The sequence below is a fragment of the Gavia stellata genome, chromosome 11 (assembly GCF_030936135.1).
Source record: "Gavia stellata isolate bGavSte3 chromosome 11, bGavSte3.hap2, whole genome shotgun sequence".
Lineage (NCBI taxonomy): Eukaryota > Metazoa > Chordata > Aves > Gaviiformes > Gaviidae > Gavia > Gavia stellata.
Window position 1 is genome coordinate 16,989,108 of NC_082604.1, and position 144,179 is coordinate 17,133,286.

At 44.9% G+C, this 144,179-nt stretch overlaps 3 protein-coding genes across 5 annotated transcripts; 1 reads left to right on the top strand and 2 right to left on the bottom strand.

Annotated features, from left to right (window-relative positions):
* Nucleotides 1-4,399: 4,399 nt before the first annotated feature.
* On the bottom strand, nucleotides 4,400-43,812 carry CCDC50 (coiled-coil domain containing 50). Its single transcript, XM_059822858.1, has 11 exons — nucleotides 43,764-43,812; nucleotides 26,431-26,493; nucleotides 24,952-25,081; nucleotides 20,005-20,095; nucleotides 16,847-16,964; nucleotides 9,724-9,830; nucleotides 9,087-9,131; nucleotides 8,439-8,543; nucleotides 7,402-7,481; nucleotides 6,267-6,364; nucleotides 4,400-5,225 (listed from the first exon to the last, which is right to left on the bottom strand). The coding sequence occupies exons 1-11, from the start codon at nucleotides 43,810-43,812 to the stop codon at nucleotides 5,206-5,208; spliced, it is 906 nt and encodes a 301-aa protein (XP_059678841.1). The 3' UTR covers nucleotides 4,400-5,205.
* Nucleotides 43,813-56,586: 12,774 nt separating this feature from the next.
* UTS2B (urotensin 2B) lies at nucleotides 56,587-65,197 on the top strand. The gene is made up of 5 exons (XM_059822901.1): nucleotides 56,587-56,710; nucleotides 58,954-59,055; nucleotides 61,983-62,020; nucleotides 63,346-63,439; nucleotides 65,172-65,197. Exons 1-5 carry the CDS (start codon nucleotides 56,587-56,589, stop codon nucleotides 65,195-65,197), a joined length of 384 nt encoding a protein of 127 aa, XP_059678884.1.
* A 3,925-nt stretch (nucleotides 65,198-69,122) lies between these two features.
* OSTN (osteocrin) lies at nucleotides 69,123-121,477 on the bottom strand. 3 transcript variants are annotated; one of them, XM_059822776.1, is made up of 5 exons: nucleotides 121,285-121,477; nucleotides 77,054-77,152; nucleotides 74,028-74,245; nucleotides 70,303-70,382; nucleotides 69,123-69,980 (listed from the first exon to the last, which is right to left on the bottom strand). In XM_059822776.1, the coding sequence occupies exons 2-5, from the start codon at nucleotides 77,150-77,152 to the stop codon at nucleotides 69,958-69,960; spliced, it is 420 nt and encodes a 139-aa protein (XP_059678759.1). In that variant the 5' UTR covers nucleotides 121,285-121,477; the 3' UTR covers nucleotides 69,123-69,957. The 3 variants fall into 3 exon arrangements, with proteins under 3 accessions (XP_059678759.1, XP_059678761.1, XP_059678760.1); XM_059822778.1 differs by lacking the exon at nucleotides 121,285-121,477 and adding an exon at nucleotides 108,334-108,342; XM_059822777.1 differs by lacking the exon at nucleotides 121,285-121,477 and adding an exon at nucleotides 77,257-77,282.
* Between the last annotated feature and the right edge of the window lie 22,702 nt (nucleotides 121,478-144,179).

Consider the following 144,179-nt stretch of genomic DNA (forward strand, 5'->3'; position numbering starts at 1 on the left):
TCATGGGGAGGAGGTGCCTGATGACATCTCCAGCCCAGAAGCTGAGGGCAGTGCAGCTTCTCAACACAAAATCTGTGTCCTGCAGCCTGTCTGGGGCACAGCAGTCCAAGCGGCACAGCCAGAAATGTGCTACAGCACGTATTTTAGAGTATAGCAAACTGGGATCTTTGTAGGTTTACGCCTGTCCTCCGCAACACAAAAAAAAGAAAGAAAAAAAAAGACAAGCTGCCTGTAGTAAACGTCACGCGAGGGTCACTGCTGTGCCTCAGCGCAACATCCCACACCCACCTCCTAAAGCAACTGCAAAACTAAGCACTGAGCATCTTGAGAGTGTGGGGCAAAACCAAAACTGTCCATCAGCTGGGCATGGATATAGGGCAGAGTAACCCGCAAAGTCATCCCCAGATGGGAATTCCTGCTGCAGCATCCTCCCTGGCATGACTGCCAGGAGCAGGAGAGCAGAGACCTCAGTCACCCATCAGCCCAAGCTATGAGCTGTGCTTCTTTTCCTATTGCATCTCACACAGCCTTGCAGTGTCAGTGCTGCCTGGAGGAACGTCAGGAACAATCTGCTTGGAGTGACAGACACCCAGGAGATTATTTGGTGTAAGAAGCAATGAGTTTCATGGACTGGCTGCACTAGATTACAAGAGCGTAAACTAAGTAGGGGGATCCTCACACTGTCTCCAAGTGCTCCCCTTTATATATAAATTAGCAATCCACAGTTAGTTTGCATACAGGTTAATATGAATTAAAATAAAAACCTTGATAATAAAAATATATAATATACACACTGATCAATAGCAATAAAATGAAAACACTAGAATGTAACAGTGGCTGTAATTTGGCACAAAATAAAAATGCACAAAAGTCTAGCACTGTAAAAATAAAAATCCTTTTTTTTTCCCTAAGTAAGAGAATGTTATTAATCCTGATTCAAATCCTGACAGGTGGGAATGCAGAGATATAAAAATACTGTACATACAAGATCCCTTTTACAGAGTGAAGCAGACTGCAGCATTTGTAACTTCTGTCCTTCCTCCCCAAGAGGAGAAATTCAATGATGAGACTTCATCTATCCCCTAACAGCTGCTATTTTTCCCACCCCTATTAAGTTCAAAACCATGAAGTTCTTTAAAAAAGATGAAATTAACCTGTTGGATCTATCCACGTGATGACAACCGCTTCTTGCTGCAGGAAGCTGTACAGTCCACATTAAGACAGTGTTTCATAGCAAGGTGACTCAGATCAGCCTGCTGAAGACATCGAGTTTCCCTGCATGTAAGGCACGATCACTTGGGCTCGCCCGACCTCTCTTCTGCAGACCACTGTGCTTCGGACGGAGGAGAGAAGGTGGCGAGAGCTCTTGCTGGTGAGATGTGCCTACTATGGAGATTAGGAAGTGCCAGCATTTCACGGTGATGAGTTTTACACGTGGTGTCTGTTGCCTTGTTAATGCACAGAGTCACAAAGGGATGCACGACCTGGATGTCCTGGGCAGGGGTCCCAGCAAGGGCTCCGACATGCTATTAAATCCAGAGCAAAACCATAGGCAAAGCTACTGAAACTTGGCAAGAGAAGTCAAGGAAAAAATACAGTTACTTAAATGTTTTTCTGTCATAGAAAGGAAATATTGCGCTGATTGTTTCTTTTAAAGAGATCAACTTCATGGTGCCTTTTTCCAGGGACACACATGCAAGGTGCTGATTTTGCATCTCACCTACACAAGCTGCATCTTCTTGACTCTTAGCAGAACCATGGCTGCTGAGTCCCAAGATGAATCAGCTCCTTGTTCATCCATGATCCTAACTCAACTCTTGTTGATTTCAATGGGACCATGGAATCTCCTTCCAAAAGTGGTTACTAAACACACAAGTCCAGTTACAACCTCTGCCTCAGGAAGTCTCTAACCTGCTGACTGCATGAGGTCCACAAGGTATATTAGATGAACAATTTCTCTGTTTATACCCCATTTACTACATGCTTTCCTCAGCTACCATTCCTAGCATTTCTTTCTCTCTCGATAGGTGTCAGCCCCTTCTAAAAATGCCTCAGGGCCCCCCTTTTTCACAAGGCCTATGGAAAAATAAAACAGGAGAAATACTTACAAGGGACAGCAAATGAAAAAAGGTAGGGAGTAAGAATAGAAAGGTAAGGACTAAGGGAAAATACAGAGCAAAGCAACCCATAAAGCATTCAGCACTCCCTGAAGGCATCCAAGGAAGCAGCAGATGCTCCTGGGATCCTTCCATTGGGCTCTTGCCTCTTGGTGCCACGGCTGGAGAACTTGGCTGGCCTGAGGAGGCCATTAAGGAGATCCTGCAGCTCCACAGAGTAGGCACTGAGGTGTTCTTCAGACTTTACCCAGCTTCTAATAAAAAAATCAACCAGAGTTTTCTCTCACATCATTTCCACTCAGTCCCACTGAGGTCAACAACTTGGACACTCCCAAGCATCCCTCCTGAATTAATAGGTTCTTCAAATGTCAGCAGGCTCAGGGCTTTCAGGACTTTTCTGATTAGAGTAAGGCAGAAGTTACACCAGCCAACTGCAGTGCAAGAAAGCCCATCACAGCCAGCTACAGAGGCCCAGGGAGGGCTGAATTCCTAACTGGCAATTTCCCCTTGCCTTGTGCAGAGGGTCATCATTTTTCCCCACGCACAGCGAGTACAAAGCACAACCACTTCCTGATTTGGCAGGATTTTTCCCCATCCAGTTTTCACAAGTGCACCAGATGATACAAACAGCAGGGCCTGGACTGGGGTGTCTGTAGAAAGTATTAGTTCATAAAACCCCACCAGGCATCCACTTTACAACAATAAATATTCTGATAGCAATGGAGGGGAAAAACCCACAGAAAAAAAATGGCATTTTCAGCAGTAGAAATTTTGACTGTTACATGAAATACAAAAATTTTTACAAAATAAATTCATTGCAGATGAGGTTGCCACATTGGCCCAAGTTATCAAATAAAAATGAAAAACAAATACGGTCTATGTTGTTCTTTTTCCGGATCCTTTAAAACAATTTTAACGCTTCTGAATGGACAGAGATGGAACTAGAAGAGGGAAGGACAGTAAAATCTAGCCACTGGCTGGGATATTTCCTGAGAAAAAGCAGCAAGCAAGAGCTTGCAAGTCACTTAAGGCTTCATGCAGATGAGCTAGCTCACGGTCTGGAAGCAAGGGTACGCTGCTAACGGGATGCTGCTGATGCACAAAGTCCTAATGTTACAACATTTTTGGCTAGTGTATGCCTGGAACAGAGGTCTACTGGGGGTTAACTGGTTCACAGGTAGTGAACTGCTGCCAGCAACCCAGTGAGGGTAGGAGATGGAAGTTGGTCAAGGCAAGGCAAGGGCTCATGCTGTGGTATTAAACATGCCCTTGTAACTTATGTGAAGAAGGAGTTGCCATGTCTTCCTAGTGATTTGTCTCTTAACTATCCTGACCAAGAACAACACCCCAGCTTAAAGCCTTACAGCTGCCTTGGGGCTTGAATTGTGCATTAATACAAGAGCAGAGAGCCATGATCTCTTCCAATTTCCTATCAGTGCTCCACACCAGCATGTGCTCTCCACAAAGTTCTACAGAGCTGTCAGGTTCCTTTCCCAGGCAGATTGGTGCTGAGGGCAAGCAGAGTCACGGCTCTGCCCCCCCTCCTCAGCAAAGCCAGCAGCAGACAAAGAGCGTGGTAGGACAGAGTCAGTACTGGGCAATAAGGAAGCTGGGCTGCAGGGGCAACACAGCCGTGCTTGCTGCCGTGAACTGGACTGGAAAATGAATAGCTAGCCTGTACTGGCTGAACAGACTCCAAGCCAGTATCCAGATGCTCAGCTTTGCTGTTTAAAAATGCCCTTGAAAAAAGTGGCAAAAAAGATTAAAGAGACAAAATAATTGAAATGAGAGGAGGTCAAGGGAAAAGGCTACTTGTTTGTGCAAGAGAAGAATGATATTCCAAAGAGTGGAGGGAAAATAAGCCATCAAAAGGAAAAAAAAACCAATCACTGCATGGGCAAATCTATAGAGACAACTTCAACTTGCAGACCCTGCTATGCCCTAAAGAGCAATAGTTTTATCCTGACTGGAGTCTGCCTGGGGTGCTGGATGGAGCAGTGTAGAGGGGAAGCAGTCAGCACAGACATTGTGTGGACTGTTTGGCACTCTGTGTCCAGCTCAAAGTTGCTTATAGCAGTAGATTTTGGATTCAGTGCTCAATGCCCATGTGGCCCTCCTTCAGTCCCATGTTTCCAAGACATGCAGGTTCAGACACAAGTTACTGTACTCAGGCGCATCAGCAACTAAGCTAGGAGTTACAGTAGTTTCTACTTGGCTTCAGTGAAATTCCTTGGCTTCTACCACACCGAAGCTCAAAGCAGGTGACCACAGAGGTCCTTTCAGGCATTTAAATCTGTATCATTCTTCCCAATCCACAACTCACAGCTTCATCAACTCCCTGGCATGTCCTAAAAGTCATGCACACAAGGTCTAATTTCAGCTGAAATAGTATTTCCTCTTAACTGTTCTATCCTATATACTGGAGCTTAATGCCTGGTTACACACTCTACACAGTTTGCTGGAAACCCTAGAAAGAAGTACAGCAGTTAAGAAATTTTGTTTATAGGCAATTTCTTCCTCACCAGTTCAGGCTTCTGGCTTTTGCTGGTGTACGTTGTAAGATCCTCTCTCCTTCCTGCAAGCTAGCATGACTGTCAGGTTGGCTCAGCTGTCTTATCCAGCACAGGAAGAAACACGTTTCCTCTTATAACTCTCTTTGCTAAACCATCCTAATATGGAAAGGACTTTTACCTCTGACGTTCTACTGCATTGCCATAACCCAGCTCATATGTTGGATTTTCCTCCCCGTTGTACGTGTGTCTCTATTTGTCCTATTTGTCAACGCTCCAGCCAAAGCTTAAAGATAAAGATAAAAGAAAGCCTCAAAAGAATATAAGAGGGAGCTGTTAAGTCAGCTAGTTGATTCACACAGCTCAGTGGCGGCTAGATTATACTGCACTGCTTAAGTGATCACATATGAGTAAGAAATTGCAATGAACAAGTGTTCCTCATTACTATGATGACACAAAGCGGAGATCCTGGAGTGGAGGCTGCACCTCCCATTGGGTAAGGAATCAAAAAAGTTGCCTGGCAATTCCAGTAATGTTTGCTACAGAAGAGTCAGTACCAAAGCAAAGGCTAGCACAGTTTACTGCTTCCTACGGGAACCTGGAAAGCAAAACAGAAAGAAAAAAGTCTGTAAGGACAGATCCTGTTGAAGAAAATACTACTTGCAGTCATCTTTTACTTATCCTGCCCTCTCGGATGTCTGTGTGACTTCCAGGGTACTGGTAAAGTCAAATACCAAAATGGGAACCATATGTTACATTATTCAAGCAAAAGGAAGGATAGGTCCACAAGAGAGGCAGACATTCACATTTCTTCTAGGCTGTGAACAGCACTGCAGCCACACTACACAGTCTCACTAAAGAAAACAGAACGAACACTGGGCTTACATACTCTATAAAGTGCCATCAACTTTCCAACTTGTTTGATGAAGAGAGAATGCAAAAGTTTCCCAAACTTTAAATTTTGGGAAGTAAACTGTCCACATTTAACTGTCCACAATCAGTGGAGCCGGAAGAAATCTGAGTGATTGGGTCGAACTCTGGCTGCCCTTTCCCTCCCCCAGAGACTCTACAGACAAGTCGGACAATTGGCGTTCAGATTTAAAAAACTGGGGGGGCAACCCTAACCACACTGCTCTTGAGCCAAGTGATTTCAGGAAACAAGCCAACGAAGCAGCGCTGAGATGCTACAGGAACAAAACAAGCCCGTTTCTCAGGAGAAGCTTCTGTCTGATCATCCCATCCGCCTGCCAGACAGGTGATACTGCAAGGTTTTGTCTTGTATTGGATTGTTTGATACCAGTGAGTCACCTAAAACCCATTAGATCGTTGTCTGCATGTTATTTTTCCTTCATTTGCTGCCTGGATTTACAGTCATTCATCATTAAGAGATCATGGAGGATATGCAGAGAGCAGTTTGACAAACTCAAGGCAAACTAATTCAGCATTTTAGTTTCCCAGCCTGCAACGGGCTCAGCAAGTACAACTCAAACACTGACTAGCATCACCTGCCTGCTGGGCAATAATATCCATTCCTCCTCTGTTAGCATCTCTTTCAAACGTTCTGTCCTGCAGGCTGCTTATTTGTGGAAAACAGCACACAATAACCCAAGCGCTGGGGCAACCCTGGGCTTGATCCTACCTTTAGGAGAGTGCTCAGGTTTGGGGATCTGGCGCAAGGGGCTGGGCTGGCTTGTGTAATACCGAGGGTGTTCAAAGTCATCGAGGAGAGGCTGTGACCTGCCAAGCACAGTGAAAAAGAAGTGTGGGGAAAAAAACTCAAAGGCATAACAGCGTGGCAAAAGCAACATCTCAGCTGCCTGGTCTGTCCCTGGCAGTTTGATGCCAACTGTGGCTGGCCCAGACTTTCCACCTGCAGACCAGCTCCTCTGAGCACAGCCCATTACTGTTTCCGCAGTGAGAAATGCTACTTGTAGAAATACTACTTGTCATGGACCACTTTCATTTAGTAACAGTTTCAAGTTGTCAGGAAACAAATAATTTCCATTACGAAGTTTGATGCAAACCTCACTCAAAAGAGCAACATTTTCAAATGTTTAATGCTTGCCCAGTTTTAACCCCAGAGTATTTTAATAAGATCTCTCTCAGCCTCCACCTGCACACCTCATTTGTTGTTTCTTTTGCAAATTCAACAAGAATTTCTAGGCTCATATCTGGATTGGCAATCAAAGCCATCAGGGTCACTTCCAGGGATCAGTCCCTCATGGGGAGCATCAGGACAGGGTACCAAGTGATTCAGAAGCAGCACTGGGCTACAGCATGTTCCCATCAGCTCTGGGATGAGGTACCCCAAAGCACAATGTACTTGCTTGCAGTGGGGTGTCCACACGCACCAGCAGAAGCAGTGTACAGTGCTTAACTAGGAGCAAGACCCAACAAAGCAGCTGTGCAAATGCGTCACGATTACTCCTTCCTGCCCAAAGATGACATTTGGTTTCACATCCCCAGAAGCTCTTTAACCCTCTCAATGTTTCTCTGCCATTTTACAAATGTCACTGCACAAGCTCATCAATCTCCATCAGCAACAGCCCAGGAGACCGATATGGACAAATGCCACGAGCACAGCAAGTGACACGTGTCACCGAACACCTCACGAGCTCTGTGCCCTCCATCTCTTTTCAGTGCTAAACCTCTTCTCTCTACCAGCCCCTTGTGGGTAGGTCAGGCTGGTCGCCCTACAACTCCTCCCTAGGACTCAGCTTCTAAGCAGCTTCCCGACTGTATTTCCCCATTTTTACCAGCCAGTTCAAGCTCACCTTGAAGACCTGTCACCTTTGTGTCGCTGAGTTTCAGGCCCTTCTTTTGACCTTGAGCGCGTGGACTCACTTGCATCATGCTGATGGGAAGAAGAAGGGACAGCAGCTCATCTGCATGCCTTGCAAGACACCAGCCAGTGCACTGAGGCTGCCACAGCTCCATGCAGTCCTTTCGTGCTCAATTTATACACAGAACTAACTACAGCCAGAGACGTGCAAACAACAGTATCAGAACTAGCTTCCAGTACACAAAACTCAGCCTTGCTGAGCCAAACTCAATTTTTGCTCTAAATATGAGACAGCACTGGGGGACCCCGTCCCAAAGCTGGGGTCAAACGCAGTCTGTGTGTAATGACTGTGTACATGGCTGGGCTGAGCACGAGGGACCAGCTGCATGCAGCTGTGCTCCTGCAACCACTCAAACACAGTAAGGAGGCTGAAAACATTAGAGCTACCTCCAACTGGCCCCAAGATTAACACAATACCCCCTTTAGCACCTTACCAGTGCAGACCACGAAATCTGTTTCCTATCACCTTCCACATCAGCTAGCCAAGCCTCTGTAGTATTATTCATACAAAAGCCTAGGCTTGAAACACTCAATACTTTCATTATAGACCCAATTTTCTTACGAAGCAGAGTGACAACTGGAGCAGCTGCGTTGTCCTTATACCTGCGGTGCACAAACAGAACCAACTACTGTTTTTATTGCTACAGTCAGGATTTCAGCAGAGGGAAGGTCCTGCACCAGGAGGACTGACAGTGCTTGAGGGAGGCCACAAGGTGCTATGATATCCAGCACCAACCTCCAAGGCCAGAGCCCAAGGCATACCTTGCTTGAGGCTGAAGCCAAAGAGCATCTAACCAAGGAGGTGGCTCCAAAAGGCTTGGGCAGCAGCTGAGTAGCAGGCAGCAAGACCCTTTGGATGCAAGAGTCTGCATCATTCCTTTTGCTCTCACCACACCCCCTCAGCTCCCTCTGGAAATGGAAATAACTTTATAGCACTTCATTTGTGACGCCTCCTGAAGCTTGACATACCTTCCAGTCTTGATCATGCCTCCTCTTTTCAAAGGAAGACTTTTCTCTCTCCTTCCCTTTCTTGAAAGCCTTTTTCTCCTCGGCCATCAAGAGACGGGCAATTTCCTAGAAGGGAAAACACAGAGAGCTTGTCAGATGGTTTTACTGCTCTTGTGGGTTTGAGTTATTTAAACCCTTTCCTATGGACAGCTACTGAATGGGAAGGGTGCAAAGCCAGGATTTCACCCATCTGTGATCAGAAATCAAGTGACAGGGCAGAATTAAGACTGACTACATGCAGCATGCCCAGTGGATCCCCGATTCGCCAGAACTGCATTTGCAGAGCTTTTCTGCCCTTTACCCCTTTTCCTTCAATGGGGGCGTTCAACTCGCAGCTTCTCTGATAGTCCCCCTTGGGGTTCAGTTACAAGAGATGCTCTGCCACTACCATGAACTTCCTTCCTCTGCCATGGTTGCAACAGGCAGCACAACCCCTTGCTTGGCCAGCCTGAGCACATACATGAAAACCTGCCAGGAGCAAACCCCACTGGAGCCCTGAGAGTCCCCTATGAGGAGGGAAACTAACAACTAGAGGGTCAGAGGGGACAAGTGGCGTTTAGCAGTTTCCACAAGTAAAGGAATACTGCAAACATTTGACTTCTTGCTCACCTCATCTTGGGCTACTTGAGCTGCCTTCTGATCTGCCTCGTTAGCCTGGAAAAAAAAAACAAAGGGCGGGGGGGAAGAAAAGAGACAAAAGAGTAACACTTCTGAATTGTTCATACCCGTTAACCTACTGGGCAGAGCAAGTACGTGCCCACACAAATATGCTACCATCCTCACCAAATATACTTAGCTACCTCAATACTTACCTCACAACCCAACACCAAACCGTCATGTCGGCTTTTTAGCTGAGTTTTACCCTCATCTATCTGCCAGGCCACACCACAAGGCATTGCCCACCCTGCTGCCCTCTCTCTCAGAGATGGGCACTGGCCTGTCTCACTTCTGGGCTGACCACATTGACTAAAGGTCATCTTTACCTGCCTGGAAATGTTCATTTAATATCACTCTGCTTCATTCATTGAATTCTGGGGTATTTCAGAAAATAGGGCTCTATTGGCTGGATGCCAGCTGTCACTCCATATATGTGTGTGTATGGGAGATAAAGGTAATTACCAGAATGCATAGCAGCAAGACCTTAGGTCTTAAAGTCACTATCATATATAAAAGGTTTACAAATTAAAGTTGTCATTGCTGGCTACCTTAGTTCCTTCGAATTGACTAATGCATTCTCTCTACTTACCAGGAGCTCTTCCTCCTGCAGCTTCCGAGCAATCTCTGCATCAGACAACTCCTGTTCCCTTCGAGGTGTATCATACATGGCTTGCTTCATCCCCCTCAACTTAGGGCCTACAGAATCGTGAGAGAAAACAATCAACTCAACCATTTTCCAAATGCTTTGTTAAGGAAATCCCCACCATCTCCTCAGCCACCTGCAAAAGCCCCACTCAAGGTAACCAGAAACCACGACGGCGTACCTGCCAGACAGCTGGTTTGAGAGTACCTTTAGCTGAGGTGCAGCACGCACCTTAGAGAGGTTTCTCCATGCATCTAGAAATATCTGATACACCATCTCTTATATGACAAATGCAACTATATGGCAGAAGAGGCCACGTCCCTTGAAGCAGTCTTTGCTGACACAGTGATGCTAGTGAAGAAATCATAGTTTTTCACCCTCTGTGTTGATAGAGATACACTGGCAAAACTGGGCAGCAGAGAGCAGCCCAACATCTGTTACTAGCACAGCGGAGTCTGTAAATACACCACTGGAGTGGCACAGGCTGCAAAAGCTGCCTGGGACAGACTCACACAAGATTTCAGACAATTTCTTCCTTGGGCTGACCCATGAATTTTACAATTCACAGTGAGAAAACAGCCAAGTAAACATTTTTTAAGTTCATACAAGGTTCAGTTATTGCTTTGAGTATAGGGTTTTATTTGTTTGTTTGTTTTAAAGTTAAACCATCTCCAAGTGATTTAAAATGTTGCATTTTGAGAGTCTCTCCATAGTCTATTTGCACCAGGCCATCAAAGGAGTCTAACTGTACCCGTTATAGAAATGCATGACTTCACTCACATACACTGAATGCCTTCTCCTTCCACCTGCAGTCTGAACAGTACAGTTCAGACATCTGACATCTAAATAAGCTTTCTGCTTTATGCCCGAAGTATACAAACACTCCAGATCTCTGTCTCTCTTCTACCTCAAAGCATGAAGTTTCACTCAAAACTTTCATGCCTCCAGCTACACCATTTACACATTTATTATAAATACCTGTTACATCTTACTGGGCCGCCTATCAGTTTTCCTCCCATCTCTCAAGACCAAGGGAAAAACATGAAGTAACCAACTGACCTTGAAAAACTCTCTGTGCATCTGCCGACAAACTACCATCATACTCCACCAAGCATCCTGAAGACTTCAAACTGCAGAAGGCCAGAGACCTCAGCCATGGAATAGGAAACCACCTCTTCTACAGGTATTAAAGGAGGCATGTGGAGCTTTCTGCTTTTTGTTTTGTTTGAATCAACTGATCAACGATCTTAAGCAATTAACACCCCTTTTACAAACCATCTTAGCATAAGAAGAAAACTTCAGCTCTGGCATGTCATGGTTAAGCGTATGACCTGGCCTTTCCCAGCACACTTCGATCAAACAAAGCTGTGAAGAGCTGCAATCTCTGGCCAGCAGAGAAACTGGCAAAAAGCACCAGCTTGGCCAGAGTTAAACTATTCAGAGTGCTTCCAAGGTCAAGGCAAACACAGTTTTACCATGCTGGAATGAACAACAGCGTGACCGACAGGCTTGTCTACAGCATTGCCTCCATGAAGAATAAAAGTAAATTTCCAGGAATTGTTTGCTGGCCAGCCTGAGGCTGAGCTTTCTTCACACACTGATCGGTGCCAGGCTTCATTTGCTCAGAAGGCAACAATAAAAGTTACTTCCACATCACTTCTGCCTACACTCAGAGGAGCACGAAACCCACCATGACCACAGCCCACAGGAAGAGGATGTGAGCTTCGGGCTATTTTGACTCAATGTGATGGGATACTGAGTCACTCAGACCCACATTGTATCAGGGCAAATCACGACCTACTGATTATATATAAAAGCCTGATTAACACCTTCCACTTCTCCAAAGAAAACTTTCGCATGATGAAGACAAAGAATAATTCTCCCAGCATCTCCAGAGACAGACATGCATTATCAACCCCACCTTATCCAAGTGAAGACCAGTTAGGTGGCTTAAAGCACAAGTTTCCCATGCTGTGACAAACATAGATCCAAGTCTCTAAACTCCTACTTTCACTAAGAGACAGGGCACACCCATGCCAGCGTGGTTTTAAAAGCTAAGAAGATGGATCTGGACCTTTAATGCCCAACAGTCCCCAAGTATTATTGAACAAGAACTACACAGGTACACGTTTCCCAGAAAAATCCACTTGTACAGAATTTGACAAGAGCGCCATCTTACAAATAAAGCCCAGTCGGACACCTAGTGCCACTACTAAACTTTGCCTGAAGTGAACGGATTATGTTGCCAGCAGGGTTTTCAATAAGAAGTGGGTGGAAATTGCTGGCTTGTTAGTGCTTAAGCAAACTGTCCTCACTTACAACCCTGCACCCCAAACCAACAAAATACAAGTGTAATCATAACATTTGGGTTTTGTTGTTTTTTTTTTTTTCTCCTGTGCAAGGGGACCACAGCACAAAATATATCATGAAAACAAGAACTGGTTGTTGTTTTTTGGGGTTTCTTGTGTTTGTTTTTTTGTCTGAAATGCAGGATACCAAGAGCACCATTTCCAACAATACCTTCTTACTCATCCTCTCTGATGCCATGGAACGTGTCAGGAAATAAACAGAGCAAGAACATTAATGGATAAGAAGAACCTCACTAAATACGGGAGAAACCTGGGCAGGATTCACACATTGCAGGTGGATATTGGAGATAAGCATCTTCAAAGGAAACAATACAGATTTCAGAGACCAAGATGGGGTGTGCAAAGGTCCATCCCCACACATACGCACACCTTCCCCATTACTTGTTACCTGAGTCTCGCTGGCAGTCTCCAACCTTGCCCTGGGTCACAGCGTGTGGGGAAGAGGACCATCTCCTGTGTCCTGCCCTTTTGCAGTCTCTCTCCTCACCCCTCCTATGATCACCTCTAGATTCAGCATCATGGAGCTTCTCATCATGCACCATCCTGTGTGATGAGTGGCCCTGATGACGAGATTTGTGTTTTTCAGGGGACACCAGCTGGCTGCCGCCCCGATGCCAGGTCTCCTGCTCAGCCTCCAGTTCCATCTCAAGAAGAGGAAGGTGCTTTTCTCTGTCTTGCCTTGTTGGCTTCCTGCTGTGCCGTGCCTGGTCTGCGAGTCCATGCTCTGACTCCAGGTCAAGACTGAGAGGTCTCCAAGCCTTCTCCCTGCCAGCTGCTCTCCTCTCCCGCAGCTCCCAGCTCTTGCTGTGGTCACAGGCACTGCACTCAGCCTCTCTTTCCAGGTCAAGGCTGGGAGGTCTCCTGGACCTCCCCTGGCTGGCTGATTTCCACTCCTGCCGATGGCCATTGCTGGCTTCACTCCGCTGAGGAGTCCCCCAACGATCCTCCGAGGTGGAATGCCTGCGTTCGGAGCCATCAGACAAAGGTGAGGGCGCTTCTCGGTGCTCTCTCCGCCGGTGCGTGCGCCTGTCACCACTGCGTGCCCTGCGAGGCTCAGAAACCTGCTCTCTGGGCTCACCCCAGGGGTGCTCTGAGCCACGGGGGGACAAACAAGGAGCGGGTTAGTGGTGCAGGAGTTAATGGTGGTTCAGCGAGCCCAGACTGACAGCATGCAGATGAGGGAGCTTGATGCAAGGAGAAGCTGGCAAAGCATGATGTGATCAGAAAGAATAACGGGGATATAATGCTTGCAGGATGTAACAGGGGACAGAGTGAAACGGCAGCCTGGCTAGCAGCAGGGCAGCACGGGAGGCAATGGGGTTGGAACAGAAAGCACAGGTCCAGCCCGGGAGTGTGTCCGAGCACCTCTTAAGACAAGGACAAGCCAATATGGAGATGAACGACTTTTAATGATGCCACTGGGGCTGAAAAACAGCCAGCAGAGCAGCTCATCTCCTGGTGGCATATCACTGCTGCAGGATACTGAAACCACCAGAGAAAGGCTTGCAAAGGAGGGTGCAAGATGCAGGTGAGGGTGGGAGGGGGCAGGAGGGAGCGTAAGGCCAGGAGGGGCCAAGCAGGGGGTCACTTGCATCCTGGTTTATGAGCACCGGTGCCTTGCCCTGGCTTTAGGCACAAGGTTTTTAATCGGAAAAACCAGCCTCACCTAACAGGGGGAAGACCCACATAAAGCAGAAGAGAAAGAGACAAGTGGGATGGGAATTTTTTTTTTCTTTTGAAAAGCAAGAACAAGATGAAGGATAGCTGCAGCATGCAAATATGTTCCACCACAGGCTGTCACATATCTCCCGCAGACCCAGAAGTTTCAGGGCCTGCACTTCTTCATTGCCTAAATAAAAGTTTAGGCTCTGACTGCAGAGAGGGCTACGGAAATTTAAGGGCAGGCTAAGACTTCACAAAACCGAGGCTCCTGACCTCAGCAATGTTGCTGGAAAAGCTGCTTATTTTGCAACTTGGCAGGGTTGTTTCCTCTGTGCTTTCCAGAAAGCAGGTGGAAATTTTCTTTGCTTTTAGTTTCAGTAATAAACCCGACACAGCAGTCTGCCTGTATACAATCTGCTGATCGATTTATTTTCAAATCAACCTATTTGCTAAGAAAAATCATTGCACTTAGTGAACTATTATCTCTACGGCAGTTTTTCAGAAAGAAGGTGTATTTCTGAAGAAAAAAATTTCCTTGAAGCACAGGCTGATTTGAAACAGAACTATACAAAAAAACCAACCCAAAAAAACCAGCAGTGTAAGACTTTCCTTCTCCACTACTGAGTTTTTTATAGTATCTAAAAATATTTAAAATAGATTTCACTGCACATGAACTGCATTCTGTTTTAATAGCTAGCTCTGCCTTCCTTACAGTCATCCAGATTTCAGAAAAACACCACCAAAACTGAATGCTCCCTCCAAGTCATTCTATTCAGAAAAAAACTTTTTCAGAGCCAGCAAAAATATACCCTACAGAAAATCCACCTTGAAAACAATTCTGTGTTACTTTTATCCAGAACAGATATATTTTTAAAAATCCAAGAACTGGAAGAGTAACCACAGCAGTTCCTGTTAACTGGTAGGTTTTTCTGTTCAGTTTTAGATCGTTCACATGATTTACAGAAAATAAATACCCAATAAAACAATCTAAGTGACTTACTGAACAACAGAGACCAGAGCCTGAAAGGGAGAGTCAGTTTTTGAACAATACTAACAAGGGTCTAAGAATTAATTCAATTTTGTCATTAAGGAAATCTCAATAAATACAGCAAAAGAGCAGGAGATCACGAAAGAGCAAAGTGTGGCCGCGCTGGGAAAGGAACACTGCAGATAAAGCACCCATGCCAGACAGTCCAAGCAGAAGGTTTGCTTTTGCAGTATCTCAGGGTGATTAAGTCTTCAGAAGGCACCAGTTTTTGCGGCACCTTCCGCAGGAGCCATGTAAACACTCTTTAGGTCCTGGTGTTACTCTCTCAAGCAGCAAGTGACTGAGCGAATACAGAAATGTTTTTCATGGCACAAACACTTCTGTGAGGAACTCTGCCTTTTTTTAATGTTTGTTTTTCCACTTTTTAAAAGCTCAGATTGATCTGGAGTAATAGCCCAAATCCACACTCCTCCTGGATGTGGATAAATTTTTATTCAGTCTCAAGACAGACTAAATGCCAAACAAAGCCAGGGCTTTTTTTGTTTAAGTTCACAAGTAACGAGGATGATACAAACCGAGGATGCTGAAGCCTAATCAAATGGTGCCCAAGTATTTAAGATGTTCCAGACCAATGGACTGATGATCCAGGCATCAAAATCCACTCCAGTCCTTTCTAGTTTTTAAGGAGTGAGGATCAAGAGCAGCACTACTATGAATGGTGAGGCAAAACACCTGTCTTGCCTCTGAGACTCCAGATTATTGCAGGAAGAAAAATTAGACCCACAAGATATCCTGCTCTCCAAATCCACACCACAGTCTCAGTTCAGAGAGCCATAGGCTTTTGTCAGCTGAATTCTGTTATAAAAATCCACCCTGTCCTACCATCTCTCCATGGCAACATTATTACCTATATTGTATTTTTTCAGGGACTTGTCCCATTTAATTCTGAAAAATTCAAGTGTGGGTTGGCCATAAGATTCCAAGCTCAAAGTCCTTCCCAGCTCTGTATACGTAGCAGGACTTGTGGTCATGAAGTTTCCACTTGGTTACTGTTTTGCACTTGTGCTTTGTGTTTTCTTGGCCATCCTTGAACTTCTTCCCAATTGAAACTAAATTACTTTGTGGAAGTTCAAATAAAAGACACTTAAAATCACCAATGGCATTGACGTTAAAATGAGAAATAAGAGGTTTGATCTTCATCTTCACAATCTGTTAATCAAAAGCAGCCCATCTCTTCCCCACCACATTTTTTTTGAAGAAAGAACACAAGAACCACCACCAGCACGCAGCAAAGCCATCCCCAGATTGCTCCATAATCAAACACACCCTGAACTCTCTCCTCCCGATTTACAGAAGGTCTGTATTCAATCATAAAAGCCGATGAGGAGAAAGCAATACAGCGCCATGGGTCATATCTTTTCCACAACGTACAGTCCCAGATGATAATCACAGCAGAGACATTCTGTGGAGATGACCTTGTTATTCAGTAAGTCATTCAAAGTGGTTGTGCTAATTTTAATGCTTGGATACATACCTGCAAGGAGTTATTTTTGAAAGGCTGTTCCATGAACCAGCATCTATTCCTTTGCGCATGTAACTGTGCCAGCATCGCAGATGAGCACACAGAACTGTTTCTCGTTGAATGCAAGCATGGAATTGCGTCTGAATTTCTCCCCCGCACGCTTGTGCTGTTACACAGAAGTAACTGTGGCTTATCAGTACCATCAGCTACTGTCTTTTTCCACAAGCCCTTTCAAAACATGCATGCATGGGTGTGCTTGCACATACACACACCACACACCCTATCCCTGTCCTTTAGGCCATCTTCTAGGACATCAAAAATTATAAAATTGTCTTCTCCATTTTCCTTTTTTTCCCCAATATTTCCTGATTCTACAATAAAGTCTGATCCTGACCCTGGAAACTGATGCAATGCTACAGTGCTGAATGCAGGACTGTAGGATAAGGGAAATCTCCTAAACAGAGCTGCCAGATCACCAGGTTCACCTACACTGCCATGATCTTGATCCTTTATCTAGCAGAAATGTACCTCCATTTTCTGCATAATAGCTGTCTTCATAGACTGCATGTCCCTGGGATTCGGGGTAGTGCTTCTTGCGCTTTTCTTCTTCCTGCAGTTCTTTCTGTTGTAGGAGACGGGCAATGTCCTGCAGAGGTGGAAGAAAATAGACATTACCTTTCCCTCCCAAAAAATCTCTCCAGATTCCTTCATTTGAATTCTTTATTCAATTATAAAAATCCTGATAGTTTAGTTTTTCAGACATGGCAACTACAGGGTTACTCTCAAATTCATCCCCGGCGCTGGATGGGGCTTCCAACTTAGTGTTTGACACAAGGGACCACCTCAGCAACCAGCATCCAACCTCACCCAGGCCCATCACTGAGCTTCTAACTCCATGGCAGACTCGCAGGTTCCTGTTCCACCTGCACACAAGCCTGAAAAGCCCTAATGGCCAAAGCAGAGCAGAAGGGACTGCGTGTGCAACCTTGGACTTTCAGCAAGGATTTGGAAGTCACACAAGCGCACACCCGCTCACACGAGTGGGCTGGACCTCCCCCCCACATTCCACCAGGGAAAGAAAAACACAGAGGCAAAGCCTGTCTCCAGCTGAAGGCACTTCGGACTGGTAGAGTTCCCAGAGCAAGTCATGAACTCGCTTCAAACTGGCTTTAATTTACAGGGGCTGCAGGATGCCAGTCAGGGAAATGCATCAATTTGATAGACAGAGGCTGAAGGAAAAGAAAATCGAAAAGGACTTTAGGAAGAGAGGATTAGGCAGAAAGCAGGAGCACTGCGGAGACTGTAGCCATTTATCTTCCATCGCAGTTTTGGTAGATATGCCATCAGAGAGAACAGCACTCCATTTTCCTAATTGGTTTTCTTTCTAGATGACTAATGGATCAACAAGGCCTAGCAGCAGCAAACAGCTCCCTGGGGCTTGCTCATTTGGGGCCCAGAAGCTTGTGAGTCAGTGGACCTAATCTGGAACTAGGAAGAGAAGCTGGAAGACACCAGCAGGGCATGCTAGCCCTTTGGATGCTATTCATTTAATCCACCCTAATCCTCAGGACCTTTATAGAGCCATGCATGTAAAGTGTACATTGCAGGCAGGAAAGGCATCACAGAAATGCAAACTAAGAGCCAACACCCTCCAGAGCAAAGCCAGCACTGGAGGACACTGGATGGGTGTTCAAGTACAAACTATTATTTCAGGATACAGATCAGATCTGCTCAGTAACCAGCTCTGTGGAGGACCTGGGGATATCACAGACTCTTTACAAAAAAAAAAAATTCCTTCCCTTGACAAGGTTAACCTCTTCTAGCAAGTACAGTAATTCTATAAATATACGGGCTTAAGCCCATTATCTCCAGGACTGAGACAGCTCAGGACTTGCAAAGCCACACAAACCATTTCTTACAAACTGGACTTGTAAGCAGGTAGGCTTAGCACTTCATTTAAAAACCCTGCGCACCAGACTGGATCTGCCTCTAAGCACAGCACTGGCGTAACCCTGCTAGCCACTACTGATACCAGGGAGCTATCGCATACGCTGGGCAGCTGCTACACCCTCATGTGTGACAAATACAAGGCTAGCCTGGTGTGCGGCCAGTGCCAGTGTAATACAGAATGTCCTGCAGGGTATGTGTATAGACGCTGTGCCGAGGGCTACAGAAGGGGCTCTGATGTTTGTCACTCTGCCAAGCTGACAAACCTCTGGGGCGCTGCGCAGCCTTACTCACGTTGCTCAGGCTCTGCCTCAACACAGAAGCCTACACAAAAGAAACAACACTGGGGGGCACCCTGGAAGGGAAGCAGGATCAATTCAAGCTCTCCAGAAGTCCTGTTGCAAGGATGGGCGGTAGCACCACACCCTGGTACCAGCTGCAGCCTAACTCAGTCCACAGCTAAGGTTCAGGCACACTTGGGAACTTCCCCCATACCAGCAGGAAGATAAAGATTATTTATGGCTTCTCGTCATCACTTTGAGCCACATTCATTTGAAAATTGCTCCCAACAGCACAAGATAGTCAGCACACTGGTTTGACAGGTGGTAAGGACCTGTTGTCAGACTGCTGACATCCCAGCAGCTTTCTACATAAAGCAGGAAGGAAAGGTGCAATTCCCACAGCCAACATGAGTAGTATTGCATCCCCTTCACCTTCCTGATAAAAATGAGCCAGATGGTCACATTTATAGCACAAATCCTTGCCGGAGTGTTCCTCCCACCCCCGTTACCATAAGCTCCTCTTGGAAGCCCTTCCACATCTGCCTGGCCAGCCTTTCAGTACTTGCTTACACTTAATTGTATAAGAAGAAAATGAGGTCTTGCACAAGCAAACATGCATTTGTCAGGTAAGGACAGATTCTTATTTCAGACTCTTCTGGGAAACGCAGCCTTGTGTTCAAGCTCTTCCTACAGAGAAAATGCCACTAGGTGCCTCTTGAGCATCTTAAGACTACTCAGATTTCTCAGGAAACTATCTGTAATCAAAAATGGGAACAGACTCCAAGCTCACACAGGTGTTCCTCCACTTTGTGGCTTTCCTGAATACCCAATCTGACAGGCTGACACAATAAAGTGATCGACAAGCCAAATCCTTTGAACACCATGGACAAGCCACACCGCCCACTCTCAAGCAACAGCAGCAGAGCAATATTTTGCAATAAGAAAAGGAATCTACTTGCAAGAAACTGCATCAAGGTGTTCAGGCTGTGAAAGACTACATTGAAGTTGAACGAATGTAATGGAAAAGCCAGAGATGGATGGCTGGACTGAGGGTCCTGCTGAAGTCTTTGTACCAAAGCCCAAGCAATCGTGACCCAGGATTCTCCCAAAAGTAGCACCTGCCTCTTGCATTTGAGAAAGCAAGCAGATCTCAGACTGCATAAACAATTACACTTTTTTACACAGGGCAATGAACACCTCAGCAAGACCCACCTATTACTTTCCCTCTTCGTTAGCAAGGCCACTGGCATCAACAATCCTCGTGACCCTTGAGCGTGATGACTATGACTGTATCTTATTCCTGTAACAGGACTCCCCGAAATCTCTGTGCATACCGGGATCTATGAGGACCAGGACTGACACCATGCAAGCCAACTTCTGTGGCTAACGACCGAGAAATGCCTGCACTGAAAGGGCTGCTACAAATAGCCCTGCCATCCCTGCAGCTTTAAAGGTTACCTCGTCTTTTTCTTCTTGCCTGCGGCGCTGCTCCGCTTCAAATACTAGCTTCACTTGGATTTCCTGAGCGATCTCGCAGTCCTGTCGTTCTCTAGAAGGCAAGGAGACAAGGATTATAGGCAGCTAAAGTCACAGGCATCAGTCAGCCTGGAGAAAGGGATAAAAGAGCTAAAGAACCCATCTGATTTACACAGAGCCTATGAACCCTCACCAGGGACGAGGACTCCCTGTACTTATTACTGGCCAAATTTAGAAAATAGCTCCCAAAACATTCACAATCAAAGTATAAAACAAGAGAAAACAGATTCATAGGCAGCTTGTTGAGAAAAGACGTAGGAACCATAAGATAGGGCAGGGCAAGGTAGAACACAGGAGTCTCTGCAAACAGTCCAGTTCTGCCAAGGAGTTTTTGTACACATGGTGCCAAAGGAGGGCTTTAGGGGTACAGTTAATGGAGGTATTTCTGGGAAGTGGTTTTCATGTGAAAGCCAGGAAGGAGAAAGTGCAGAAACGCTGATAGCAAAACACAGTACGTAGGCCAAGTGGAGGCTGGAGGTGGCAGTTCAGCAATGAATAAGAAATGCCACTGAGGTGGGACTACGCACAAAAGCAGAATCGGTGCCAAGAGGCAAGAGAGTGACGTGCGTCAAAACAAGGGGTGAGGGAGCCATCGTCACAGTGCCAGTGCAGAAGCGGGAACAACACAAGATTGCATTAACTGGGAACAGAGAGATACCGGAGTAATTGAGACATGAAATGAGTTTCATCTGTGCAGATAGACCGGGAAGGCCGTATTTCAGGGAAGTCATACAGAAAGCATCTGCAAGAATTGTGCCATACTCAGCCACGCACTCTGATGCCTGGCAAATAGGCTGGAACGACAGCCAGGGGTTCCTTAGGGCAACCCAGAAAAGGGCTGAGGGATTTGAGAAGAAAGATTAAGAGCTCTTTTTTTCAGCACTGTTGAAGTTGAACCAAAGACTAGCTCAGCACTGTTGAAGTTGAACCAAAGACTAGCTCTAAACAGGTCAGAAAAATCAATCAAAGCTATCTCTGCAACTGAGACTACTGAAAGGCAAGGCATAAGAGGAGATGTGAATGGGCAGAGCTTGCAACAGGCAGAGCTTGCTTTATTAGAATACAATCTCTTGAAGAATACACTGGCAATGATCAGACAGGTGATGGTAGGACTACCAAGAGCGTATTATGGAAGTCAAGCAAATATTTCAAGAGAAGCAGGTTCAGCTATGTCGAAGTTGTGCTGTGTGGGCTGGAGCAACTAGTTCTCGGCTTGAGCAAGGATCAGGGCATAAATGACCTAACAAACTTGGAGGCAAAGGACTGGAAGACAGTCTAGGACATGAGCGGAGGAAAATAATACAGTAAGTGCAGACCAGCACTTTTGCTAGCAAAACAGAGAGAAGCAACATGGCTGGAGCAGTCAGTGGTACCACAGAGCCTTCTCTTATAGAAAGTGAAGAAGAATGAGAGAAACAGAAAGAATGGGTATGTGGCTTAGGGTGGGGAAGAAGGACACTGTGACAAGAAGAGGGTTTAGAGGACAAATGCCACCAAGAAAACAACTAATCTGTCACAGGGAAGGAAAAGGAACATGCAGCGACAGGGAAACGCAGCTTCTTTAATTCTGTCAACTGCTCCTTGGAAGCAGACCTGCAACTGGGTACGGCACGTTATTTATATGAACCTCAAGTACACACGAACCCCAAGTCAGTGACACAACATGACATTTTCTTCCCTTTCCCAGACCACCACACTCACAAACTCTTGTGCATATTCATAAATTGACCCACATCTAGAGACGTCCTGGAAGGCACCCATGAATTTCAGTGTTTGTAGGGCTGGAGTTATCAACAGGTCAAACAACTTCAGACATCAGTTTCCTTCATCCAGGTAATAAAACCTGGCCTTTTGTGCATGTGCCTATGTGGATTTCACTTGAATCCAGGGAGAGACCTGTTCAAAGGCCCAGGAACTCACACAGCAGCAAATCCAGTCCGTGAGCCTACCATAGAAAAAGGGACCTTGGCAAACCTGGTACCAGCAGGGAACCACAGTCCCCAGCAAAACAACAGCTGAATATGCAACTCCTGGGGAGCAGACTGTCAATGGGCTAAGACAGCGGATCCCTCACTAACCCAGTCTCAGGGGACATGAATCCAGGTAGAAAATAAGTTAGAAAGGTCAGATATATCAAGGCATTGCACGTCTCCAGTTCCCCCGACACCTGTGAGAAGAGCTAAGGTGCCAAGTTCATCAGCACCAACTGACTTGCTAAATGCTTAAAATACATCTTACTGCAGACAAACAGGAGACAGAAACAGCTAAGAGTCCTTCAGAGCCAAGGCAACAAGGTCACTGCCTCTCCACTTGCAGCAAAGAACACTAGACATAATGCAAAAGCGGAAGCATGTTCTTGTTCCTGATGACATGCATCTTGGAATACACCGTATCAATCTCTAAGAACCACTGAACAGAGGATTAGATTTTGGGTTTTATTGCTTAGTGGTAACTAAATACCACTTGACTAGTTAATCAACACAGGCTAGTGTATCAACTTGACAGAGCATAACAAAATAGGTTAAAGAACTATGACAGCTCTTCTTGTCCTTCCATTTCTTCAGCGTGAGTTCAAGTGCCCATCAGTCCCCAGAAATCAGCCAGAGCAACATAAACGTCACCACCCCTGAACATCACACCTAGGTGTCCTTCATTCCTGGGCAGCTAGGAATGTTAAGAGTGTCAGGGAAACTCTACATCATTAGGAAAAAGAGGCAAAAAAGAAAACATCAGTGTGATCAGAAAGATCCCATTCACGTTGGCTGGAGCAATTAACTGTTGCCAGATGAGGAAAGAAAAAAAAAAAAGAATTAAGGGAACCATTCAAAGGAGCTGTTCATGTAAGTGTAACAGAACCATCACAGCACTAGGAGCAAAATGAGGAAAGAGCGTTTTTTCCTGATATTTCCAACAGTTATTTCAGCAACCTTGCTACTATGCTTGGCAGCATGCAGGCTGCTCAGCTAGATGCGAGAGATGCTTTTAAAGAAGCATGAAAATAAGGTTTGATGCTTCCCTGAATTCTTAAAGAGAAGAAAAGTTATTTCTACTCTCTCATTTACCTTCACAAAGTACTTCTGAGAGAATCTAGGATTTGAAAGACAAAAGAAAGCCCATAAATTTAAAGAGCTTTTTCATGCTCTCTGTTTCTGAAGACCACCCAGTTCTGCCCTTTTACTCCTCCCATCACCCTGCAGTGTCAAACTGTCCTAGACAATACAGAAAGCAGCAACAGCGAGGACCATTTTGTTGCCAGAACACACGGATCTTGCACAAGGAAGAGACAGTGGCAGTGTACCGAGAATTAAGGAAGAAAAAGATCCAATTACGAAAGGATGCTTGCAACTCTTTTTACTATTCTTGCAGAAGAGCTCATGCTTTCAGGAGCAGAACTGCTGCTGACACAACATTTTGCATCAGCAGTTCTGCCTGTAACTTGGCTCACAAAGTTCGTAAATCCCATTTTACAGAGTCCTGCAACAAGAAAATTGTCTGCAGTTCGCAGCAAGTAACAAAAAGGAATAATCTCTGCCATACAAAATCAATTTTTGTGTTGTCATTTACACGCTCACATCTCTAATTGGTAACAAAGACAAAACTATTGAAAGAAAACACAGACTTGAGAGGTACACATGTATCTACCCAGTGCTGCCCGCGTATGCTGGGAACATTGAAAACAGTGGCTGATTTGTCACGCCCCAGCTTCAAATCTTTTACAAGCAGCTCCTTTGAAGCCAGTCCTGTATCTCACACATCTGCAATACAGAGGTCTTCTACTCCATCGCTGTCTCTGCCAGATGAGCCACCCAGGGTTTGTGATCCACCACCAACTGTACCTAGTGGGTGGTATCACAGAGCACGACACAAGCCGGGAGGCAGCACAGCTGCTGGGAGATGCATCCTGCCTCGCGGAGCCTGCATTTGCAGGGAGCCCCATCAGAAAGGAAGCTCCTGTCTCTCATCATCGTAATCCGACTGAGCCCTCTCACACAACCCATTTGTTACATCTCACGCATTGCAAGAGACTGGGGAGGGGAACAAAACAAAACAAAAAAAGAAAAGAAAGATAATCACCAATGTTAACTCTAGATTGGAAAGTACAGTTTGTTTTGCCCTGCACTACCATGTTTCATTTCTACACCAGCTCCACAGCCTAAGAGCCATGGCACACAGAAAGCCAAATCACAGGCCACAGGGTTAGATCTGGCGTGTGAGGCCTGCGCAAACCTGCACAGCAAACTGGATCACTCATTAAACACCCTCCCACCGCTGCTGCAGAAGTCAGTGACTGCAGGAGAAGGCCTGTCCCCCAACACCCATCTCTACCAAGTGACCCTAGGGCAGCAGCTCCTCCTCCCAGGTTGCTTCACAGTGGCGTATCTGCAAGCACAAGCAGAGGCTTTCAGCTGGTCAGTGCAGCACGACACCAAAAAGCATTGCGCCCAGCTCCTCAAAAGCACTCATCAGGCACAATGCAAACACGCCAACATCTGTGTACACCGTGTATTTCTGTGGTGCAGTTTCTTCCTTCTCAGACTTTAGCCAGAGATAAGGTCAACGCAAGTGGCCAAGTTACCCCGCTTTGCCAACAGGCAGCAGAACAGGAAGGCTCCTTCCCATGGTCAGGCAAGAGAATCCAAGCCAGGACGGGCCCCAGGGCCACCTACTCCCTCCCTGTCCTCATTACTCCGTGCCAGAGCCTAGTATCAATACTTTTACAGCAACAGATAGCCAAAGCAAAAAGGAAACAAAAGCAAAAGGCTGATCAGCCTGAACCCCACATACTGTCAATCAACTCAAATCAAAGCAGCTGATTTCAGTGCTCTGACAAATGGGACTAGCATTTCAACAGCCCCATCCCAAACTCACAAGTCTTTTCGGTGTTTCTGGATTTGAGCACGTGCTTTTAGATCCTCCTCTTCTTGCAGTTGCTTGGCCACCTGCAAGTCATGTTGCACCAGACGATTACGCTGAACATTTGTTGCCAAGTGATGCTCAACTGGAAATAAACACAGACAAGAACCCCCAAATCAGCCTGCAGAACTTCACCGTGTGAACAAGACAAAGCAAGTGGGAGGGAGATTCCAGGCCAGAAAGGAAGACAGTTCTTGGCAGAGAAGCATCGTGTAATATCTCTAAAGGTGGGGAAGTCCTGAACTGAAATTACGCTAGCAGCTTAAGATTGCCTCATTTCAGCACTGAGGGGGCTGTATACATGTGTCTGTTACCAAAATAAGATCTGCATATCTTAATCGCATCCAAATTTACAGGGAACGGGTTTTAGGCTTTCAATTTCATTTTCTGGCCATGGGAAGTTACCCTAGTACCCCCATAAAGTGGGTCTAGAAGGGACCACCAGAGGCCAGTGAGGATGAGCTGAACCTAAAACACTTCTGATGGACACTTCTCTAATTTGTTCTAAAGAACCTCTAGAGGAGACAACTCCTCTTGCTCTCAACATAATCAGTTCCAGAATCTCACTACCTTTATATTTAGCAACTGAATACTACAGCAAGTCCTTTACCATACATGGATACTGCCTGCAAGAAAAGATGGCTACATGAGCTGCAGCTGAGAGCCAGCTTCAATTCAGAGGTCTCAGGTTCCAGCAGCAAGGGCACAACTTCAGGGTAAGCTGCACGCTTGGCGGAGTAGCTAGAACGGTATTAGCACCTAGTACTGGTAGATACCAATGGTCTTGGCACCCAGCAAAGAAGATTAGAGGCCACCACACCTGAAACTGCAATGCAAACATACCCAAAGCAACAGATAAGCATGTAAAAAAAAAAAAAAAAAAAAAAAGTCACCAGTCACTTTGAAGTTCCTGGCTGTACTTTTTTTTTTTTTTTTTTTTCTCCTTTTTAAACCCCTGCAGTAAACAGCTGCCCTACCTCAAAATGTCTTAAAAGGAAGCCTCCTTTCAAAAGGCAGGTACTAGTGATTCTGAAATAAGTAAATAAACAGACTTCTTCTGGTTGCACCTCAGGTCAGCCTGTAAAACTTGAAGCTTCCAAAATTGCTAGTCATTTCTAAAAACCTTGCACAGCAACAAAACCTCAAGTGCACTCCCACATGCAATTTTGTCATAAATGGCATAAACAAACTCAACTCTAAAGGAGAGCACAAAATTGAAACATGAAATGCAACTATCTCTAGGGTGCACATGAGCCAGGGCAGAACAGAGTAGTGTTACAGGACAGTGAAGACAGCAGTAATAATCTGTATTCCATTAAAAAGCGTAGAAATGAAATAAAAGCAGGGAGAATTTTTCTTAGCAAAACCAAACAAAGCCAGATATCTGTTGGGACAAATTTGCCTCAGTTTGTTCCAAAGATCATTGCTACTTACTCTCTTGCTCCTGTAAGTTATGGGCCAAGGTATGATCTTCCAGAACAGCGAAGTCTCGACACACTGGACAGGGAAACAAAGCAAAGAGAATTAGCATCGGGGGGCGGGGGGAGGAAAGAAACAGCATCAAAAGAGCTATGGGGGTCGGGGGAGCATACATACACAGAGATTTCTGACACGCTTTCTACCAGCCAAGGTCTGGACTTGTGGTTTTTTCCCCCCTCCCGCACTTGTGGCTATTTTTGCATGCACTTACTTCTTTGTCCCCGTTTGCGTAACAAGCCTTCTCCACTCTCTCCTCCACCTCTGCTTCTTTAATTTAAGACCAGAATTGCCCACACCATCACTGGATCAGACCTTGTGTACAAACCCCTGTATTCCACCCAGATTTATACCAATGCCCCCGCTGAGTGTGTTCAGCTAAAAGCAAGGGCAAGCGTTTGTGCTTACTATTACTTTCTTTGCCAGGTTAAAGACTCTGAGAATAGTATTTTCTCCACACAAAGGCACATGCTCACTGTCACCTCCGTGGAGCTGAGCAGACTGAGCTCCACGGCTCTCGCTGCAAGGCATTTCTACCAGCTCAGGAGTGATTTTACAGTTGTCTCCTGTAAGCTTCATTGACTTTTTTGAGTGCAGATGCTGGATTTGTACCTAGAACCCAGACACGGGATCAACCACAGCGTTGGCAGGAATAAGCACAGCTTCTTAAAAAGATGCTGAAAATGACCCAAAGACAAGCTAAACGGGAAGGGGACGAGGTCCCTTTGGCACCAGTCTGAAAGGAGCAGATTTTTGCCAATGCCTATCACTTTTCGCACTTGAACTTTCAAAGGAACGCTCTACCCACACTGCAGAAAAACACCAGGGTTTATTTTTAACTTGTTGTGATAGGCAGCGGGGCAGCAAAACACAAGTCACATACATACTGGGAGAGGGACACGCACACACCGCATCAAGTTCAGTCTTCTGGTGGTAAGTACACACCAGCTTCTCGGTGAACCAAGGACAAACTGACCTGTGCCCCCAAACTGCATTATCAGGCCCTGATCTGCACATCTGCCATACATGGGTTTCCCGTCTGCATCAAAGGGGATTTAAGGCAGGGGCACTGAAAAATTTACACTGGAGAGGGCTGTCACTTGTTTTTCCCCTCAATGTGACAAGCTAAGCAACTTAACAGGACCCAAAAGGGGAGTATCTCCCATTGGAAACGTATGGCACAAAGCAGAGAACTACAAGGTGCTTCTGAAGCTGCAGAGGGGGGTAAGAGCCACTGCCGCTGCGCTCCACAGGCGAAACCTCTGCGGAAGACCAAGATTTCTCTTTAGCAGAGCACAGCGACAGCCTAGAAGAGAAAGTGAAAATAACCCCAAAACCCCCAGAACGTACCAAAACTACAAGGGGAATTTAAGAGGAACCCGTTTATGAAAGGGTTCAGAATCAGAGAAGATAAAACATTTCCATCACCAAGGGGTGGAAAATACTACAAGGAAACCAGAAAGCAGCCGCATCTTCCCGAGCCACAGTCCCACAAGCCTTCCCTCTTCCCGCATTGACGCGCATGCTCTGCTACAGAAGCATTGAGATGTTCCTCTGTGCCCAGGTATCTTCACAAAGTATCTTGAAGAGTTTCTAGTTGTGTGTACTAAGAGGTCAGATAAACGCTTTATCCTTTATCGTAGTCAACAGAATTTTTGGTTGAGTCTTTCTGCATTGGAGGGTGTTTTACAGATGACAAAAGCTCCTAACAGCTAGCGCAGCACTTCGGGGAAGGAGAGTGACAAGCAGCAGGGTGGAGACGAGGACAAAGATTACGGCTATACGATCCCATAGTGACTCACTTCAAGCATGTACAATTCTGGATGGTGCAATTAAGGTTTTAGTGTTGCTTTGTCTTTATTGCAACTTCTTTTAAAAATGGAAAGAGGATACAAAACACTAAATAGCACTGAAACACTTCCAGTGGGCATTTGTGTATAAATAAAGAAACACTGCCTTCAGCCACAGTTCTGGAAAAGCCACAGCGGAGTAGCAGGCAGCAGTGCTATTCACAGGTGACATACCCAGGGTGCTTGGTGGTCATGAACACATGATTTTATGGGCTAGGGCAAGGGGATCTTGCCCACAGAGACTTTATTTCTGTGGTCCCTAATATGACTTCAGCTTCATAGCATGATTGTGGAACAACCACCTTCTGCTTACAACAAGCATCATCTGGCCTGCTGGGAGGGCACATTCAACTCAGAGGTTTGAGCCCTACTTATCAGTTCAGAGCTAAGCAAAGACACTTGAATACAGAGCCACAAACAGTCTGCCCAAATCTCGGGCTGTGCTTTTACCACCACATATTCAAGAAGCAGGACTTGCTCCTGACAGTTTAAAAAAAAAAAGGGGGGGGGAGTGAAATGTTATTTTTAACCGCACTATGTCTCTGAGCAAGTCCACTGCACAGCTGCCTGAACAGCTGTACTAGCAAGACAAGGCGGGCAGCACAGGAGCAAGGATGAACATTTCAGAGCTGCATGTTTTTTGTATAAAGATTGCTGCTGTAAGAAATGCTTATGAAACTGCATCCCAGCCTTCCCAACTCCTTTCTGCACAGGTTCATACGCTGCTCTGATCCCCGTGGGATTGGAGAGCTCTGCCTGGTCGGTCATGGTGCTGCTGGTGCTGGCAGACCTTTGCTCCATCCTCCCCAGAGAGGCACACGTGCAGAGGAGGAATTTAGGGTTTGGTTTTTTTACTCCATTCTACCCACACCCAGACACACTTCTCTGTTTGTTTGGGAAGAAACATGTTGCCAGAAGCATGCTTGGCATACGGGCGAGAAAGTGGGAGGGCCGTGGTAGAACACTGCTGCTCTTCTCTTGACAGTCTTGCACCAGCCCCAAAAAAGTCTCCTCTTCTCCTCCGGTGAGCTTCATTCCTACAATGTAGCAACGACTGTTTAACCCTTTTTGATTGATGGGCCGCTAAAAACTTCCTAAAGAAAGAATGGACTCCTTAAATAAAAAAGCCAATCGCATATTGTTGTGTTGTATAGGTAGGCCTGCTTCTTCTAACTGCTCCTCCGGAGATTTACTGGAAGTAGTTCATGGGTCTCCAAGGTTAAACAGCCAGCAACAAAGCAAGCGGGGACAACGCCCTGGGACGAGCCACCAAGTTGCAGGGCCTAGATGTGAATACAGGGGCTGTGTCTTAAAACTGTGCTGATTCTCCCATCAAAATCCATTACTAAGAGAGGTAAACTGGATGGCTCTTCATGATGTGCACACTGGAAGCTCCCAAGGGTGTGGGCTCCACGGTGCCCCCATCTCACAGGGGACACCTCGCAGAGGAGGCTGGCAGGGTAGCAGCAAGCCTTGGGTTTGTGCACGTGTTTGGACTCACTCGTGCACTGCTGAAGAAACCACTTGGCTGCATATACGCTCCGTTAAGCTGCTCTTGCAAACCCACGAACGGACGGCTCGAGCACACAGCCCTCGCTTTGTGCTGCTGAAGCTGCTGGCAGGGCAGACGGCACAAGAAGACCTTTCGTTACTGTCAGAAACTTGGCTGGGCTGGCCGCCTCCAACTCATCCGAGCACATTATTCCCAAGTCCCATCAGCCTGAGAACAACGTGCACAGGAAGAGGAGAACATCCCATTACGAACACAACAAAGCGCTGTCAGCCAGCCAAGTGGCAAGAGATGGGGACACCTGCAACTCCCTAGCAAGTTTGGAGGCGATGGCTAGTGCAGAGCACTCCCTCAAGACTAGACCCAGCACCCGTGACACTGAGTCAAGCATGACCGCAGCTACAAGTGAGGCCAAGAAAACCAACCCTCCATCCTTGAAGACGTGCATCCAACAACAAGGCAGCTACGAAACAACTGGAGATGTGGACCAGCCAGGCATGGTCTGAAACGAAGCTTCATCGGCACTAGTCCTCATCCCCTGCCGAGTCTCAGCGTGGCCCCAGCACACTCATTGCTAAGTATTATGCGCACTGGGTTTGTGCTGAGAAATAGGATGGGCCCAACGACAACGCAAAGACTCACAATTTCTCCTCTCCAAGAGGCTTCGTATTTAAGGGGAAAGAAATCTATTTCCTTATTCCCTAACTGTATGCCTAAAAAATGAAAGGTAACATTAATCTGTTACGTTCACTGCTGTGAATTAAGTTGACTTCCCATCCCGGGGCCCTGGCTGCGAGCCATCAGACAGCCAAACAAGCAGCAGGGGGGCAATCGGAGCAGCTACAGTTGGCGAGTCCAGTGAAGCGTGAAACATTAACAACAGGTTTACCATAGCCTGATTAAGCCAATCTGCCTTGGCGCAGCAGGGAGCAGGCCTGGAATATGTGCTTCTGGCACAGCTGTCAATGAAAGAAATGCCAGCCCAGGAATCCCAGCTGCTGCCACAGGCAGCGGAGGTGCTAGTAGGGGAGGACGAGGGCAGAAACGTGGTTGGAAGCATCTTCCTCTGCAGCAGTGGTGGGCTGCAAAATCCATGCAGCAGCATGAAAGAGGGAGCTCGCTTGCTTGAGGGATCCCGAAGAGCCTCTCTGCAAGTTCCAAGCACCAGTCTTCTCCACTAGTAAGAATTCACCCCAGAAATACGCCTTTCCACGCATCTGTGGCTTTTCCAGCATGGCTGCAAGCCTTGCCTTGGTGTCTGAGGTAACAATGTCTCTAGGTACAACAACTTGGCAAAATTTCATGAAATAACCTTTTCCTTTTCGTATTCTGCCTCCTGCCTCACTAGCATTACCTCAGCTCCATAGCTCAACATTTCTAACACCAAACTGCTTCAAAGAAAGTGAGGTAACCACAACAGAGGAGCAAACAGCCTTAAATGTTGCTAGCGATACTTAGGTGTGTGACAAAGAGGTAGGTGATGTCCAGGAATGAGTGGCGTGACTGTGCGCTGTGTCTGCAAGAGGTCAAACCCCACTGGCTTCTCAAGCAAGGCTTACAGCAAAACACCCCCCCCCCCCACTTCTGCCTGAAGTCTTAGACCGTGTTTTGACAACTGCTGAAGGGCCCCAGGGCCCCCTTGGTTCACGCAGCCCCTATGACATGCTCTGGGATACTAGCCAGTTCAATGACCCAGGGACCACATAAGCATGCTCCAAGCATTTCCTTTTAGGTCTTTAAAACCATCTCTTACTCCCCACCCTCTCCACTCCCAACATTTTCCCGTCAACATCATGTGCTGGATAATTCACAAAATAAACTAGAAGGTGTGAGTCACGCTTAGTTTGGAGCATCTGCAGTTTTTGAATACTGAACTGAAGGACAGGAGGGAGAGGAAAGACAAAAGTGACACAGGAAAAAACAGTTTCATCAGCTAAAAGTCACTTTTTAGTGCCTACAGAGCTGACAAATTAAATGGCAAGCAGCAAGTGCAGCCTGTTAACAAGCCAGCAGTCTCAGGAAGATGCTGAGTTATGAAGATCCCTGCAGATTAGAAAGCAAGCTGGGACCTCACAGTGACTCTTACCAGCAGGGACTGGCCAGGCCACTCCAAGCCAGGTAAGCCCTCCAAAATCTGCAGATTGTTTCCTTGAAACAAAGCCAACATGACCAAGCAGCCACCCAACTGGCGGTGAGAGGCTGCCCTGAGGACCGCGTCCAGAGGAAACATGCAACTGGGACGTTTCCTCCTCACCCCCACAAAGCTGCTCTGCGAGATGCACGGCCTGACCCCAGCGATTCTCATTTCTGTCCCGCCTCTTCCATCGCACCAAGAGATTCCTGAGCTCCTCCTTCCACACATGGGCACGGAGGAAGGCTGGCCGGGACATGTCTCGGCTGCTGCAGCTGCAGTTACACAGACGGCATTCCTAGGACCTTGTTCACCAGGCACTGTCAGTGCCAAGGACATCAGAAAACTTGCACAGGGAGAAGGTGGCTCCCAGGTGGAGGGCAGGGCTGGGTAGCCTGGGGAAGGGAATGATTTCTGCTTCTCAGCCACAGCACCACAGGACCTCAGGTAGCCAGGAGCTACGAGGCTGAACAAGGAGACTGGGCAGCCCCATGGGGAACCAAACTGAGGGGTCTTCGCCTAATTCTTACAAGTGCAAATGTGCAAAGTAAAAAAAAAAAAAATATTGCCACAGACCATTTTTATTTTTTATTGGAAGTCTTGGCCTGGAAGCTAAGAACGGCTTGGGATTTGGGAAGGAGGTTATCCTCTCTGCTCTAAGTTAATGCCTTAAGGTCAAGGCCATGAGAGGTTTGTGTTCTGTCTGCACCGTTCTCCAACAGTAAGCTCTCACGTGCCCAACAATGCTTTAAAAAAAGACGACTGTGTATATTTTGGAACCAAATCCTCAGAACGTGAGTCTATTTTTTAACCTGCCTTGAAACAAAAATCAGCAGCATTCTCAAAATGCTTTCTCTGAGACTACTAATTTGGCATTCTCATTTCTGTAGACCTGCCTGCAAACTGTACTGTAGAGCAGTCCTCAAGCTGAGAGAGCATCTGCTGAACACCCCAAAGCAGAAGGTGATGCACTTGCACAGTATAAACAGGAAGCTGGAGATACCCAAGATTGCAAAACAGCACGACAAGGGAGCTCAAAAGGTCATCCTAGAGCATGCCCCAGCCACAAACTGATAAATTTTATCATTCTGCCTTTATTACAGAAGGCTGCCATCTTTTTCATCACTGGATAATTACACCCTACATCGCTTCATCTGCAGTCTTTCTAAATAAGAGCAACTCTTCTTAACCCCCAAGCTTAAAACACAACCCATAGGTCAAGAATGTTGAAGACCATGTCTTTGACTTCCAGAAGAAAATGTTGAGTTGAAGCACTTTAAGCTTGAACGTACAGACATACTTGAAAATGGCGTTGAACCCTAAAGAGTACTGGCATCCATGCTTTGAAAATTCAGCCGTTTTAGCCAGGTCCAGCTGGGTCCCCAGATATGAAGTACTCCGAGTCACAAGAACTTTCCAAAACCCCTCAGTCCTATAGCCAATATTGCTGCTACAACTGCTGCCTTCTATTCCAGAAATGTCTGTGCATTGAGGGGCTGAATACATACATGAGGGCCACTTTAAAGCAGACAGCAGATATATAAGCCACGGTATGTTAATGTCTGCGAGCCATTACCTGCCAGGCTCAGGACACTATTAATCTCTATAGCACTCTGAGTGACCCAGCGTCCATCAGCCTGAACAGGACTGCCCAGACCCAAAAGGTCACCGGTGAGCTCAGCCGTCGCACTGTGGACCCATCAGTAACATCCAGGTGGATGGATATAAAAACCTCAAGGTAGATATATTGGTCAGGGATCACTTGCCTAGTTTGACACCACAGCCAAGTAGCAGAACCCAGGCAACCAAACACACACTTCACTGACAGTATTTGAGGCATAACTGGGCCTGTGTGTGGAGGAAGTTAATCCTAATAGTCAATGAGAACAAAAGTTGCTTCTCTAGTCGTCCTCTCCAGCATCTGACACAGCTTCAGTTGACTCAGCTAACACCATATGTGCAAAATGGACTATCAACAATAAAGACAGGGAGAAGTTCTCCTAGCAGTCAACTTTCACCACTGCCTCCCAACCATATATCACAGCAAAACAAACAACACTGCCTCCCACAGCTGTGTTCTACCCTCACTTTGGCCAAGGGCAAACCACTGCACACGTCAGTGGAGAGCGGAGCAGGAGTTACCTTTACCAGGAGAGGTCAAAATCCCTGGCTTATGCAGATGTCCCCATGAGCACTACTGTAGCTGTAAAACATGCCTTGAGCAGTGTCCTGTGTATCATATGAGACTGTTCTCTTCTGGAAGCTTTTTTGTTTCTTTTGCAGACATGATGTCGTGGCAGTTTTAGTTTTAAGCCCAACACCACTCATTTAAACTGGTGTAAGGGAGGGGGAAAAGAAAAAACAGTCTCCTTTCAAGCACAACTCAAAACAGCCACCCAGTCAGAAAACTGCTCAGGCATGGAGCTTGCATCTCAAGAGATTTGCACTACATACGCTCCCTTCCCCCAGACTCATCTCAGTGGCGATCACTGTATTTTGCTTTGATCTGTTTATTTCAGCTTTTTTTTCAGCATTTTAGGCAATTTTATACTACACAAAACTCTTGGAAGGACATGCTGAATTTCCCAGATAGGCAAAACTTCTTTTTTCTGCTAAATGCAAGCCCAAATCCCTTGCTCAGTTCAGCAGTTTCTCAGTAGAGAGCTGGCAGGTCCACTTCGTGGTTCAGAGTGCCTTTCAGGAACCATGGCACCCCGGATCTCAGATGCTTCACTAGCATTTCTAAGCCCTCAGTTTCAGGCTGTGGTGAATAAGCTCATACAGCAGCTCCACAGAGGCAGGCAGGCAGCTGGAAGCAGAGATAATTCAAAGTGTCAGCTCTCCCAGGTTTCTCCTCCAGCTTAATCCTAAAAGATAATGTAGCAAAATCCGAGGGGGACAGGATTCAGAAAGGGACCTCTCAATGCCCCTCTGGTCCAAGCTCATGCACTGACTCAGTTTGGTGACTGCTCATGCACGGCTGACTTCTGAAAGCCCAACGCCCACACAGAAGGTGCCAAGTGCCAAAAAAAGGTTCTAGTTCCTCTCAAAACCCCATAGTGTGGTTTTACACCACAGGGACCCACAGTCATTTGGAGGAACAAGCATCTCTGGAGAGAACAAGCAGATGAAAGACTCCCTCAGAGATGCCACTTTCTTTTCAGCCTTCAGGTGACTAGAACCAAGCCTAAGACTGCTCCAAGGCTTGTAGCTAAACCAGAGCTGCCGCTGGAAGGACGGACTGCAGCATCAGTGCACAAACGAACAAGCCAGGTTTTATCCATCCGGATCAGATACCAAGAGAAGCAAAGCTCCAGCAGGATGGGCCGCAGGGCAGCCTCCCAGGCTTGCTGGAAACCTGGCCAGCTGCTGCATTCGAAGCTGGAGGTGTCTGAACTGATCCTGCAATCAGCTCCAATTCTTGCACAGGTTCCTGTCAGCTTCCTTTTCCCTAGAAAGGCGGCTGCGAGGCTGAGAGGACTCCTGTCTGCCACCCCTTCAGCTGCTGCCAGCACTGCAAATTTGCTCCACAAGAACAACCTTCCTCTACCTAACCAACCGAGGATGCTCTGCTTCGTTTCAAAACCCCTTTTCTTTGCTCTGCCAGCTCCTCACGGGTACTCGCTCCTCTCCCCCCTCACTTCCCACGTTTAAGTTCTTCAGGTTTATTAGTCAGCTCTGGAGAACACAAAGTACCAAAGCTGGCCCCAGATCAGTCAAGCCTTCACATCCATCTACAAAAGAGTCACAAATCAGTAAAGTTGCAGCACTAACAATACACATCCCCCTTCCTGTCACAGCCTTGTGTTGGCACGCTGCCCTTAGAGCAATTACAGATTTAAAACAGTGGCGTAAGAGGGTAAGAATAAGTCCCCAGCCTCTGGGGCCAGCTGGGCAGGGAGGCAGAGCTCCCAGCATCAACCGGGAACAAACTGCTTTGTGTCATCTGTGCCCACAGCTCACGTGCATTGCAAAGCACGAGGAAGAAGCAGGCTGGCAGCCTTTTCAAGGCCGCCTCTCTGAGAGCACAAAACGAGCTGCAAGTCAGTCAGAAGTAAAATTTTTGCTTTAGGAGGTAAATCACCTTTAGGTGATATTGTATATTCAGAGCTTCTTAAAAAAGGAAAAAAAAAAAAAAAAGGACAATTAAAATCAGGACCTAACAAGTTCACCTGTTAGGTGGCCAGAGCTGATGCTCTAGGCAATGCCAACCGCCTGGAGCACCAGGTAACTGAGCACTGTAATCCGGATCTGGAGGCAAACCTGCCTTTTCCACCTTCTATGGAGGATGTGAGGAATGCAGGCACGCCTGTGCAGCCCTAGCCAAGGACCCAGTCCCTCCAGCACTGCAAATAAAGTCAGGAGAGCCCAGCCTCTTCCCAACACCAACTTCCTTCGGAAACCTGGCACCGACCGAATCGCCTGCAGGAGAGCGCAGCCCTGTGAACAGCAGCGATCTCTGCATGTCACAAAACCAGCCAACACCCTGGCGGCTTGGAAAATTCCCAGGTCTTTCCCTGCTGTCCTCCACCACTTCACCCTGGACCCCAGCAGGGCTGCCAAAGGCTCCAGGAGGCGCTGGTGAATTTAGGGCATAAATCCTCCCCGTCTCACCTGCCAGCACCCCAATAATAAACCTAACTTCAGAACAGAGGGAGAAAAAAAATTCTCCCCACCAGGATCCCACAAGTAATGTTTAACATATCCATGACAGACATACATGATAAGCTTGGGTGCTTCTGCAGTGCAAAGCCGTTCTGCTGTGCAGAGGGGGAGCAGCTTCCCATCCACACCGGAGAAGGCTGCTTCAAGCCAGGCCAGCGCTTCTCCAGCCCACGGGCCAGGTCGGTGGTGACAGTCCCTCTGTGAGGAACATTCCCTGCCAGGGCAAGCTCCAGCCTCTTGTCCTGTTGGCTGTAAAGGGCCAAAGCTATACACACTATGTCTTTTGGAGAGGTTTCTGCAGAAAGAAAGAAAACACACCTCTCGCTGCCAGGAAATATTCCTGTTTGCATAAACTTCCTTCCTCCCTTTTGTCCCGTTACTTCTCAGGTCAGCCCTGTCAGTGTCCTTAAGGTATGCCTGTCTCCTAGTGCCTTCCAATGTTTGCTCATTTATGTCCTCTTCCCCTTTGCCATCACTTACTGAACATCACCTATTGAGCCCACATAACATTTCCTCTTAAGCTGATTCCTCCAGCCATCAAGACCTGGTTCAGCAGAAGGGCTGGGAAAAGAACAAACCATACCCATATGCACACAGGAACTCAAAAGTTTTACTGCACACAGCTTTTTATACCTCCTTTGAAAAGGAGAAGCGAAGAAGAGTGACTCACTTGCAAACCCACTTCAACTTTCTGTCCTGAACAGCAGTCACCGCAGGCAGGGCTGTCAAGAGTGCACAGACCAAACCTCTACCAACCCTGGCCTGAGTCAAAAAGATCTCACTATTTTTATTTAGCTAACAGAGCATCGTGGTGGTGGCACTGTGGGTTGGCGTGCAATTAAAATAATCATTAGTTGAGCCTGACACAAAATCCTTGGGCAGGGGCAGAAAGGCTGTGCCAGGCTTCTGAGCAGGCTTTCATCCACACCTTTCTCCTCAGGGAAAGTAACACTGCTAGCAAGCTTAATTCACAACGTGCCCGGGGGTTACAGGGTAGCTTTTACGAGCACCCATGCCAAACCGGGCTCCTTTGCTCAATGCAAGGTTCACAACAGCCCTGCCTTGCATCTCTTATACATACAGTGTGATGCTGCACTCTCCTGCTCTCTTTCCAGCCCTGATAAAAGTCTCCCAGCTGCCATACAGTGCCAAGGCCGTATAGCACTCACTCAATGAGCTGTGTGGTATCTTTTCATGTACTGAGAAAGAAAACAGTGAGAAGGCTCCAATTTCTTTTTTTAAAAAGGAAGTATAAATGAAGTGTCCCATTGAAAAGCAAATGGGACAAATGAAGGTCCCATCACGTGTCCCATTGAAAAGCCAGCTCTCTAAGGTGAACACGGAGCATCCCTGACACACAGCAGCCCTGCTTTCCCAGGGGAAATGGCCAGCAAACGCCCTTTGCTCCCTGCAATGCAAGCCACCAGCAGAATGGCAAATGTTTTTATCACCTTTTTTGGAGAAAAACAAAAAAACCCACTCGCCAGCAGCGAATGCCATGCCAGAAACTGGACCTAAGCTTCTTGAGTTTTAAGGCAGTTTTACCAACAGACCAGCCTCCTTCCTCAGTCCTTCAGCCTTCAAACCAGCACCACGCAGAGGAGCGGCAGCGAGCGAGTGGGAAGCCAGCCAGCTGGGGACACTCTGGGAAGGGGACGAAGAAGCAGGGAGGGAAGATGTCGCTTCATCCTATAAATCACCACATTTATGTGAACTAGATGTCTCTGAGCAAGAAAAAGAAAGCTTATTCCAGCAAAACACAGAAGTTTCACACAGCCCCACAGCACATCCCATTGCTTCTCCAAGCAGGGTTTTCTTTGTGCCCAGAGAGAGCACAACCAGCCCCTCCTGCTCCTTGCAGCAGCCGTCTCCAACTCCCGCCTGGCACACGCGTGCCCTCTGACGTTGCTCATGGCCACAGGAAGTTAAAGATTAAACAGAGGCCCATGGTCACAGCAAACACAGTGCTGTCTGCAACACACCGCTCAGCTGGGACCATTACTCAGAGAGCAGCAATGGGTGATGGCCATGTCCTAGTATCACAAATGGGGGAAGCCCCGCTCCGCCTCCCTGCATCCCCAGGAATCAGGGCAAAATAGACTGTGCCCCCTCTTATCTCCGTCCAAAAACTTGTCAGTAACTAAGGAAACATCTCTGCAGAAGGCATCAACGTGAGTCTGGAAGCCCCTCTCTGCCAAAGACTGCTTTTTGAGCAATCTTTTTGCTTCAGTACAACCTCCACAGCAGCTCGCAGAGGACAAGTGCTAAGGATTTAAGGGATGGGAGGAGGCAGACCTGCTTGCTTAGTTGCGTTTTGGAGCCAAGAGCATGAAATATGCTAATGCTGCCCATCTCCTCTGCCAAGCACTGCAGACCCAGAACAACCAAATGCATAATAAAACTTTCACCCAGCTTTAAGCAGAAGTGAAATGAGTACCGCAGCCTCAGCTACTGAATTCATGCACGCTGGAAAAACAGACCTATTACTCAGAAGAGCTGGACATGAACCAGTGACCTAGAAAGAAAAGCCTGCGTCTACGTCCCATCACTCTCCACCTCCTCATTGCCCTCAAGCCATCCAGCTTGCCTGAATTTTTCAGAGCCGTTCTCCGAGGAAGTCACAAAGCAGAAAACCATGACACTGCACATCCTGCTGCAAGGAAAAATCTCAGCTGAAGCCAAAGGGCATGGGGCAGGTGGCTTCACAGTGACCAGGCTGACCCTCAGCTGCTCTCAAAATTGTTGCCCCGATTATACTAATCCAGTTAAAGGCCAACCCTTCCTTCACATAAGTACAGCTGACACCTCATCCCTCAACACCAGCCCCCTGAAAAATCCCAAAGCAGAATCCCTCCTCACCAGACACCATACCAGCCATCAACACTTGCTGAACCCACTTCCACCTTTGACAGACATCAAGTTTCTCTTGTCCACTGTCGTGTTGCTGAGCCCACGCAGGCACCAAAAGCCCCAATATAAGCCCATAACATCAGTCTGTTCCATGGGAGCCTGAGACACTGCACCTCAGAGCTGACCCCCTTCCCCGGTCACTTGGAAAGTCAGCAGCCAGGAGGTTTTTATTGCAGGAGTTTCAGCGAAGGTCACGTTAAGCTGCAAAGGTCAGAGGGAAGGTGCTGTGGTTGGGAGGAAGAGGAAAACTGATGCTTACAGCAAACTTTTATTCAATTTATGTTAAGGCAAAAGAGAGCCAGCCAGGCTGTCTGCCCCAGAGAATGCCTTGCCAAGACGGAAAATAAAAATTCAAGCCCTTCCTGTTTCCCCAAGGCCGCAGTCAGAGGTGTATCTTTTACTACCACGTTTGGGAAATTGGCCTCTCTGGCAGCAGGCTACAACTAGCAGCATTTGAACATACAGTTCAGGAGCTTCAGAAAGTCAAATCAGATGCTTAATGAAGAGTAGAAACCATAGTGTGAGCATTGTTGCCGTGTCTCTCCGAGCACGGGTGGCACAATCAGCCTTTGTCAAGGCTGGAGCTCAAGAGACAGCAGCGTGGCAGGGTCAGTTCTAACAACTGGCACAGACGTACTGCCCTTACACTTCTTTATAGTGCTACTAAAAATAAAATTAAATAAAAACATTTGAGCCACTGCAACTATCCACAGTTCCAAAGAGCCCTACACTGCTGGGACAGAGTTCAGGGTCCCTCTCCTCTCCCCCGCCCCTTCTCTCCTCACAGAGGATTCAAACTGGCAGGAAGACCAGGAGCCCCTGGCAAGGAAGCCTGTGCCTGGGTTCTACCTGCCGCCGCTAACCACTGATGGCTCTCGGAGACTGCACTGGACGAGGGACTAAGCCTCAGACTTAGCAGACCGGCATTCCCTTCGCAAAGCCGTTGCCACAGACCTCAGCCCTTTGGCAAAGGCAACAACAGCAGACGGTACACCACAGGTCCATCGTCCAGAGAGGGACAAGGTCTGCACAGCTCCAAAATACCTCCCCAGGAACACCCCCCATGCAGCTCTGCCTGCCTGCATGCAGGCAGGGATGCCTCCCAGGTCCAAAAGGCAATACAGGGTACTTTGAGATGGCATGGGGAGCTGCACCGAAGAGCTCATTTAAAACAGGCAGCTAAGGAGAGTGCGTAGTCCTTCCCATTCCCTGCTAGTAATGCATCAGATCACAAGAGACGAGAGACAAACAGTTAGAGATCAAGTAGGGCCCAAGCCAGTTTCTTTTATTTGCTTTATAAGTAACTAGTTAAAATAATATTTCCAGGATGCTTTTGTCCCAAAAGGCTCACAAATGAGACCTCTAGTAAAAAAGATCTACACACATAGAGCTGAGCAATCCCCTGGGGTGGGTCAAAAGAGCACACAGCAAAAGCTGCTTTGTGAAAAGAGAAAACGTCACACACACTTGAGAGGCTAACAGAAGTACAGGCAGAGAAACTCAGCCCACAGATTGCAACTAACACCAAAACCTTCAGCAAATAACTTACAAGAGCTTTACTGACCACAGTGGTCAGAATAGCCACTTCACTGCCCGTGGAAAAATGGCTCTGTAACACCAGGCTGCAGCACCAAGGTCTAGTTTATACTAGAAAAAGAGTGTTTTGAGGGTGTATTTTACACCAGTGAACCCCTGCCCAACTGGATTGGCTGAAGCAGTTTTCACCAGAAAAATGCCATCTATATCAGGCCTTCAGCTAATGTAAATGCTTTTAAAGATAAAAAAGAAAGTAAACACAAGAAGCAAGGCTTCCCGCAGCACCTAGCTACAGTTATCAGATTTTCACTGCCATAATTGCGTAGAAGCAACCTCGCTTGTAGAAGAGTTTTTGAGACCACACCAGAAGAGGAGGATGATGCTGTCTCGCAGCAGTCCCAGCTACCTGCAGCCAGGGAGAACCTGGACACAGCATCTCCCCTTCCCAAGGGGAGCTGGTGAAGAGCAAAGTACTCAAACCAAAACAATGTCATTCATCGTTAATGAATGACTAAGCTGACCTTTATCAGAAACGAAGGGAATGTTTTTCTAGAAGGATCAACAGTGATTTCTGTACCAAGAACAATAAATATCTCCCTAGGTATGGAAGGCGATGCATTTCTTTCCTTGGTTGGCATTAGCACCGAGCATGAAAAGATCTAATCCAAAGCATAGCTCGGTTTCAACACTTTCCACAATAAAAACAAATGATGTCACTAAATTAAAGGCGTCAAACACGCCTGAGGCTTTGTGGAACATGGCTCAGGCCTCGTCTGCTTTGCTCACTGGAGCTGCTCTGGGACACTGCTTTAATCCAATTGCTATCAGGTAACAACAGACTGTCGTACCAGGACACTCGTGAAACTTAATCCACGCTAACCATAGGTGCAAATTTACCAAGGACTGGTTGAGCTACACTGCAACCCTGTAAACATACTTTCATTCAGCCTGTAAGCGACCTTAACTCAGTCCAGTTAGGTCACTGCAAAAATGAATCAAGCTAAATCAAATCAAGGCTACTTAAATTCTGAATAAGAGCGTCTACGCAGGGACTTAATTCACTTTAATCAACCCACTGGGAAGGTTAATTGGATTAATTTTCTTGAGTAACCATGTGTGGACAGACTCTAAGGATGAGATCTTGGCTGCACTAAAATGACCAATAACAAATTTTGCTAATGACTTAATAGGACCAACATTAACGCCTAAAACTTCAGCAGATGGATATTACTTTTCTTCCAGCACCAATAAGAAGTGAAGCATTAAAGGACAAGAGGTCAAAAGGAACCTCCAGCTCCCTGCACAGACATACACCTTCTACTCTTGACTAGCTGAATCATCAAACTCACGCTTGCTATTTTGTAAGAATTGAAATTTAAAAAGCGAAAAAGAAATGGCCAGTGGCAAGGAAAACAAGTTTAAGGAATTTTGGCTGTATTTAGACAGGCACACAGCGCTCTCCATTACTACAGTGTAAATCTAAAATAACTTGATTTTGACAGAGCTTCTACAGATTTATATCACTGTCAGAAAGAACAGACTCTACCTCATACGAAGCTTTTTAAACCCAAAGCAGCGCCGAGGCACCTTTAATCAAGGTTAAAGGCACACATGTGAAGCAGATACTCTGCTAAGAGGGAAGCGGAGGCCAATCTGGCCCAACCGCAGGCGAACCTGCGTGCTGAGCGCTGGCTAAACCGGCGCTGCAGCGGGACACGCAGAGAGCGAGCGGGGCCGCGGACAGCCCCCCCTTCCCCCGCGGTGCACGGGGAGCTTGCAGGGTGGAGGAGGCTGCCTGGTGCTCCGAAGCTCAACGCAGGGTATAAAGTCTTCACAAAAACCCCGTAGGCTCAAGTATTTTTAACCGGGACCTCAACCTTGCCAGTCCCCCTCAAATCACCAAATCTGTGGATATTCACAGCTCTGCTCCCATTTTTCAATGCCCGGAGCGGAGCCTCCAAACCCAGCCGAGCCATAACTGCGAGGAACGTATCTGCAGGTCAATACGCCGAAGGGTCTCCCGGCTGTTTCACAGCAAGGCTCATCTCCCGTGGGAGCGCACCCCGGCCCCGGCCCCCCCAGTCCCGCCGGCCGGGCGCGGCGGGGGGGAGCAGAGCAGAGCAGAGCAGAGCAGAGCAGGAGCGCCGGCCTCGGCCCCGGCGCAGACAAAGGGCTGGCCCCCTCCCCCAGCGCCGCTCCTCGCCTTCTCCCGGGGAGAAGCGGCACCTCCCCGCCCGCCCCGGGGAGGGGAGCCCTGAGCCGGGCTGGGAGGGCGGCCGCGGCTCTCCGTCAAGCTAACGCTGCTTCTCCCCCGCCGGCCCTCCGCCCTCCCTCCCTCCGACCCGCACAACCGCCGAAGACAACGCAGGGGAAAGCGGGACGGCTCCCGCAACCACCGAAGGGCCCCACGCAGCCCTCCCGCCCCGCGCGTCCGCGTCGCGGCCGGAGCACGGAGTCGCCCCCCTCCCCGCTGACCCGGCTCCACGGGGAGCGCCGCGAACCGCCCCCGCGGCCGGAAAATTTAAAATAATTTTTTTTTTTTTCAAAAAACATAGTTTTTCCCTGTCCTTCACCCAATTCCCCCGAACCGCCCGTCCCGTCCAGCTCCCCCCGCCCAGGGCCGGCCTCCGCGCCCCCCCCCACACCCACAGCCGCTCTGCTCCTGCGCTCCCCCCGGGGTGACCCCTACCTTCCTTGACTCCGGGCAGCTTGGACTGGTCGATGCCGATCCCGGCCATGGTGGGCCCGCCGAGAGGGGTCGGCCCTCGACCCTCGCCCCCCGGGTGAGGGCAAAGCCGCGGCGGCGCCGCCCGCGCCCCGCGCTACAAAGTTCCCAGCGGATGGAGACGGTGCGCCCGGCCGTACGGCGCGGGAGAGGGGACAGAAAGCGGCGGGGCGGGGCGGGGCTGCTGCTCACCGCCCCTCTCCCCCCGGGGAGGTGGGCGGGGGGGGGGAAATCCGCCCCCCCCCCCCCCCCCCCCTTCTCCCGCAGGGCTTAAGTCGAAGTTCAGCGGGACGGGCAGCCTCCGAGGGCATCTATTGATAGTTAATTTTACTTTTGTCCTTTGGGGGGGCAGGGAGGCTGGAGCCCCCCTACTACCGCCGGAGTGGCTTTTCAAACCGCTCGGACAGCTCGGCTCCCCCGGCGCTTTCCCGTGCCGGATCGGGTGCCCCTGCTCCCCCCTCCCGAGCCATCCGACCCCAGTGCTCGCAGGGGTCCCACCGGCCCGGGAAAGGAAAACATGCCCCGGCCGAGCCCCAGGCGAGTCAACTGCTCAGCGGCTGCGTCGCGCACCTTGTCCCGCAGGCAGGGGAAGTAAGCGGGGTGCGATGAGCTTGTCCGTTCGGACAGGCACGCCTCGGGGAGGGCAGTGCGGGCAAGAGATTTCTGGCCAAGGAGCACCTTGAGAGGCCTTTGAGCCCCAGTGATGCTCTGCCAGTTACGGGTTAGAGCCAGCCTCCAGCAGAGACCACCGGGATGGGGGAGGACTTCCAGCTGCGGTCCACCTTTGTTTTCTAGCAGCAAAGAAACAGCATGAGAGGATGTCCCCTGGGAAAAGGGGAGGAGATAAGAGGAAGAGGATTTGGGGTTTAGGGATGTCTGAGCTCCTCCTGGCTGTGCTCAGCACAGCCAGTCGCTCATATAGACCATCAGTGTTTTGATCACAAATAAGCATCTATCTCAGGAGTATGCAAGAAGCAGATGAAATCAATATTGCCACATTTGAAATGAGTGGCCCCCAGCTTCTATTCTAATGTCCCATGGCCCCTGTGCTACTGGTGGGTACAGGGAAGCAGGGATGAGAGGGAGACTGAGCCCAACTCCTGCTCCCACTCTCCAACAGGCTCCAGGGAGCTCTGCACCCTGGGTAACTGGGACAGGAGCTCAGAGCAAGACATAGTGGGATGTGAGATCTCAGAAAAAATAGCAAAGGGAATAATAATCTCAATTTTATTAAAAAGTAAAAACATTAAAGAAACTGACTGTGAAGAAAGAATCACTTTCCGGAGGATTAGTTGTGTGCTACTCCAGAATTTTCCAGTCCTGTTTTCTGAAACTCAGGAACTGTCTGTCCTTAACTCTGCCCCTTTCAAATGATGCTTTGTCATCCCCAAACCAGGTATACATAGACTTCATCTTTAATCTGTCTGCCTTTACCTTTCCTTCAACTGCTCAGCCTTCTCCACAGAAAAAGTCACTAAATTGTCTGTCTTTGTGATCCCTTCTCACTTACACGCACCTAGCACCCCTGTCAAGTGCTAACACACACTGGGAGCTGATGAGCCTTCTGCCTCGAAGGCTGTTGTACCCTTTTACCAAGAGGTGAGTGGTGCACAGGATGACCCCCACCACACAGGTACTCCATATGATCATACAGATGGGGATTAGTCACAGGGTCTTTTCCCTCCAAGGGGCAGCTCACACAGATTATCTTCTGTCCCAGTCCCAGCTCTGCCCAGCTCCTCCCTCTAATCCCCCTGCCATTCACACAAGCAGTACAACTGGACCACTCACAAATAATCCCAGTGGTTACAGCCAGCTCCATGCTAAGGAAGGGTCTGAAAGTCCATTTCCAGTTTCTCCTAAATTTGAGTTTTCCTGAAGTCAGTATATTCCTCTGAACATCCTTCACCCTTTACTAATCAAGCTTTTTGATCGCTGAATAAGCATTGGACAAAAGTGAAGACAAAATAAGAGGCCAAGCAACCAGGAAGATACAGGAGAAGTGGCACAGAAGGTACCGATCTGACTTTCCAAAACCAGAATATGGTTTTCTCCTGCCCTTCTCTCAGTATAAGGTATTCAATACGAAGCAGCAGAAGTTGAAAGCCTGAAGCATTCACATTTACACAGCAGCTTTAATGCAACAGAGCCAACTTTATGGCACAACTTCTAATCTGTCCATCCCAGTGATCCTGCATTTTACCTCATGCACACAGCTTTTTGCTCTAGTCCTCAGTAATGAATTTGTATCATACTACATTGTCTGGCTAGGGCCAAATAAATTAGTCATAATCTGCACTGTGTTCAAGACATACCACGTTAGACCGATGTGACTTCGGCTGCTGTTAAAAAGAGAACTGTGTGCCTGGCTATGTGTAGCTTCACTAAAGCGAGACCTGGTACCTGATGCTCAGGGTCACAGCAGAGTAGTTCCTGGGTTCAGGTTTCTACTACATAAATTACACAGCTCCTCATATCTCCTTTAATCATGCAAATGTATTTGTTCTTGCCAGCTCTGCTGAAGCTCAGTGATAGCAGTTGGATGGTGAGCTCTGCTAGGGCCCAAGGAAACTACAGGCAGACAGGGCAAGTGACATTATTTTCTCGGTGCTGGAAATGAGGGGAACAGCTCTAGCTGTCAGAGCACAGAAAGGCTGGAACAGGCTTCTGGGAGGGGTAACACCAGCAAAACCATGTTCCTTAAGGCAGTGTCCTACACACCAAACAAAGCATTTTTTTGCATTCTTGACATTAGACTTCCCTCTCATCTTAGCTTGATTTTTGACATGTATTCAGATGAAACCTCTGAGACTGGAAAATGACATGAATCACTTGAAGGCTATAGAAGGTTTCAAAGACAGCTACAAAACCCAAAAATGACCACAGGGGGGCTGGGCATGAGAGGGAATTAAACAGGATCCAAGGAATGAGTTACTGATGTAATGCCAGCACTGCAGCAGCATCACATCTTACAGTCCCAATGGGCTTCTTGTTGTGGTGGATCTCAAATCACCCTCCAGACTCTCACTCGTGTCTAAAAGCTGCTGCTTCTAGGCAAAAAGCATAGAAGGTGTTTGTCTGTTCTGCTAGACTGACATCGGCTTTTCCTGTGCAGTTTGTAAAGCATGTAGCTTGACAAATGCTACATGTTGCAGTAGGTAGATTAATCCCAATAAAGCTGGGAAGATTAACCACTTTAAGATAATAAGACGACACTTCAATGTTTTATAAAAGCAGGTACTTAATCTCACAGGAGCTTCTGTTGGAAGACAAGCCCATCTCATTTCCCAGGACAGAAGCAACTGGGAAGCTGATGCAGAATTTGAGCTGAAATGCACAGGACACACCTTTAACTCTTCTCTCATGGAGTAACTTCACTCAGGAGGGAATTTGCAGGGCTCTAGCCCAACCCCCTGCTCAAAGCAGGACTGGCTTCAAATTCTGATGAGGTTGCTCAGTGCCTTGCCCAGGTGAGTTTTGAAAATCTCCAAGGCTAGAGATCACACCACCCTTCTGAGCTCCTGTTCCATTCTTTGCTCATTGTGATTTCTCCTTATATCCATCCAGGTGGACTTCCCCTTGCCGCAACCTGCGACCCCAGCCCCTTGTCCTTGCACTGTCACCTTGTTTGGCTCTGTGCTTTCCAGTAGCCACTCTCCGTGGCAGATCCCATGTACCAGGCACACCATAGTCAGTGAGGAATGTGCTCCAGCAGACAGCTGTGGGCAGGGGCTCAGAGATGGCACTGCAGCTGGGACTGTGCCACCACACAAGTCTTAAACCCCAGGGAGCCCCAGGACTGAGCACTTTCCCTACCTGCACCCAGGCATCTGATCCTGCCCCCAAATACATATCACTCCTGGAATGTACACAGATTGTCACCCTGGTGCACCACACAATGCTATCCCAGCTCTCACAGCACTGAAAACACTCCTGAGGGGATGCACAAAGCAGAGGCTGGAACTGTTAAAAACATAAAACCAACACTATCTGGACTACCCTCAGAAAAGCCACAGTGAGCTTTTAGGGGCAGGAGGTGCCAGGCAGAGCATAGGGACCAAAGGGACCTTATGCTGCTAAACTCTTCCTGCAGGCAGGGAGAGACAATTTTGTGCTTGCTTCTTAAATAAACTGGGCACCTCTCCAAGTGACCTAAAATGACAGCAGGACAACAGGATAACAACAACTGTGAAATAAATTAGGCCTCATCAAGATGATCACTTTCAACAGAACAGTCTTTGTTAAAGTTTCCTTAATGATGGCAAGGCTAACTTCCAGCTGATGAGGCTGCTGTGGAAAGACACACAGAGGATAATGACCCTGCAGGCAGGAATGTGTGCATCAGTTAATGGTCAATGCAAAGGGATGGAAAAAATGGTTCTAGGTGTCTCCTGATATCAGGTGCCACACAAACCCATGTCCAAAACCTGCGGGTCAGTAGCGACTGATGCCAGGGGACTGACCTTCCTTCTCACCTGAGCTAGAGACACACACTTCTGGTTTTCTCCTCTTTGACCTACTTCAGTCATTAACCTCCCTGCATTTCTAAACTAAGATGCACTTTAAGAGAGGTTTGAAGTCCTGTGCCAGAAGGGGCCAATGGGAGGAAGCAAACATTACAGCATTGGCAAGGAGCACCAAGAAGCAGGTGTGCAATTTCCATAGGTAGCTGAATGGTGCCTGTGGAATTCAGGCTCCCTGAAGGACAAAGAGAGCAGGAGCCTGCCAAGTTTAAGGTATTAAAGCACACCAGGGGTAATGAATGGGGTGACTGCAAAGAATGAACAAAGAGGAAACTAAACTTGTGCTTATGTGTAATATAATGAGGGGCACCAGGAAAATCATGAGCTGTGCATTTACATAACAAGGGCTTTTGTTGACTTTCAAGTTGGAGAGAGAACCCATACAATCTGAAGTCAGGTATGATGCTGCTCACAGCTCGGTTACATGCACAGATCAGATGTTTGTATAGGCTACCCTGGAAACTGCAAGGTGCAAATTAGCTCTGCATCTCTGCCCACAATTTTACATACACATTTGCAAGGGTTGTAGTTTTGGTGATTTTTGTTTTCCAAGTGAAACAGTGTTAAGTTTCACATCAGCAAGAGACCAAATGCCTTCCAAAAAATCTCCTTTACCAATGAAAGTGAGAAGTAATACTAAAAGTGGTACATTTGCTACTTTCTTCTTCCCTCATCCACTGTGAATCTTTACTTTACTCTTACAGGTCAGAGGAACAGACCCCCCAGAACAGGTATTTGTTATTCACTTAGTGCTCTGCAGGGAGCTATCTGCAAGCCCGCACAATGGAGGCATAAGAATAATAATAATAGAAGTGGCAGGTAGTGGTGAAGCACATTGGCCAATTCTCAGTTATTCAGTCATTACTGCCTGGATGAAACTTCACCACACTGATGCTGTTAGAGGGGGTTTGGTGGGGGCTGAAGTCAGTGCGGTTCGCACCTAGCAGTGAGTTTGTTATATTTCACCCTGAAAAATTACTAAATCTACCTAAAAATCACTTCTTTTGATTTCCACCAGCTCATCCTTTTCTGGTTTAAAAAAAATAATCCTGTGTTATCACTTCTGCCAGCCTTGTTTCCCAAGCTGCAGGGTGGCAAGCAGGCCAAAAGGTGAGGGATGGATATGTCCTACAGTCTCAGTTAGATCCCTCATTCCTAGTCATGATTTTATATATGCAAGTTTACATCCACAAAGCATTGGTGTTCACTCAACAGAACACTATTTTGCATGTGCAGAAGCTATCAGAGTCTCAGCAGCCCTGGGTGCAAATGAAAAGCCAGGTAAGACAGGCTCTTGGAAATGCAAGGATTATGGTTGTCTGTGCAAATTTCCTCAAAACGAAACAGATCTGTGTATTCTCTAAGTCCTCCCTTGGGTGAACTGTAGTGAGAGTTTTCCAAAAAAATGGGTAACATTTCTCAATAAACCAAAAGGCCCGGTGATGGGAACTGAGAGGAGGAAGAAGGAGAAAGGGGAATGACAGCCTGAAAGTTGGCACTGGTAGCAGACAGGGTTAACCTCCACAACCTTAAACATGCCCCAACCAGCATTTTTAGCAGGAAATCACCCAGCCTTGTCTATATGGCCATGTTACCCAAAGTAGTACATGTACGAGCTACATTCAATTTAGACTTACCGAGAGTGGCTGACTGAAGTAGAAGGAAGCGTGCAGGGGGAAACATTCAGAGACAGATGGATGCACACGCTCATTTCCATATGATAGCTGCTGACCACATCAAAGGATCCTTGCAGAGGTCCTTGTTGCAGGTAACATTGAGCATCTTCAGCCCAACATCTGCAACAAGAAAAATCAAGAGGCATCTCATTCCTCTGCGGTCACACTGGGAGCTGCCAAGTCCACGTCAGCCTGTACAGCAGCCAGCGAATTTTACCAGCTGGTGGCTGCAGTGTGGTCTGGAAGAGACAGAGCCTCACTAACAGCAGCCTTAGAAGTGCTGGGGGACTAGGGCTTTCTGAAGACACACCTCCATGCAGGCAGGCAGTGCACTGTGGAAAGGTGCTGGGTCTGCAGAAGTTACCCCAGAGCCAGCACAGTTACTCTGGCAATTTCAGCCAGAATCCAGGCTAATTAGCCCATTCCCATGTGCCACACTAATATGCACACATGGCTTTTTGGTGGCCAAGCTAGGGTCTCCACCTCACTGGGGAGATGCATCAGCTCTCTGGGACAAGCTCAGGCAGCCTAGCACAGCCTGCTGCTACTCAGTAGAGATAACACATCTCATGCTTGGTTTACCTTACTTTTCCCCTCCCCATCGGAAGCTACATGCCAGACCACCACTTTGGGTTCTCCTGGCTTTACATGCTTGCAGGATAAGTGATAATGACCACTGATATCCATCCTTTAGAAAGAATAAATGAGCCAAGGTCTGCCACTATTGGCAGGGTGATGGGCTTGTAACAGCATTTGTAGAGGGCAAGTCCCAGCTCTAGAAACCACCCCTTGTTGGCCATGTACTGCTTTGTTACCTCAGTTACCATTTCCACAAGTGGCTGATCTCTAATGTTCTATAAATGACAGAGAGGGAAGAGGTTCTCAGGAAAACCAGGCAGGGTCCTGCTCCAAATCACTCTCAGCCTTCCTACTTCCACTGCCCTTAGTGGGGGCCTAGGAAGACTAGCTTCCATGGGGTGATGCTACGCTTGCAAAGACACCCCACAGCATCACTCAGTGTCCCTCCTAATTTCAGGGGCACTGCTCACACTCATCATCCAGGATGAACTCAGGGCCTGCAGAAGTTGAATCAGAACAGAGGGGGATCAAGCTCAGGGTAAACCTGGTGGTATAACCAGGTCATTCCAGATCATGTCTCTTCAGGCCACTGTCCTGGAACAGAGGTCAGATTAGTCCCTACACAGCCACACCGATATTTGCCATTCAGGAGCATCACTGAAAATTACTTTGAGACCAGCAGGTCACAGCATGTTTCAAAGCAGAAAGGTTTTCTACATTGCTCTCATCTCCTCACCAGGAACCTCAACCAAGTAACCCCTGGTCAGTAGGGATGGGAGACTGAGATCCAATCTGGAGGAGGTGCTCCAGCTCAGTATTATGAGGCAGAGGTGAAAATGGTACCATGACTGCCTCTGCTCCCTGCTTTCTCTCCATGGGCTGCCTCCTCCCACATCCCATGCTTTCACATTTCTGCATTACTCTTTTCAGCCCCTCACTCCAGGAGGACACTTTGGAGCTGGCTCATTCTCTAGGAAGTTGAACAGTTTCCTGACAGGGCCCAGAGTGGATGTGAAAGCCAGGCAGGCAGCCCAGCTGCACTTCTTGCCTTCTACTGCCTTAACCACGAGGAACTGCTTTGCTTTAGTACAATGCCCACCTGATGGGAGCTGGTGATGCTTCCCTGTGTGCTCCCTTGGTTGCTTGCAGTGAGGTGACAATTTGAGATGCTTTACACTCTACCTTGGACCTTTCCCTTCTCTAAGCAAGCAGACAGTTAAACCATTGCATCTTGGCAGTAACAGGCCAAGCAACAGCTGAGTCCCAAAGACAAGCACGTAGAAGGGGGAACAAATTGCATGAGTCAGACTAAAAGCTTCATAAATATTGACTGGTTTTAACAGTCCCCTAAGGAACAGAGAATCTCATTTTATAACTACATCTTCCTCCCCATTATGCACTCCCTCCTCTCAGGGAGCTGCTCTCCTGGCTTATGTGCACATTATTTTAATTCCTTTCTGTGCAGTCAAGCTGCTCTGTCAGGGACTTTGCACCACACATCAGCAGAGTATCTGAGCGCCTTCCAGTGGTACTTTAAATAACGGGACTGGAGTGGGTTTTGTCCTCTCAAGTTCACCCCAGGGTAGACATGACACAGCAGAGGAGAAATCAGATATTAAATGTTGAAGGGGTGAAGGCTGAAGAGGACAGGGTGGTTTTCAGTACCTTCTACTCTATTCCTACCAGGTGAAGCACAGCTGGAGACAGAGGAGCAGATAGATGCAATAGGAACATAGGAAAAAGGAGACAAATGGTGTCAGGTCTACAATGCTGATACAGGAAAGAAAGGCAGATGCTATGGAAGAGAGAAGGGACTTGGCTACAGAAGATGGAAACAGTTTGTTGGGCATGTGAACAGACAGAGGTTATAGAGGTACATGGTGGAATGGGGGGGTACACTAAATCACTGCCCAGGATGGGGAGCAAGATGACTCCTGCCTTTCTGACATTGTGTATGAAGCTCACTTCACCCCTGCTGTGAGGGCAGCTCCCCTTTCTTGCCTGCTAAAAGCTCACCAGCTTCTCCCTGCTTTGTTTGGGCTGTCAAGTCCCTACCCTGTCTTTCCCTCTACAAGATGTGTCCCCTGCTCATTTCCAAATTTGTTTGTCATTCCCCACCCTCATCTCATTCTTAGAAAGACTCTAGGCAAGAAAACAGTGATACCACACACTATGCACCACACACTATAAAATGCTGTCTCCACCAGCTGAGACTACCTGGTTGCAGCCAAGTCTCATCCTTGGTGCAGAGGTTGCAGGACAGTTCATATGCCCTTTCTCCCAACCTTAAGTAAATGCTCTTCCCTGGCAGGTCCTCCCACAACAGGTTGTGGGCTTTGAGACCAAGCAAGCTATGGTTAAGTGGAGACCGTAAGACCACAGCAAATCCTGTGGATGCTGTTGAGGCTTACCTGAAATACACGATGCATGTGATGTTTTCATGTGTTCTCAGGAAGCTCTGGAAAAGAAAAAATATCCTCCCTCTCTCCAAACCCCAAATGTACAGCATAGAAAGTCTGGAAACCTGCCACTCCAAGCTGGCTCTGGAAAGAAGCCCTTTCATATTCTCCTTCTTTCAGCAGCTCAACGCTGCCTCCTTCATCTTACAAGTCACCCAAAACCCATACTGAATTCCCCTTGTCTGGGGTTTACTCTGAAACAGTAAACATTACTGCTTCAGCATTAAACTAAGATTCGGTTATTTGGGGACTGCATCTCTTCTAGAGGCAGTCCTAGCTTCATTAGTGCTAACAGCAAAGCCCAGTGACTTCAGAGAAACGGGGATTTTACATAACATACCTGAAAGCCTTCACCACTCCAAGATCTACTAGTCCACCTGGCAGAGGAGTCTATGCACAGAAAGAAGCTGAACATTTTGAGGAAGATGATGTCCAAGAGCAGTAAGTGCCAGCCGCTCCCTAGGGAACAGGGAGCCATGTGCAGTGATGCTGCCAGCAGGACAGGGACCTATCCCAAGGGGCAAAAGTAGGGCAGGCCCGGAGACAGTAACCAGATTCAGTTAGGAGTCCCAATGATCAGTGACACCCATGATGATGAGGCACATCCAGGGTCAAGCTGGAAGTCAATCCACTAGTCAGAACCAGGCCTAATGATAGCAACCAGGGTCAAAAACAGCCCAGTGAACACCAGACAGGTCCACACTGATGGAACATGTCTGAGGTCAGGTAGGGAAGTCAACCTGCAGGTCTGGGTCCAGAACAGTAGGGACCATGGGCAGACAAAGACATAGTTGAGCTGCAGACTAGCATTCCTCCAACATAGCTCAGGCAGAGACAGAAGCAGTCCAGGGCTGAGCTTAAATGGGGCTTCTCAGCCTATGGGCAGAGAGGGTGGGGGGAGGCCCCAGCTGAGGCTTCTCAGGACTGTTAATACCCTCAGGGTCCTGACACATGTCCTCATCTCTCTCACACTCAGAGCTGACGCAGCTGAGTTTAGTGGCATCTCAGCTGCTTGGGCCAAGTCTTCTCCATTCCTGCCCTCTGGATTGGTTGCTTTTGTCCACCCTTGTCAATTTTCCAGTTTGATTACCTGAAGGCTGCATAGCTTTACGAAAAGAGAAACTTCTACATGAAGAGGCTTAGACAGACTAGGACCATGGGAGGTAGAGATGGAGCTCCCATCTTCATGTTTGCGCTGCCTCTGAGCTCTAGACACCAGTGCTCAGTGGATGGTGTAGAAGACATCCCTGAGTGAAGTAATAGGGAGACTATGGAGAATATGCTGGTTTTTATTGAGAATAAAATATGTAAGAATAATAAATTTCAATAGTAGTTCCAGCACACAGACAGATGGGCTAAAAGCAAAGTAATATTCCAGGTGGGAGTCTTACGGAAGCCCGACACTTCAAACCAACCATCTCATAATGGCAACAAATGCAAAAAGTCTACTAGTGTCTGGCAGTGACTGCCAGGCATCTATCCACCCACCCGCTCACAGCATCCAGTAATCTCCCTTCTAGTACGCAAATGCAGAATGGCAGTCCTTCACCTTCACCAGGGCGCTCACTTGAAAGGATTTGCACACTATATGTTCGTTGCTTTTGGGTCTGAACAGTTGTAGTGACCCAGAACTGAAGTTTCTCCCCAGTGAAAGAGGATATCCCAGGGAATAGCTCATCTTCCTGAAAAAGCCTGCCGATAGCCCATGATGCCTCACAGCCGAGAGTAGGAAAAAACAGTCTGAGATCTATGGATTCTGCATAGACTTAGATGAGATGGGGAAAACCACCATCTATATCAAGGCAAACCCAATTTCACAGCAGATCTCAGGACAGACTAGTAGGGACCTGGAAAACCCTTTAATACCGAGTAAAACCGGACTTGATCTTCCCTTAAGAATAGAGTTTTGAGTCAGAGCTATTATTGTCCACCCTGGACTCCTATGCAAGGTGGTGCTCATCAAGTTATGGCCTCTGCTTCATGGGGGCTGCTCACTACCGACCAGTTTGAAACGGGCAGCTTAGGTAGGCAGAGGTGGCTGGAAAAGTGTTCCCTGTAGGATATAGGTGTCCTTCAGTCCAAACAGAACTTTGCGAAGAAGGAAAGGGGAGTACTTCAGCTGGATGATCGCTGGTTCACAAGACTAAGAGAAAAGACAAGTTTGGTTTATTTGTACATATTGTATCTGCAGGGAAAATTTTGGAATATTTCCTCAGCGGTGAAGTATTCCTTAATGGAAGCATCACATTCATTTTCATAGGTGCTTCTTGCAAAAACATCTGAGCCTGTCCCCCCTAATTTTATAGTAAAAAGTAAATATTAAAAGGGATATTAAAAGGCTAGTCATCCTATAGCTATCCAAGGTGCACAGCAAGTTGTAGGGAGAGCTGGGGACCAGAAGCCAAAAGCCCAAACATGGAGATGATATTGTCTTTTAGTTAAGATGAAGTGCAGGTACCATCAGATGAAGTTATGCTGGGAAATCTGGCATGATGTGGTGTCAAAAAAGCACACGAGGTGAGTCACCAGGAGTGTATGTACAAGTCAGAGCTTGGCCAAAGTCTAGTACAGATGATTCAGTTCTGCAGAAGAAGCAGAAGTGAAGAACAGAGTTTAGCACTGTTACTGTTACAACATTTTTCTTGGTAAGGTTGTAATAGAAAACTAGTAGCAGGTACCTGATCAATAGTGATGGACAGGCAACAAATAGAAGCCAAACCAAAATGTAGTCACGACCTGAGAAGACATGGAATATGTGCAATGTGCCTCAACACGTTGCTCTAAACTAATAAAATATGTCTGTGCAGCCAGAACCAGCATCTGACCTTCCACTTCTTTTTTTCCCCAAGAAAAAAACTGAAGACAGTTGCCCATCCTTGATGTATTCAATATCTGCTGCCAAATCTGCACTCCCCCACTCAGACACAATCCTAAAATAGGGTGTGATGCCTTTCCCGTTGACAAAGCCATAAGTCACAGTGAGCGAGACACACTCAACATCCTCCAATCAGTTAAATAAAAGAATTCTCCCTCTCTGTTTTCCACCACTTCAGCACTCATTATATTTCACATTAATTAATATAGGCCCTAGGAAGTGAGATGATAAATTACAAAAACCCATTAACCTGATTCTGTCCAAACCAGTGACATACGGCAACTTGTATGTTAGACAAATCTTCCTTGCTAATGTGGGAGTCGTCATGTCTGAACTTCATTAAAGCAGCAGCCCCCGAAAAATATTTTTAATGTATGTACGTATGGAATGTATATCGACGTGTGTGGACGGTTCATGCCAGTGGGAACATCAGAATTCATTAGATCAGTCTGATATGAGATATATTGAACAGGTTCCATCTGACGTCTGTTACTGGGTTGTTCTGTCCACTCCCAAAGGAGTGAATCATATTGACAGGTTGAATTATATCTCAAGAGACATTTTTCTCCCCTCCTCCAAAGGCCATTTGCAATCACGGCACATCCACTGCCTCTTAAAAGTGAGCTCATCTGGCACTGGGTTGCATTGAAGTCCTCCACCGTGCCTGAAGGAAGAATGCTTTTGGGTGGTGGGAACATGGAGAAGATGTGGTCTGTCCAGCTGTCTCTTGGAGTGCTAACCATCTTGACCATGGCTGTGTATGTCCCATCTACACATGGAGAGCCTTTTTTGCTACAAGGTAAGCTGGAATACAGACTAGGTAGGTGGTTATCTTTTTGCTTTGCTTTGCTGCTTGTCATGGCCATGCAACACTTGCTTATCCATGAAAGAAAATAAAATGAACCTTGAGCTATACTAAACAATCAATTAACACGGGTGCTACCCAGACACTTGTTCATATTAGCATGAGCTAAAGCTGTCCTTCTGGTCTGCAGCTGGTTGTATGACACATTCTGCTAATCAGTAAAAATATCAGATCTGGTGAAATCTGGTGAGGGTAGCTCTTTTTCTCCCAAAAGCAAATTTCCAAGGAAAAGCATTAAAATAACAGAGAGTAGCAATTCCAGTATGCACCATATGAGATTTGACAGCTCATAAATGTCAGTAGCAGGGGGCTGCTGAACTTTTTTTATTCACAAAACTTCTTTATATGTTCTTCTCCCATAATTTAAATTAATCTTAGCTTGAACTGATTCTGCAGGGGAATGTCAATCATTAATCTTCTTTCTTAAAGAGACTTGGCAGTAGAAAAAAAAAAGAAGCTAAATATAGGCTTGAAAATAACATCGCTTTTCATATTATTTTTCCTCTTATATCACCTATTTATTTTTGTAATGACAACCAAAACATTCCTGAGGCCACTCTATCTAAATACTGCTTCTGTTTAGTTTTTACAAGAGTGTTTATAGGGTTTTTTTCTGTAGCAAATCCCCCAAATTACTAAAAGTAGCTATTTTAAAATCATAACTGTCTTTCAGACTTAGGAACGAGTTTTATAGCACTCCACGCTAGCTGCAAGTTTTACACAGCGTGTAGCTCTGCTAAGTCCCTCGGGTTTATTTCTAGAGATCACAATCAGGACCAGCAGCTTCAGCCGCAGCGTGAGGCAGGGTTGAGTCTGGCCAAATACTTGGAGCATCACTTTGGCTAGGACCCCTCTGCTTCTGCAGATTTATGTGACTTTGGCTAATGGAGCTGATTCCCACATACTCTTGAGCATCCTTGCGGCTCATCTGGTACAATGTTTTGCCTCATGTGTATCAAAAATAATTGCATTCATCCCATCACAGCTATGTAGGGCTGATGGTTATACAAGACCATTTTCTCCTTCACCTCCTTGAAGGGAGTGAGCAGAAGTCCTAAAGATACTGGAAGAAGAGAGAATAAGCCTTCCTGCATAATTTCTTTGCATTTTCCATGGATTCTGTAGGCATCTTCTAGGGCTTTTCAGGGTCTGGGTGTGGGGCAGGCATGTTCAGACCAGAGATTTTGGGGCATGGCCATTCTCCCTGTAAAGTCTGGCTCCCATGCTGTCATTCTCAAAAATGAATGCAACATTCAAGTTGCAGATGATCCTGGAAATCTGTTTGGCAGAACTGGGAGGGTCTCAGGGCCTTCAGGGCTCTGATTAGTCCCATCCCCTGTGTCTGTTGGTTTCTGCTGAACCCTTGACCTTCACAACCATTCATTTGAGGGCACAGCCACAACCACTAAAGCAAAACCACTGAGGGAGGCCCCTCCTAAAGGGGCCTCATAGAGAAGCCCAAACTGGTTTAGGACAGCAGCTTGGGGAGGTTTTTCCTGGAAAACAGAAAAATTCTGCATGGCTTACAGCTACTGTAAGAGGCTTCCATGGGGATGAAGAGGCACGCTTTAAACTCCTCCACACTTTGTCTCTGTTCAGGAAGAATCCTTTACTACCACTGGCAATCAGATGGAGCAGCCCCAAGGCTGAGTGAGTGCAAGAATAGATTGCAGGGCTACAGGGCTTTTCAGCTGTAGTACTCACAAGTCTGTTCCCACCTCGATCGGCCATGGGAAGATGGATGGGATGAGGGGTGGAGCACCTGCAGTTTTGAAAAAAGAGGATCTCATGGTTTGCTGTCTGGCTTTGCAGAGGCATCCGCTACATCCACTTTGCAGAAGAGGTCGGGTCTGTCTAAATCAAGGTGATGTCTCCAGCTCTCTGCAGCCAGCCATGCTGATGAGGCTGCAGTGAGACTGGCCAGCAGCCCGGAGCTGGCAGGGAGGGCTCCCCCATCCACCACCCTTTCGCTGCGCAGCCCTCACTGCCTGGACGTTTTGTTCTGTGCTCACACATCTTCCTCTTCCCCCAACCTCCTTCCACCCTGACAAAGTGCTGACAGGAGACATTTTCCTTCCACTTCTTAGCCTTCTTTATTTGTGTTTTAATGTTGGGGGCTGCAGGGTCCATCCTTTTTGTCATTAGAGATTGAGAAAGGTGTGGTTTCTGTGCTGCAGAGAACCGAGTGCTTCCGGAGAGAGAAGACACAAATCACGAGGACACCCTGCTGACTCTGCTCCTTAATAAGAAGCTTGCATGGCGGAGACCGGAAAATATCAGTAAGTGAAGGGGATGGGAGATCTCAGCTTCTTGAATCTGCGTTTGCATGAATATAAGGAACGTGCTCCTCAGGTTCCTCAGAAATACCGCCTGTTCAGAAAGTGGAAGCACCCAGTACAGTGCCTACACGAGATTAATGTCAGGTGTTCTGCATCATGGGGCTCCTGGACCTGCCTTTGCAATGTGATGCAAAGCTACCCAAAACCATGCACCCCTAGATCCTCAGACACTCGACACTGAGCTACCAAGGGAGCATGTGTGTGTACATAACTAATAACAAGAAGAGATGCTGCTGAATCCCTGTGCCCCTGCTGTCCCTGAGATGTTGTGTACTACACCTGGGGCATGGGCCAGCCTTGGGAGACACCTCTCCACCTGCACCCCATACAGCCCTACGTGCCTTTGAGATACAGCTCAGTGTCTTGCTGGCATGCTAAAAGCAGCAGCGTCTTGTGAACATACAGGGCAGTGGGGCAGCGTCAAGATTTTGCAGAGATCATATGGCTGAAATCCCTTGGGGTCAGGTGTAGGTTGGGACAAGAGCAGTGGGAGCTCCCGTCTGAGCCTGAGCCCCTGCTACTGCTGCAAGAGGTTGAGACGACCGGCTTTTCCCACATAGCAGAGGGGCCAAAGACGGCCATGTGGAGGCTTTTCCTATCGGTGCTCTGTGAACAGGCACCAAATTTAAAGCCACCCGCAAGTTGCGACATCCTCTAAACTCAGACCTGCTGAAGAGAAACTTGGGCTTTCCATGACACTACGCACAGCGATCACAAGTGCCGTATGCATTACAGAGGTCAGCTATTCCCACGGCCACCGCAGCCAGGGGGAGGGTTTGGGCCATATGTGGTGGTCTCAGAGCAGGAAGCTGCCCTTCCCTGTGAAAACAGCCAAGAACGGGGCCCAGCAAAAATTTTGTTATGAAAATCCATTTGTCAAAATCACTCAGTGCTCTTCCCCGGCCCCTTGTTAATGCAGTGAGGCAGTGGTTAAACAATCCTGGGACAAATAAACAAACACAAATAAATCAAGTCCTTATACTAACAAAGGCATTCTTCTTGCAAAGGGGATGCATTCAAGAAATAACATTTTTATGATTGGTTTATGGATTATTGCACTTATTACTCCTAGAGGAAAGGCTGCATTTTATGCCAGACAATTGAATATAATGAATCTCTGAGCAAAGCACAGACAGAGGATTTACAGCAGGCAGTTTCTCAAGGCTGCATCCATAAATTAACTTCCTTCCTCCTGCCTGAGATAATCTGTTCCAAATTTCGACCGCTGTTCATTTTCTATTCATAGCAGTCATTGGCCAAGCTTATGGTTTGTGGAAAGTCGAGCCAAAATAGGAACTTGAAACTCTGAAAGAGGTAAAAGTGTGTATAATAATAATAATAATAATAATAATAATAATAATAATAATAATAATAATTGCTGGCAGTGCCAGGAACAGAGCCCCCACCTCCTGACTCCCATCCCCAGACGTTCTCTCAAACTGAGCCCTGATGTAATGGATTTACTTAGGAACTGCTGCTTTTTCTGTTGGATGAGTATCTGTCAGAAAATATTCAGGATTTTTCAGCTGAATTGTTTGCTTCTTGAAGGAGAAACTGAGAAGGCAGTCAGCTCTTTCTTGGCACCCTCCTGCTCAGTTTTAAACGTTCAAAAAAAAAGCCCAAGTCTGGCGATGTGTCTGTGTGCTGAAGTCTTATCTGAAATCAGGGGGAATTATGTCCTAAATCCCCTTGGAGATGCAGACAAACGCCTGCTGCCACATTAGGAGCAGACAAAGGAGGCAGCTCCGGGGCTGGCTTTTGGCTTTCTTGTGGGGCCCAGCAGAGACATTCTTTAGCTCTTTCCTGGCTCTTCTGCTTATTTTAGTGCATTTTTTTTCCCAAACTGGCACTTAAAACCAGTTGATCACTTTGCCTTTCCCTCGCAGGAGAACTGCTGTATTCCAGTCACTCAGCTTTAACTGAGCTCGTTTATTCATGATGCTTTCCATTGTTTCAGCTATCTTATAAAACAAACAAACAAACAAACAAACCTGGTTTTGACATCAGCTTGAGTCTGGAATAAGGTACGTCAGTCCTCAAGAGGAGTGAAATTGAAATCCCCCATCCCTTCCTACAGCTTTCCCTATTGCTAGTCCAGGCCCTTCCCAATTTAGCTGGAGATTTTAGATCCCATTCATAGGCACCTAACTTTCCCCTTCTCCTGGATGGGATATCTCAGGGCAGCTCACTCATCCATCTACATAATTTTTTGACAGTCTAGTACAGTACTGCTCAGCCTTGAGATCTCTAAGTCTGATCTATGAAGCTGGTCCCCAGGTCCCTGTGCTCCCCTAACATTTAGAAGTGTGAAACCCATGTACTCACTCCTATGTTACTTTTCCTGTCGCTCCCCTCTGCCAACCCTGATGCTTGCTGGCTTATGAAGCAATAAGCTATGCTAGGCTAAATCTGTGTCTTCTGATTTCTGCCTGCATGGGTGATGTGAGGGTAAACAAGTCTTAAAGGAAACTTGTATAAAAGGGAATTCATATAAAAGGCCAGTGACAGAAATCCAGCATTAGGGATTTGCTGTTATCAGGATGAAAATTAAAAAGCAGCAAAGAGGTTCACCTAAGTTAGTATCACACATTACATGACCTTGGTGGGCCAATCCCCCTAGAGCATGGTGAATGATAAAGAAGCCTCCCTTGTAATGGAGAATTAGGGTAAAGTCCCACAGAATTCAGCGGAGAAAACCTGCTTTTCTGTCACTGTTTCTGCTACCATAGATTTGGAGAACACTATCAGGAAATAAATGATAATTAGGTGGGTTTTTTTGTCAACCACTGAAGAGGTTAAGAAACTGGTTTGGATTTGAGATTTGGGAAGCAATGCAGATACTGATGTTACTCTCTCCCTTCTTGCAGATTGGGAGCTGGCAAAGAAATTTGAAGAGCTTGAACAGGTGAGGGGAGCAAATGCACAGACACATATATGCATACTGTTGCATGAATAGCTAAACAGCAGTGCGTATTGTCTTTATGCCCTATTCTTCTGTTTTTACCTCCTGCTACTCTTCATTCTGCTGCTATAATGTAAGCATGTATCACACAAAGGGAAAAGCAGAACTTGGGCTAAATAGCTGCACAAGCTCGAAAAGATAGAAAGAGAGCAAAGCTATAGACCAGTGCAATACAGGCTCAGGCAGCCTTTGGCTCTGCCACCAGTGAAAGGCCAGCAAAGGCTAAGCCAGGGAAAAAATAGATGCCAAAGGAAATCTCCGGGGAAGAAAAGGGCGGGAGAAGGGGAGGTCTTCCTGCCTTCCTAGGCATTGCATCAGCTGGCTGTGTCTGATAATGGGTTGAAGTTAGAGGGATAGCCACTGCGCACCTAATCCAGGCTGATTTTTGTCTGGGCTCTTTACTAGTAAGGGAGGGCCTACCCGGGTGTGTGCTCTGCGGAGTGCACACACACACGGATAGCAAGAGGAAGCCCCATCCTACACCAAGTTTCCAGGAACAGGGAAAGGTGTGCAGCAACCTTGACATGGCTCCTGCTGTGCACCAAACCCCACAAGCACTGGAAGCCCTTTCTACCCTTTCTCAGGCCAGGTCCAACTGTTGGCGTGGATCCTGGAGGTCCTGCTGAGTTCCACTTGGCACTTTTCACTTTTCAACTTCAGACTGAAAAACCACAGTGCAGCACGCCAGCTCCTATCCTAGCCCCTCGCTCCAGTGCTGAGGGACAGTAAGCTCTGGCTTCCTGGAGCAACATTGCCAGAGCAGAAGTCCAGATCATGGCCATAGATGTTCCTGTAGCTACAGATGGAGAAGAAATACCATGGACTTTCCACATTATAACCAAGGGAATTTAGCATGAGCTGGGGGGAGGGAGGGGAGGGACAGCACAGAGAAATGGAGAAGTAATGTTCTCTGCTGTGGTGGGTGGATGCCTGGAGACTCTGCCCCAGCACTGACTTGACTCCTAGTGGTGCAATATCCTTCTACACAGCCTCCTCTCCACAGGGGTTTGCACCCTGGGGTGGGGGAAAGAGCAGAGAGTGCCTACACTGCTGCCACCAAACGAGCAGCTTGATGGAGCAGAACATGAGGAGGTGTGAGTGCTCCAAAGGCTGATAGTCCTGCTCCAGGGAAGACCCTGTCCTCCCCAGTGATGCTGTCAGCCTGGCTGCCTGTACCTCCTGCCTCTGAGCCGTCCTGCGCTTGCCAGCACACTGTGGAGCTCCTCATGATGGGGCATTTGTTTACTGCTGTGTTTGTTTTTAAACAGCTGGAGAAGTTGAAGGATCAGCTCTCAGCTGAGGAAGGGTCAGAGGTGGCCTACGCCTTGGAAAGTCTCACAGCATCCCAGCCCAAAAAACGCGGTAGGTTTTGGGTTAGAGCCCTGCAGCCATCCTGTCCAGCTCTCATCTCCAGGGCTTCCTTTCTGACAAGAAGACAGTTACAGCAAACATGCCCCAAATATACTGAAAAACAGGTTGGCAGCTTTTCTAGCAGTCCTGCCCCTCTCTTGTTGATGGCTGGCTGTTTTAGCAGCTGGTGAGAAGGACTGTGTACCCAACCCTGTCTGCTGTCGGGGCAGACACATCGGGTCTGCACACCCAGGACCTCACTGGAGGCAGTCAGTGTTGCATCCCTCTTTTCACAGAGGAGCATGGGGTTGTATGAGCAATGAGTGCCTGTCCTGGAGGGGTGAGTTCTGTATGAACATGTCCCCACAGTGCACCCTTTGCTTTGCTCTGGGCACAAAGCTAGTGCTGAAGGCATAATGAGGCATGCGGACTGCATGCATTCCCCTCTGCCGAGGTCACTGCCTTCCTACAGAGAAAAAAGGAGCACTTGTTTGTGCTGCTGAAAAGCAGCTAAAAAGGATGTGGAAATCAACCAAGAATGCAGGGAACTAAGATCTGGTAGGTGCCCCAGCTGGTCTCCAAGCTTTGTCCAGTCTGTATCCAGTGACTTAAGAGCATATTGCACCAGTGCTCCTGCAAGGCTGCCCCTGACAAGCACATGGACAATGCCGTTCACGCTGGCTTTCAGTGGATTCCTCCACAAAGCAGTGGCAGCTGTAAACCAGAAGTCACTGATGACAGATCTGGCCTAAAAACAAAGAGCTAGTTCTGCCCTTACCCCACATGCTCTGTGCAAGCTGACAACCTGCCAGACAGCCAAGAGAAAATCCCTTTGTGCAAGGCATGCTTAAGTGTTTAGGTGATCCTTAGACAATCTGCAATTTATAAGCAACCCTGGAGGCTGTCGTTAATTTGGCTAATCTAATTCATGCCCCCACCAGTCTGGAAGGTTCAAATGTAGATAAAAGTACTTCCCGCTGCCAGGTTTAAATAAGATTCTGCCAGAAATTAAAGCAGAGAATCTTTGCCTTCACCTAAAGTCCTTCCAGTCTGGGAGGAGCTTGTGTCTCAGCACGAGCACTGCTGATTCAGTAAAAGCTTTCTCCTAAGATCCTGCTTTCAAAATCCAGGTAGAAAACTCTTCTCATACTTGACAATAGGAGACCCACACAGGATTCAAAGAACAGGGCATGCTGGTGATAAAGCTATTTTTTCCAACACCAAAATGTGCATCCTTCCCTAACCTAGTCTTCTTAGAAGATCCCACAGAGATCAATGTTGTTTGAAGGACAGTTAGCAGAAGACTGATAGAGTGACTGCATTTTAAAAAAATTGTAAGGACCAGATCCGGTATCTCCAAGACAGTATCCTGCTCTTCCAGTCAGCCACAGGTGAAAAACCCTACACACACCTCTGAGGCAGCAAAACTGCTGGTCAGTAGGCAGGAAAGAAAAAGCTGATTCCTGATATTGCTGAAGTAGAACAAAAGGATAGGCAAACCCTTATAAATCAGGCAACATGGCAACAACTTTTAGACCCCTTATTTACACTAAGAGCAGCTAAAAGAAACACCTGAAAGTGTTACATGAAGTCAAAGCTGGTTATCGAGACGTGCCCAGCAATGCTGGCTTCACACCCCAACTCTCTCAAGACATGGGGCTTTTGAAACCCACTCCAGGGCTAGAGCAGGAAGCTGGAAAAAGACCTCTGGATGCTAACATCCTTCTCTTGTATGCCTTCCCAGCCTGCTTTTGGAAATACTGCATCTGAAGGCTTGCCAGGACTGGAGGATGAAGATGAGCCCTTCCCCAAACTGCCTTGCTGGGTATTAATGTGTTAAGAGTTTTATTTTGTTCTCTCACCGTGCTGCTAACTTGGATGCCATCCTCCATGACCACACCACAGCCAAGTCTAACAGGGACCGTGACAGGAGCTGGTAGGCCACTACCACTCTCCACTGTTCCTTCCTTCCAGGTTTAACCTATTGTGATCTTCTATTTGGAAGACGCTTCCCAACTTCCCTTGCTGTCCTGTGTGTGCCATTCAGTCTGCTGCCACTGTACACTCTTCCCCTTCTCACCAATTACCCTGAGCTTGGGCCTCTGCCCACATCTGCAGACGTTGCTCACGGTGGTGTCTGGGTTTCCCGTCACCTCCTACGAGCAGGTCTGTGATGACCTAACACGCGCTGTTGGGACAGGAAGGCAGACTGGGTGTAACGTGAAGGGCTCAGGGCTGCCTGCCTCAGCTTGCTGAGCCAGAGCTGTTCCTCATTGTGTCCCATCAGTAGGTTTGGGGGAGGACAGGCACAGAAGTCTGGATTCCTTGGATATCATTCCAATAAAGATTTTCTGTTGCACAGAAGCATGTGCTGTTTTCTTTCTCACCCCCTACAGAGGCCCAAGGGGCAGCACATTTCCCTTGATGTAGGCTCTTGTTACCTTAATGGTTCATGTGACGTTTACAACAGAAAAAAGGCTCCCATTAAACACCTAGGTAGAGCAACATTGGCCTGTTTTAATGTGCCTGAGGAAGAAGCCCGTCCTTTTGACCAGAATTGGGAATGAGAGTTGGGTCTTCCTCATGGATATGGGTGGGCTGCTGTCCTCATAAGACTGGACCAGACCCACTGATTTCTACCTGCTCACCCCAAAGAGGTTTTTTGAGCTGAGGTTTTTGGCTCACCTGGCTGGTCAGTGCAGATGCTAGCTGGCTTTTTCTACTGCAGAATTATGACTGCCCCTGTCCAAAAGGAAGAGATCACAATCCGTCAGTGGTTCCCATGTATATTCATCTTAAGTCACGTTATCCACATTTATTTGCAAAAACAAAGGACCATGTTCCCAAAGGTGTAAATTCAGAATAAATCCTGATGTTAACTTTGAGGTTTCCACAGTGTAAACGAGAGCAGAATCTGGTAGCCACTGCGAATGTGTGAACTGATTTTGAGTAGAAATGTACTGTCTCTCCAGCCCTGTTGAGCCATGCTGTTTAACTGTACCTTGCATATTACATATTCTTCAAAACTTTACCTCTCCCGAAGCAGTAATTACCATGCTACATTCATTGCCTTGGGCTCTGGCAAGAAGCGCATGCTTACCACAGCAGTACCTTGTACGTACTTCATTAACAGGACATCTATTCATTCTATTACAGGCCAAAGCTGGCAGCTGTGGAATAAAACCAGCTTGATAATATCAGTGAGGTCTAATGACAGGTGAAATACAGTTTTCTGTTAACATTAATTCTGTGTTATTTCCTTGGTAGTGATTCAGAACACATTTCCCATTTTCTGTTGCTTTTGTACAAGTGACAAGGTATGTGGGAGCATACTTGCACATACCCTCACAATAGCACCAAATCCAGGAAAAAAATATAGCCTATTACCAAGAGAAGGGTCTCTCTTTCTTTAAGAGTTTGGCGCTCCAGCTGAAAGGGAGGCATATTACAGGAGCTGCACTGAGTGCCCCAAGCTTGTGTTCAGCTCAGATGCTTTCAGCTTGCAGGAAATCCCAGTGCAATGAAAGGCCGGAGCAGCAGGCTCCATCTGTTACCTGCTAGCTGTAGCCATGCCCTCCCGACCCGGTGTGACAACTCACCAGCAAGTCAGGAAAAGAAATACAGCATCTGTGGCTATTTAACAGCTCGCTCTGATCCTAGACACTGGAATTCCCTGGAGTGCAATGCACCATACTGCTTAGCAGTGGTTTTTATTCCACATGGTGTGCTACATCTTATCAGGGCGGTTATTTAAGTGCTCATGGTACCCAAACTACCCCACTCTTTCCTCACAGGCGCAATATGCTGCTGTATTAGCTACTTCTGCTGGAATAATGAATAAGTGTTGAATGCAATTCATTTACTAATTCGAAGCAAAGGTGGTGATGCTGTCCCTAGGCTCAGCCTCAACATGTCACTGTGGGGGTCCTGTCCTTTCACCTAAACACGCAGAACAGAAACTCTTCTTTCCTCAGCTGCCACCTCCACTTCATGGCTGCTCACACCTTACCCATGCTTGGGCAGTCACTCTTGCTAAAGTTAATGGCCCACAGGCAATAATTAAAGGGATTTCCCTTAGACATTCTAGTAGACCATGTTGATTTATTAGCAGAAAATCCTCATAGACATCTGAATGGACTTGCAAACAGTCAGCACAGGGCAAATCTAGCGTGCGATGGATGCGGCAGTATATCCTCATTTCACATTTGTTGACCTCCATGCTATGCAAAATGGCTGAAGCTATCCAATATTGCCTACGAAAACAAATTGTAGTGTTCAGCCTTTCAGACATCATCATATTTTAAACAGCACCTGCCAATTTATGGATTTTAAAGATTTTTCAGCCACAGGAGGTCCAGTGTGCTCTGTGGTGGATGGGGCAGAGGAACAGAAAGGCTGTTGTTTTCTCCTAAGTAATCCACACAGTGAGGTGGGAGCCAAGAAACAGGACTAAAGCTTCCAGCTCCCAGTTCCAAGCCACACCACTGCAGACACCTCTGTCCTGCTTTGCTTTCACATCACCCTTCAGGTGGAGGGCTTTTCTGCCCACAACTTACAGGCTTTAAAACCCCTCTTTATTTGGAAGTCCAGGCTAATACCTGCCAAATATTAAATACGTTTATGATCCAGCAATGTCTTTGCAAAGCCACTGTGTTAGCATTGGATTCCTCTGATCTAGGTCTCCCAAAATACGTCACGCAATGACTCTGTCTGTGCTGCTTTTGACAGACAGCTGTATGACTGGTCAGGTCATCACTTCCATAATCTGCCTATGCCCCATACATATGGCTACCTTGCAAGCAGATTATCTGCAGACTGCCCGGATGAGCACAGTGCTAGAAGATAACTGTTTAGTAAACTGCAGGGCGGGCTCAGGATAGGTGGTGGCAGTGCACTGCAGAGGACAGGGTCTGGGCTTGTCTGGGACTGCATTTGCAGACTTGCTTCTAGCATGGACAGAAAATCTTGTCTCGAGTCAGCCAGTCTAAGCTCAATCCAGTTCTCACAGCCTTCACCTGCAAGCTTAAAAGCAGAAAATGAGCAGTGGGACCAGGGGAAAACCAGGGAGCAAAAACCCAAGATAAGCACACATGGACTTAGAGCCCTTCTTTCTTTCTATGACTTACAAGAGCTTAGTCTCAAAAGCATCTGCTGTGCTTCACCTAACACACAAGTACTGACAACTCACCCACCAAAGGAGGAATGATCACCTAACTCAGCTAGAGCAGTTTGCCCCAAGGTCCCAATCCCCAAAATAGCTTTAACTTCAAAGACTCATTGACTTCCCATCTCCTTTCCTGTAGCTGACTGAGAAGCTGACTGTATTTTTCCCCATTTTGCTAGCTGATGGCCAGGTGCTTTGTGCCTCATAAGAAGACAAATTAACACCTATTTCCAGCCTTACTCTCTACCTAACACAGGATGCTTGGCAAGAACAATTTTTTTTTTAGTTCTGCATAATCCCTTTCTTAATGGATCTTCTTTTGCAATGCCAAGGATGATTTATACCCAAGAATAGCAATCCAAGGAATTTAGCTGACATGGACCAAAGTCCAAGAAGGAGCATGTGAGGTTTAGAAAACATCAGCTAGGAGTCTTAAGCATTGAGATGTCAGCAAACAGCTCTTTTCAGCTATATTGTATAATCCGGAAAGAAGTGAAAAGCATGAAACAGGATTTAAGATAACCTGTTTTACTCTGAAATGAAGTGGAAAGGACATGTTTACATTTTACCAGAGTGAGAAATACTTGAACTTTTAGAGTTGGATGTCTGATCGTGCCCCGTGCACACATCAAGAAGCTAAAATAAGGCATATGATGCAGATGGCCTAGGAAGTAGATGACTTCATATTTGGATGCTATCCTATGTTGTGCATAGGGAGGAGTGACATGTATTCATCGGCTTAGCGGAGGAAACTAGAAGGCTCACCACATTTCAGGACCTACCATATGATGAAAACATGTCTAAATATGGTGCAGAGATAAGAGAAAGACTACATCAGGACAAATACTAAAGGTATTGTCACAGTTCTTATTCAGACTTAACTCCTAGTGAAGTCAGTAGATATCTTCTCCCGAACAGCAGTTCAAATAAATTCTAGGTTTGCCCCATAACTGTTAAATCCTCCCTTCATCTACCAAACAAACACCCTCTTGAAAGAAATGTGCAAAGCAAACTGTCTGCTTTTCATGGACTGCCGTTGGCATCTCTGTAAGTTTTATTTTCAATCCAAAAAAATCTAACGGTCCTTGCTAGGATAATGAACTTCTGCAAGTTTAAGAAATAAATGCCATGCAATTAAACTATATACATATTTTCTGATCCCTCCTATCAGTGACACCGTGCACAACCGTGAGAGCATTCTGACCTGATGAATTGAATTTGTTATTATTTGTAAATGCAACATTTGTAAAATGCAACGTGAAACAGATTTTTCAGGAGGTCAATTCCTTGAGTGTTGTATCATTAGTCAATGACAAGACATGCTGTGATGCATCTTCCGTATTTCTGTAATGTTTCCCATACAGCATCAATCATTCAGAACAGAAGCACCTGTGGGCAGAAAAGCAGTAAACATTACGTTTTCCCATGTCAGAAATGCAAGGCTTGGACAAACACACTGTAAGGTGTGACGAGAGGAGACGAAAACATTAGGAATACTTGTTTTCTTGTAGTGGGGTACTAAGTTCTAATTTAGGGCATTCAAGCTAAATTGACAGTCACAATCGATGTTATAAGAAGCCATCGTTCCCCGAGCCACTCTTTCCAAGCCTGCTGGCATGACTTGAGTACCTCCACGTAACTGAGAAGAGGTGGGGTTCTCTGAGCCTGCCCACACTCGGAGTACTTTGGCTTACTTGCAGGAACTGCTAACCCTTGGTGTTGCTGAGACGGCTCACTCCAATCCGGTCAAGAGGAACTCCAAACCGTCTCTTAGGCAGCTCAACCACTTTCCTGCACGGGAGAAAAAGCAAAGGAGGGAAAGAACTGGGGAAAGACATCATAGGAATAATCAAAATGTTACTACATCTTTGATTCCTCCATTCATCCCACTACAACTTATTGTTCAGACAGAACAGCTGTGCAGGAGCAGCCAAAGATGAGAGTGTTTAAAAATAAGATGCTTCACACGTCTCACAAAAGAATAGGCAGGAGTTGTACCTGTTTTACAGACTGGCCGATGTTGATCCACTAGCCCTCTTTTTATTTGGCAGCAAACAAATAACTTCGCAGGTTAACTGCTATTTGTAAAAGAAAGGAGATACACTGCATGTATAAAGGGGAATTGTTTCATGCATAGTATCATATACTTCAGGTGACCCATTAGCCTGGATCTTTGAAATCTCCAGGGCCAACTGGGGCTAAGATAAGCAAGGAGGTAGAAAATAGTGCACAGTAACAGAGGGGACAAGTCAGAGGAGCCCTAGCAGGATTTTCCTATGGGGTCTGCTGCAATTCACTGTTCTCAAAATTGTGTAGTAGTAACCCTTTGATGAGATTGCAAATGGCAGTTTTTTGGTTTTGTTTTTTTTCCTCCATATGGTGCATTTCCTGATGATTTCATGAATGAGGGCATGAGGAAAGTGGGAAGGAAGTTCTACACAGGAATATTTTGTTATTATGTTTTTTTATATAAAAAAGAAGTTTTCCCATCTTAATTCAGCATTTTTGAGCATTTTTTCCACCATCAGAAGTTTTATTTTAATTAATTGTGGAAACGGTGAGATTTTCTGCAGCTGAGAATAAGCTCAACTTCTGCCTGTGGAAATACTTGCCAGTGAAATACAGGTCCAAGAGAAGCCCTGGAAGATGAACTCTTTTCTCTATCTGTCCTTGTCAAGGAACATAAATAAGAAGAAATGTTGTTCTGTAAGTTGGCAAACACAAAGTAACTAGCTGGAGAGCATGCTATGGTGCACTCGGGTCTAACTCTATGTGCTAGCACTGCCATGGTCACGCAGCCTGCGGCTTTGGGGGCTCTGCACACCCTGCCCAGGACTACCTGTCTAGTCCATGGTCTCAACTGAGCAGTTTCCTTTCCTCACACCTCTCGGGCATGGGCTGAAGACCAGAGGCATCATTCCAGCATCAGCAGCCCATTTCACACTGCCTCTTTTCTAGCTACTTTTCAGATGAGGTCAAGAACTGGGAATTGACAGCGTACCCCATGTGTAGGAGCACCACAGCCGTCACGCTGGAGCGGCTACAGAACATTGCAAATGAAGGGGTGCCGTTTGTACACCCCTCACCGTCCCTTCCTCACACACCTACGTATCCAGCATTGTTGCACTACGCCACCGGGAAAGCAAAGGGAAAGACAGCCAAGGGCTGATCCTCAGCCTGTTGCCTCAAGGACAGCACTCTTTTCCCCCAGGTGTGGGCACAAGCTGGTGGGGGGCTTGGGATGCTGGAGTCACGCTGCGCCTGATTTGATAAAAAGGGGAATTAATTTCCCAGATTGGATTATGGGGACGGGGGGGTTCTGCATCATTAGTTGTAATTAGTTGTAACACCGTCATGTTCTGTATTTAAACAGAGAAGGAAATGGTAACCTCATGCCAAGGGGAAAGGCAGCGCAGTTTCCCCTCTTGCGGCCGTCCCGAGCCACAGCAGGACAGTCACCGCTCCCTCGCCAGCCTGCCCCGCCGTTTCCCTCTTCCAAACCAGCCTGTGCCTCTTTCGGCTCTTACTAGGGACAAAGGGATGTCCTCTCTTTAAAACAGCCTTATCTAAGATCCCCGGAGTCTCCCTCTCTCCGCCTGTCTATGGATCTTTCTACATTTTCTGAAGACTCATGTCTTCTTGCATGTTTTTCCCATGCTCTCAAAGCTTTTTATAAAAAGATGTTGATGAGCAAGATTAGGATCTGGGCCCTCCTGTAACTGGTGGGTGCCACAACAATCTGTTAAGTGGACTTGTATTTGAACTGCTTTTTTCCAAATGCTTCTGCTGCATTGCCAGGCACTATGCACACTGTATTAATTCAGGGGGCTAAATCTATTTAACAGCTTTCACACTTCAAAAGTCATTATCTGGTCTCTAAAAGTAACCATGTCAGCTGGTACAGGAATGGGCTTTTATCTACTGTGTGCATGACAGTTCTCTTTTACCTCTCCAAGTGCAGCAGCCTCCGCCTGTTTCCACCTAAAGGTGCAGCCTTTCTACTGTTCCATATCACTCGTCTGATCTGTGGCTGTGCTGATGGGAGTATCGGATGATCAATGCACTGATCAAGGCAGCTCAGATGGTTCTAATAAGTGAGTGAGTCAACCCCAAACTCAAAAGCTAATTAGCTCCCCCAAAGTGATAATCTCAATGCAAAACTGCTGATGATGCTGGGAAAGGAGGAATTTTGTGCAGTGTGTCAGTCATTTGCATGAGCTCATTATTCAGAGAGAAACTGTTAGAAAACTTGGACGATTTTCACCACCATTTTCCCTTTTTCATGTTTTTTTTCCTTGTACTGCATGTAGAATGAAACAAGATTTCCACCCAAAAAGCATGAGACAAATCGGGAATACCATGTACTTTTGCAAAACAGGCACTGCAGCTTCAAAAATTACCTTGTATTTCTTCCCCTGGAAAGGGAAAACATGCTAAAAAGCAAGCAAAGAATGAGCTGATTCTGATCTCTTGAAGAGATATACAGAACAGAATAGTTCTACTCAACATTTTAAGAATTTAATTTTTTATCACTTTTGGCTGCAGTCAAAAAGTCCTAGTAGCAGACTGGGTGGATAAATGGAAAAACAACAAGAAAATATTGCAAAACTCTGTTTGAAAAAAATACTTGTAATGTTGACTGGCTCTTGTGAATACTTTCCACTTACAGATTAAGCTTTAAGCACGTTATTAAATACTTCGTGGCATTGGGGATTCCATCCAAAAGATGACAGTTACCAGAAGAAAGGAACAAGACAGTTAAGCTCTTTCAGTTATACCGAACAGCCCCTTGAGCTTTGCCCCAAACTCCCTGGCTCTCCTCAGCCATATCGGGCGTCATTGCTTAGCCCTGTTATAAACATGCTTATCTTCAAACGTGTACTGTGAATGTATTGCTGTACTGCTGTATTGATTAAACCCTGGCTTATCATAAGTTGATCAAGGTCTTGAAGCCCATTCTATTAACTGTCTGCCCATTTTCACGATGTGTTCTTCATCTTGCTACTCAAGACATTCACATCACCATACCTTCTCTTCACCCTAGCCTTGGGAGCACCTAGTCCTGCCCCTCTGTTTTTGAACCTCAGGCATATTTTTGCTTTAAATAATCTCATGATCAAAAAGGCAGTTTTAAACCAAGTTCATTCACATCAGTGGAAAGAAAAATAATAAACAAATGCATATGCTTGAATGTTCTTTGTTAGCTGTATGGCGCTGTGGGGATAAATGAACTACTGCATGTATTATTGATCACAGCTGAAGGATTACACACCATGCAACCAGAATGGTTTCTGTAGAGATTCCGGTACCCTGATCAGAGGCATCTCAGTAAACCAGTAAACCTGCCAGTGGCCAAAGCTAACCCATCTGTATCCAGGACACCGACCAACAGCCTCCCTCCAACTTTATCACTGGAAGGAGCATCTAAGAATTTACCTCTGCTTGCCTTTAGCATCCACAGAGGTCGAAGAAATCCTGTCAATCGGGGAGCCGAATCCTGGGAAACTTCTTTTCTTCTTGGTCTCGGTCACCTCATTCTCCAGAGACACCAGCTCATCAAGAAGGAACGCTTTGGCTGCCAGGTTAGTGGCTGACTTCTCTTTGCTGGCAATGGGATGTGCTCCCATGCCCACAGCAGCAGAAGGCTCCAAAGGCTGCAAAAGAAAGGGGGGATGTTTTCTTGCTGCTCAAGTTGCAGAAAAACCATTTCAACCAGTGTCACAGCAGCAGTCCTACAAGTACATAATCACTAGGATACTAAACCTGGGCCAGTATTTTAAAATGAAGTTCCTTCTGTGAAATGTGGCCATTTTTCTCCCACAGGAGTTTGCCATAAAACGTTGGGGTTTTTTTTTTTTTTGGTAGAATTGAACTCGCCTTCATTATTATTGCAAGAATTATCAAAATGTATTACTTCACAAAGCCTGTTTTTGTAGGCCAGCCCACTATCCCTATCTCAGCACTGTGATTAGTATCACTTACAGCATGAGCTGGGTAATTTAATCCTTTTTAAAAATGCAATCACCATTACTAGATTCCAATATCCATCCCGATATTTTTCCAAAAACTGATTTTCATTTTTTAAATGAATGCTAATAAATAGTAGTAAAAACTTATACAGAATTTTCCATCCAAAGCTGACAAATTAATTAGTTGTTATGCAAAAAATATCCCAAGATAAACTTGCTCAGCACTGACATTCAAAGAATTTATGCAGTAACACTATGCAGGGAGGAGGAAAGGAAAGGAAAGAACAGTATGTTGACTCAACACAGAATTTTGAACCTTAGTTATGACATTAGGCTTACCACCTTTTCAAAACCAGACTACTTCATTATACAGAATAGCTGAGAATACTGGGGTCTATCAAGAGAGAAATTAAATCAAAGTGAAATATTTGCTTTGCAAATAACAGAAAAAGATAGGGCAGCAGCTAGTGTATGAAAAGAGGTGTCAAGCTCAAATCATTCTCTCTTCAGGTGAAACATTTGCCGTCTTGCTCCATTTGATCTTCATTGAATTAGATAAAAATTTCTAACCAAAATTTTTATTATATGCCTTAAGGCAGGTTTTCACCTCTCTTTAGAAGCACACCACTATCTTTCTTATTCATACACAGTGGGTTTAGTACAAATGTAAAGGAATCCATCACATGGGTGATGTAATATGCTTCTATCTACTGCGGTCCACACCACAGTTGTGGTGATGACATCTCCCACTACTGATGGGTGGCATAACTGGTGATGGAGTGTATAAAACTGTGATCTTTCTATAAAGAGGAGCACACAACCACAATGATCACGCAAATGATGTAGCACTGTTAATACTTTTGTAAAGGATCTCACATTATCCTCTGACTTTACTTTTTATGAGCCTCAAGTGCACTGAACAATTCTTTCTGTTCCCTTTCAGGGTTATAAAACTTCCATAGAAGTTTGCAACAAAACTATGCCATTAAAAAAAGACTGTACTCTCCCCTCTGGTTAGTGGAGATAAATATCTACAATAATGCTTGAAACTAGAAGGTAAAAAATAGTCTCTGCTCTTGAGTACATTGTGCAGTTTCACTTACTTGGTCTTAAAAAGGATACAATAGAATTGTACAAAGTAAAGAGACAGCAAAAATGATAATCAGAAGTAGACAACAGTTTTCCTATGGTGAACCACTGAACAAAGCACAATTTCACAGATAAGCAAAGAGGTAAGTGTGGGGACAAGTGTACAGTGCAGTGTTTATAAACTTACAAACAGCAAAGAGGTGAATAAAGACTAGTGATTTTTCCCCTCAAGAAAAAGAGCTCCCCAGTCCACCCAGTGAAGTCACCAGATGTTGGATTTAAAATAAATATAAGGAGCTACTTTTTAAACACAGCACATAGATAAAGTGGAATGCATTGCAAAAGGACGTCATGGATACGAAGATTTTAAACTGTTTCAAAGACAAATTCAGGCCCATCAGCAGCTAAAACATGCCCTGGTCAAGCGCAAGTCTCTGGATCAGGAAGTCTCTGAAGATGTTCTGTTATTATATTCTTTTCACAAAAATCTGTCATTGATAGAGACAGGATACCAGGTCTCTGTGGCATCAGAACAGCAGCTGCTGCAGCACTAATGTGGGGAGTCGTTCCCCCAAGCCCTATTTTCTATAACAAATATTATTTTGTACGATCAGGGCATGCTCACTTGAAGACAGAGAGCAAGGTAGAAGGATCCGTCAGTATTCTTCAGTATGCATCTAACCTCTGAGCTGATCTTAAAAACCTATGTAAAGACCCTACAGCCAAACAGTGCTACTTTGATTAAACTTTTCGATCCTTGATGTTTTTATGGCATGAAACCATTACATAAATACCTTTCCTGCCAGATCTGTTTTATCTCAAGATGACATGAAAAAAGAGAGTGCAGAAGTATTTTCAGGTGCAACCTCTGCATATCGTACCGGATGAACCGTGAGACAGTTCTCCCATTTCATCCGCTGCTCTCCTTCACAAGCTTAGGCAAATTACTTTGCTCTTTCCTTCTCCTTGTCTCTTCTGTCTCCTTTAATTTGTAACTTTTGTGCAGGTGGTCTTCCCTCAGGTATCTCCTTATGGGTTCTGAAAGCTGCAGACTTCTCATGCTATTATTTATCTTTAAGAAGAAGAATGAAACCTTCCCTTCAGTGTTAGAGAGTTTGCTTCTCCCCTCCTCCCACTCTTCAGGAAGTTCTCCAGCCAAAGTTGCTGGACATTGTTTTAACACGCAGAAAATCCCATGGTGCTTCAGGAAAGGTTGCATGAATCTAAATGAGCCTTCATTCTGTCTGTCCTCCCAGAGCCATGCAACTTGCATCACTCTCTTCACTGGGGAAGTTGTCCTGCTCCTGCTTTGCCCTCACAGAGTCAATACCACCACACTCCGTGGCCGAGAACAACCAGAGGAAGAGCAGGGTTATGCGACAACCACCAGAAACATTCACCTACCTCTAGTGCTGCCTCTGCACGGAGCACTGAGCTAGAGTGCCACTGCAGCAGGATAATCACAAGGGCCAAATGCACCACAACCAGCTGGAACTGCAGCATCTGCAAAGGAGAACAATCTATTAATGGCTTCACAGATGCATTCCCAAGTTCCCAGAGGAACCTCGCTCCAAAGGTCTTTAAGAAGTGTTACAGAAATCACATACCTCCCCAGCAGCATGTTGAAAGCAAGGCTGCATTTCACCAGTCCTCAACATGAGTTAATGGTAGCCACAACTTCCAGGATCTTCTTGGGATCCTGGAATAAAGTTATCTAGTTCCCACACCTGCAAAAGTCTTAACATGGGAATCCATCGCTCACATGGATGGCGTTCTGACCATGTGCCACAGCTGCAGAACTGCAGATGCCTACAGAGCCTTTAAATAACGCAGAGAGGGTCAAGTTTGGGGAGGCTCAGGATCAGGAAGCTGTGTCCTGCAGGAGTTTCTTTGGCTGTGGGTTTAGGCTACATTGTTTAAGCCCTTGTTTGGATCCAGCTCTTAAAACCTTACGTGCCTCCAACTCACCCAGGTGGGAATATTTCAGCTGATGTTAATAAGAACCAGGCTGGGGCCTCTAGTGCCAAAGGTATCTGCTAATTTGCTGATTGCTCTGCCTCCAGGTCTTGCCCCAGAGTATAATTTAAGCCTGATTCTGCCATTCTTTGCTGACTCTCCACTTGGCAAAAGCAGAAATAGAAAGGATGTATAAATACATTTCTATGATGTACAATAGTTGTTTTATCCTCTGCATAGAAAATTTCCCATTAGACCAGGCAGAAAACACATGGTAAAAACCATCTGGCTTTGTACTTTTTCCCACATTACAAAAGAGAAAAGCCACAAAAGTGTTTGGAGTCCAATTGTCAAAAGTAAAGATACAACATTTGTAATGTTGTTTCTTGAAACTCGGTTTCTTGCTTGGCTTTTTCAATACATTTTACATGTGCTTCTGTTATTTGGTTACCCCATTATATGTATTTTTTTTTTATATTGTCAATGAGGGATCAGCAGTGAGGAAGAAAGCTGCTGATTATTCTGTAGGGGTGAAGCAGACTAAGTTCACTGGAATCAAAGGGCAAAGACAAAGCAGTAAGCCAGGTGGTACCACTGTCTCTCAGTCCGATGGCAACAGCCATTAAAGTCAGACAAGGGTCTGCCCTGGTGTTTTTAAAGCTGTAACCCTCTACAATGTATATTTTTGTATGTGGGTGTGCATTGAAATTTGAAGTAGCAGTCTACTACTTTCACAGGTAACCACATCCTGATTATTCGGATACAGAGACATAAAAATAAATGGCAAGGTTAAAAACACATGTTTATTATGGTTTAAGGTCTGTGCTGGTATTTGTTCAACCCAAAGACCAAAGAGCTAAAAATAGCAACTGGTACACTAATCAAAATAAACATTAAGGCACCTGCAACACAAAAGACATTTGATTAACTGGTCAGAACTCGACGCCAGTGAAATTAGAAGCAGAGGAAATTGTAAGGACTTAAAGCTTGGCTCTAGTTCCCATAGAAATTAGCAGCTAAGATGCAATGTCACTGGTTTAAAAGGGAGTAAAACTAAGTCCAGCAAGATCCCGTTGTGCTGAGTTTCACACGGTGTTGTGACCAAGGAGGGAGAAAGAAGAAGGTTCGTTCTAGTGGAGCAGTTTAACGCTAGAAAAGCATTTGCAAAACTAAGGGTGCAATGAGGATGATAAAACATAATTAAAATCCCACTGTCTTCTGCCAGTCTGGGACTTAGCTTTCCACCTTCAGCCATATCATAGGATCTTATTTATGAAAAAGAGTTGTCGCCTTTTTTTTTTTTCCTTGAGCTCATCTGTTGCAATTGGGTAAGCAGAGCCCTCGTGCCAAAAGGGGCTTTCCCAGCCATGCACTGGTTATTGCTTCACCCCATCCACATTTTACCTTGACCCATTCCAAGAGAGAGCTAAAGTGAGGCTTGACAGTGGTTACTGAAGGAGAACAACCAAAGCTCTGACAACCACGCAGGCCTTTGCAAGACGCACGCTTCTCACTTGTATTGAATTTCCATCCTCCTTCTGGAAAACTCTTCACCACCAATTTCACAGAGATAGGTCAAGGGATTGGGGTATAAGTCCATGTCTTTAGTATCTCAGGGTCTGGTCTGGTGTTGTCTGGCATAAAATATGGGTTACCCTTCACTAAATGTAATTGCAAGTCTGAAATTCAGACATATTTATGTGTTTTAGTGATATTTTAGGTTGAAATGTGTCAAAACTAAAATTCCTCATATAATTAGGTATCTTTGTTGCAAGTCCAATTAAAATAAAATTAAAGATAAAAGAGAGAACATTACTCTACCTTATCAAAGTAGGATAAACATTCAAAACTTTTTCTTAGGAATCTGTGCAAGGCCATTTTCCAAGAAAAGATCACAAGAAAACAAAATTCTTCACCAAACAGAAACTGTTAAGTCTCCAACATCAAACCAAAGGACTTAAAAGATGTTTTTCTTTTAAAGAAAAAACCAAAAAACAAAATGACATCCTGAAGATAAGTGGGCTGAACAAACCCCAGACAGCATGCAATTCATCACCAAGCTCCAAACCCACTGTCTGTCAAAAATGGTAACAGCTGCCATTGTTCTTGCCCATTTGAGCTATCATATTTCACATTACTGTGGAGATTACTCCGCAAATATAAATCACAAGAGCTTTATTTTTCTTGCTGGCCTGCAAGAGAACTGAGGCAAGACATCATGCCTTGCACTGTAATCTTTCACTTTGGCTGTCACTATATATTGATGACTATGCTCTCCTTGTTGTTGCAATACCAACACGGGACTTGCCCAAGATCACCTGCAAATGAGGACCTTGCTCTTGCAATGAGCACATTGTGGCTGAACCCAGAAGCCCTTGAGGTTTTATGCTGTATGCTCCCAAACTGACCTGATGCAGAGCCAAGGCACAACTGTCCCATAAGCATTGGGAAGTGCCCATTCAGACTCCAGTCCTTCTGCTATATGAGCACTGGGAAGGTACTGGTGAGCCTCCATCACCTGTTAGCCATGAGGATCTCTCATATCATGCAGATTCCAAACAGCTGGAGGAAATCACAGCTGTATCTGCAAGCCAGTTACTGATGGATTTTGTTGCTGCTCCAAAGCCACAAAATAGAAAATGAAGTGCTGCTACCTATCTTAATCAAATGTACCACTGAGTCCTAACATTGGCCTAGCTAGCCTTGGATTGGATGTCTGATGGGAATCTACCTTATGGCCAACAAAATTATGATGGATGAGTATCTTACCAAAAGAACAATTTACAAATAGCTTGTGTGAAGCTCCAAGAATAAGTCTGCTCTTGCTGAAGCAAATTTGCCCTACTTTTAAAAGTTGTAGGATGGATCCTCTGAGCATATTCATTACCACAAAGCCAAAAATATGCCTATACCAGCAGTCCTAGTGATTTCAGAAACTCCTAAGGGACTGTGTACATCTCAAGTGTAATTTTCTAGTCATGTAAATATCAAAGAAAAGAGAGAAAATCAAAACAAATCCCACCCTCAGAAAAAAAAGCAGAGTCCAAAAATAGGTTAGAGTGGTGTTTTTGCTCTCATCCCACAGATGAGATATGGAGCACTTCTTACATACTGCTTTCTAAAAAGATACCGAAGCAAGACATTGAAGCATGAGACTTTGTGGCAAAATGAAATGTAAGCGGTGTCAGGCACTTTACGTTATTAATAATGTGTTTCCTGGAGTAGGTGTAGATTTTTAAACAATGTCATATATTTTATAGATATATGGTACAGACACTGTCAACCTCTACAATGTAAATTTTCCTCTATTTTCAGTTTCCTGACTATTTAGATAAATAGATGCAGGTAGGTTTCATCTGATGTAACTGGAGAGAACTTAAATTCATGAACTTATGCAAGACATGTAAGACTAGTGATTTTCAGATAATGTCTAGGTATTTCTGTGATCCAAATGAAACATTTTGTCTTACACTATTTCAAGGCCAAGGATGTTCTACTTTCTGAAAATCAAATTCCTTAAAGGTTTCTCAAGAAGGCACTTTGGATTAGTCATTGCTTTTCAAAGTCTTCATTTCAGTAATTGCATTCACTGTAACAATACGATTGCCAGTGTTTGGTCTTGACGTGTTTTCATATCACCATGATAGTCATCTTTACCTGTATTTTACTGAAGTATCTATTGTAAATGCTGACTCAGTTATTGATAGCTGTGTTTTTGTTAGATGCAGATGTAGTCAGAGGATGCTCAATTATACAACTGTTCCTACCATCTGTATTCAGATAAAACAGATTCAGCGATGGCTTAGTCCCCGCAGAGCTTGACTAGACTCTGCACTGACCCTGCCATGGAAGACATAACATTTTTGGGAGCAGCACAGGAATTGCACAGTCTGTATGAAGAAAAGCTGAAAATGTGGCCCTCTGGTTCCCATGCTGTGTACGGAAAGTGTACAAATGAACACAGCCTTGCTGGGGTACATTTGCTTAACAGACACAAGCGTGAATCAGGAAAAAATTAACTGACAAAGGTGGACAAACACTTGTGGAAGACCAGTCAGTCATGGTCCTCATCTCTTCTTTTGAATCGAGAGCATGAAACCAGATGGCCATGCAGAACAAATGAGGACACTTTTCCTTAGAATGGGCAGGAAGGAGACAAGTCGGACATCTTGCAAAACTGACTACACTGTGTAATAAATCCATTTTTAGCAAAAGATTTTAGAAATTAAAAACCCCAAACTTACATCAATACTATAAAAGTAGGAGACCATGAAGCAGGAGACACAAACAGAAGTCATAAAACCCATCTAGAAGGCTAGATTAAAAAAGAAGGATGCTATGAAGTGTAAGAAAATATCTCTTAATGGGAAGAACCTATTTCCACCTTTCCTAAGTGAGATAACTGAGTGAACTACAGTATTGTTAGTATGCACAATGGAAAACAAAACATTATTAGACTATTCTTCATTGCCAACAAACTCTCAACCCTACACTATTTATATATGTACTGACTGAAGATGCCAACTTTTCTTAACGTTTCTAAGAACTTCACACTTAGCTTTCTTACTTCATCTTTAGCATGAGAACTAAAATCTGTTCGTTGTTAGAGTGCCATCTTCAGCATTTGAAGTAAAAATAAGAAACCCTTCTATCAATAAAAATAAAAAAACATATTTTGTTTTTCTATATTCAGAAAAATCATCTCCTTTCCTTACAGCACTGGAGTGATAAATGGAAGTTCTTCATACCTGGTATGAAGAGTATATTATCAGAATATGTTATCAATACAAAGACAAAGGCCATTCAAAGTCTCGTAAAAATAACCTTCAAGATATGCCTTCAAGATAAGCTCTTAAGAGACAATAATGACATTGGAATTTCTTAACAAGAGAATCAAACACTGATGCTGATTTACTGGATATACACTTTTAAATGTTCTGATCAAGGATATTAGCTGAAGAAGAAAAGTCAATTGCGTGGTGAAGATGCATTACAAATGGAAATTAGAGAGTAATCTGTTTCTCTGGGTTGAAAAGGAAAGCTGCAATCACTTGCAATCTTTGTCAGGGTCAATCAAGAGAGTTCTTACAACTTATGGTTCAAGTTTTTAATTTGCCATGTAAGAAGCCCAGAGAGGTACGCTTATCATTCATTCAAAGAGTGAAAATGAAGCTCTAATCTGCTGAAATTAGTGTGGCAGGTATTTATAGATACTGAAGAATACCAGGTCCAGCCAGATACATTTTGCAGTTTTCCCATCATTTACGCCATAGATTTGCTTGGTTTGGGGTTGGTTGGGTTGTTTTTTGGGTTTTTTTGGCTGTTATTCCTCATGATAGTCAAAGTATTTTACAAGAAAAGTAGGCTGAGCTGCATTTTGAATACAGGTGAGCAGAGACAGATAAATATAATAATTTGCCCCAGGCTTCCTGAGTGAATCAGTGGGCAGGAGCACAAAATGTCCCCGCAATTCCTCAGCTTTCAGCTCTGCACTCCCCATAAGAGGACGGTCATTCCAAACTGAAAAGCCAGGTAAGGAAAACTAAAGGCACTGTGTGCTTGTGCTTCAAAAATTAGTGGATTCTGATCTTTACTGTAGCCTCTGGACATCTAAACCAAAAGTTATCCACATGTATTTACTTGTACAACTCCAGTCTGGGAGGCAAAAAGAAACAGTAAAATAGTTTTGAAGCCAGGATGGAGAAATTACAATGACTATCACTGAATCAAAGTCTGCCTTATTTACAGTGGTACGAAGCTGAAGTAATCAGATCACTGGATAATGATAATTACTCTGTTAGTGTAGGAATTTTTTTGCAGGGTTATTCTATTATTGCACGAATGTGGCAGAATCTGGATCAACATTTATCTAATATGGGATATAAGACGACCCTTTTGCAGATCCATAAATTAAAGACTTTTCCTAAATCATTTATCTTGTGTTTTACAACATACTACATGCAGCAAACTTGTCTATCACATGTGGTATTTAGTAATGCAAAGGAACTATTCTGTCATAGCTCTTCAGCTTATTTTAAGAAGTAATATGCATTTGACAATAACATATACAGAAGAAAATCCATAACAATATGAACAGACAGCAGCTTACTGCAAAGCACTACAGAAGCATGAAAGTAACTAGTCACTGTTGTAAAATGCACTGACATATCTTGTTTAAATATTAGCTGATTAATTGAAGGAAATAAATTTCCACTGAATATTATTAGTTCAGGTTTAGTACCAAAACCACTATGTGATAGGCATCTTGTTTTCTTAATCTCAAACTGGAAAAAGAAGCTGTGCTTTTCCCATCAGACAAGGGCATGTGTATACCTTGTGCATGCCTGTTAATACAAAAAACTTGAAAAAAATTAAAAGGCAGAAAGCACAGAAGGGAAAAAAGCTTCTGTAAACAGAGCAGAAGACACAAAACATCCCCAACCCATCTCTGTCCACACTCCTCTTACCTTGCATTGGGTAGAAGCAACTCCAACCTTAATGGTCCTGCTATGTTCTTTCCCCTAACTTATCCCTAATGTTCAGCTTTCTTTCAGAGTTTTTATAGTCTCTGCTGTAGGCTACAAACTCCAATCCCTGCCTTTGCTTTCTCTTACATCATTTCTAAAGATTTTCCACTGATCCTTGCCCTAAACCTTTCTCTGTCCTGCACTCTCACACACATACTTGCCTCACATTTGTTATATTTATTGCTCTGATCAAGATGATTAGGTTATAATTAAAGGTCTAGGTTTTTGTTGTTGTTTTTTTTCTTTTTTTCTTTCAAGATTCGAACAGCCATGGGAGTGGAAAGATTTTCAGCAGCATCACCATTCCTCTAACCTCTCACTTTTGCAAACTGCAGTACAGAAACCTGTTGTCCTGAATTATTTTTTTTTAACTTTATTTCTCAGGGACAACAGGAATAACTTTAGAAGGACTGCATTAAATTCAGGAAGAAATTAGTTAGTGCATTTTTAGTAGACCAACACTATTGTAAGATCAGCATTAGGAAAGGACTGTGTTTTGTAAAGCAAGTCACAAGAACTTAAGCCTTTCAGACACTTCATTCCAGTTCTTGAAATGATTGTAAAGCGTGAGCTATGAAGCTGCCTATTTTCCCTAGGCAGTACCAGAGGACCTATCTCTTTCCCTGTTTGCCTCACTAGAATAAGTCTATCTTCTCTTTTGCCCCTTTTTTTAATCACAGTTTTTAGTTGATTCACACAGCAATAGTAGACCTGTTTTGGGGTTTAAAATTCCAACCTATGCAGACTCCTTAACAGTTAATTCATAGTGACTTTATTCTCTAAACAGATAGGCACAGTACTTTCAAAATAATTTTTACTCTGACTTGCCAAAAGCTCTTCCTACAAGCAACAGATAGTAAAAGGAAATTTCAAAAGCAGCTTTGCAATAGGTAGCAAAAATTTGGCAGTCAGGGAGCAAAAGCTTTGATTTCATCATCTGTCTTGATCAGAGTGATGAGAGAAAGACAGGAGTTTAATCATATTGTAACACAGCTCATTTCCCAGATGAAGATGCCTGCAGAACTTTGCAGAGCTGACATAAAGCGCCACATCAGGACAGTTCATTGCAAAGCATCATTTTGCCACGCTCCCAGACTGAGGTATCAGGGGGAGAAAAAAAAAAAGTCAATGGAGAATGAGAGGCTGGTTTTGATCATGATCACAACACAAATGTACAGCCCCAGAGAACAAGGAGAGGCAAAGCAAGTATTTCTATAGCATCTCTCCGTACAGGCAGATATGTGAGCATGGTCTAGCGTAGTGCTGCAAAAATATGCATTAGCCACATGAGCACCCACACCAACGTCAGGCTGGAGGAGACAGGTTGGGACTGTTTTCCACTGCAGGGCATAACAGAACAGTGATGGCAGCTGCAGAGGTCCAAATGGGCTCTGTGGGTACTACAGCTGCAGCAGAACCAAAAGGGCAGAGCCAAACAATGCCAGACTGGTGAAACACAGCTCAAAACGCTGCCACTAGAAGAGAACTGGAACTGTGCTCCGGTTTATAGTGCTACCTGCATTTATATGGAGGCTTCTTGCTGGAAGTCCAAGGACATAGCAGTACTTGACCGATGTGTATAAAACATGTGAGCAGGATGTCCGGAAAAAGATAACCATGATCTAACCACAAGGTATTATTAGATTTATGGGGCACCTTTGCTATATGCAACCACGAGGTGTTACTGACCAGCTACTGCAGTCCTAGGCACTCAGTTTCTTTCTTTTTTTTTCTGTTGGAAAGACACAAGGTGGCACTCGCAGGCATTTACTCCCATTGAGAGTTTTTATAGGTCCTATCTCAAGCTCTTTAAAGCAGGACCTCTGTAGGGCTCCATTCTGCCACCACTTTTGGTGTTGATGAGGCTGGTAGGAGGCATGGGCTGTGCCACTGTGAGTAAGTTGACAACAGCCAACTGAATGCTTGTAACGTAGGCATTTCAGTATTTCCCAGCACAGGGTGAAGCCTGAAGGATGGCCGAGACTCAGCCAGATGGAACTTAGCACCTCACAAGGGTGAGTGGGATGGTGGGCTGCAGAAAAAGCAGGAGGAGAAACACAGCCATATTGTCGTCTCCTTTGACACTAAGAGGATGTCTAAGAGCTGGTACTAAAATTTGCTTTTAGGCCCTCCACTGATCGGTGATCCTATAACAAAGCTCCAGCCACTTTTGTACCACCTGCACCTACTGTGAGGTTGTAGCTCTTCCTTTTAGATAAGTCATACACACTTTTTCTATTTCAGAATAAATTTATCACTGTGCTTTTCCTACAAAAGCATACAATCTAAAAGATTTCCGAAATGGATGCTGATACATACAACTATCAAATTATCATCATCTCTGACTAGGTGCAAAAGACTCAAATCTGAGTAATTAGCCATCTTCATGGGCTGCTACTGACCTTAGAATAGGACATATGTTACCAGTACATAGTGGTTTTTAAAAAAAAAAAAAAAGAATGTTAACATTTAATTTCCTGCTCTAAATTGACTTAGATTTAGCAACAACTTACAGATACCTTTTTGACACCTTCTGAAGAAGGCTGATAAGGAAGCTTCCCAGATAATGAAAAAGGTATATGGTGGTTACTTAGCTGGCAGAGTGCCCAAGGAACAGACATCCTCAATGCTACTGTGGTTTAATTATACTTACAGTATAATTAAGTCAGGCCCAGGAGTTTGGAATGAATCTTTATTGTCTTAACCATAAATGAATAAACAAGCATGATGTGATTTTCTCAACTATGAAGACAAAACCAAAGATATTGGAGGAGATAAGGACGCAAGACATGAAGCTCTTTTTGTTACCATCCAAGAGAAAGACAAACTTGCCTCCCTGCTGCCCTCATGCTCTTGCAAGTATTTTCTGTAATTCTTTCAACACTGGTTTGCAAATCAGTTGAGCTGGCTCAATGTTTTCCTTAATTCCTTTAGTAGTCAAGTTCTTATTCAGTAAGCAGGAGTTAGCAAGGGTTCAGTTGTGTACACGTTGAGCAATCTTGCTCTTCATCAGCCTTGCCTGTGGAAACTATATTTGTGTTTGTCAAACCTTGTCTTTAAAATCTTAGTAATGACATGTGAATACGGTGACACATGCTTGCTTGTTTTGCTGTATCATACTTTTAATCTTTTTCTGCTCCCACTAAAACATGTACCAGTACTGTCTGATCACTGTGGTCTAAGCCACAGAAGTCTCCCCCTTCTGTCATTAAGTTGTTCTGTGGGAACTCTACCTTTAAATTATGACACCCTTTCCATTCATCACCAATTCCTCACACAAGGTCACACATTTGTCATTTACAAATCAACATGAATAGTGCTGGGTCCAGAAGGCATTATGGCCAAAGCGGTAGACCTATCCTCAGGAATTTTTGATTGAGCTGGCATGGAGTAAAGGCATGTGTCTTGATACAATCTGATTGCTAGGATTATTCACAGTTTCATTAAAGAGTGAGTGTGTCATTAGAAGTAGCCTAGTTCTGGGTTTAGTATGGGAAATAAGGACAATACTGAAGTTAGAAAAAGTGGAAATTTTTTTCCAGTTTTGAAAGGTTTGCCCCAAAATTCTAAGAAATAATCCAATAAGTTTTTATTTTCAAATGAAAACTATGATTTTTTTTTTTTTATAAAGAGCTGATCTCTACAAGTCAGGTGCTCAGCTGATACTGATTCATATGGCTCTGAGATAAACAACTGAGATATTGCAAATTATGGTGCCTTCAATCTATTTTTATTTCTTGAGACAATAAACTCTTCTGATAAAATTGGCCAAATTCTGACACCAGTCTGAAAGTGGATTAGCATTCCATCAGATTAACCAAACATCTAGCATTTTCTAGCTACATCACCGGTGCAGGGAGAACATCCAATGTTACTTTTGTTGTACTTAATGTTCGTATCTTGGCTAGAGAAGAGGAAACATTTTAAAATAACCACCACAGATTTTCAGTCAATATATAAGAGGGAATTTCAGAAACCAAGCTGATTCCCACCTATTTTCACGTAGATGTACAGAGCCAGAGAGCAGATGACTCACTGTAAAACAGAAATATGGAAAAGAGACTCTGCATTAACAATGTGCACGCATGTTTTCCAATTAAAGGTACCTTCTACCTTGGAAGGAAAAACTATGTTAAGACAGCTTTTTTAAATCTGCAAGCTATCAAAGTAGCTTTTGCTGTGTCACTTCCATTTAAGATGACTCCTTGCAGCTAGATAGATTTTGAGAAGCAAAACCCACAAAGTGAAGGTAGCGTTCAAAACTGAAGTCAGTAACATTCTTCAGGAATGTTAGGCTTCCTGCTAGCAGTTTCTATATATGTACTTTTAAAAAGTCCTTTGTGCTAGAATTAAGTGCTTGTGATAGGAGCTGGGTCATGACATCTGAGAATCCATAAAAAGCATTCACAAAACAAAGCAAAAGTCCCAAACAAGGAGAGTTTATTGAAATGCAAGCTTTTTCTGTAACAGTCATGCTATGATGCAGAAGGATGTGTTTGGAAATAAAAAAGATAGTTCATCTTTTGTGCCCATGCCATTGGCTCCCAGCCCAAGATGGCTGTGAGAAGTGAAGATGGCCAAGAAGAGTGACAGGGCTTTTTGTGCTATGGACACAGTGGTCCACAGGCTAGTGGATGAGAGGCAACAAAACCATACAAAGAGGTCTTAAAGTACTAAGCAAATAGTAATAATTCTGGGCCAATATCAGCCTGGTCCTAATTCAAACTGGCAACACAGAAATGAAAATCAGTAGAGTGTGTTTCCATCCCCACTAGCTATGCTACTTGGAGTCAATGCTAAATATAAAGATGACAAACTGAGATCCAGCCCCATCTTTCTGTGCTAAAAAAGAGGGAAAGAGAGGGAGCGGTGCTGATGTTTTCACACTGCCTCCCTTGCCAAAAACATGTGTGCTGATATCACCTGTTGCTGAAATAAACTCTTTTTGACCCATGAACCCTTGTAGCATGGTGCACAAAGCACAGAGCAGCAAAGTGTGCATCTTGGCTGCAGAGCACATAACTTCAGCTCCAGAGCTAATTACAAATGTGGCAACGTAGCACAGCACTGAATGCACAGCAGCAGCTTAAATTCAAAGACATGCTCACAAGAAGAAAAAATATGTTTGTCCTGAAACTGTGTCCTGACATCACACTTTTTTTCACACAACTCATCACCATTTTCTGTGCAGAGATGAGAAGTAAGGTGGAATTTTGTTCATTGACAGCCAGAGAAAGGATACAGAAGAATTAAAGAAAGCAGCTAAGCAGCAAAATGATGACAACGGTCTGGGGGAAAGGGGGAAGGTGAGTGATATTCTTCAGACAGAAACCAGTGGTGTGGGAGCTGGACAGGGCCACATGTGGACCATCACAACATCACAGGATGCTGCAGGAAATGTGGCCACTAGTTTCTTACCTGACATGCAGGTAGAGGAAGCTGAAGCCATGCAAAATGTGGGGCTGGGCACCTGTTTCTCCCTGGAAGCAATTCCTGCACCAAATGATGTTAATAAGGCCGGTACTGCCCCCCCATTCCTAGCAAGCCCCTCCCTGGGATGGTGGCTTGCACAGCAGGACCATTCTGTGCTGGAAGCCAAGGGGAGAAAGCTGTTAGTGTAAACCTGGGAGTTTAGAGCAATTGATGCTGGCTGATCTGATTGCCTTCCCTGTTTTGCTCTGGTTTCAATGTACTTATAGTCAGTTCCTGCAACGGACCTCACAAACAAATGCTGTACTAGAAATCAAGGTCTCTGGTATTTCTAAGAATTAAAGATCTCATGACAGTTTGTAAATTCATCCTAAGGCTCGGGCCAAATTCTGCTACAGTAGTTGGCCACGTTTCCTCTATCATTTCAACTGGACCAGAGACCTTTCCTTGTCAGACTCACTGCATCTTTCTGCAGTGAAGCTGTAGTTTGCTAAACAGCTGCAGCATCGCAACTGGATTAATCCAGGATAAATCAGGAATCATCTTAAATGACGGCACAAACATTAATCAGTCAATCACCGCCCTCTAGAGGTGGCCACATTGCGGGCAGAGCTGAGTTGGGTTTGCTGCAAATGAGTTATCTGACAGACCCAGCACTTCTGTATGCAGCAGGAGGAAGGTATTTGCTGATTAGAGTAGATCCATGTACCGTTACAGGAACAAATTACCGAGCACTGATTGTCAGCTCCTCGATTATTCCTTCCTTCTCTTACCTGGGAGGTCACCCAACTTGCAGCATTTTGTGTTCATGTATTTTGCAGTCATGGCACTGTGGAGAGGAGTGAAACACGTAGATAGATAGATAGCTGTATGACACAGCTATAATAAAAAGCAGTAAAAATAACCCCCAGACTAAAATCTCTTTTGTTACAGCTCAATTTTCTCAAGCATAAACTAAACCAGTGGCACAACGGTACGAATGAATTGTGCCCACACAAGCTGGATTTGTTGGTGTGACAGAAGCAGCAAGCCTTTATGTATAAACACAACTACATACTCTCATTTCTTTCCCTTGTCTGGAATAGCTAAGAAGTTTTCAAGGGAAGAATATAAAGAGTGACGAACAGCAAGTAACCCACCATATAATCAAGTGATGAATGTACTGTTTCTGGTGTACAAAGACCTTGTTTGAATAGGTGAGTATTTATTTAAGGAGAAACTGTTCTGTGCAGAGACTTAGTGCAAGATCCTGGAGGCAAGAATAGCTCATGGCCAGGTTTCCCCAGACACGTCCTCTTTTTTCCAGCTGGAAATTCTGTCTAGGTGGAATTCAGCAATTTTTCACATTTTCTTCTGGCAGGCTGGCCAGATGCGCTGGCTTGCCTGCGTATGGAGGAATTCTCCAGGTATCCACACATATGCACAGACCATCTGCGCATGTGCAGCCCCATACCTGAACATACATTTCTGTTGGCAACATTTAATCAAAAAAGAGCAGCTGTCTAGAATCCCAGTAACCATTTCATTGTGAACATTGCCCTGGGATTCAGGAGACCTGTATTCTGTTATAGAATCACAACACAGTTGAGGTTGGAAGGGCCCTCCAGAGATTGCCTAGTCCAACAGCCCTGCTCAAAGTGGGGTCAACTAAAGCAGCTTAGTCAGGACTGGGCGCAGTCAAGTTTTGAATACCTCCAAGGATGGAGACTCCACATCCTCTCTAGGCAGCCTGTTCATTGTTCAGCCACTGCCACTGTTAAATGATTTTTTTTTTTCTGATGTTTAAATGGAATTTCCTGTATTCAGTTTGTGCCAATTGCCTCTTGTACTTTTACTGGGCAGCGTTGAAGAGAGCCTGGCTCTGTCATCTTTACTCCCCCATCAGGTATTGATATGTCTTGATAAGATTGCCCCTGCTATACAATCCCAGCTCTCACACCCTGTCCTCATATATGCCAGATGCTCCAAGCCCTTAATTACCTCTGTGGCCTTTCCAGTATGTCCACGCCTCTCTTCTACTGGGGAGCCCAGCACTCCAGATGTGTGCACACAGTAACACAGCCTGGGATGCTGTTGGTCTTCTTTGCTGCAAGGGCACTGCTGGCTCATGGTCAACTCATCTGCCAGGGACCCTCAGGTCTTTTCTAAAAGCTGCTTTCCAGATACTCAGCTCTCAGCCTGTGTTGGTGCATGGGGTTAGTCCCAGCTTTACTTCTGCCTTGACTAGATGACCTTGGCTTCAGCTCTCTGGGCCTTACTGTCCACAGCGTTGATGCTACTGGCCTCTTTTGTAAAGAGATTTCAAACTTTGGTTGTCTGAGGTAAGTGTCATTTTTATTTGTTCTTCATAGGCAATTATCTTATCATCCTCTGTCAACATGTGGCTGCTCATATTGCAACATTTACTTCCATGTGGGCTTTTATAGCAGTCACTGTCCTGCTGCCCAGGTGCCTCAGATTTTATTTAATTTACCTTCTTGCTGCAGTGTTCTTTCTTTAGGAGCTTACACACACATACATACACACACATTATTCTGCTACACTACAGGTCTAGAAACTGAGACAGAATATTGAACACTGTACAGTATCCTATAGCCAGGGGCTATAAAGTCCTCTTCAGAACATAATGACATGGAAAATGCGCTTTGATCTTACCGGCTTCTTTTCCTTCTGTGGCTGCTGTATCCTAGTCTAGCCAAGAAGCCAGGAGGAACCCCTGGTTTTGTTCCTATAGGGAATGCAGGGCAGTGAACATTATCCAGTCCCTTCTGCATGGAACTGAACAATTTGTGCTTGATTGAAGCTGAGAGACTGCCAACTTCAGAAAACTCAAGGTCCTAACACTGCCTGCTTATTGTTGCTGTGTGTTTCTTCGTCCTTCTCTGCATCATGCCAGCCACATGGCCAGATCCTTCCCTGCTGCAGGCCAATGTTTGTCTTTCGTAAGTATTTTCATGAGGATCTCTGCTCTGAAGCAAACTGGATTCCTTCATGGGTTTTTCTATCCCATTTGAAGTTATAGTGTCCAAGCACTTTGGAAATAAACAATGATTCATATATTTTCACAACACCTTCAGGGGCAAAGAATTACAATTATCCCCTGCCAAATTTCAGACCCTAGCTCTAAAAGTGCAGGTTTGTCACAGCTTCTCCTCATAACTCTTTTCCTAGTCATACGCAGCAGAAAGCAGGCTTGTATCATGCACAGCATGAAGTCACTGTAACTATAGGCATCACTGCTAGCATACTAATGAAGCTGTATAAATCATTATTGACTCATGTGAGCAATGTAATCCTCTGGGCTTCAGTTACTCGCACAAAGCTGAGCTATGTCCAAAACCCACACACTGCCCTCCCTGAGATGTGGCTGTACTCTGGAGCCTGTTCAGTGCCTCTTCCTACCTGTCCCCTTGTCTTCACCTCTGCAGAGGGCCACCACATCTTACACAAGGACCTTAGAAGAAGGGACAAAACCACCTTCCTTCCACTTGGTTAGCCCATTTATCCCAGGTGCGAATCAACTGGATCGCATGTGGGAGGAGGTTGGCCCTCTACCTCCGTAAGGGCAGACATACTGGATTTGTGCTTACTTTACAATTAGACTTGGAAGCCAGGAGCAAGAACATAATATAGTTTCTTATGTAACCATATATTTATTTTGGTTACGTGCAGCTTCAAGACAAATCTAAAATGGTGCTGGACCGTGCTACTGCCCTCAAAAGAAGTTTGTCAGCAGAGTAACAATAATGTTCTGCTTCTGAAAATGATGTGCTGGGCTTTATGGTCAGCTTTTAGGTTTGAATGCTTTTTTTCCACTTTGATATTTGAGCCCTCCCCTCAAAGCAAATCCTTCGAGTGTGCATATGGCTCTCCAAGCAATGGTCATGGGAGGACATAGACAAGCGCAAAAAAAAGATGCTGACGGCATCTGAAAATGATTTGCAATCTCTTAGCCGCATGAGCTCAGTTGCATTAACATAGTGATTTAAATACTGTGGATGGCTTTTCTGGTGTTCTTTTAGAAATTTCTTATTGGAATTATTAGGCATCCAAAATATATTTAAAACCAACCAACCAGTGGAATGAAACAGAGCAGATAATACTGACTAAGCACTCTGAGCCCTATCTTGCAGCCCCAAATCAAGCACAACTCCACTGACCAGACAGAAGAGGATCTGGAACTGGGCTACTGAACTGCATCATGTCACAGAAATTGGGACTTTGTGTCGCAAGAGGATCCTTCATGGGTCTGAAGCATCTATACTCCCCACAGCCCAGCCTTGCCATAGCAAATCCTAGTTGTCTTTGGGAAAAAATGACATTGTGAGGTTTTTGGTGCCTTGCACATCAGATGTGCTTAAGGTAAACATGGAAGGAGTGGCTGACTTTTTTTATAAATACTGCAATAAAATTACAAATAATAACAGTACATGATAAATAACACAAGGAACATTTTGAACACAAAAAAAGAGGTGGGCTGCTAAGGCTGCCACTAAAAAAGGAACAGTCCCTGCACACTGCCACGGATACCTTGGCTCTGCTCACCCAGTGGGGGAGAAAACCTGCCCACGGCAGTGCCTTGCCATGGGCTGGGGGATGCCAGGCTGCTGAGCGGTATGGGACTGGTTGCAGACAGACATTACTGGGCACATAACGATGCCACTGGTCTAAGTCCTGCTCCTATAAAACACCTGGAGACCTCCAATGCTGTCAGGAGCAGGGAGTGCCCATTTCACTGACAGATTAATTTGGTTCTCACTAGACCACATAGAGAGCCAACAACTGGAAAACACAGCCAGCTGCCAGCCAGTCCCAGTCTTCCCATCCCAGACACAGGACTGGCTTCTATTTGGCCAGGTTATAAGTGGAATAACTGCTCTCAAGTCAATAGCCCTGATAGCAGAGAGTGCTGTCATTGCACTGAAGTCAGTAGAGCTATCTGTGATTTACACCAGTACAAACTAAACCAAAGCCTGGCTGCATAGACTGAATGGAGAGAAAAATCAGACCCTTCTTCAAGGCATTTATCATACCCAACCACTACCTGAATCACCTCATCCCTGCCCTTCTTCCATTCCTTTCTCTTACTTGGTCCTGTAAGCTCCTCAGACCAAAGGCTGTCTTTTATTATTCAGCGATTTTTTTCCATTTCAGACAGGTCCCTTGCTCTACTGCCATGCAAATAATGCAATGTCACCAGCATTGCCCTCAGGGAGCAGCCAGGGCTAATGAACAGCATTTGACACTGAACTGCAAACCTCTCCCTGTGCCTGCTCTCAAGGTTTCAGGCAGCCGGGCACACCAACCGGAGACTCTCCAGGTTGTTTTCTGGGGGCTATGGGAAATACCGTGTCAGAAAAAGGAGTTTAAACTAAGCATACAGACACATGGTTAGAAAGCAGAGAAACCTCAGCCTGGAGCTGACAGTGACTAATGACTGTAGGTGCTGTGAGTATTCAGTTACCCAAATGTCAGGGTTTTAAAGTGATGTTATTAAAGCACCACAGGAGTGCAAAGATCTGTGTAAACTGAGAGGATAATCACCATGCAAGTGGAGCACGAGCTGTTTGACTGTGTTGAAATTATGTTATTTGGTATCCCTCTAATTTGTCACATGACTTGGGACACTAAAAAACCCTGTATCGTGTTTTTATGCTCTGGGTCCATGACAATTGCTTTTCCTGCAGCAGACAATGATTTGTAAAGTGACTTTTCTTATTCCCAAACCACCCAGAATTTTGCAAATTGGTTTCCACGAATTAGAAGTGGTTTAGAAATAACCTTGGTTCGGGTACTGGCTCTGTTATGGGGCTTTTGCTGCCACGACAGCTAGCTGGGGGAAGATAGTTATTTCTAAATTACTCTAGTTTTACGTTAAAATTTCTTTTAGAGCAAAACAGCAGTAGAAGCAGTATTATTTCCATTGCTTGCTCTGAAATAGGACTGGTTCCTAGGAACCACAACTTTTTAATCATCTGTTCATAGGCATCCCTGGTCATTTCATATGGAAGTACATCCACTGCCTCCCCAGTCTCAAACCTGGGCTCAATGTGGGGTTTCAGGGAGCAACCCCTTTCCTCCTCTGTGCTAGGAACTGCCACCAGAAATATATCACACTTTATGACAGACAGCCTTGCCCAGCCAAAACCCTACAGCCCAATATCACATAGACCAAGGTGGCCTTTTTCATAACATTAACAATGGTTGAAAAAGATAAGGCTAGGAGTTCTCATTTCCCAGGAACCCATCAGCTGCTGTTCACTGTAGTTCGGGGCTAGATTTGAATCCACAATGCAGAATTTCAGATTGCAATACTTGACTCGCATACCTAAGTTAGGAGCACTGATACTCAAAACCACAGGTGTTTAAGCTCAAAGAGGTTGAAGAGCATTTTTGTGTGAAGCTCTGCAACCCAGACCGATCCAGAGCTGTCCTGTCCCTGTCCGGTTCTGTTCAGCCACATTCTGTTCTGAAGGGTACAGAAACACTGAACAGAAATGACTGAAGGGAGTTCCTCTCAGCCACTATCATGGTCCCCTTGCTCCTCTTTTTACTTTTTGACTGCTTGTCGCCTCCTACAATCAGGTCCTGATTTTGCAGCACGTTAGAGATGGCAGCAACAGAGAAAGCAGGGAGGTGCTACACATCCTATATCGCTGCAGGCTGAGACATCGCGTGATACGCTGAGCAATTCCCCACCTGCAAACAGACCAGTTTACACCGACAGCTGTGACACCTCTGGATTAAGGATTAGATGCGACATTTTCAAAGCTCTTGTTCCAGTAACAAGACCCAAGTTTGGCGTCTCCTGAGTGCTCTGAGGACCCAAGCACTGATATGTCTTGGTCATTTCACTGGACTTTTCACACTTCAGGAGATCAAATATGCAATTTTAAGGTTTTCAGAGAAATTGCAAAAAAGGTTTAATAGCTCATTTAAAAAGTTTAAAATATTTATCATGAAAAAAGGAGTCCAACAACTTATGGGGGGATGGGGAGGGGCAGGAAGAGGGGAAGGGAAAAGGTAAACAAGTCAAGAGAGGCACAAGACCAAACCGTATTCCAAGCACACTGGAAAATGCAAGACAGCGCCAGCAGCCTGATAATCCAAATTCTCTTTCTATGTATTGACCTCTTCTGAGAAAAGGAAAGAATTTAAAGGAGCATAAATGATAACTCTACACATCGTGGAAGCAAACCTAAAAGCACTGCCAGGAAACATCACCCTTCTCGTTACAGAGCCATTAATACACTCCCTTCCCCTTCCACCTGGGCAGCAGAGCTCAAACCTGCAGAGGGAGGGGGGGAGAGGGAACGCTTCTTGCCCTGCAATGCACAGTCAGTCCTCAGCACAGCAGAAGGATGGACATTAAATCTGAATGGCAGGATAGATGTACGTTACTGGGAAAAGTCACTGTAACACACTGAACGTGGGCACCGAGGTAGGCACAGGGCATGTGAACAGAGCAAGCTTTACACCCATGGGAGTTCCCAACAGACAACGTGCAGATCACTTGCTCCTTCCCCTTCCACAATGGACACAAGCACTGCTTTAGGTACTGCCCACCAAAGAACTGGGAACTAAGGAAATTGTCCTAATTGCTTTTTTAAAAATCACAAGCTTTACTCCTTTTGCATGCCACAGATGGTTGTAGTAGCAACAACAGATTCACCAAAATACCAGCAGCTAGATCCACAGACAACATAAATCTGTGCAGGTTTTTTTTTTTCCTTATTCTTCACACAGCTATATCCCCACTCATGTATTCTGCATTATACTTCTCCTTTCATACCATTCTATACCTCCCCTCGGCCCCAATGAAATGGAAGTCATAACCATTTTGCACATCCCCTTTACACCAGTTTTGTTTAGAGACTTTTTCTGGCCAGCTTACACACTGACTAGGTCTGATTTGCACAGATAAGCAGGACTGCAAAATCTGTCCCCAAAATTTACAGTGGAGGGTTATTCTTGCCTACCCCAACTTTGTATTTGGCCCGTTTGCCATAGTCTGTGCAGGGTTGAGGTAGTGTCACTATTATAAGCAATGAATTAAATGTTCTTTCGTGCTGATGAAAATCCCAAGAAATTCACTAAAATCAATGGAGATATTCCAGATGAGGGAGGTATATGGCTGAACAAAAATAATGGAACAAAAACCACCCACAGATGCAGGAGAAGATGTTGTCCAGATGGTTAAGCAAGCCTGGTGTCTGTCATGACCACATCCCTTAACACCCATACAAAAACCTTCTGCACTGCAGCTTTAGCCCATGACAGTTATCTCCCTGTCACTGGCCCAAAACTGCTGACTTTGTTGGCTCGTGCTGACTTTCACTGGGTGAAAGCTTAACCACTGATATTACCTAGAAAACATGTTTGGGGGGATGCTCAGGGTACCCCTGAGTACCACTGCTAGTGAGATCCCGAGTGAACCCCGCTGGCGGGGTCAGAGGGTTGACTGCAGAGGGGAGGCTCGGGGCTGGTCCCCCTGTACTGGGACAGGGTGAAGGACACACGAGGACACATAGGCACAGGGTGAATGATAAACTAGCAAAATAAGTAAAAGTTTTCTTTTATCTCACAGTATCATTCTGGTGTTATAGCTTCTCTGTCCTCAGTAGTATTTGCTTTGGTGTAAGTGAAATGAAGATGTGGTCCAGGAGAATTGGAGGACTCTTAGACCAGCTGAAATCAGAGGAAACACCCCTTTACTCCACGAGCTTAACTAAGTTTCCAGTGAGGCAAGTCAGCACAAATACCCTGAATGTGGAAACAAATCACTGTATAGAGCTGCACAGATTTTCACGACGACTTTAAATCAACTAAACTTTCCAGCAGCTGAGAATTTGGCCAATAACCTTGGCTGGAGCTGAACCGCCTTACGTCAGGCTGGGATCCTGACTTACAACAAATCCTCTGCAAGTCCTGAGCACAGCGCTAGAGTCACCTGCGCCGAGTGTCACAGGTCAGCTGCTGATAGGATGGAGGCTGAAGTCAAGCCTATAGCTCCAAACAGAAAACAGAGTTTTGGCTGCGGCTACAAAAGAAAGGATACACCGAGTTGGTCATTTAACCACCAGCCCACTTTGGTCAAGTGCACCTGGACTGGAGAAGTTAGCTGATGGACTCTCACATTTCTCAGGGAACAAACATCTGCATTTAATGTGCATGCTTTGCTCAGATTTGTCTATCAGAACAATGATCCAGCACAACAAAAAAAGAAAAACCCAAGTTTCCAGCCGTGGGGCTGCTGAAACCAGGCACTTTGGCTACTTCAGGGAGTTTACTAGGTGTGTGTAAATAAACATGGAAGACTCCAGTATTGCAGCAGTTTAACAAAGTGTTAGAATCCCTTCTGAAATGTTTATGGGGTGAAAATAAACAAGCAACCTCTGCAAAACCAACTGACATTTTTCAATTTACGAGGCTTCCCATCTTGCAATGTCTATCATTTTACATGAAGATTTTAATTTAAAACCTGCTTTTTTGAGCTACACTGAGATGGGAAGGCTGCTGGGATTCTGGGCTGCCATCCCAGGAACCGCAGTAGATTGCCTGGTATTCACAGTCAAGTTTTCTAATAAGGCGGTGCACATTTCCAAAATGTCACTGCACAAGTGGCCGTCGGTGGAGTTATTTTAAGCCAGTGGTTCAGGAAGGCACTTAGACTTGCGCCTGCTCCTGAATCGACAGACATGCATTCCTTGAACTTTCTTAAGACCCTGCTGTGAAGAAAGACTTTAATGGCAAAGACAGCTCCAGGATCGCTTACTGGAAGAGATTTTTATCACTTGATTTCCTCCTCTTTGTACTGGTATCAATTAGGAAAAACAATTTTTGAAATTCAAGGAGTTAGTGCTGGATAAAAGCAGACTGAGGCCTGAATTGAGCTGTATAAAGCAGCTTCTGCCTTACAGCAGTGGTATTTTCCACTGATAATCCGCACTAGCATAGAAGGAAACAACCAGGTGGACCACACCTATCTGTGAAAGCTCCTTCATCTCCCCTTCAGATATCACGTACTCAGGGACATCTTTGAGGCAGATGAATTACAAGTGTGGCCAGCCAAGTTGGTAGGTGTCGTGAACAGTGTTTATACTGTCAGGCAGTGATCTGAAAGGCATTTCCAAGGAATCTCTTCTGCTCCTTTCTTCAAGGCTCTCAAAGGCATGTACCTTCATTCCACCATCCCTCAGCTCCTCTCTCCAGGAATCTGGCTCATTTCCTTGTTTTTTGCCTTCATTTCTCTTCCCCGAGCACTTTAAAGCTAGACTTAATGCTCATGGAAGTTGGTACCGTGGGGGATTGATTTCCTTTTCCTTACCAGAGCTGTGCAAACTCTTTCACCCACTGCTGCTAAGCCTTTGCCAAAAGAGGCTCGTGAAGGTCAGAATGTTTATGTTCCCTATGTGTGAGGTAGAAAACCTGAGGAACCTCCTTTTATCTCCACATCTCTGGTTAAACAGATGATCATGCTGCTGCCGCCTGCACTTCTTTATGCCCAAAATGGGTTCCAATGCTGAGCAACCCAGAAACAAGAATGGTATGTCCTTGGTCACACGTAGCTTTGTGATTTGGGGGGTGGCTAAAGCCCCAGGTGTAATGTAAGCATCACCCAGGTCCTGGAGTTTGCAGACAGGAGTTGCATGCACCGAGGCATTGAAGAAAGCAAAATACCCTAATGGTCATAACCGAGGGATGTTCAGAGCATACTCAGTACAGAAGGCAAAAAAACAACCAAATAAAAAAATGTTTCTGAAGGGAACATGCTCACAACCTTCACTGGCAGAAGGTTAATTCACTTCGGACCGTTAATGAGCATGCTCTGGACCTGGGCTGGTGGTGTTTCAAATGGTACTGCTACCTCTGCTGAACACCACAGCTCCTACACACGGGGTGGCTGTGCAAGGAATGTGCACAGTGCCAGCATGGACCTGGCTGTCAGGAACAGGGATTTCTTGGACCCCAGAGGGCTCTATGAAGAAAGCCTAATCTTCTGAGACATATTACTAAGTGACTTAAGGGAACAGAGCTTAGAACAACATTGCCCAGCAAAGATCCTGCACTTGTTGGTATGCCATGAGTAACTACCTACACAAGGCTAAGGAATTTCTTTTTTCTCCCAACTAAATCTTCTCCAATTATTTCTACTGCCTATTTTTTGCATCACCTTGGTACTTCAGAACCTTGTCCCTGAACTGAGAACCCATTGAGTTGGACCCCTCCGAAATTAGTCGTAGTTTTCCCCATAGTTTTCAGCCATGACTAACCCAAATAAAATAAAGTTAAATCTGAAGAACTCTGCAAGCTTCCTATTTGTCTCATCTTCCAAGAAATTAATATGCTAAATTTTAGTACTGAACCTTGGGGTATCTGCTGTTGTCCCTTAAGACACATTGAAAATAATTTGATTTCTTTTCTTGTCCATTACTCAGTATTTCATCGTTTCTTCCTGACTACTCAACTTCTGTAAGACAATTCATTGTCATTTATGGAAGAAAGTGTTTTAAAATTTGCTCTGGTGCCTTTCTCATCTGTTTAAGTGTAAACCTTGACTGTCCTCTGCTATGGAAAACAAGAAGTCAGAAACAATGAAATTGTAGCTTGTTACATATTCTTCATACTCATGGAGATGACTACAGGAGATGTGTGCTTTGGAGAATGAAGATCTACATCACACCCATACGCAAATGTATGGTCGCAACTGGTATTGAAAGGGTGCGGCAGCAGCAGCGGAGCAGAACCCCTTCAGGACCTCCCTCACACCCCCTGCCTGTGCCTTGCCACCCTACACATTTCTTCTTGGATAATTAATATTCTACTTTTTTATGCCATGTAGAACAAGATTCCTGTCTCCCCTTATCCATGTTTCTACTGCACTTCAGTGAAATTTGTCTTTCTTCTATTCTCCCAAGAAATTTAACAGAAAGGAACTGGAGAGTGGATAGCAAAAATGACATGCTGAAAGGCGAAACAATAGCTGCAGGGACCGTGTAAAGGGAGACATTAGGACTATTTTCATTGCTTTTCTACTAACAGGAATCTCCCACTTCTGTTATTACTTTTTTTTTCTTTTATGTTGGGGAAAAATTATCATCTGAAGGAACAATGCCTCCTGGCAGACTTCAAAATTCCCTCTTACTGGCAGGCTAGGATTGAAATGTCCCAGGGAAAGCTACTGAGAGCTGACAGCTGCCTTTTCAGAACTTCTGAGAATCCCAGCTCTAACAAAGATATCCACTACCTTTACAGCTGGAAAGGTTAAACTGACTCAGCAAAGGCGCTATTATTCTGGGACAGATTTAACAAAGGATTGGAGAAGAGGAGGCTCAGTTATCATCGCTGGGGCAGAGGGTGCTTTACCTCATGGCAAGGTGGTGGGTGTGCTGCCGTACAGTCCCTCCTCCTCCACCCAGGGGTTACTACCTCTGCCTCACAATCCTACGTAGGCAAGCCAAGTGCCACAGAAGCCACTGAGTCCCCTTCATGTAGAACTATCTGGAAAAAGGAATTTCTGATCTGTAAGAAATTCCAATATTTTGAAATTTGTTTTTCTTCCAAATGTAAATAAGAAGCCAAAATTCCATGGGCACTGTGGAACGGATCTCATGGAGAGGAACAGGAGGAAGGAAAGGAGAAGATTAAGAAACCTTATTTTAAAAGAAGAAAATAAAAAGCTCCTGCTGATACTTTTTTGATGAACTTTGCCACTTAACTAACTTCAGTGGGGACCAAACCAGACCCCAGAGAAGACCCACAAAGTCTGCAGCTCACTGGGAATCTGGGAGAGATGTATGAAAAAGAAGCAAACAACTAACAATCAGTCAAGGTTGATAGTCAGAAGCACACTGATAAACAGGTTATTTTCAAATTGGTGATACATTTCAAACAATTCACATATATTCAGTATTTACAGACAGCTATACAACTCCTCAGTCCAGTGAAGCATTTAAGTATGGTTTTCAATTTCAGAATAGGTATCCCCACTGAAAATATTTACTCAAGCATGTACAGTTAGACATTCATTTAATTGCTTTCCTGGACGAGTTCCTATTCATTCTTAACCCAGGAACATTATTTTAACAACTGATACAACCCTACTGATTTCTAAGCAAGTCTCACTCTCAGTGTAAGTCAGCATTGGGTCTGTGATTTAATTCTTTAGCCAAAATCTGTTGATCCTTGGTATCTTAAGTCAGCCCTTTAAAGTTACATAAATAAAAAGTACTTATCTTTCAGTGAAATGGAACACCTCCAGTTTCCTTAATCATTGCAGTTGAGCATCTGCTACATACCCTTTTACATGACCCATGAAATTTTGGGATGACCATGGGCATAACGATATGCATGTTCCTGACAATCCTGACTCCCACTTCTCCTCTTGTCTATCATATGAAGTGGCTAAAGCTGCTGAAAGAAAACTGTTAAAAATTTTAACTTAAGAAAAATAAGCTTTATGCAATCATCTGGAAAAGAAAGACAATATTGAAAAGACAGTTTATTACCAATTGTCAGGTATTCAAGGTATTAAGGAATAATTATGGAAAATTTCAGGTGAAGGTGACAAGATGGAGTGTCCAGCCAGAAAAAGGGCAGATGACATTGAATGTCAATAAATGTGAAGCAATGCACATGGGAAGAAACAATGTTAAGTACTTCTACTTTGCCTACATAGCAAAGGGCTCTGAGCTGACTGTTTCTATTCCAAAATGAGGACCAAGATGGGGTTTGGCAGAGGCTGGCCTTCAAAATTACTGTTTCCAATATAACAGCTTGGGATCTTCAATTGAAAATGACAGGAAATAGGCTCAAAAAACAGAAAGGACCTCTTTTCAACCAGCGTGTATTTAAACAGTGGAAGTCCTCACCAAATTATATTCTACATGCCAAAAGCTTACACAGATTCAAAAACAAAGTCACCAAAGGAAAATCCCTCAAGAACTATTAAGTACAAAACATTGTGTCTAGTTCTAAAATCCCTCAGCCACAAATTGTTGGAGGCTGGGAGAATATTTGAAGGAAGTGTCAAATATGCTTGCAGTACTGGCCGCTGTCAGAGTGAGTATCCTGAGCTAGACAGACGTCTGGTCTGACCTGGTATGACTGTTCTTGCACTTTTATATCACATTTTCCTGTTTCCTTGTTCGCAGAAAAGCCTAAAAAATTCACTGGAATGATCATAACACTCACATACACATACCATATTGTGTCTGACAGACAGAGTTGGCATAGAAAATTGCAACCCAGAGATTTAAAGTTTAGTAAATGTATAAGCAACCCAAGACAGGTAAATGCTAAATGTTTAAAACTTTAATAAGAGACAGAGCTATCATACCTACCTTTAATTTGAAAAATCTATTTGGAGTTTAAGTAGACAGTACACACCAGCAATTTAAGGTAATATACAATACAGCAATTATATAACCATCCCTGAAGTGAGCTTTGTATACTCAAGAAATTGAGAGCTAATCTTAAAGTTCAAAGAAACACAAATATGCTGAGATATAAAACATATACATGTTATGCATCCAGACATAGTGTGGTAACATTTGCAATGTCTCCCACAGTCTGAAAGACTTTAGTGGTTTTAGAGATACTCTTTACAGTTAAAATACAGAATCCTAGTAAACCTGATAATATTCATCAGTGTGGTTGGAAGTTCTCGTGTGCACACATACATGCAATATCTTTGTTTGAGAGGTGAGCATCGATTAAATTTAACTGCTTCCCCTGTGGACTTAAATCAAGGCTGGATACTAAAGTAATGTATTACTATATATAGTCTGTTTATAAGTCATTCTTGTTTAGCAGTTGCACCTTTTCCATGTAGTTTAGAATAGAAGCTGCCCTTGTTCTCTAGCACAACATCTACCATGAAAGCATCAGAAGAAAGTAATTACATTTAACAGGCACCGCCCTTGTTTAATGGTGTATAAATATCCTGGTGCCAGTCCTATGCTTGGCATACAGGAAAGGTTAAATACATTAAACATCTGCAACTCAACTAAACACCAGTGAAATGCTGGAGGGGGTATGATAACCATAGACAAGTACAGAAGAAATGGAAACACTAATGATAGAAGAGCGTTGTTTAGGATAGTATCTAGTCATAGAACGATGCTTTAAAAGTAAGCCCAGGGAAAATGATGTTGCAAACATTTCCTAAAGGGGAGACCTAATAGGCTGTAGAATAATCACCCAAGGGAGATGGAGGAAGTCCTTTTGACTGAGTCATTTTCTGGACTGGGCAAAGCGTTAAGCACACTACGGGGAAAAAATGTACTGGCAGACGGAAAGACTACCAGGTCTACTGCTCAGAAGCCTAAGACATTTCTGTTCTGAACAGTGGCAGTTCTGTTCAAAACAAAACCAAACTCATCAAAAACCTTTTTAATTGTGTGTGAAGGGATGAGTGACTTCTGTAGTCTCTTCCATCTCTTTCTCAAGTTTAACATATTTACACGTATTTAAGACTCCTCATTAAATTGCATTTACAGAACAGGGTTTTCCCCTTGCGCATTCCCAGGTCTGCAGTCACGTATTGCCTTTGTCCATCTGATGCTGTGTGGCAAGAATGGATGCAGCTTTATCGGAAACTTGTCCTGATCAGGCTCTTGCCAAGCATGACTAGTTTAATGTGACAGATTATAAAACGAAAGAAGAGTGAAAAGGGAGGAATAACAAGTGCCAGGGAAAGATTAGTTTTTCCACATGTTTCTGCATTTATTGACCTTTTCTTCTTCGATAGACCATTAGTTACACAGATTTACAGCTCAAGATAGCAAGCAAGCTGTCGGGTGCACTATTTAGGTCATTCGTGATGTTATGAACTCCACTGGAAACTGATTTCATTAAATGAAAGTATGTGACTTGACATTTGATACAGCAAATATCTGACATTTTTAATTGTTCCTTGTACAATTCCTTTGAAATTATTGAGAACTTTTTAATAATTTCTTAGGGACTTAAAAATTAAAACATCCCTGAGAAAACTACATAGGGGGTACCAACAGCCACTATAGAGCATCCATGCTGAAAAGTCATTATATGTGAGTGCAGTTTGGCATCAGTGTACATAAATCTATAGATCAATCTGCAGAGAAGCAATATTTTACTCTGAAGTTTCTTGAAGGCTCACTTGGATGGTTTTCTTTCGGCAAGCTCTACATCAAGTTTTTAGTCATAAGTTGCAATTTATTCATTAATGAAATACCACCTCTTGGACTTGATCCCAAGAGAAAGTAAAGAACCCAGCTACAGCTGGCCAGAAGAAACACAGTTCAACATGCAGGACACCAGTGTGAGCAAAGCTCTGCTTTGGGTTCTGATCGGTTCATAAACAGTATGATCTAATGCGATTGTCTACAATAGCGTGAGCAAGATTTGAAAACGTTCAGATCTATGTTTCTGAAGGAAAAAGCTATACTATTACTTAAAGTAATGGAGCAATGGAGACCTTTTTTTTAAGGTCTGAACCCAGGCTCTCACTGTGCATTCACTTTACTCATTACACTAGTTGAAGCAATCTAAGTCCAATGATACGCAAGCTCTCCACCATTGGAGCTGGGGGAAGAGTTTGATCATAGTTCAACTGTAGCATGTTCGAGCCATCAAAACATTTATCTTTTTAAAACACTTTCAGGCTACAGCAGCTGTCTCCCAAGAAACTCCTCTTGCCACCTGGTAATGCTTTACAAACACAAGCACTTGGAAGAAAATAATTGTCATGCCTGTTCATGACATAAATCCAGCATGCAGTGTCCAGACCTCAGTGCAAACAGGGAATAACATAATGAGAATCAGTACAGCAAGTTTGACTGTGATAAAGCTGATCTGAATGAGATCAGGCTGGCCTGGTTTATCTCCCTTCTGTCAGCTAGACACAAAGACTTTGGAAGGCATAAAATACAGCCTGGTCCCTGATACCACAGGAACAGGGACTCATCCCAAGGGAAAGCAGGTTGTGGAAGGCTGCCTCTCTTTGCACTGAGTTAGCGGCTCAGTGCGGCTACAGCTGTAGAACAAACTCATCTGTCAGGGCTGCAGAAGGGACCCTCTGCACCAGGCACACCTGCCTCTGGAAGGGATTCATTGTTGGTGTCTTCCAGACTCTAGCGAGAAGGGTGCAACTGTCATTTACGATCTTCAAAGAGTTAAATGCAAAGACCATCCACCAGCTCTGCACTCAAGTCTGTTGAATTTTAATCTCTGCAGCTGTGTAATGTGGCCTGTCATCTGTTTTGGCACAGCGAGAAGAGCTGAGTCTAAACTCTAGGACTCTCGTTGCTGATGACAGTTCCATGCAGCTCTTGTTTTCCTCACGCTGCAAGACCTGACGGGCTTTGGCACACCCTGCCTAACTGCTGCTGAGTGATGAAGAAATATTTGCCTTGAGCCGGAGCACTAAACACCTCCCTCTGTGGTTAGAAGAGATGTAGCTTTCTCCACGGTGGGGTGGTGATTAGACTGAACCGTTACCTCTATTTTCCACCTTTGCCGCAGTAATTGCTTTCCCTTGTGCCCCTCACTGGACAAACGAGCTAAGGAAATATTCTGGGAACAGCAAGGAGTTTTGAACACTGTGTAACGTGAGCACACTGGCTTTTGGAAAAGGGGTTGGCTCTGCATACGTGTGAGTGGAAGTCTGCTATTCCACCCTGAGGCAAGAAATTAATTGCTATGACTGTGTACCCTCTTTGCCATGTATACAGCCGGCAAGCCCCAGCCCATGGCCACCATGTAGGGTCAACATCTGATTCTGGGCTTTTTTATGCCTTATACTTTATACTAGTGCTCCTGTACTTCATAGGAATATTACTTGCAGGGCAGAACAGGTCCCTCTGCCTCCACTAAAGGACAAGGGCTTTAATGGGCAGTATAGGTTTAACTTCAGCAGAAAGCTGACGGTGACAAGCCAATATGGCTTGCATGACAGATGCAGAAGAAGAGCAAAGTGCTCATTAGAAGCTAAGCTCTGTTCCACCCCCATGGCAGGGGAATTAAGGTGGTTCATTGCACTTGTTCGTCAGACTGTGTCTGTCCAGGGCCATCTGCACCTTGGGAAAGCCTTAATACCTGAAGTGATGTACCAGCAAGGCAGGAAGCCCCATGTAATCAGGCTTGCAGGCAGTCATGAAATCCAAGGAAGGTGGACCATGAGATATTTTATTGTCCCTCGTTTCTGAGCCTGAGAGAATTACTGTACCTGAGCTGAGATGGGCTGCAGTTTTAAGCAAAACACGGGATTAGATTATCTCTCACTGTGGTCCCAAATGCAGGTCACAGCCCTGCCATGTCAGAAGCTGCGTAAACAGAACAGAAAGACCCTCTCCTGTCCCACAGCCTTACAGTCAAAGGATTTGGGTGTAGTCAAGTTAACTTAACTGTACATTAAGCTGACTACAGTATTTCTTGTTTGTGCATTCTTAGTTTATGACAGCATAACCTGATTCAGTTTAACCTTCCTCCAACACAGACTAAGCTGAGCTGTGTTACTTCCCTGCAGCCCCAGGCTGGGAGTGCATTGGGCAGACAGCATCTGGGAACGTGTTAAATTCTAGGAGACAAATGCACGTCTGGGTACCTACGCGTACAGACAGACAATAATACATACAGGATGTGAGTGTTACGTTAGGGACATCGCCCATGTGGCAGAAAGCAAGCAGAAAGCCAGGGAAGTGTCTGAAGCTGGCATGCTGGCTGCCACCTCGTTCAGGAGCAGCGAAGGCATGACTTACGCTTCCTGCTTTACCAGAGCCTGAGCCTCACCAGTTCCAGGAGTGGTTCCAGGCTGAAAAGCTGATGTGGTGACTTGCCTTTTCTGCCTGGCAAAGGGACAGTATTTCCTTGCTGATGATGAAGGAGCCAAGGCCACCGAAGAAAGGAAGGAAACGCTGCATTGCCTTTCTTTAAGGACAGAAGCAGGCAGTCTGCGTGACTCACCTGGATCCAGAAGACATAGCATGGCATTCAGGTTAGGAGTTCTGCTAACTACAGCACCCGCAAGCCAGAGGAACTGAGCTGCACTCACCTTTTTACAATACTGCATGTGCCTTCCTTCAGGTCTACTGAAGCCTGACTCATCAACACTAGGTCTGTTACCTTCACAGAAGAAAGGTGATACTTAGTCCATAACGATGCCAGTGGCAGAAAAAGACATACTTTTTTATGTTCTGAATTATTTTAAAGACAGTTACTGCATATCTTAGTTGGCACAAATCCTCCAAGTATGGCACTCCCTCAGTGATGCACTCCAAAGCGTTTAACTGAAGAGGTGTTATACAAAGAAATGCTGCAATCTCGGGATACACTGGGATCGATACAGAAGTCTAAGAGAATGAGTCCAAGAATGGAGGAATGCTTAAAGCAACTAAAGGGAAAAAGTAAATTGGAAGTTAAAGTTGGAATCTGCTGTGGCAAGCAAATTTCTGTATCATTGAAAAGACTCACAGGATTTTTAGTAGCCTAATAATTTTGATAACTTCCTCAAAGTGTGATTATTTTTGATGGAAAAAAAATGCAAGTTCCAAATTTTGGAAATAATGCAAAGTTTTCTGCAACGATTTCAAATACTCTTTCCCTTCCTCTGTGAAAACAAACTTACTTATTTTTACATTAATCAGCTTCAAGATTTGAAAGAATTAACACAGCTCTTACTGTATTTAATTTTCATACACCACCCAAAGAAAGAATGAAACTAAATCCCACAAGTTATGTCTATGGAAACCTCACAACGGCATGTGCTTGGATATCAATAAGAAACTGCTTGTACATTAATTAAGGTGGAAAGAAACTTCTGAAGACTTGACAGACTCCTAGAGCATCAGACCATCAGATCCCAAGTTGATCTCTACAAGTAATGTTTACATTTTGCTAAGTCAGCATCCATTAACTTGTGTCAGGCTAAAGCAGAGGCATCCATTTTGAATATGTAGACATAAATAGGGAGAGAATCCAGCACTCCTCTTGCTAGGAAACCAAGGAAATGATAAGAAATCTACTTTGTGCAGCTGCAATATCAATCTCACGTAAGAGTCGATTATTACATGATTTACATGACTTGCACATTTGCCTTTTTATAACCAGATGGCAAGAGCGAGCTCATTTTCCAGCAACCTGCAGTGAAAGACAGAAGTTTTAGTTTCTGGTTTTCAACATTTCTTCCTTCCCTGTGAGGAGTCTGACCCAAGGACCTAAGCAAGAGGGGATTTGTACTCGACTCTCGTGACTTCAGATGGCCCAAGGATGGAAAAACCTTCATCTCAATTAACGTTAGCTCTCTGGTCTAAGCTTGTCCAAGTTCTGAGGGCAGCTCACTCCAGGGGGACACGAGTACACGTTGCACATCACTGATGACGAGCAACATTTTCGGGGGGGGGGAGGTGGGAATGGGAGACACAAGCAACAAATCCACACTGTGGAAAATTCTCACCCTTTTTTGAAGCAGATGAGGGAGAGAGAGCAGAAGACAGCACATAACTTTACAGAGGGAGTTAATATAGTCAGGAGGGGGTGTAAACTGCCTTAGGACTTGACCAACATCATCAGACAGCTGCCTGACTATTTGGAGAAAGAGAGCTGCTGCCAGCTGTGAGGGAAGAAGGTGTAGATGGCAGAAACTGCAGAGATATTAGGAAGCAGAGAGAGAGGGGACTTCTGTTGAGTATCAAGGCTGGGCAGAGGCAGTGGTTAATAGCCAATGTGCCACACTCCGTAATTTTGTTAACCTCTATCATATCACCACATTCAGTGTCTCTTTCCCAGGCTAAAGGGTCCCAGTCTGTCCCATCAGCCCTCATAAAGGAAGCACTCTATTCATCTGGTCATCTTCAGTACTCTTCTCAAAGGTGACGGTGGCTGTGAGCAGGACCCGTACACGCCGGACTCTGGCGTCACAGGGGTGCCTGCAGTAGGCCACCAAAGAGTGACACAACTGTTCTACTGTTTCAGTGTTCCTGTCAGGCACATGGGAAGGGTCTGCAAGTATGAGCTGTGCCTGTAATGGAGGCACCATAAAGACTTCCAGCAGAGACAGATAGAATGTGCTAGCCCACATGGTAGCTGAGCTATGCGTACAGTGGCTTGGTTGCCTGTGGAGATCTTCGGAGTAGAAATATCTCCTTACTAAAACGGCTGCAGCATGCTTCTCGAATGAGGATGGAGGAGAGGAACATAACACCTCCTGCCACACATACACATAAAAAAAACCCCTTCACTCATCAAAGCATTCTGTTAGAATTAGATGGAGGAAGCTCCAAACGTAGGTAACTCTAGGCAGAGTTCAGGTTTGTTTAAGAGTGTTTTTGCCTGGATATCACTAAACTTTCAAGAGATCTGCCAGAGCTGTAAAGGAAAAATATAACTTACAGTACCAGAGGAGTATCATTCTCTGTGTTGTCTTCCAGAAGCTGAAGGGCTGTGATTTTATTAGAACACTGCTGTTGCAAGACCACAGAGTAATATGCTGACATTTTGAGCTGTATTTAAACCCAATATGTATTTTTAAAACTACATTTATATTCCATCATAAACTGACACTGGACAGAACAAGTCACTGTTGCCACCGTGACTGCACTTGAACTTAAAATGGAAAAGGTTCTACTACACAGCGTGTTGCAAAAAGCCCTTTTTCTATGTCAGGTTCTATCTAGGGTTTTGCAACAGTGCCAGACTCTCTAGTTTCTGACCACCTCCCTCTAAACTAGACTACAAAGCAAGTTGCCAGTAGAGCTTCTGGAAGCTTCAGCTGCTTTCCTTTCTCTAATTTACAGGGACTAGTGAATTCTCTGTTACAGAGAGAGGACAGACACCATTAGGAACTGCAGTGCAGGGAGAAACCCAGCCCTTGTTCAGATGCCTTGTCAAAAAAGGAAGCTCCTGCTGCATTTCATAAGGATGGTCAGACTCTCTGTTGGCCTTGTATAGCAGTTTCCCTGCCCTGGGAGTACTTTAACTCTGTTTTCTTTGCTCTGTCTCATCTGCCCTGTCTACAGCTGCCAGAGCAGTCTAGTGGTATGGTACCCAATGGGAGCTCACATGGTCAGAATAGGAAGAAAGAACAGAAAAAAAAGTTTGTTAGAAATGAGATTGTGCAGAACTGAGAAGACTTTGTATTTCTGGTAGTGGAGAGCCACAGAGAGACATCGTTTTTCTTTGCTGCATGTTTCAGGGTGCCCTATACATGCTTCCTCACACATTGAAGTCAAGGTGCATATTCTTAGAGATAGTACTTATTCATCCTGCATTAAAAGCATGAGAAGTAAGCCAGGAATCACACTCACTCTTCTAAGTTCTCCAGCGATACATACCAAAAAATTGGTTGATACCCAAACCAGCCTGCACTGTTGCACGCACTCACTTTGGGGAACTACACAGTTCAGGACGGTATGAGTCCTCCCTCCTTTTGTGTAGAGTCAAGCAGGTACACAATCTCCTGGATCAGAAACTGTCTTCTGGTTGTGTAACTATACAGTGAGATCTTGACTGACAAGTAGGATGCTGGGACATTACAGCAATTTGAGTACAACAATAGATATATACTAGATGCTCAAGCCACTGTAACAATTGTGTATACAATAGAAAAAAGAGCTAATCATCTTGTAAGGCTTCCTGTGCCTTACTGCTTAGTCATTCAATCTGAAATGATAAAGTAGATGTTCCTATTGAGACATAAAAGTACTATAAAATACAATGTCATGACTACTTTCATCATATGCTGAAAGGAACAACAACACAAACTTAGAAGAGGGCTGAAAACCAGATCCAAGTGCTATTTCTAAAGAAATTGGAGATGTTCTCAGGATTGCTGTCATTCCTATTAATATTTTCTGACATTTGTATTTCAGTACTCCCAAAAATTTCAGCCAGGGAACAGGATTGCACTGAACAATGTGTACACACACCTATCAAAGGAAGGTAGTCCCTGGACATCAATCTTATCCTCTTGACAGAGTATTTATTGCTGCTAATTGCTTCCTCACTTTACTTGCCAAATGAGGCAAATAATCCAAATAATCCAAAGCCAAAAAGATGACAAGAAAAATGTTTTAAAAAATATATATATCTTATAGCACAAGCCTGGAAAAGGAAGAAACTTTTCAAGGGACAAGAGAGCCATGACCTAACAGAAGAACAGATTTGTCACATGAATAAGTGTGGTGTGTTCCAAAACCCCCCGATCTAATACTTCAGAAAAGAGCGATAGCCTCTTCATGGCTCACTGGTACTCCCTGAGGAATTTTGGAAAACATTCTAGTAAGACATGCTTTGGCTCATAATATCATTGGGTTGCTGGGATTTGATTTGATGTTTTCATTCTTTCTTCTTTTTGGTTTCTTGTTGTTTTGATTTGTGAGAATGAACACTTGTCTCAAAAACAGGATCTTGGTTACTGAGGAATCTGTTTATTTTGGGTCCTTTTTCCTAACTTGGTATCAGTTGGAACCACTCACTGCTCTTGGTATTTTAGGGGCCTAATTTTAGGCCCTGGTTTTTCAGATGTTGGCCAGAGGCCCCACTCAGTGTCCCTACGTAGAAAAAGTATATTGGAAGATTTGCTTTTATCTCTGGTGAGGACCCAGAGTTTTTGAAAACATATGGATTTTTTTCCACTGAGTTCAATAGCTCTGGGTCTGGCCTCCTGCTTGTGACACCAGTTAGTTTGAGCATCTGTGAAGGACATGAGATGGACATTTGATCCTGGCTTCACTTCACTTAGGGCACTTGTTAAGTGAAGAGCTGCCTCTGGTTAGCTGCAATAAATCTAATGTCCATGGCTGCACAAGCTGGGACAAGGCAATTCCATTGCCATGAGGACCTAGCATCCCAGCACCTACACAATGCAAAGAAGATGCAACACAACACAAAGAAAAGACAAGAGACTGAACCCAACCCTCTCCTGACAGACTTGGTGTGAAGTCCATGCAAGTTCTCTGCATCCTGATTTAGCTCCATACCACCACTGGTACAAGCATAGCGAGAAACTTCCTAGGAATTAGCTTTGTGTAAAAGGGTTTTTGACAAGAAGAACAAAACTTTCCCATGATAAGCAGATGTCACCTTAGATATCAGTAGCAAGGCTTACTCTCAGGAAAAAGATATCAGGGCTAGCTTCTCATACGAAAGCCAGATCCTGAAACAACCGTATCTCCCCAAGGCACTGATATTCTGCTGGGACTTCTCTACTGCTTCATCCTCCACACTGTCTCTCAAGCTACACAGCAGCATGGATCAGTGCCCCCAGGGCATGGCTATGCTTTCTCCTCTCACCAGAACATCCCAGCATGTCACAAGCTTGAAAATCTCATAGGGCAAGTTGGGAATCTCTTAGGGTTTTGCCCATGCACTAGCAGCACTGCCTGCAGAGGGCTGGGCTTGGTTTGTGTTTGCTACAGAAAAGTTGAAAGCTGTTGACAAACATAATAGGCTCCTCACGCAAGGGCATGCATATCCTAAATATGGGATTACACTAAGGCAGGAAGAAAAGACACATTTGGAGTGCAACTGTGTTTTAACTAATTTACCTCCTGGTATTTTCCTTTGTTATTGCAATTATCACGTCTCTGAGACACCATCTGTCAGGTTGCTTGTATGCCACAGCTACCTTCCCCCCCCCCAAACAAGAAGTATATGGACCACTGATAACTAACAAGTGCTGAGAAGGAAAACGCTGAAGGCCCCTCTCATAAGCAGAGGAGAAGGGGTGGTAGAGAGGATTATCTGCACAGAATTCAGCCTGAGTTTTCAAACCAGTATTTATAGGTTTGGAAAGAGCCAAGAACAAAAACTTTAAAATAGTTATTAGGGGGTTTATGGAAACTGAATGAATGGATGGTTTCAATGGGAAGCCAAATAAATATAAAAAAGATAATTTAAGCCTGGCAGGAGACCTTAGGATCTTGAAATAATAAAGCTAAAAAAATAAGAAAAAAAAGCTTTTGAAATGTGACACAAAGCCTCTGGAGTCCAGAACAAACCCCTCTATCTTAACAGCAGAGATGCTGTGCTTGAATCAAGGGAGAACAATTGTTACTGTACTGCCTTCTTATTAATTAACACAAACTATGCTGTCCTATGCATTGCACTCTAACCACAGCAATACAGTCAGATAAACCATCCACTAAGCACAAAGATGGCATTTGAGAGAGAAGCTGGAATCATCCAAAAATAACACCAATTTATATCCACCAAGTGGCTTCTCCCACTTTGCTTTATCTAGTAAGCCATGCATATGCATTTAAGTCCTTAGATGGTCACAACGGTGCCTGTACTAACCACAGTAATATCCCTGCAGTGGTCACCCCATGGTATTTGGAGCTGTGTCTGCAGAGCTTCTGTAGCTGGACACCTGTCAAAACCAACCTACAATCTATGGGGGAAATGGAAAGCTCTGTGCTCTCATCCCTTTTCTAGAAAATCAGACACTTATTCAAAGTAGTGACTGTGGTTTCTTTGTACCTGAACACCTACAGTATAAATGATGCTGTGGGCTTTTTGTAAACACAGCTGTTGGGAATGAGCAGAGAGCTAGACTAACGGACAGAGCTGATAATCCTTATGATACAAACAGGTTTTATGCCAACAAAAGTGCACCTCTAGTGGAGTTTCAAAAGCCTTTTACAAAATCAGTAGTAGATGTAAGGTCAGTTTTATTAATTTAATTAACTTAGGAATTAGGTGAGACATCCTCAGTCTATTATGCACTGATAAATAGTGGAAACTCAAGCAGAAAGCAGTGAAGAAATCAGCCAAACAGTGGGAACAGCAGGAATCAACCCAGAACATCTGACTCATGTGCTTGTGCTCATTTGGCTAGTGCTCCTTTCATGTAAGCCAAATCCTGGTTCTGGTCTCATTGAAGCCAGTGGTAAAACTTCCATATATGTGAACAGAGCAAAGATTTGAGACTTTAGTCTGTCATCTGCACTTTATAGGTTTGTGCCTTTATAAATGGGGCAGATATTTCATTCTGCTCTGTGGTTCAGCCAGCTGGACAGTGCTATGTATATTTAGGGCACAATGAGAAAAATAAATAGCAATTAAAAACAAAAAACCCCTCTTTCTTCCATATGGAAGATTTTAGTATTTTTAATAGCAAAATTACTCTTCTTCATTTATGGCACTTCCACAGAGACATCAGTTGCTTGTAACCATTAGCAGCAACAAAGGCTGAACTCGTTCTCCCAGAGGTCTGCTACAGCAGCCTGGCAGCTCCCCATGGCCACGGGAGACAACGGCTTGTGCCCGTCTGTACCATCCACGAGAGACACTGCGGTGCTCACTTATCTCTCCTGTCATCTTCCAGCTGACAGACGTGCTGCTGGCTCCTGTCAGCTCACAGCAGCTAAGCTGGGCTCAGGTCAGGAGGCAGAGCGAGTTTTTCAGCAGAGAGATAGCTGCCACGGGAGGCAGATTAAGGACCTGGTCACCTCGCCCTCACGTGATGCTGAAGCGAGCGTCACAAGGGAAAACTCTGTGTGAGACACAAAACTCTAGTCCTGACCGTTTGGTAGGATGCTGACTGATTTCCAGTCCGTACGCTGGGCTTCCCAGTGGGCATCTTCGCTGCCTGTTCCACAACTTGCTCTGAGGTCGATCCAGATGTCATGTGCCAGCGCTACGTAACATCTAAGGCAATGGTCTGTGAGCTATACCTCACTGGAGCAGGGAGTATGGCCTCTCTGCAGGAAAGGTTATGGCTACTCACTCTCCTCCCTGCCCTTGGACAACTGAGGATTGCTCCCAGAGAACAAGACTGCAGCTTTGGCCATCTCCCCTTCAGGGAGCAGAGAAATGGGGAACTCAGCTGTATTCCCTGAGACCCAGCCTTACTTAGGCTTTTGTCAGCCATTACATGCTGCAAGGTTTTTTTTAAATGATCAGCAGGTGACTACCATTGCTATCGTCATTGAAAAGAAAGCAGCAAGAAAGCGTTAAAGCTCCTACAAGCAAAAAATGAAGATCTGGTGCCATCCATATATTGCCTGCAATGGAGGAAAGAAAGAGGAACTGCATATTCGATAAAACTTGCCTCTTCTCCTGTCCCTTCACTCTATCAGTGCAGAAACACTGACGTTTCAGTCAGAGGTTAGCTGCAGAAGGCTCTACCTTCCCAATGAATGCTTAACTATTTTATTCCAGCATATACATCAGTGAGTACCACCATCACTTGGCCACGAACATGGAGAATAAAGAGTTTATTGTGAGCAAACCCTGATAAGAGCAAAAAGCAATGTCTCTTGTAATAATCCTGCTTTGTGATGCTCATTTCTGAAACTTTCCTTTTTAGGGTAGAAGCTTTCTGTACCTTGTCCCTCCTCAGAGATGGTTTGTGTCTCCTTTCTTTTGAGAAAACTCCTTTGAAAATTCTCCTTAGTCAGTTTTGGGAGGATAAGCAAGGCACGAGGCTTCAACCAGTGATAAGCAATTTTTACAAATTTGGGAGAAAACTATCTTAAATGACAAGTTTTCAGAAAACTTAACTGTCTTAACTGATACTTTTTAATTAGCTAGTTAGAAACTGTCAGATACACTGAATCCACATCAGTCAGCATCTACATCAGTTGAATTAGTTCAAAAGAATTCATTCAAAAGAATTAGCTGTATCTGCTCTACTCTCAAGTACCTTTCCAAAGAAGCCAAAGAGGTAACTGCTGAACTAGACATATTCTTCCTGAATAAGGTATGCAGAGGAGGGCTGGCAGGCTGCTTCCAGGGAAGACCAGATTTTGAATACTTTGTTTGAAATCAACAACAGAGAAGTCTAAGGGCAATTCTCTCCCTGACATGGGACCGATGGGAAGTATGCTTTTGTCCTGTATCATCATTTTAATTTCTGTATACTTAATTTGCACCATCCTAAACTCTAACCAGCTAAGGTTATAATGAGCAGCCTTCAACTCAATCACTTGGGAGTCACCTGTCTTGAAATAAATACAATGATCACAACAGCACACAGAGCCAAAAGCATATGTTTTACTCTGTTGGGCAGTCCTGCACCTCCTAGACGAAGAGAAGGGATGCATCTGCTACTTGCTTGGACAATCCATTCTAGGCACCTTCTGGAAACACAAAAGTGAGGGCAAATTCAGTGTAACTGCTTGTCCCAATCAATCTGGAGAGAAAAGGGGAGGCAGAGGCAAAACGGATTTATCTGTCTATAACGGATGCCAATAGAACTGAGAGGGAATGGATCCCTACTGCAAGCAAGACTCAGTCACCAATGGATCAGATCAATGCTCCTGTTGTTCACGCTCTCTCCTGCTCTCATAGGTGAGGCTCAGGTAAGCATATTGCGCAGGTTTTGTCCAAAACTTAAGACACACACAACTCTCCCCGTTACCGCTTTGATCCTGTATACTGAACATTTGAGTCAACCACAAGTAACTTCACTTGGGTCAAACTGACTGCATCACCACACGAAGCTGAATATAGTGCATATTTTATTCACTCTTTCAAAGGAACCGCGACCCTGCAGGTCAGTAGGGTGGAGCTGGCACAAAGCAAGGAGAGGGACTTGTCACCTTAAAGGTTCTTCCACAAAAAGCACCATTTCATCCCACCAATTCCCAGATTCTCAGAACGAGGAGACGTAGGTGAGAATACCCTTCCTCTGCCCCAGGGTAGGTGGTTTCAGTCATGGAACAGTTCAGACTCAAACAAAACAGGGTGCGTATGTGCAAACTTGCTCACACAACACTAACCTCCAAATACCCCCAAACCCAAATGACATCAAGATTTTCTTTAATTATTGTATTTTTAAACCCTTGATTTTCTTGTGGTGGGGGCCTCAGAACCATTGGAGACCTTGGGGGGTGGAGGAGTGCCAAAGACAATTGTGGCCTGGGAATATTTGCCAGCTGGACTATGAGATTTATTCTTGGTTCTCAATTCTTTTTTTCTGTCCTCCTTGCAGATCCTGCTTTCTGGCTCTCTGGGATCTGCAAATGCCCAGCCTTAGGAACTGCAGACCTGGACTGTGCTGGGGTGTCATTCCCTGAAACTGAGAGGCCTAATGCAACAGTGAGCAACAATTTGATATATCGGGAAGCCTGCCTTTTCACAAACTGCACTCACTAGCCACAATTCCTATTGAATGTTGAAGGCCCAGTTTTGCTCCTGTTTACATCCATTCAGCTTTAACAGCTACTGCTGATTTATATGAGGAATACGGTTTGGAATCTGGGATTCATTTCCTATTCTAAAGAAAGAAAAAAAGAAAAATCCACTTCAAATCTAGCTATCTTGCAGGCTGAAATTCTGTTCTGCATTTTTTCCTTTCAATGCCGCAGCCTCCTCTGCTCCTTCTGCCTACTTCCAATTTTCAGATGAACTGCTGAGATGCTGAAATTCAAACTACATGAAAACACATCATATAAAACAATCACAAAGACTGTGTTGGTTCAATATCTTCCTAACTACCTTTCCTACATCAAAGCAAAATCCTCTGGTTGCCTGACACAGCAAAGAATACCTTGCAAGTGCAACTGGAATTCTGCCCAGAAGTGGGTAAGTGCTGCAGGAGCGGTCCCCAAGGCTGCTGCCCACCATGAAGATGTACAAGAATGTCTTAAACTCAATCCCAGCTGAAGTGCCAGCACAAAGCACCAAGAACCATCCTTTGAAAACAGCTGAGAATATGGAGTGTGATGTGAAAGGTGCTGATCTGCTCCACCTGGCAAAGAGGCAGCACTATCTACCAGCTGCATACAGAAAGGCGAGCCGGGAGAGTATTTTGAATCACACAGGCCTCCACCATGGAGAAGGGTAGAGAACAAAACCCTTTTGTGTATTAGTCATGAGGCACCGTCAGCAGCAGAGGTCTGAGAGGAATGGCTAAAGCAGGAGGAGGACATTATAGATGCTAATAGGTAGTAATCACACAAAAGTTTGGGATAAACTGTGACTGAAGGACATGAGCTCCTACATGGAACCTCATTAACATGAGCTACCTAACAAGAGACTGACAGGAAGCGCACAGCCCTCACGCTCTCAGAACAAGACATGAGATAGCATAGGAGGACAGTCTGAAAATTCCCATATCCTGCAACTCTTGCAAAAGACTCTATGTGGCCACTTTGTAATCAGTTACCTGCCATGTCCTTTCTTCAATCTTTCATCTTTTTCTCATGAGTCAGCTCCTGCAGTACCCAAAGCAAAACAGATCCACAGTTCAGATAAGAGAGATCTTGTCCTATACACTGGTCTTATCTTTAGTAACCAGAGCTGGACAGCTAGCTAAAAAACAGATGAGTTTTCACAATGCTGTTAGAAAGCAAGAAAGTAAAGACTTACTGGAAGGCAAAGTCTCGATAAGCATTCTACAGCACAGCATGTGCATCTTACCCCCAACCCCAAGTTTTCCCCAATCACTTTTCAAAGCTTGATCTATTAACAGGACACAGTATGCAAAACACTTGGAACCCGTGGTCTTCTTTGGAGACTTTGTCTTATTCTTCATCCAAATTTATGTGTTATTCTGTAAGCCTTACTGACAGTGCCCCAGCTTCACAATGCTTCAGTCACTCCTTTCAGAAAGAAGGAAAATACTCTATCATCTGGATATGTCACAAATATCAAACGAGGAACAACTTGCATGAACAAAAGCAGAAGCACGCTACATATGTGCTTGTCCAAATTATTTGGCAAACAACAAGTATACTAGGAAAGAACAGATAGATGAGGAAAAAATAGAGAAGTTATTTCCTCACAAACATTATTATTAATAAATAACTTGACTCACTTTGCTAAGAATAATTTGACTGGAACATGGTACTTGAGCTGCTTAAAACTTTTATTTTTGAGTTGCTCTTCATGCACAGCTTTTGTCAGAATTTAATTTGTTTTACTGGATTGGGGGACTAGAATTATATTTCAGCATTGCACTAGTAAGCAGCAAACTTGCCATTTGCTCACTGTTCATCTTGTGTGCCTCCTCTTTGTTTCAGACTTCTTCACTGGTATATAACGTATTTCTGTCCACACGGAAATCCTAAACTGCAACCATAGGGTAAGACACAAAATGCCCTACATGGATAATCAGATCGTAAAAAACCATAGCAGAAGTTGCTTGCTAACCTCCTACCACTCAACATGAGAACTAAACTCAAAAGAAGGCTTCCCCTCATTTTTCCTTTTCCTCTACTCTATACAGCTTCAACACACAGTTTGATTTGCAGAAGTTTTTAGCTCATCCGTCTGGGCCACATATCTATGGATGATATCAGTACAGGATTAAATACCCTAGCAAGAATCAGAGGGTTTGCACTGCATGCTTCTTCAGAGCAAAGCACCTAACGGCAAGGCCAGGCTTAAGCACACAAGCAGGACTTGGACATGCAGGCTCCATCAGCAGCCAGTACACCCTATGTACTGCCGCTGCTTAGAAAGCAGACTTCCCTACCATCTTCTGGGTCTTTTTTTTTTTTTTTCCTCCTCTGAGATCTGTCGTCAGAGGAAGGGACTTCAGAGCTTCTTTCTCTCTATCAGCGGGTTGGTTTCAGTCTGTTACGTTAATGGGAATTGCAGGTGTACTTCAGCCCAAATGTTAATTTCTTCAAACAGCAGAGAAAAAGCTACATGCACTTGGGGAGGAAGAATACACATCCGTTTGTGCAATCTTAGCTTTCAAAGGGAAATGTGCAGTGGAAAAAGAAGGAATGATAGGGGAAATTAAATTAAAATGCAGGAAAAAGAATATTAGTAACAGAAGGGAACTTTTACCTGTGGTGCTGGCCAAAATGCTTCAAGATGCTCAGTGAGAATACACGGGTGTACAGGAAGCCCAGCAGACTATCCAAATACAATGCTGATTTGGAGAGTTCTGGTGAAATTGCCCTGTTTCTACAGTCTAAAAGAACTTAGCTGCTCAGCCCAGCTCTGACCTCGGTGGCTGTCTCATCCCTTGTTTCTCTGGGTTGGCAGGAGCTCATCACAGAGCCTGGCAGGAGAATCCTTCAGGCATTCCTGCAGTATCTCTCAGCTCTCCTGCCAAATGGTCTGGGGCATGTTCAAAGGCACTGTAAGCAAAGAGGAGAAGCAGGGCAGCACTCTGAACAATATGGCATGACTGTGTTCTGGTAAGATTTTCCCAGGTGCTGTGTGACAAAGAACATGGGAGGTTGCTTCCACTTACAGTCCAAGCTGTTTGCTTGGACCTACAGAACTGACCTCCCCGAGCCCAAAGAGGCCTCCACCAGCTTCACAGAGGGCAGTCACTCTGTACAGGCTGTCATCGCCAGAGCTGCTGGCTGAGAACTGCACGTCTATTTTCGTTCTCATCTTCTCGTGCTTCTTCCCGCTTTGGTCAAGGCAATGGTGTTTATCATAGCACCATAGAGAACAGACAGTGGAGAAACCCAACCTGGTAAATGCCTTTTGGCACTAACAGAGTTATTAATCATCAATGATTTACACCACAGGGATCTCAAACATGTTTCCACTCCTCCTGCTCCTGTAATGACACTCTTCTATGCCCTCTCAGAGTCTTACCTTTACCTTGGCGCTGGCCCAACCCCTGTTCTTCAAGCTTTTCACCACAGGGTCAGTCTTCTCACCCAGCCTGCTCTGCCCTGCTCTCCACTCTGCCTAGTCAGTGTCTCAGGACAAATGATTATATCACGTAGAAGGAGCTAATCACTGTTGTTCCAACTGGCTCTTCACCCCAGTGTGCCCAGCCAGCATCAGCTCTCATTTTGTCCTAGGTTCCTTTTGAGACCAGTCTTCTTTCAATGTCCTTTCCTGTCCCACTGATTCCCCATCCCAAACATTGCCAGCCTGCACTCAAATGACTTCCAGACTTTTTCTGCTGTGCACTGCAGCTCCATTTCTAGATATCTTACCAGTACCTTGTACAGTGGCATTAAAACATCCCTATCTCCACAGGTCACCTGCCTAATACACCTGGGCTGTATTTGCATTGGCAGAGTACGGCCACCCTACGACGACCAATGTTTGAACATCCAAGGCTGCACTGCTGGTGTTTCAGTTTATTTAAAAAATGAGAATTTGCTAAAAACCCAACCACACATAAATGATTTTATAAAAATTCTTTTCCCACTCCTTTTTCACTCCTTCCCCTAAGTTCACTGGGGTGGCAAGGTTTCCAATATGGACACCACCCTTTGAATAAAACTTGGCAGGTTTCACACTACTCATTTCTCTTAGGCCAGCACAGGGCTACATGACATTAACAGCTTCCAGCCACACCATTGACAGGAGGAGAATAATTCCTTCTGTTAGCAATGACCTTCCAAGCTAGCGTGCTTGCAAAGCATACTAAGTGCTAACAGCCTTTCTTTACTTCATCGATTTTCCCAAATCATTGTCAGAATTTCTGTAAGAGGTTCATTAGTCTCTCAACAAAGAGATGATGAACATATCCACCAAGAAGAAACCACAAGGAACTGCAAAGAACTCACAGGACATGAGAATGGTGTGATGTAAATGATAGATCAGCTTGGGGCACAGGTGCTCTCCTCTCTGTGCTGTTATAAATTGCGATGCAATTAGGCTCACTCTGATCTGACATAACCAACCAGACCCCAGTCTGACCATGCACACTGCCCATCTTGGGGGTCTGCACACAGGCTCTGTTCTTGAAGATCCCACAGTTTTATCACTTAGCTCTGCATAGTTCAGCTCACTGCATGCTGTTGACTTTTACCCAAACAAACTCTATTACTTTTATTCTCCATACTCGTCTCTGCTGATCAGTACTATCCCTAGCACCACTCATTCATATCAGAGAGAAATATGCTCTAGCATGTTGACGGCACATCCATGTGGGGCTACACAGTCCCACAGTAGATGCCACTGAATCTGGAATAAAACATCGGTGCTCTATTCCACTTGGGCAAATTAGTACTGCTGAAAGACATGGAGAAGCAGCCCACTGCAGGGCCAGGCTAACGTGGCAGAGCTACAGGCTCCATGTGATACTATGCTGTGTGATACAGGTGCAATAGCTTGTTCAGACCTCAGGTCTCTAACTTGGCACTACTCCACATGGTACACACTAGCCCATTCAGGTGCTTGGTAGTATTCTCCAATACTAGGAGTGTTTTAATAAGGATGATCTATTTTGTCCCTAATTCCCTATATGGCTAAGTTCTCTCTCTCTTTTTCTTTCTGGGTAATCACCATGACATGGACATAAGGGCAACTGAAAACTTGCCAGCCTTCGCACTATCTGAAGTCACTATTTTATTATTTTTGTCAACTCCATGTCATTCCCCCATCCCTAAGTGGCTATACTAGCAGAAGAGGAATGTCTCTTGATCACAATACTTGCTTATAAAGCAAAACAGTAAAAGCACATGTTGACAGAAACTATGTCTTACATTCTCAAGTAAAGAGAGGAGACTTTGACTACAGTTTACTGTCAACAAAAAACCAATAAAAATAGTACCGTAATAACAATTGCTCATATGACTGTATTGTAACCTCTTTAAGACCTCTATTGTTTAATACTTGGAATTTGTATGGCACCAATCACATCTAGCCATGCTTTATTTCTTGCATATTTCATATTTCACTCCCCCATATCTACAACCTACTGGAAAGTTTCAAAAGTATTATTTATCCATTTCTCTGATGTGATAGTAGCAAATGCAAATCACAACAAACTCCACTGTTTATCTCAAAATCCAGAAGAGACAGGAGTACGTCTAGAGTAAGAGGCCCCAAGTTCAGGGGATTCAGCAGTAGCTAGACCATCTGCGCTATTCTCTTCCCATGGTCATGTTTAATCCTTTTCTGAAACTACACCTGCATGCCAAACTGGACATATTCACATCCTTATAACCGGAGAGAAGCACAGTTTTAACACTCTCGTGCAATCTTCTCTGGCTTGTTTTTGCTATTTGTAGTATCACTAAGGGACCCAAATGTGAGACTGGTGATCTTTATTCAACATGTGCCTTCCCCAGACGTGATCTCAGCTAACTTATGTATCACTTAACTCCAGCCCATTCTTTCCTATCCAAATGCCCATGAAATAGGTTGAACTGAAAGGTAAGCGATGATAGCTGTGACTCCGAGTACATTTTTGTGTCCAGTACATAATAAGCTACAGTGACCTCTAATGGCAGGCTGCCAAGCCTTTGCAACTACAGTACCTGTGATGCTAAGCAGAGTGGGTTGTATCTTTGCTATAAAGATAACGAATCGCACTTAGCACTCGCTGGAAGGTCTCACAGCACTTTACGACAGTGGGATGTAATTACCCACCGGACACGGAGGCAGAGGGATGTCATGCGACTCACCTAAGATCATGCACCTGGTTTGGAGCAGCCACCAAGGATACAGTTCAGGGCTGCGGAGTCCCAATCCAATGCTTTCTCCAGGGAAACCTGGCAATAAAACACACTGGACTGGATACAAATACAGCCAATTCTGTCTTAAATCCAGGTTCTGCTCTACCCTTCCGTGGTAGCTGGCACTCTTTTCAAAGCATTCACCTTCATTTCTGAATAAAATGATCACTGTGTGCCAGTGCTTGGTGTTGGTTAGTGTCTGTGGGAAGGCAGAGTTCTAGTTACGGAAAATCAGGGGAAAAAAACCCCAAAACTCTTTACTTTTGATCTAAATTCCTCCAGGAGTGACTCTGGTCTGCTCCTTAGCCTATGAGTCAACATGGGTATGGGATGAATTTCTCATGGTAGTATCAACAGTACGATTAGCAGTTCTCTGATCTTGACTTTTTATGCACTTATCCTCATAATTCAGCTGTTTGTTGGGGATCTGTGACCTTCCCCAATTTAGAGGTGGAAAACTGAGGCAAGGATTCACACTCAAGGCCAAGCTCCGTGATCACCCACACAGCTACAACTCTCACTCTGGATGCAGTTTGAAGTTAAACTGATTCACACAGGCAGAGAAACACAAGGCATGCAGGGCAAAACCTTGGCTTATATTCAGGCTGGCGCTGCATGGCATCTGGCTCCAGCCATATGGTGTAGCACATGTGAACTTATGCTTAAAGCACCTTTCACACAGAGACACCGGAGGCACCGGTAAGCTACCGTGCACCACCTGATTTGGGTGAGCCACCTCTGTGAAGGCTCTCACCTCTCAGCAAATGCAAAGTAGTAAGACTTAGCTTAACATGCAATAAAGAAAGTTTCACTAGGGCAGCATGGTCTTACATGAAGAAAGAGCTGAGCACTTGCATCAAGACAATGACCATGACTCAGATGACATGTAGTCATTTGTTGAGCCACAACAATGTGACCATTTATCCAAATCCAAGCAATTTTCCCATAGTCACAAAAGAAGCCCAGAGCACAACAGAATGCAGAACTTAAGTTTCCCAGAACCTCAACTACTAAGCCTGCATTCCCCTCCTTCACTTGATAATGAAAAATAACATTCAGGTGTATCCTTTTATCAGAAGACCAGTATTTCTCTAATTGCTCCAACATGGGAGTTTTTAAAGCTTCATTCATTTAAACAGTTCCTGAAAGGATTGAATATGTACTAATGCAGATTAATAGAAGATTTGCAATAACAAAGCTTGGAAAGGATACTTTTTAGATATTAACATCTTGACAAAAAATAAATTTTCAGTTGTGTATAGCTAATTCCATGGTTGTTCACTGCAGGGTTTCTTGGACTTCAGAAGTAAACATATTGCAGGCCATGGTATACAGGACTAGATGAGACCTCAATCTGACAATTCCTATGCAAGACAAAACTTCCCTGTCATAGGATTTTCCATTGTACCTGTGCAATCTCTTGAAAGGGAAATAAAGAAGAGCCTCACACAACTGAGAACCATTATTCCACCTTGCAGTATAAAGCTGCTCTGCACAGGTAAGTAATCAATGGGAAGAAAGCAAGCCTGAGATTTCTGGTGACATCTGCGTTCATAATATTCATTCCCTAGCATCTGCACATCTAAGCAGAGTTCAGACTCACAACCTCCTATGTCAAGCACTACAAGAACTGTGATTTATATCAGTCAGAAGTCAGATGCTTTCATCACAACACAAAGTTATATGAGCCCATGAATTGTCTGGTGCCGTGAATTGTCTGGTGCCAGTATTTAAAGCATACTCTAAATGGTATGCTACACCTCATTATTTCTGTATATTCCTTAGTGTTTGCAGGAACTTAGCACCTTAATGCTCCCAGTGAAATCCAGCCCTAGTGCACAGTGTGCCCGCCCTTCCTATGAGTCAATTCCCTGGTCAAAGGAGCATTTTAGACAATGTTTTCTCAAGCAAAATATAGCCATCACTGTTGAATCTTCCAGAAATCTGAACCTGCAAGTTTCCACAGATCTTGCAGAAAGTAAAAAGAGTGATGGTAGCAATCCCTGCAGCTGCCATTTCCAGCATCCATCCATACTGCTCTCCAGCCTGCTCTAGCCCAGCAAATAGGTGTAGAGCGCAGTTTGGTTTGAGTCACTCCTCAGCCTTTGCTAGGAAGGGGCAGCAATGCTGACAAAATAACATTCTTCAGGCACCATCAGAGCATGCTTTAGTTAAAGACTCAGTCTTACTTTGACCATATGCAAAGCTGGCGGGTCTTGCAGCAAACTGTTACCTCAAGCAGTAGGTAGTGAGTGGCTGGCAGGACAGAGTGGAACTAGTGTAAGTTTCCATAGAATATGTCTCTGTCTATATAGCTTTCTGTGTGCCTCAGTATGGCATAATTTAATCCCCAGGAAGCTCTGCCACGCAGTTTCAGGTAGTGAACCCTACATTGCTGAGAAAGGACCCGTGACAGTAAAAGCACAGGAACACTAGCTCTACAGAAGGGGGAAAAGCAACTTTAGTTCAACAGCAACACAAGGGAACGGGGCGACCTGGACAAGTACCTATTCCACTTCGCACCGCATGCCTGGAGCAGCTACCGCATGTGATCCTGCGGCCACGTAGTGAAAGACAACACTCAGAGAAGCCTACCTCTGGCTTTCAAGTGTGCTTTAACTGCAGAGATCCTACGCAAAGCAACACCTGCCCAGTTGACATTTACCCTTTCAGGTATTCTACCCAAGAAATCCAGTTACAAATTATGGGACACAGCCTGGAAAAAAAAAACCAAACCCTCTAGATATTAAAGGTGGAAGCTGATTTCCCTGTTTCTTTTGTTACAGAGGACAACTCCACCGTATTTCTCCCACGTCTCATTCTTGGTCTGGCTGACACTTGCATCACTTGGCAGGTGCCTGCAGCTAAAGAGGTGCATCAAATTTGTGTTCTTCCATGGCTATCAATAGACATACAACCATTTTCACAACAGTGAGGTTGACTAAAGGCCCTCAGTAGCTTCTGGTTTATGTGTGAGTTGATGGCACTCTGACGGTATTAAATACCTCATAGAATTGGGCCAATAGCCAGGGCATGGATTTGGCACATGGAAAATAATAAGTGGAATATCTCCTTGTTACCACAGCAACTTGAAAAACACAATGAAAACAGTGAATATCCCTGCAGAATTACTGAGGATGAACAGACACATACTTTTGAAATATTGAAACAAATAGCATAATGATGCTCCTGAATTGCAGAATAAATCCTACTTCATGCAGACGTGAATGTCAGAAAGCCAGATGTTGTCTATTGATACTGAAACTTCCTGTAATCCCCTAAAATCTGTTGGATAACATACAGAGAACTGATTGTATCAAAGCTTAAAGGAACAAGAACAGCACTGACAGTTACACAACTAAACATGGGGAAATACTGATTGTATTTCACAACTTATTCTTAATCAAGATTTTGCGCTTTTTTTAATAGGCATATTTATTTACTTCCATGGATTGCATGGTAGAGACCTCATCCTACCAAACAGGCTTGATTCACAGATCATTAAAGTCAAAGGAAAGAACTCCATTAACTTTGGCAAGCTTTGGCTCAAGGCTTCAGGCAAGACCATGGCTGAGCCAAGGGAGTCAATGAATCACTTTTGGCTGAAGTCAAAGGAAGATCAAAGGCAGTAGTTTGATAACGTCTTCGACTGCACCCTTCATGGTTCAGACTTAAGGGACACCACTCTTGGTAGAAGACCAGAGTCTTGCAGTTTCTGCATTCATATGAGATATTACACAGACTCACATAGGATCTAGTGGGTTTTTTGGTATTGATATCTGTCTTGTCTTTTACTATAAGATACTCCAGAAGTAATTTGTTTATACTTAAAATTATTTTTCTCCCAAATAAAAATGCTTTTTATGCCTATTGAAACTTCATGATAAAACAAACATTCCTGGCTAGTATTGTGGACCTTCCTCTGATATCTACCATGGGAAACCAAGGATTCGGACTCTTAATTAAGAACGCTTTTTATTTTTCCCTTTGGTCTTGCAGTACCAGCCCTAATCCCTGGAATTTAGCAACAATCAGAAAAGACTATTTAATAAGTAATGACATTCCTCAGTTTAAAAATAAAAGAATAAATAGATAAAACCTCTTAAAACTAGAGATGCATTTTACTAATACTGACACAGTATCAGATTAGATTTTCCTGCATTACAGAGGTACTACAAGAAAATATCTGAAGGCTATAAACAAGAACAGGCTGTTCATACAGCTCCATATTATTACATATGAAACAAAAACCCCTCCTAATTTCTTGGTGCAAAGATGTTATTATCCAGCCTCCAAACATGTTATCCCTCCTTATTCACATTACTAGAGCTTGCATCGAGGTAGACATGGCTTTGTAATGTAATCAAGACAGAAATGTAGCTGAGTGTCTTGAGATAGAAGCTCTGATGCAGAAAACCTGAAATATGCACTCCAGCAAGTTCATCACAATGACTGCAAAGCAGAAATTATAAACTAACTCTTGGAGATAAAAAATGTAATCACAGTAAAAAATACAGTAAGAACAAGAGTGCCTACGGTCAGAACCAAAGTGACAATGGATAGCGCAAGACCATCTTGGGTCTTGCTGAGTTACAGCCTTCTCGTGTTGTCTCCACCCAGTGATGAGGTCAACTTTAATTATTTTCTGGATCAATCAGATACTACTCCAATAATGAATGTAGTCTACCAAAAATTCTCCACTGAGTATTTTTACGTCACAGTCAGGGTGGGGACACATTCAATTAGAAAGAGGACAGAGATGAATCGTTATCCAAAACTTGAACCAAAGCTTTGGAAGTTCATATTCTGGCTTTTGGGTAATATCTACCTTTAATAACAACAATACCTCAAGTCAGTGAAATGCAAACAACAATATGAATATGAATAACATCAAGCTGTGAAGTTTGTAGCAGTGCAGAGTTCTTAGAACTGTGGCTATCCCCAGTGAGTGAAAGGAGGAGTCTCAAATGAGCTTAAAAAAACTAATGATGGTAAATAACCTGTGATGGGTTCAGTTTACAAGAAGAAAACCCCGTATTTCAAGGCAATCCATTTATGAACTGTTTCATGGTAATGGTAAGAGAACCTGAGCACATGGCATCATTGTGCTTCCGTTTCACAGAATCCAAGATTAAAAAAACGCCACGAGGAATCCTAGGAGGTCAACCCCATCCAGACAAACACCTCCAGTGCTGAAGATCCCAGGCCCTTCTTTGTTAATCCATACCTGGGCTTTGCTGCCTTTCTGCAAGAAATTTTTGCTGGGAATTGCAGTTAGACACAAGACAGTTATTTGCACATACTCTTTGCTGTTTCACACTGGTGAATCCACTCCAACCTCCCCAGATCCTTCCCAGAGGCTAACAAAAGAGGATGGAGATCCCTGCTTTATGGGAAGGGGACCACTGAGAGATCAAGAGATGCCCAAAAGCAAACACACATTCTGCAGCAGAGTCAGAAAAAGAGTAATTGAAACTAGGTGTTGTCAGGTGTATAGTGAAAAACTGCAGTTGTGTTTCCCGCTGGAGAGCTTCTGATCATAAACCAGTGATCTAAGAGGAACATAAATACCACACACTGTTAACAAGGTCTGTTCCCATCATAAACATACAGTTATCTAATCACCCTCACTCTTTGATCTGGATTTTTTCACTCTAAGTCACTAACATGTCGCAACAATTACCTGAATTGATTCCAAAGAAGGTGTTGCTTGTGATTGCTTTGAATAGCTCAAAGCTCTACCTTGCTCTTTCTTTTTTGTTGTTTTTTTAAAAATATCCTTTACCTGGTAGCTTTTGCCTTAGACTTAGCAGTTCAGTAAGAAAATACACTCAAAAGTGTTTCTTCTAAGATATGAAATGAAAGTACTTTTTAATTTAAATACAGTGATTCTTTAAGTAAAATAGCTGAGGAAAAAAATATCTTTCATTTGTTTTTGTGATAGATGAAAACTGTGGTGACAGTCACACATCTCAGGGGAGTAAATCTGAGACAGGTCTTGTTTCCTGCAGAAACGCCTGTGCTGGGAACGGAGAGTGCCTGGTCCATAACGTGCTTTTTCCACCATCATGGGGAGAAAGCCATCACAGGGTTTCACTCTGGACTTCCAACAAGACTCCACTTCTTCCCATTGGTGTTGAAGAAAGTTCTGGGCCTCCAAGACGCTGACCCTGCTGCATCTAAGGGTCTCGGGAGCACAGCGTCACCCCCACCTCAGATCAGAGCTTCCTCACCAGCGGGGATCTGCCAGTAAAGCTCACCGTCATGAGTCAACCCGAGAGCGTAACAGCACGGGAAATGCTCAACACATCGGTCTTTCTTACAGCAAGAGAAAGTAAAGCAGATGGAGAATAAGGAGGGATTACTGTGACCAACGGGAAGAGTTCAAGTTGGCGCAATAGGCACAAGGAGCAGCTTCATGCGATGGCGAATAACAAGAGTTTTTCCCAAATGAGGGATAAGTGAGCAGCCCCTGGAGCCAGACCTAGCCAAGCTGCAGTCTCAAGGTGAAGTTCCTGAACCCCTTGCTCAGAAAGGGGACATCTAACTTTGGGGTGCACATCACAGGGAAAAGACCAGGTAACTGGTCATGGACCAGCTGAAGCCAGCACATACTCCAGCTCCTGAGCTCCACCATACAGTGCAGAAAGGTGCAAACTGACGAAAGGGACTCAGTGAATACAGTAAAGGGAATCAGAACCAAGAACAGAATCCCATGGAGCTGCAGCCAAATGGAGTCAGAGGCAATCATACAGTGCTTTACATCCACATATCTCTCAATGTTTTGCAAACTTTCATTAACTCTCCATGCTGCTGGGCTATTCACTTGCAGGTACTCATTCCCTATGAAATTCAGGGGTAAGGACCCTGCTGTGGGTGGTACAGAACAAATCGCGGGCAGAGCCCAGGAGAGGAAACAACAGTTCAGCTCTGTGCTGACCAGACACATTAACACATTCTACCTTTCATCTTAACATCACGAGCTAGCATGCAGCTTACTGTCAGCCTGGAAAAGAAGCGAGAGAGATTTCCAGTGCCTCTGCTGTCTTGAGACAAGCGAATGCAAAGGGCTGGTGGATGCAACCCGCACCAGGCAGTGGGCAGCTGTAGTTAATAGCAAAAACTATCCCTCCGTATGGAGACAGGCCTGAGTATGCACCTTCCTGAGAAAAGGCCAAGAACTGCCTTCAAACATTTCGGGAACGGTTAACAGAGTTTCTGTTTCCATTCGCTTATTTTCAGTTTTTTTCTGGCTTATCTTCTTTTAGACTGTAAACTTGTGAGGCAAGAACCAAATTAAGTCCAGCCGAGGAATTCAGTTTAGTAGGGGGGAAAAATATGAATAAGGTAGTCCCATACAACAGCTCATTTATGTTCTAGACAAAATGATACTACGAACTAAGCAATGACTCCCCAGTAATTTAGAATAAATACATCAGACAGGCATGGTAATGGTCACCTAACCAGGTGCTAAAACAACAGAAAAAGAGGGCTGTAGTGATTCAGCTGAAAAAAACTCCTAACACGTAGAAAGCTGAAAATGTGTAGGTTAGGTGAAAATGCCCCCAAACATACCTTTGGTCCCACATTAGATTAAATGGCAACAGAATTGTCATTTTTCCTTTTACTGACATTGTCATTGAAAAGGCTTGTGGATTGAAGGGGAACTGACTCGTCAAATTTTGGAAACAAAATCGGATTGAGGCAAATAGACCACAGGATGGCAAAAAGTCAGTGAGGCTTAAAGAAAAAAAGCAAGAAGAGTTTATTTTAGCAATACAGGTTAGGAATGTTAATATAGATATATATCTCCAAACTAATACATATAATGATTTTTGATGTTGACAGCATCTGTTTAAAGACGACTTCATGGCTGTTAGCCAAAGGTTTGGAGAAGTGTTATTTGGTCCTGTAAGTCACTATTATGGAAACAAACCACAATCTTTGGGGTTATTTGGCATACATGACAGCACAGATGAGATTTTTGCAAGGCTGGCTCTGTCTTTCTAATTAACTCTACTCTCTCCAATGCAAAGTCGGTATCTGCCAGTGCCAGTCCTCCTTCATTTTGGTCAAATCCCTCTCAGAGCTGATGTTGGCAAGCAGCAAATTCTCATCTTGCTGCTCCCCCCTTAAAGCATTTCTTTCCTCTGCCTTTTACCTATGAGCAAAGGGGGAAACCTAAACCTTCAGCAGCTTTATTCTTGCTGATCTGGTAAAGTGCTCCATCACTCCCGAGCATTAGCAGATCTAATAAGCAAAGCAACGCCAACCCTCTGGTGTGATAGTAACCCTTTCCACGTAAACATTTTCCAAGACTGATTTTTCCATTAGGTTCTTGATCCCTTTGGCATGAATTGTTCTGACTTACGTGAAACAAAATCTGAAGCACACTGCCTCTCAAGGAAGAAAAAGATTTTGCATGCAACACGAAGTATTATTTTTGTTAAGTGGTGGTGCCCATACGTGTGTGTACCTGTATGCATGAGCACCATTTCCCTCTGACAGATGATAGCAGGAACATCCAGCGAGGAGATATCTATGTCAGAGATCCCAAAGTAGCAAAGAGAAATATCCAAGCTATCTAGATACTTTCTGCAGCTGAAGAACCTGTATTTTACTCTCGCTATCCCTTTGACGTTTTAGATGTTATATCTGCATGCACAGATGCACAGAAGCAAAAGTACCTTTTGGAGCCTGAGTAGCAGCTTTGGGAGGGAGATCACGAAGGGCTGTCCCAGCTTCCTGCAGGGTGTGACAGGGTGGTGATCTGGGAACTCTGAAGTACATTCCTGCTATCTGGATAATGTGGGAAAAGGGATGCAACCAGAGCTGAGAGCACAAGGGCATATAATTACTTTGTGTTGGCACCTTCTGGTAAGGAGAGCAAGAATTGCCAGATCTGATCAGTACAATGACTAATTTCAACCACAGCTAGCAGGCTGGGTCAGGGGCCTCCATTGTGGACAGTGAATCACTACCCAGCCCAGAGATATTTCCTTCCATTAGTCAGAAGAAAGCCTGAAGAACAAGAGTTTAGTCCCCTTCTGTTTTTCATTTTCTCATTGTGGTTAGCCTTGAAAAACTAATAAACATTTAGCGTGTCTACCGCATAATTCTATGTTTGCCTGCATGTATAGTAGCTGTAGGGAGCAAACACTATCACTCACAACAACAGACCTTAAATCAAAGATACAGTCCTTTGTCTGCACTAAAGAAATATTTTTTTTCTCTGCTGACAGTTTTCAACCCCTAATAAATCAGAAACTAATCATAAAAACAGAACAGAAAAAACCCATATGTTTGCTAAAATATATGTGTGCACTTATACATGCAGATTCAATACAGGGTGAAAATCTTCCCATAATTAATTCATTGTAGATGTTTTCCAGTTCTTAAGAACACCCCAAATCCTCCTGCAGTGAGTTCACCCATGCAGCAGAGGGGTCCTGGAATTACACCAGCCTATTTCTGATCACTTTACAAGTATTGATACTGGTGTTCTCTTAAATTGTTAAGATGCTGCTATTTTTAAGTAGTTTATAGGTCTAATGCCAGCCTAACAGCCTGCCATTCAAATAATCTATGCTTAAGCCCATTACCAGCCAAAAGCCCAGGACACAGTTTCTTTTGGCTTAATACCCTTTCTCATTTCCAGAGCTTCTCTTCCTCCATCACTCATGAGCCTAAATAATACACAACAGTTCACATTAAGCTGCCTTTGTGTGACAGTCCCGAGATGATTTGTCAAAGAGCTGCAACTCCCTTTGTGCAGCAGGTTCTTAATGAGCTTTAGGAAGGGCCTTATAACCTCTCAGAATCAATCTCAGCCCTTATAAACACTCCTCAGTGACCTGCTTTTCAAATAAATACTTGCGCTTTTTCGGCGAGGAAGATGCAGGGCTGTGTCGGTTCTCTAAGCGGTTGTCACAAACAGAGAGGAGGGCATACAAACACTGCCCCAGCCTAAGCGGGCAGCTGTGCTTCCCGAAAGGAGCACCAGGCAAACCGCGGAGCGTGGTACAGAGGGCTCTGTAGGATACAGAAGCCGGAACAAGGACAGACCCAGCGCATGAGCTCATGAAGGGATGACACTCAGCCAAGACGTTGCCGTTATCTCCAGTTTCTAGTGAAGATGTGCTGCATACGCACGGGTTGTGGAACAACCCGAGGTTCTGCCATGTGCTGTGCAGGGAGAAGGGCTGGTGCAGGAGGCGAGTAATGGGATACAGAACAGTTTGTTCTAGAGTCCTGGTTTGCATCCATCATATCTTGTTAGGGGCCTTGGGTGAAATCATGTTTTGCTGACGTCAATGGCAAAACTCCCACTATTATTAGCCTGGGCCAGGATTGCCCCACAAGTGTTTCTGGCACATGAGAAAAACTTAATAAACCACACAGGTGGGTCTCCCCTCTGATTTACAGCAGACAGTTCACTGTCATACCCAGCATGACATAACCCTTCGCTAACTGCTGTATGTGTGAGAGGCTGAGGTGTGAGGCTAAACCACGCGATGGTGCATCAGAGGAGACAGATCCTCGTAAAGTGTCCCCACACACACAAAAAAAAAAAAAAAAAAAAAAAATCGCACTGTTGCTGCTGTTGTGGGGATGACATTCTCCAGAGCTGGTTAGGGCAGAAATCTGAACAAAGTCCAGTGCCAGCTGAAAGGGAAAAAAAAAAAAAAAAAAAGAAAAAAAAAAATCACACCAAAAGTAGCTCGGTTGAATAAACATTGAATGAGCATCAGAATTTTACTAAGCATGTAGGAAAGATTTTTGTTTCAAACAAAAAAAAAAAAAACTGAACAAAAACACCAAAAAAACCCACCACAACAAAAAAAAACCCCAAGGCCCCAAACCAGTTTTCTCTGTGTTTTATGCACTGGGAAGAACTAGCATCCAAACATTTCCCCAATAAGTGAGCTGTGCCCCCCTCTGCTGAGCAATGCTAACCCTTTAAAGCACCTAAGCACAGAGTGCTTTCATCCGATTTTGAGCACTCCTGCAAACATCAAGGACACGGGCGCCAACAAATGAACCTGTATGGTCCTGCACTGTGCAGTGCTGCACTGCTGTTTTTCCTTGCTCTCGTGGAAGGGAGAGGCTCCCAGTGGAAAATTGGCTGGTTCCTGGCCCAATGAGAAGTACTGAACCTAAATACCCATGCTTTAACATCTTAGGTCTTGGCTTACTTAAAGAACACTACCGAAAAAACCCAAACTATTAGGCCAAGTTCCTCTTTTCTGTTCTGAGCAGCACAGGGATGCCGCAGGGAAACCGGGGCACAGAGCTGAGATGGCCAAGCTAAGAGAGTTTCCACCATCACCACAAGCAAAGGCAGAGGTGTGTCGGCAGAGGTGCACCAGGGTTTATTTGCCTGGGCAGCACTGTGACAGTGTTGCCGTTCTTTCAGACTTCGGCTGTAAATCCGCACGTTGCTGGGCACGGACTGGTTTGTGTGGCTGAAGACGCTAGTCTGGGTGTTTCTGTTCTGTGAGCCATGGTAGAGCGTAGACATCTTCCTTTTGAAAGTGAGACTGACAAACCAAAATCACTCAAGCAATTTTGAAAACAAACCTGTTGTGCTTCAGTTTCCCCCACTGTAACATCAACAGCATTTGGCCGCTACTATGTGTTTCGAAATCTAAGGTATCAATCAAAAAAGCAACACAAACATTAGTACCCATTTGCAATACCTGACCAGGCTTACAGTAAGTCACTGTAACAACCTGAATGTAATTACAGCAAAAGACGACAATAGTTGCAAATAGTGTTGCACGTTCACCAACTAAGCATGCAGTAAAGCATCTGTACGCAGTCCCAGTGCTCAATACCCCATCGTTCACTGGAGCTGGATTGAGGCAAAGTCTTAACTACCATGTTAGATTAGAAGGTTTGCAGGTGCCTAACTTGCCAAGAAATCATTATGCTTTGAGTTACTGAAACTGATACAAGTGACACACATTATAATAGACTATTGTCATGCAGAGAAAAGGCCAAGTTACTTGCAGCCATAACTACTACTCCATCCTGGAGCAGGCTGTCTAGTAGGAAGGTAGCAGGTAAATAGGGCTAGATATTTAACCAGTCCCCAACTGGATGTATTTACAAGGTAAAAAAATCCAGTGTGTTGCTCACAGTGTTAAAGCCAGTGCCCTTGCCACAGCTCTAACGCTGGCTGTTGCTCTGCCTTAAGGCACAATGGATGTATGCCCCTGCCTCAGTTTCCCTCATGTGAGATGGATGATAATAATGAAGCTGTATTAAGTTATTGCCTGATTTTTGTGCGGGATTTAACACTGACTATGTATAAAGGCTACATCTGAAATCGGTCCTCAAAACAAACCTGTGTACGCTGCACGCAATTCCTCACCGCCTGGAATTTTGCTTTAGCAGTTATATGGATGCAAAATGAGGATAAGTCAAGCACATAGTTTGGAAAGGGTTGTAAAACTCTGATAAAGTTTGATCCATATTTTACATAACTGCAGAACTAACTAATGTTAAATGTAAAGCAAAATGATCCCTGAAGTATGTTTTTCCTACAGAAGATAGTTACAGAACAATGATTCAGGTTTGAGCACCAATCACATCTTACACAATTTAAGCCTACATTTATCCTAGGCAGCTCTCCACGGATAGCTGAGCAGCGAAAGCCACATAGGATTCTCTCTCCACCCCTTTCATGCACACATACTTTTTACCATGCAACTGCACAGCAAATTTCACCCCCTGGATTTCCACTTTCAGAGTTATAATCTGAGATCACTTTAGAAAAATATACAGAGGAATTAAATTCTAGACTTGGTGGGCTGCTCCAGGAATATTTCTTCCCTGACAGCTTCCTGCTAAGTAATTGAAAACCCAGGATAACTGTGTCTTTTATTGTCACATTAGGATGTGCCAGATTTAAGCATTACCGCACATGGTCCCATGGGCTGGGGGATGGCGAATGCCGGGGCTCTTGGTTTGGATTCTGCTGGGCAAATGCACCTGAACTTGTTTGCTAGCGGCAAAGTCTCTACAACCTCTTTGGGATTACACAGCTCCTGCGCTCCCGATTCCCAAATGACATTAATTGGAAATACATGGACGTCGGTACTCTGCTGCTAGTGAAGAGTAAGCATCAGAAGGAACACAGCAAAGGCAATCGGCAGGGGCTGGGCAGCACAGGGAGGGTATTCCCCCTTCCATCAGACAGTTCTCCCGCTAAACAGATATCTGATTCCACTGCAGCGCTGCCGCTCTCAGAGCGCCCTGGTGATGTGTTAAAAAGTAGTCAAAAGTAATTGAAAAGAACAGGCAAAAATTAATGCAATAAGCATGCTTGATAGATCGCGCACTGAGGTGAGATCAGCAGGAAAGAGGGCCTACATCAATTAGACTTCCAGCTTCCAAATACATTTATTCTGCCCTACTAGATTAAACAATTACATTTTGTAGCACTCCAGCAAGATGGTTTTTCACAATTGTTACCGTGTCCACTAGCACTCACATATGGTATTTCAGTCATTTCTGATGATATTTAATAATCCAGCATCACACAAACTGCTTCCAGGAAACACGTTTTTCTGTCTCTCTAACTGTCCACAAATTAAAATGGGGTCCCAGAACAAAAGAAACCTGATCTGTGAGGAAATTCAGATCCGGATTTGGATTCAGGTCCAAACATCACATCTGGTTTAAAGAAGAGAATTTAAATAAAATAATCAGGCGCACATTACACACACAGAGATCTGCACTCCCCTGGGAGTCCACACCAGTGGCTAGAATCTGTTTTACCTTCACCTGATAGTTTTCCTGGACAATACATTTTCTACTCATTTCTTTCTTTATTCACAATGTTTTCAAAGAAAGTGGGATGTCCGTTACTGGGGGAAACAGGAAAAAGCCATGGGAGAGTTTATACGCTATAGAAAGGAGTGTGTCCCCCCGTCCCCCCCCCCCGCCATGTGCTGCTGCAGCAGTCCAAGGCTGTGCCTTCATAGCTCTGGAAGGGCTTTCTTTCCCCAGGACTGCCAGGCTTGATCACTCCTCCTAAAGCCCCATCAGATAAAAACGTTGTCCCCTTGAAACCCACTCCCTCCTGGAAACAACCTCAGGGCGGCGGCGGCTGAGGAGCTCCGCGGGGCGAACCCGTGTCGTGCCGCAAGATGGGGCCCGCGGCGCACCGACAGGGAAGGCCCCGAAGGCCCGAAGCCTTCCCGAGGGACACACAGATGCTGGTGGCAAGACATAGCAGCACCGAGGCTCACATCCCACCTCCACTGACTGCCCCGAGCACCTTCACAACTGCCTGAGGAAGCAAAGAGAAGGCACTGCTTTCTGCATGCCAACCGTGTGGTCTCGCTGCCCAAGAAATAGGAACACAGGGTCAGGGCTGCTGCTGGGAGACCGGCAAACGCCAGTTTTCCTGCTGAATTTGTAACCAGGAAGGCAAGATTCGCCCAGGAGGAGAGGCAGATGGGAGCTGACTGCTGATGCTGAGACCTTCCAGCCGGGGCCCTGGCAGGGGACGGGATGCTGAGCAGGCAGAGGTGTCTGAGGTGTGTGCTTTAGTGAGCCACAGCGTAACACGGAGGATGAACCTTGCCTGGGTGTGTTTTGAAACAAAAGAGAGCATCTCACTTCAGAAACAGAAGAGCACATTCACCGGTAGCAAACCCTGGAGACAGAACCTCTGGCTGGTTCAGCAGCAGCGGAGAGAGATGGGACTCGAGACCTGCTTGGCAAAGGGGGACGGGGGGCCTTGCCCGGCCAGGGTTCTACACCGATGCATGCCAGGGAAAGCAGTCCGATCTAAAAGCTGCTTTTTGCATAAAGGAGGAGGGAGCAGGATATATGTAATGCTCTTTCCTAGTTTAAAAGTACTTGAAATAGCTGGAAGGATGCATAAAGAGGAAAAATAAAATGCTGTTAAGCCCAGAAGGCTACAGATGCACTTTCTTTGGGTGTCCCTGGGGGCGTGTGTACAGAACACTCTTCAGTTGTCCTGCAGAAAAGAAATATGAGTAAAATGCATGGTAAATAGCTCCACAAGAGAGGTAAGACTGGAGGAGATGTCTCCAGGCTCTTAAATGGGCTCCTGTGGCAGAGGCAGGGCCACAAGTAGCCCCCTTGTAAAACAGACACTTAAACTCCCTCCAAAGTCCGCCAAGGATAGCACCCACGCCTTGCAATGTGTTTCCTCCTGGGTGTACCACTGGCTCTTCTCTTGATGATTGCTCACATTCAGGGTATCTGCAGAGGAAGGAAGAGCTGAGCTCAGATGATCTGCTACCAGACCGAGCCATGATGCACCCAGCCCAGCACGAGTCCCTGCCCCGCCGGCCTGCTGGAGCAAGCGTGGGTATTCCAGACAGCACTCCGCCCGAGTGTTTGCAGGTACACAACACAGGCTTATGGTTTACTGACCACATAGACATCCAAACAGCCCAGACATCCAGGACTGCTCACAGAATACGGAGTCCCACCTAGTGTCCTCCTACATGCTGTGATTCTGCATTGCTAATCAGACTGGAGAAACTGTCCTTAGCGATCTCAGAGTTGCCTACAGATGTATGCATCCACCTTTGATAGCCAGTGAGGGTGCGTTTGGAGTAAAAGGAGATGAGAGACCAGACCCCTGCAAGAAACAGGAGCACAAAAGAAGCTTCCGCAGGGGAAAGACAGTATTTTCCTCTCACACCGAGGCTGAGCCCGTAGGTGCCTCCCAAGGAGAGAGGGGAGGAGTGTTCAGGGTGCTCCTTTTCCCTTGGCAGCAGAGCAAGTGCATCTGTTAATGAATAGGACCCTTAGAAAAGGCAAGGAATTTTTTTCCTCCCTGCACATATTCAGAGAAGCAGAGAAGTTGTTTTTGTTGTTTTTTCTTCTCCCCCCTCTTCGGGATTCTTTCATTTGTGATTTCTAATCATCATTCTGCTCTTCTTTCCCCCCTTTTCTTCACTCCCCATTGGTGAGCCACCCCCTGGGCTTGGCACCACTCCAGAACCAATGAACTCCAGGAAGGCTTTTTTCTCTCCTTTCCCCACCACCACCACCTTCTCCTCTCTATTCAAACTGAACTTGTGGACAAAATAAACGCTGGCACTAGGTCATTGTCCTTCCCCTCCCCATCAGAGGATTCTGAGAGAGGATTAAACTAATCTCATACATTGACTCGCTCCCGGGTGCTGGCCTGGACTCCTGCCATGCAACGAGATGGCATAAAGCGCAACGTCTGGGCAACATGTTTCTGCAGTAACTTCCTATGCAAAGGCAGCGAAAGGACCTGATACAGGAGCGGGCTGTTCTATATTGTGCAATGTCAACACAGTCACCACATTGCCTTGATTTAAAAGGAAAAAAGAAAAAAAAAAGAAAAAAAAAGGAGCCGAGAAGCCTCAAGGGAATGGACAGTCCACCCAAGCCAATCATTTAAGTCCTTCTGGATTGGCTCATTTGTTAATTAATACTTAAGCAAAGAGTACCGGAAGTTGTGCTGTGATGGGAGGGAAGCTACCAGGAGCGGGACTGCCTAGGATTTCTTGGACTCTCCTCCCGTCTCCGACATAAGCAGATGATCTGTACTCGCAGCGACCTCCTGGGAGCTGGCAGCACCTGCCTGCAGGGAGCCTAGGATCAGCGGTTTCCGAGTGCTTCGCCAAGGAAGACAACCATCACTGCTGCCATTCGGCAGGGGGTGAAACTGAGGCACTGAAAGATACAGTGACTCCAGTGAGCCCACACGAGTAAACAAATGGGTTACTTTGGTGCTTTAGCTGCTGAAAATACCAGCTCACTGCTGACACCTCTGAAAAGATACTGCTAAGATTCATCTGCTTGGATAGCTCTAATGAAATAAAGCTGCTGAGCTGCGTGTGCAACTCCATCATCCTTCACTGACTTGCACAAAGCTACTCCTGTCCAAGGATGTCAAAACATTCGGCAGACACCAAGGCCCCAACTCAGCAGAGTGCTGAAACGTGCCTTTGAGTCCTATGAGACAACATGATTTGACTTTGATGCAGCACATTTTTTAAGTGCTGGTGGTTTTTAATTGGTAAAATTAACTCAACCTCAAGACTTTCGAAGAGGCAGGTAAGAATTAAAGACAGAAACACACAGATGATTGAGGATCATAGTTTGCTGTCAATGGGAAGTATATGTAACATATTTCTGGCATGCAGTGACATTCATTCAAGGCTTGGAACACCAAGGTGCACAGATATACATGAGCTATCATCAAATAGCTATAGCGGATTCGGTAACAGCATAATCCATAGGGGCACAGACTGAGAGCAAGATGTAGAGCTCTGGCAGGTAGGCTGTGCTAAACTAGCTAGCAGAAAGCTCATCTGCACAGCCAAGTCATCCTGGTGGCTCCAAGTCAGGAACTGTGGCTATTCCTTGTTCTGTCACAGATTATCTCTGCATCCTTCAGCAAGGCATTTAACCTCTCCATGCTATAGCTTCTCATTTCTAGGTGAAGCTAATAGAGCCAAGTACATCTTCATATCCCATTCACCGCCACCCTTTGTGAGCAAGCTGGCAGAAGGGGAAAGGTTGCTGGGAAGAAATAACTGGAGGAAAATGGAAGAAGCAAGACATGACCAGAGGGTAAAACCCTTCCTGACCCATCTCAGACAGCAAGTGCTAAGGGAACAAATTCTTATTCCTGCTCAGACTCTCAGTTGACGACTGAGCAGCTCTGAAACAATACACAGATAGCAAGAAATTCCAGTCACAAACACCCAGGCGCAAATGTCTAGGTGGTTTGTCAGTGAGCAATTAAATCCTGTGCTGAATAAAAATGTTAAAAATGCATCACATTGTGGCTTTAAATAGCCTCTTGTTGGAGAGATTGGTCTCACTGCCAACTTGCGCCTGGGTAAACTCTGGTTTTGCCACTGCTAGGATTCTCTGAATGTCCATCAGGCAGTTGCATCACACACTGAATAGTTTGGCATTACCTCATGCCTTAAGGGAAAGACAGAAGCAAAGGAACTAGCAGCCTGTTTTCTCTATCTACTTATTTATTTACTTTGGTGAGGGGCTTTTTTATTTCCTTTTGTTTGGGGGATGGGTTTTTTTGTCCTTTTTCCTCCTGAGCTAAGGGTAACTTGAGTGCATGGTAATAAAAAAAGGTGGTGAGGAAAGTACTTTGGGAAGTGTAAGTGGGGATGTGGAAGGCAGGGGAGGGAAGGAAAAACGTGAGTCAAAGGATTAAATCCAAATTCCAGTCTGGGACTTTTTAACGAAGACGGAATACTGACTAGTTGAGCAAATTAAGCTTTTTCAAGGGGGTCTGGGGAAGTGATTGGTTTCTATCCAAGCAGAAAATGTCATTCTTCCCCATCAGTACGAGAGAAAATAAGGAGAGACAAAACACCCCCAACCCTGCTCTGAGAAATCTGAAAGGATGGGAGAACAGACAAGGACAAACAAGCAATTAAAAGGAAATTGCTTCTCCTTCCCCTCCAACCTTTTCTTTCTTCCCAAATGAAAGTGGAAAACATTGATTAGAGGGTCAAAAAGAGGAAGGACCGAAGAACTGCATCACGTTCAACGCCACGTGAAATGGCCACTCTGCTCGACCAGGGTGCGGGCAAAAATATGCTGCAGCGATGGGTCTAAAGACAGAACAGACAAAAGCTCACTTCCTGACCTGTTTCGGCTGAACCTTCTTCCTTCCTCTGAACCTTACTTTGATAGTTACAGTTTCTCTGCCTAAATCAACCACATAAAGTCACTGAAAACTTAAAATATTTTCATATATGTTGTTGCTGTCTCATCAAGCCACCAGGCCAGCATTTTATTCTTCCTCATCTACCATCCTCCTCACTGTGGTCTCGCAGAGGACAGCTGCTGTCCCAGCAGAGCTAGCACACACTGACCAGCAGCTACTCAGATCTGCTGGAAGTCACTGCCTGCATTGCAGGTCAGCAAAGGGGAAACATGCCCTCATCTTTGACACTGCAATAGGTGGTCAGGTATCTCACTCAAATCTGGCTTAATCAGTGGATTAATTAATGTTAGGCTGGCAAAGTGGCTAAAAGAAATGCTCCATGTTTGTTATCTGCTGCCCTTCTAGGGCACAGAGCTGTGGACAGTAGCTTTGGCAACTGTTGCTGTAGGATTTACACAGGGACTTCCCTTGGAGCCCAAAGCATAGCAGCCACACAGCAGAGGGGGCATAATTCATGGGATGCTAAGTACAAACATCATTTTTTGCAATAATACAGTACTTTTTAAGGATGTAAAAAACTTTGCCTCAAATCTAGATTCACTTGTATGCCCAATGGTCTGCAGCTTATGAAG

Bases quoted from the DNA above. Each gene is read 5' to 3' on its own strand.
- OSTN (XM_059822776.1), bottom strand. From the start codon at position 77,152: ATGCTGCAGTTCCAGCTGGTTGTGGTGCATTTGGCCCTTGTGATTATC. The intron at 74,246-77,053 runs GTAGGTGAATGT...TTTCTTTTGCAG, and splicing joins GTGCAGAGGCAGCACTAGAG to CCTTTGGAGCCTTCTGCTGC. The intron at 69,981-70,302 runs GTTAGCAGTTCC...TTCTGCCCACAG, and splicing joins CCGTCTCAGCAACACCAAGG to GTGCTTCTGTTCTGAATGAT.
- CCDC50 (XM_059822858.1), bottom strand. From the start codon at position 43,812: ATGGCCGGGATCGGCATCGACCAGTCCAAGCTGCCCGGAGTCAAGGAA. The intron at 16,965-20,004 runs GTAACCTTTAAA...CCACCTCTGCAG, and splicing joins GGCAAGAAGAAAAAGACGAG to GACATTGCCCGTCTCCTACA. The intron at 9,831-16,846 runs GTACATTTCTGC...ACGATTCTGTAG, and splicing joins CTATTATGCAGAAAATGGAG to GCCCTAAGTTGAGGGGGATG.
- UTS2B (XM_059822901.1), top strand. From the start codon at position 56,587: ATGCTTTTGGGTGGTGGGAACATGGAGAAGATGTGGTCTGTCCAGCTG. The intron at 59,056-61,982 runs GTAAGTGAAGGG...CCCTTCTTGCAG, and splicing joins GCGGAGACCGGAAAATATCA to ATTGGGAGCTGGCAAAGAAA. The intron at 62,021-63,345 runs GTGAGGGGAGCA...GTTTTTAAACAG, and splicing joins AATTTGAAGAGCTTGAACAG to CTGGAGAAGTTGAAGGATCA.